A 144,179-nucleotide genomic window follows, 5' to 3' on the forward strand; every position below is an offset into this window, starting at 1 on the left:
TTGATAGGGGTCCTTTTCAATCATTTTTAAGATTTAAGTTAGAATTCTGGGTCTGCTGTGTATGTGCTGAAAAGTGTAATATCGAGTTTCTGCTTATCATTACAGTTATTATTTAAAAAACTGAAAACGTTTCATTCACTGCGTAATGAACTGATTTAATTCATTCCCAGCCGAGAAGACTGTATTTGTGTCTTTACTGTATGACTTGAACGGAAATCGACAAGCTGTTGCTGAAATAATGAGAAAGGCTGCCCCCAGTTGGGCACAATAGGAACTACTGCATTTTTGGAAACCTAGTCACTCTTTGGTAATTTCAGTATTTTTTGTTTTTACGCTTGTTTATATGTAACTAAGACAAACGGGAATATTTTGGGGTATGCACTCGTCACTATAGTATTTTATTTTATTCTGTACAGTTGTGTACTGTATTTATTCTTATTGTATTCTAATTTTTGCTACATAACTTTTGCACTGTCCACTTTCTGCTGTGACAAAACAAATTTCCCACGTGTGGGACTAATAAAGGTTATCTTATCGTATCTTAGAGAGCGAATAAAGATCTTACAAGTGTTAAGGACGACAGCCAAAGTGCTAGTTAAAGTTGCTTTCCAATTACAATTCAGTTATGTTTTTTGTTTTTTTACTTCCTAGTTCAGAAATAACTTAAAACATGCCTGATCCGACAGGATTTGTGTTACTTTTTATTTCAGTTAAATAATATATTTTGCAGGGAAAAATCTGCCGTGACCCGGATTCGAACCGGGGTTGCTGCGGCCACAACGCAGAGTACTAACCACTATACGATCACGGCGAGCTATCCGTGGGATAGGGAGTATGGGTCGTTGACAGAACCCCTATGCTCGCATGGTGGTGAAACACTAAAATCCTATTAATTATGGCCAATACGGGACCAACAGAAAAGTCATTTAGAAATTCGAATTACAGTTTTTATCAGACTTTGCTGAGCGAGCAGCAAGTTACTTCTAAAACGGTGAGAGACACGTTTGCGGTCTGTTTGCTTATGGCTCTACTTTCTTCACGCAGTAGAGTGGACATATTTTCTGTGCCTCGTGGTGTGGGCGTAGCCTACGGCGTTTTAAAAACGTATTCGCTTGCTGATTGGTCAACCGTCGTGTATTCATACGGATTCAATGCATTCTCTTTACCCATTGGTTACGGGGTCGTTATCTCTCGTTTATCATTGGTTCAATAAACAAGACGTCCGAATTTCAAACTAGATTGTCTGTCAGTGTGTTGTCGAAGGAAGCGAGAGTGAACGTTTGCTAGCTAACAAGTGTTGGGTCTAAACGGCCATTTGGAAACAGTTAACATGTAATTAATGTTAACTAAGCTGTTTTTTTCTAATTCATTTTATAAGCTACAAGATTGACTTTATTAATTACAAATGGCACAAGGCGTACATTCGGGACAGATAGGATTTTTGGACTTCAGTCCAACAAGGAGAGACTACACAGACAAAGAGAACGATGTTCCTGTCCTGAGTTTGATCCAGTTTTCAAAGGCTCCTTTCGTAACCTTTGGGTCGGTTAAGCTGGGCACCTCCAAGTCGGCTGTTCTGAGGATTGAGAACCCTACAGAGTATGCTGCAGCGGAGGTTTCTGTTGACAAGATCCCCTCAAGTAAAGGCTTTTCAGTGGACTGCAGCACGTTCAAAATCCAGGTATGTTTTAGCTTATACAGAAAATACACGAGTACCCATTCACACACCAGATTCCAAACTCCACTGGGATTTTCATATCATTAAATACATTCTTAAAGATTTCTGTTTATAAGAGTCGGTCCTTGTTTCCAGCCTGGGGGCTCGTTCACTCTGGTGGTGACCTGGACGCCAACCGAAGAAGGTGGGATCAGAGAGCTAATCGTCTTAAATGCCAGTGGTGTCCTCAAACACCAGGCTGTCCTGCTGGGGAGAGCAGAGGCACCAAAAAGGAAAAAGGTAAGCATCCACAGCTTTACACGGAGGCTCTTACAGCTAATGTTACTCTCAGATAGCTGAAGTTTTTTTTTTCCGCCTTCACTTTGCAGTATGTTTTGATGAGCAGCTGCCAAGTAAGAAAGCAGCAGTGAAGACATTATTTATTCCAAAATGCACTGTTAATCATCGGAGGTCATGTCAGTCACTAAACAGAAGTGAAACCATGTGAAAAGTAAAACAAAAGCATTTTTAGATCAAGACAAGTTGTTGGATATGAAATATGGTCATTGATCTGTAAATTGTAATGTGCACGTAATGACAGACTCAGTGAAAACTGAGATATATTTATATCAGGATGTTCATCATTGTGTTGTGTCTGGTTTCAGCTTTTTTTTATTTTTTATTTTAATGTTGCCTATTGTAACAGTGTTTTTAACATAGATTGCATCCACTGGCCTGTCTCACTTGAGGTTAAGTTAGGCTGTATGTGAATGAATGACTTTAAGCTATTTTAGGTAAAAAAATATCACATTTGACCTCATCAAATGAGAAAATGCCTTGCCTTTTTTGTACCAACAGTAAGATACAAAAGTAAGGCTTTTGGTGATATTTGGTGAGTTCAGTGCAGTTGTGATGTGTGCTTTCAGTAATAACTGGTATGACTCTTTAGTCTGATTATTATGAGGCAGTTATAGCCTTAACTGGAGGCCTAGCTTGTATGATTTGTTTTGTAGGCTGCAAGTTAAAAAAACATCATTGAAAATGTGTGTGTGTGTTTTCAGAAGACCTTATGGGACACAATCAAAAGCAAGAGAGAGGGTGAAAAAATGACAACACTCAGAAGGAAGGTCGAGCACCCCCCTCTCAAGATGGCTGCCAATAAAACCTTCCAAGTGTCTCGAAATCCACAGTACAAACGGGACAAGCCACGCAGCCCGCTCGCTTCACTTAACGAGGGCAAAGGTGCCATAGAGAGGTCCCTAACCAAGCACAGCCCCGCTGGGGATCGCTGCCTGAAATCAGACAAGCAGAAAGCCTTAAATCTGAGCCAGGAGCAACAGTCTCTGGTCTTGCCAGAAAAGGAGAACGTTCAACAACTTAATAGGAACTCTCCGCTGATTTTGCTTGTCCCGGCTGCACAGGTGGTAGACTCTGGTAGCATGTCCGCGAGCCCAGATGTCCTTGCAGGAAAACCTGAAAACAAAGATCTTACCAAAATCCTCAACAGGACGCTGTCGCCAATTGGGACGCCAGAGAGGTTTAAGAAGCTCATGCCTTGGATTGAGTCAGAAATCCCACTCCCTGCTACTGCAAAGTCTGCAGCTGCTGCTGCTGACAGTGAGTTACCTAGAAGCCCCCTCCCATCTTTGAAAGAGGCCCTGTTTCTCATCGACTCTGATCTGATCGATGTTAACACCAGCCCTCCAGATAATAATTCGAGCTGTAACTTTTCAGATTCGCTCGAATCTAACAGTGAAAAACACGGCTGTCGACCTGACACAGATGTCCTCAAAGCGTCATCTGGTAGCCCTGAGCTGTCAGAGTCCAGCGAGCCCAGACTTACTTTCTTTGTCAGCAAAAAGGCAGAGAAAGTGAGAGAGCTGGGTGTTCCGGAGGCTGATAAACTTCCTGGAGGGACAAAAAAAGGTTCTTTCACCTCTGCCACAGTGACAAAAGGTAAGGCACCGGTGGAGGCAAATGGTTCAAGTGGAAGGAAAATAAAGAAGTCACGACGAAGGCTCCTGCAGAAAACGCTGGAGCTGTCTGATGGCAGCTGTCCGTGTGAGTCGGGTCCAGAAAGTCCTAGCCTTCCTGTCATAGACTCGGACAAAGGAATCAGCCCGTGTGATGACAAACCTCAGGTCCCAGAGTTTATCTCCTCCAGCACCAGCCCGAGGCTCGCTGCCTCACCTGCACCCATCACCTTCCCTGTCTCCTCCCCTCCACCTGTGGCTCCTTCTCGCTTTTCTTTCTCAGTAACGTCCCCACCTCATTCAGTCCTTGTTCCTGTTGCTTTTACCATCGCCTCTCCAACACCTGTGAGCTCATCTTCTCCTCATCATCATGACCTTTTGTCAAAATCTAAAGTGTACGAGCAGCCCCTAGCAGTTTTTACACCTCCTCATGTTCAGGAAGACTTGTTTCCCGTTAACGTAGTAGCGAAGAGCAAGAAGAGGAAGAGTGAGGAATTTCTGAAAACTGATGGGAAGATTGAAGATGACAGGAAAACCAAGCAGGTAAAAAGGAGCAAGGTAGTTCCTGGGAAAACCGAGCCCTCCCGATCAGTCCAGGAGAGGAGAGGTGCATCACAAAGGCAGAGAACATCAGGTGAGCCTCCTTCAAGAAGGTTGTTCATGTCTTTGTTGAGCTGGAGGCTGTAGCTTGTGTGTCTGCTGTTTTAGATATGCTTTATACTAACAGCTCTATTATGTTCAGAGAGAGGAGGAATAAAAAAATCTAGACGATATCTCCACAAACTTTAAATCAGCACCTTTTGAATTGTTTAAGCTACTTATGCTCATAACACATTTGTTTTCTTTTTGTATCACATATTTATTTATTTATTTATTTATTTCACTTTCAATAAAAGGGTTGCTGGTGATAGTGATATATGGCTCATGCCAGTATCGGTTGATGTTGGTATCAGCCGATGTTGTCCTTGCTGACTGATTATTAGTGGATGTCACTGGCTGATATTTATCTGTCACATCAGTTTTGCAAACTGGCTACAAAACCAGTGACAGTTCAGTTGATTTTAAAAAGATTTCATTCCCTAAACAAAGGGCTAAATGACAGACAGAAAAAAATAAATTTAGCCATCCATCATGGGAAGCTGGAGTTTCTCTCAGTCTGTCACAGGGTTGTAAAATAAAATAAGAACTGAAAAGATATCGTTATTTTAAACTTTGGTGCTGGACTCGGAGCACGGGGTGTTATTTTCAGGCCGTGTTTGTAATATTGGCAGTTTGAAGGTGCATAACCTGCTGACGGTTAATGTCCTTATATTGTGGATTTATTGAAGTCTGATGCAATTTCTATCCCTCCCCGTAGGCTCAGTTCGCTCAGTGACCGCATCATCTCTAAGGACTATGAAGTCTGCAGTTCCCGCCCAGGCTAAGCTACCACACTCCAAAGCCGTCTCACAAGGTATACAGGAATATGTTGATAAATTGGGGTTAAATAATGCTTATAATCCTTTCTGCATTGTTACAAAAATGGATATTCGTACAACTCAGGGCCAAAGTTTTAAGTAATAAGTTAGCTTGTCATTCGTACGAGCTAAAAACTCTTTTCCTTGACTTTGATAGGAAATGTACCATTGGTGGGGAAAAAACAAAACAGCTTAATTAAAAAGATTGGAAAAGAGTGTGTTTAGCCTATAAAGTGACATGAAGTGCTATCATCCATCTGTTTGCTTAATCACTTATCCAGTTCAGGGTTGCAGGGGATGGACGTAGTCCTGCTGTCACAGGGTGAATGCCAGGCTACACCCTGACAGGTTGCCAGTCAATCATTTAGCTTTTTCTTATTATGGTTATCAGAGATGCTTTGAGTCACTTCATTCAATAAGCATCCTCCTTAAAGAAAATTGACTACTCCATCACAGCCATAAGACCAACACAGATTATTTTGATCTGTGTGAGTCCAAAGATAAAAGTATGGAGCTGGAAAAGGGCATAATATAACACATATAACATAATATATGTTTAACTGCAGCAAAGAACCAAATACTTCATGTGATTGTGTGCCAAGAGTGGAACTGTGGTCATTTATGTGGGAGTCAGGTGTCACAGTGAAGTATGTGAGGGTGGTGCAAGACATGTATGAAGACATGTAGGAATTTCAGGGTGGCTGAAAGGTATGGTCAGATAGGAGTCTCTTCAACTATCTTTACCCATCACACGACTCACTAGGATTTGGTGACAGTGGGAAGGAAAAACTTAACAGGAAGAAAGTTCTGACAGAACCAGGCTCGGCGATCTGCTGCGATTAGTTGAGGGAAGGAAGAAGAGTGAAAGTCAGTGTGATAGAACATACGTGTGTGAATGAAGGATGATACCCTGTTACGACTCATAAAGGGAGCAGCTGATGATGATGAGGATAATGGCGTCAATAACAGTTTCTTCTGTTGTTCACAGGTGCTCCATCTCGAAAGGCACCTGGTGCTCCCTCTATGAAGACAGCAAAAGTAATCGCTGTGGCACAGTCGAAGCTGAGCTTTATTAAGCCTGCACAAACAGGTTTGTGAACATTGGAAGAATGATAAACACTGTGAAATGAGCTTTGTGATTTGCTTTTATCTTTAATTTGTTTGTTTTTTTGTTTTTGTACTGTTTTCTTTCAGCTCTACCCAGACACCCGATGCCGTTTGCTGCCAAGAACATGTTTTACGACGAGAGGTGGATAGAGAAGCAGGAGAGGGGTTTCACATGGTGGATCAACTACGTCCTCACCCCAGATGACTTTAAGGTCAACACCGAAGTCGCCAAAGGTAACAGGCAGCAGGCTCAAACATGAGAAGATCATGGTAACACCTTAAATATCTCTAACCTCTTAAATCTGGACCCTCCTCTTGTGTGTCTCGTGTAGTAAATGCTGTGTCCCTTGCTATGGGCGGTGACGACAAGTATAGTGTGCCCAAAGCTCCCACCAAAGAGGAGATGTCCTTCAGCACTTACACAGCCAGACGCAAGCTAAATCGCCTCCGTCGCTCCGCCTGTCAGCTGTTCACATCTGACGCCATGGTCAAGGCCATTCAGAGGCTCGAACTGGAGGTGGAGGCCCGGCGGCTGCTTGTCAGGAAGGACCGCCACCTTTGGAAGGACATAGGTAAGAGTCCTGCTTAATGAAAGCTCAATGCTCTGAGATTCCCGTCACTAAGGCCTGTTCGTGTCATCTTTCAGGTGAACGTAAAAAAGTCCTCAACTGGCTCCTCTCGTACAACCCTCTGTGGTTACGGATCGGACTTGAGGTATTCTGACACATGTGTTTTCTTCTGATGTTCAGCGTTTGCCATTTCCAACAATGTTATTATTTATTTATTTTTTTACCCTGAATATTGCTCATCTTCAGACGATCTACGGAGAGCTGATCTCACTGGAAAGCAACAGCGACACCTTGGGCCTGGCTGTGTTCATCCTCCAGCGACTGCTGTGGAACCCGGACATTGCTGCAGAGTTCAGACACCCCCGAGTGCCCCACCTTTACAAAGATGGTAATTTGAGAGGATGTTGGGTCAGCGTCAGAGCTAATAGAAATACCAGGAGAGCCGAGACTTTTAGTTTAATTGAATTCAAAGTAATTAAAAATGGGGCATTGTTTGTGTGTTTATCAGCCCAGGTTTGCTTTTGAATTTCCCACTTGAGCTGTAGCACAAGTCTCGGTTTGCCTTTATCATCACCAGACAGAAACACTTTATTATAGAAAATTAACAACTTGGGCATGAGTGCAACCTTAATTAACCGACTTCTTGTTATTCCTTCGCTGACTCAAACTTTTAATTTCCTTCTAACAACACAACAACAATGACATTTTGCACTGGAATAGATGTGCTTTATATTATTAGACTGAGAGAAAAAAAAAAAGTAAAATAGATGAGGAAATGGGCAGCACAACCAAATAAATATAACTAATTAATAAATATAGATACAGTGTGCATGATGCTCAATGTTATGCTGCCAGATCTATAACTGTCTGAAATGTGCAGCTGCAGTTGCTTCAGTTGATGTGATGATTATTTGGATGATCATGATTATTCAAATGTTCCAAACGCAAACATAATTGATTAACACTCAGGTGAAAAACAGGATGTTTCACTTTTTCTTTTCCCCTCTTCACTTTGAGTAACCGATTACTTTTTGAATGTGATTAGTTCTCATGAGGCTTAAAGATCACTTTGGATTCATTGGATTAATGTCCCAAAACCTCTAATGTTGTTTTATTCCTAAAATTAATCTGGGAACATAATGCTGAAGAGCCCAAGACAGATGACAGAGCAAAGGATGAAGGAAATACTTTCCTGATTTTGTAGATGTTTGGAATTCCTTTTTAATCCCACTTGCAATTAAATAACTCAAACAACTTGGGAGTGTAAAGACTACTTTTTAAAACAAGGATATCTTGTGATCAAAATAAGATTTCCTTTGTAAACTGGAAATTGTCTTTATTGTCACTGTATGAATGCCTGTTTACCTTTTCTCGGTTAGGCCACGAGGAGGCGCTGTCCCGCTTCACTTTGAAGAAGCTGCTGCTGCTCGTGTGTTTCCTGGATAAAGCCAAAGAGTCCCGGCTCATTGAACACGACCCCTGTCTGTTCTGTGTTGATGCTGAGTTCAAGGTACGCCAGAGACACAATGTGTCACCAACAAACATTTGTGGAAAATTACAATTTTTGTACATTGAATAAAAGCTTAAGATAGTTAGACTCTTTTCTTGGTATTGAATGGGAGAGCATATGATGTCATTGTGCTTTTGGAATGATGATAAAGGAAAAAAAAGCTTAAATAGGTTAAAAAGATGAGTCTTGAACTGCTTTTTGAGTATACTGAGCTCATGGATCAAAGAATCGAGGAGAGAGATCTCAAGAGTAAGGGTCACGATTGCAAAGGCTCAGTTAGCTTTAGTTAGTTTTTCTTCTAGATTTAGGGATGGATAATAAGCTCTGATCAGGCGACCCAAGAGTCCTGGTGAAAAGTTAACCTCTGTACAGATATGCTTCACCATGAAGAGGCCTGAAGATAAAAACTAGAGGTTTGAATTGAATTCGAAATTTAATGGGGAGCCAGCACAGTGAGATCTGCAGAGGTGTGACGTTAGAGGCCTCGAAGGATGTGGTAACGAGCCTCGCAGCAGCGTTTTGCACAAGCTGGAGACGATCCAGGGAGGTTTTACTGAGGGAGGCAAAGAGTGACTGAAATAAAAGCATGAAAAACAGTTTCCCCTTTTCTGGTCTTTTTGGCTTGTGTTAACCTCTGTCGTGCTATGTACTGCTCAATTTTTTTACATTTTTATTTAACAGGCAAGTAAAGACCTGCTGCTGGCCTTCTCAAGGGACTTCCTGAGCGGAGAGGGGATCCTCCCGCGGCACCTCAGCTACCTCGGGTTACCCGTCTCCCACGTTCAGACGCCCCTGGACGAGTTCGACTTCGCTGTGAAGAATTTGGCAGTTGACTTAAAATGTGGCGTTCGTCTAGTGTGAGTGTGTCGGCATGAATTTTAATGCGATGCTTGGATCCCAGATGCGTGTGTGCTTCTCTCAGAGGTCAGGCTCAGATAGGCAAGGGAATTGGGAGCTAAGGACTCTCAGACAAGGCGGTTTCAGACAGGGGATTTCCTTCCTTGAGTTCTCACTGAAGGATTGGCTCTTTGACAGCCCTGACAGTGGTTCAGTTTCAAGTCTGTGAGTCTGTTAAATAATTTTTTTTTTTTTTTTTTTTTTTTGTATTTGCTCCTTAAATAGAAAAGAAAATTCAGAGCAAATCTTTGACTCCATTTTATTTGTCTCAGGTTCCCTACAGGATATGATGCAATTTAATGTTACATATTTTTCTGTTTTGTAATTACATGGGTATTTTTTAAAATATCCTGTATTTCAAGTGGGTATGTTGCCCCTAATGTTGTCCTGTACTCTGATTGGCCAACATGTAGTTAGGGTTATAACAGCATTTAATTAAATGTATTTAAAGAATTCAAATTGACATGAACCAGATTTAAATTGGCAAAAGCTGGATTTGACCTTGACTAGCCCTGTATGTGTGGATCAGGTTCTCATTAGATACTTGTTTATGTTCAGCTGCTGTGGGATTTTAAATGTGTGACATAAACATTTCATTGCATGACAAATCAGTTGAAGCGATGATGATGATGATGATGGAAGCTAAGGATCATCTTTTTGCTTTAGGCGAGTGATGGAGCTCCTTGTCCAGGACTGGAGTTTATCTGTGAAGCTCCGCCTCCCGGCCATCAGCCGCCTGCAGAAGGTCCACAACGTCGATGTCGCTCTACAAGTTCTCAAAAGCAAAGGGATCGACCTGAAGGACGAACGTGGTAATTAATCAATTTCTGAAAATCAAATTTGTATATACTGTTTAAGATATGAACATATTAGTTGTGTTTTATATTCAGACACTTTCTTTGGAAATCTCACTGCTATAGTTTTGCCTTGAGTGTAAACAAGTTCTATATCACCTTGTAGTCTGCTGACTTTTTTTTCTTACTAAACTTTATTGAGCTTACATGAAAAGAAAATTCAGAACTTTGCTTTGATGGTATTTAAATGTTTTGTTTTTATTTTCAGGCTCAACCATTGATTCAAGAGACATTGTGGATGGACACAGAGAAAAGACACTGAGCCTGCTGTGGAAAATCATCTTTGCATTTCATGTGTGTATGCCTTTGTTTCCCCCATTTGAGAACCCCCATCCCAATAAGTGAAGAGAGTTGATTGATATGGTGTTACTGCATCATATGTTCAGGTGGAGGTGATTCTGAATGAGGATCAGCTCAAGGAGGAGATTGGCTTTCTGAAGAAAACCCTGAGGACTAAACGGAGGCTAGCATCTCTGAAGGCCGATCGGGGTCTTCGGCAGACGCCTGCAAAAACCAGAGTCCCGTACGAACATGGCAGCACCAAAGTTACCCTGCTTATGGACTGGGTCCGTTCCGTTTGTGACTTTTACAACCTGCAGGTGAGACTAAATAGTTTAATTTTAGCTAAGAAACCAAAGAAAATAGTTTCACATTCAGAATTAAACTGATTTAATTGAGGCTTGTTTAAGTTTTATCTCTTTTACTGGTTGCTTTTACACTTTGCCCACTAACTACATTTTTTTTAACTTGAGGTTGATGCACACTAAATAAAACGTTACCTTGATCTTACAAAGCTGTAATACAGTAGATTTTGGTCATTGTTTTGTGTCGCTTTTAGATTATATCTACACACTTTTCCTCATTGCTTATCATCTTCATCTTTTTATAACCTTTGCAGCTTCTTGTTTGCATTTTTTTTTTATAAAGAAAATAAATAAATAAATAATCTAATTTAGGTTACTAAATCTCAGTTTATTTGCAATGCATGTATTCTAACTCCTTTGCAAAGACCGCATCATGATTTAGACACAGATTTTAAGAACATGGAAGATAACCTTGTGCATTCACGTGACTTACTTTATACAATGTTACAAAGATATATTTTCACCCAGGCAGTGTAGGCATTTACCCATTTCAATGTGCGTTGTAGGCAAGTTATCCAAACAAGGATACATTTAGCTGAACCATGGAATTCGTGGTGGGCTACATTGCTAGAGCACCCAAAACCCGCAAATTTTGGATGTGGTTGAAAAATGTCTTTCAATGTCTATTTTTTTTATAGCTTAAACCCTAAATATGCTTTTCGGTGGCATCTCAGGGCTTTCAGAAGAACAAAACGAAACAACACTGTAAATATAAATGATATTTGTGTGATACAAAATGACAGGTTTGTTGGTTTTTGCTGACCTTTGGAATTATCATATTTGCCACAAAACGCAACCTTGACATTGTGATAGATAGATAGATAGAGATAGATAGATAAATAGATATATAGAGAGAGAAATTTTCAGAAAACGATAGTTGGAAACGATAAATAAAGTCTCTCTCTGCCTGTGTGTGTGCAGGTGGAGAACTTCACCGTGACGTTCTCGGATGGCCGCGTCCTGTGCTACCTTATCCACCACTACCACCCGGGTCTCCTGCCAGAAGCGTCTGTCAGTCACCGCACCACTCAGACTGTCGAGTGCTCACCAAGAGGCCGACTGGAGCTCAGCTGCTCAGCCAGCGACTCCGACAGCTCCTTTGACTCCCTGCCCACAGGCCCAAACGGTATGTCAGCTGTGTGCTGCAACCTTAGTGCAACCATCTGTGCCGGGGGGGATTTAAAGAGGAAAAAAAAAAAAGTTCACTTGGATGTTTGTACCTCAAACAGACATTTGTAGTCTGTCAGAACATGAAAACAGTGAATATGAAAGGAACTCTGAATTATTTGAAAAAATAAAAAAGAAATGTAACAAATAAATAACACACAGTATGTTTATTACATTACATCTTAATTTTTAAATTTTTTTTAAGTCACGGTTACCTCAGCTTCGTGATGTCATAACATCAAAATACATACACAATACAAAAGAGAGTTGTTACTGACAGTATCTATTTATTCGCCAACAGGACCTGATTCTCCATCGCTGGAGTTTAAAGAGTTACTGAAGAACGAGAAAAGCAACTTCAAACTGGTCAACAGTGCGGTGTCTTTTCTGGGCGGTGTGCCCGCCATGATCAACCCGGCCGACATGTCCAACACTATCCCCAATGAGAAGGTGAGACCAGGTGGGAGGTGTGTCATAGCTTGCAGGAACACAGAACATTGTTTTTGGTGAATTTCATAACAACTGATTATTAATCCACATTCAGTGTGTTTTATATGTACTTAACAAAGAGAAACACATTCCCAGCACTGCACTAAGCTAATTCCCTGCCTGCAGTCTTGTGCTACAGATGTATAAATGATCATGTGTAAAAACAATAATACAAATGTAGCTTTCTGATTCAGTAGCTCTGTGACAGATGTTTGCTTTTAAATGAATTAAGCTCACTTTACAGGAATTTCCTCCCCCATGAGGACAAACTCTCTTGCAATCATTTGTCTTTAAAATCTCAGGATTTGGTAAAATAAGGCTTTTAACGCCTCAATTGTAAAGATATTTAATATACCAAAATGTGAGAGAGAATGCAGCACTGTCTTCATCCACGTAAACTGACTTGCAGGTGGTGATGTCGTACTTGTCCTTCCTGTGCGCTCGCCTGTTGGACCTACGGGACGAAACCAGAGCTGCGCGGGTCATACAGGGAGCCTGGAGGAAATACAAGCTCAAGAAAGATTTAGAACTCTACAAGGTTTGTGGTTTTTACTTATTTATCAGTTAAATTAAACTCACAGTTAAGTCAAGTGTTAATGAGACCCTTTAGCCCTTTATGTCTGATACTGGCCTAATATTGGTCATGGGTAACTATGGGTGTTTGAGGTGTACTTGTCAATAAATGAACCTCGAAGACGTTGGTGGATGTAAGTCACACGTTAAAGGATTGTTAACTCTACACCCATCATGTTTGCAGACTGATACGCTTACAAAATGCTACCAAAAAAGTAACCTCTGTAGAGAAGGTTATAATGTGTTTAATGTTGCTTCTTGTTTCCATGCAGGAAAGAAACATGGCTGCCATGAAAATCCAAGTATTTGTGAGGAATTTTCTTCAGAGGCGCAGAGCTAAGAGGCAGAACCAGGCTGCTGTCGTCATCCAGACCTCATGGAGAGGTTATGCAGCCCGCAAAAAGCTGCGACTTAGAAAACAGGCTCAACTTCGGGCTATGCAGCATGAAGCCGCAACCGTCATCCAGGTGTGTATGTGCGTTATATATCTGAGGGTTAGAAGTGGTGTTTGACAAAGTCACATATGGCTTTGGCTTTTTGAATCTAACTAGATTCAGCTTCTCAGGTGATGGTTAATCTGACTTTGTTTCTAGTTGTGAATGACTTTGTTCAAGGACATTTTGATGTTCATGATCATCTATTAATGTGCTGTCTAGTCAACACTGTGATTACACTTTTTTTTTTTTTTTTTTTTTTTTTGGATAATTTTACTGTTTTGTCATATCAAGGATAAATCCAGCATAATGAAGCTACCACATGTTTTTGTTCTTTGAATTAAATGGGTCTTATCTTGTCCTTGCAGGCTCAGTGGAGGATGTTTTCAACCATGAGGGCTTACCAGTGCCTCAGATATCATACCATTGTTGTCCAAGCACAATGGCGAATGAGGAGGGCGGCCTCCGCTTATGGGAAAATCTACTGGGCGACGACAGTCATTCAGAAGTACTCACGAGCATGGGCCATTTCAAAAAGAGACAGAGCACATTATCTCTTACTTAGGAGCGCTGTGGTAAAAATACAAAGAGGCTATAGAAGATGGAAAGCTCAGAAAATACAAAAGGAAAACTGTGCGGTCAGAGTGATACAAGCTGCTTTTAAGAAATGGTACGGAAGAAAAATGTCCCAAAGAACTGCCGCTGCTGTGAGAATCCAGTCCTGGTACAGGATGCAAAAGTGTCTCAATCAGTACAGAAAGATCAAGGGAAGTGCTTTCCTCATTCAGGCTCAGTACAGAGGCCTTGCACAGAGGCGCCGTTTTCTCACATTAAAACTGCAGCACCACTCAGCTGTTGTCATCCAGAGTGCCTTCAGAGGGCACGCTGTCAGAAAAGAAGTGTCGGAAATGAGGTGCGCTGCAGTCGTAATCCAGCGCTGGTGCAGAGCTTCCATGACAAGAGACGCGGAGAGGAAAAAGTTTGTCAGGATGAAATGCGCGGCTGTTACCATACAGGCAGCGTATCGTGGGAAAGTGGCTCGAGACTCTCTGAAAAAACAGGACAGGGCAGCAGCTGTGATCCAGGCAGCTTTTAGGAAGCACGCTGCCCGTAGGCGCTACCTGATCTTGAAAAGAGCTGCAGTTCTAATACAGCAAAAGTACAGAGCAACACTTTTGAGTCGCAAGACAAAGAATGAATATAACTCTCTAAGGGCCGCTGTGCTCACTGTGCAAGCTAACTGGAGAGGCAGAGTGGACAGGAAGAGGATAGAAAAGTGGCATCAGTGTGCATCTTTTATACAGGCTTGTTATCGTCGGCACAAAGTGCAAGCAGAGTATAGAGCCAAGAGGGCAGCAGCTGTGGTTCTACAGAGCCATTACAGAGCTTATTTGGCTGGAAGGAAGATGAGGAGAGGATACCTAGAAAAGAAAGCGGCATCCATTACTCTCCAAGCTGCATTCAGAGGGATGAGAGTTAGGGCAGAGTTGAAGAAAAAGCACCAGGCAGCGACTGTCATTCAGGCTTTAGCCAGGATGTTTTTATGTAGGAAACGTTATCTTCTGCTTCACAGTGCAGCGATTGTCATCCAGAGCCGATACAGAGCTCTTTTGCTGTGGAGGGTGGAGCTAAATGAATTCAGAAAACTTAAGCAGGCGACTGTTAAGATACAAGCTGTGTTTCGGGGATTTAGAGAAAGGCGGGACTTGAAGAGGCAACATAAAGCAGCCAGAGCAATCCAAGCTCACTTCAGGATGCACAGAATGCGTGTGGCTTACCTTGCCCTTAAGTGTGCCTCCATCATTATTCAGGAAAGGTACAGGGCCAAACGGCTCATGGATCAACAGATGCAGAGTTACAGAACAATGAAACATGCAGTCATAGTAATCCAAGCAGCATACCGTGGCCACAAGGCCAGGAGAAAGATTGCAAACATGCACCAAGCTGCTTCAGTCATTCAGAGAAAGTTTCTGGGCATCCGGGATAGAAAAAACTTCCTGGCTGTCAGAGTGGCAGTTTTGGCCTGTCAGCAGAGGTACAGAGCAGTAACCCTGGCAAGAAAAGCACGGCTGGACTATCTCTCAAAGAGAAGGGCAGTAGTTTGTCTACAAGCAGCTTACAGAGGATATGTAGTTCGAAAGCGGCTGTGTATTGAGCACATGGCAGCTGTAACAATTCAGTCTCAGTATAGAATGTACCAGCAGAAAAACAACTACAAGAGGCTCTGCTGGGCAGCCACTGTATTGCAAACACGTTACAGAGCTAACAAAAAGATGAGAGCAGAGGTGCATGCCCTGAGTGTTAAGAAAAATGCAACTGTTGTCTTACAAGCTGCCTTCCGTGGAATGAAATTAAGACAGATGATCAAACTGCAGCATCAAGCTGCCAGTGTTATCCAGAGAGCTTACAGAGCTCACTGCGAACACAGGGAGTATCTCACTCTGAAATCCTCTGTCCTGACTGTTCAGAGAAGATATCGAGCCTCTGTAGCAGCAAAGAAACAGTTGCAAACATATCAGAAACTGCGCAGAGCTGCTGTTGTTCTTCAGGCAGCGTACAGAGGGCAGCAGGTCAGACAGGAAGTTGCTCGTTGGCATCAAGCTGCTACTGTGATCCAGTCTGCCTTCAGAAAACACAGAGAAGTCGTCAAATTCCAGGCCATGCGTCTATCTGCCATCATCATCCAGAGACGTTATCGGGCTCGTGTTCTTCAGAGGCAAGAAAGGGAAAACTTCCTAAGAATGAGACATTCTGCTGTGGTCCTACAAGCAGCTTTCAGAGGTCATCGTGTCAGGTCTGACATTGCCAAGATGCACAAAGCAGCTACTGTCATTCAAGCAAACTTCAGGAGATATAAACTTCAATCAGAGTTCAGGAGACAATCCTGGGCAACCTGTGTCTTACAGCAGAGGTTCAGAGCTCAAAGAACCAGAAACCTTGTGGTGAAACATTATCAAGAGGTTAGAAAAGCTGCCATCATTCTACAGGCTGCATATCGTGGAATGAAATCCAGACAGATGATCAAACTACAGCATCAAGCTGCCAGTTTTATCCAGAGAGCTTACAGAGCTCACTGCGAACACAGGGAGTATCTCACTCTGAAATCCTCTGTCCTGACTCTTCAGAGAAGATATCGAGCCTCTGTAGCAGCAAAGAAACAGTTGCAAACATATCAGAAACTGCGCAAAGCTGCTGTTGTTCTTCAGGCAGCGTACAGAGGGCAGCAGGTCAGACAGGAAGTTGCTCGTTGGCATCAAGCTGCTACTGTGATCCAGTCTGCCTTCAGAAAACACAGAGAAGTCGTCAAATTCCAGGCCATGCGTCTATCTGCCATCATCATCCAGAGACGTTATCGGGCTCGTGTTCTTCAGAGGCAAGAAAGGGAAAACTTCCTAAGAATGAGACATTCTGCTGTGGTCCTACAAGCAGCTTTCAGAGGTCATCGTGTCAGGTCTGACATTGCCAAGATGCACAGAGCAGCTACTGTCATTCAAGCAAACTTCAGGAGATATAAACTTCAATCAGAGTTCAGGAGACAATGCTGGGCAACCTGTGTCTTACAGCAGAGGTTCAGAGCTCAAAGAACCAGAAACCTTGTGGTGAAACATTATCAAGAGGTTAGAAAAGCTGCCATCATTCTACAGGCTGCATATCGTGGAATGAAATCCAGACAGATGATCAAACAAAAGCATCAGGCTGCCAGTTTTATCCAGAGAGCTTACAGAGCTCACTGCGAACACAGGGAGTATCTCACTCTGAAATCCTCTGTCCTGACTGTTCAGAGAAGATATCGAGCCTCTGTAGCAGCAAAGAAACAGTTGCAAACATATCAGAAACTGCGCAGAGCTGCTGTTGTTCTTCAGGCAGTGTACAGAGGGCAGCAGGTCAGACAGGAAGTTGCTCGTTGGCATCAAGCTGCTACTGTGATCCAGTCTGCCTTCAGAAAACACAGAGAAGTCATCAAATTCCAGGCCATGCGTCTATCTGCCATCATCATCCAGAGACGTTATCGGGCTCGTGTTCTTCAGAGGCAAGAAAGGGAAAACTTCCTAAGAATGAGACATTCTGCTGTGGTCCTACAAGCAGCTTTCAGAGGTCATCGTGTCAGGTCTGACATTGCCAAGATGCACAGAGCAGCTACTGTCATTCAAGCAAACTTCAGGAGATATAAACTTCAATCAGAGTTCAGGAGACAATCCTGGGCAACCTGTGTCTTACAGCAGAGGTTCAGAGCTCAAAGAACCAGAAACCTTGTGGTGAAACATTATCAAGAGGTTAGAAAAGCTGCCATCATTCTACAGGCTGCATATCGTGGAATGAAATCCAGACAGATGATCAAACTACAGCATCAAGCTGCCAGTTTTATCCAGAGAGCTTACAGAGCTCACTGCGAACACAGGGAGTATCTCACTCTGAAATCCTCTGTCCTGACTCTTCAGAGAAGATATCGAGCCTCTGTAGCAGCAAAGAAACTGTTGCAAACATATCAGAAACTGCGCAGAGCTGCTGTTGTTCTTCAGGCAGCGTACAGAGGGCAGCAGGTCAGACAGGAAGTTGCTCGTTGGCATCAAGCTGCTACTGTGATCCAGTCTGCCTTCAGAAAACACAGAGAAGTCGTCAAATTCCAGGCCATGCGTCTATCTGCCATCATCATCCAGAGACGTTATCGGGCTCGTGTTCTTCAGAGGCAAGAAAGAGCAAAGTTTTTGAAGTTGAAACAATCCGCCATAGTTCTCCAGGCAGCATTGAGAGGCTGGCGCGTCAGGAGGGATGTTAGCCGACAAAATCATGCTGCTGTTGTAATCCAGTCATGCTGGAAATGTTTGGTGGAACGACGTATCTTCCAAAGAAAGAAAGATGCAGCTGTGAAACTTCAGCGGAGGATTCGAGCAGTGCAGCTCGGCAGGCAGGAGAGAAGCAAATACATCCAAGTGAGGCAAGCTGCCATCACACTTCAGAAACACTGGCAAGCCTGGATTGCAAGACAGCAGGTAAAGTTCATTTGCAGTACAAAAATAAACAGAGTACCGTAATTAAGAGGAACTGCAGCTTGTTTGGAGTCTCACAGTGTTGAAATGTGATTTGTAGTAAGCAGTCTCAATGTGTTATGTGGAGGGGAAAAAAAAAGTTGCTGGTTAAATGTAAGCCAATGTTTTTCAGGTACTAAAGGCTGCTCGTGCAGAGAGGCGGCTACGTTTTACGTCGGCCATATTTCACCATCTCAGTGCCATAAAGATCCAACGAGCACTCAGAGCTCACTGGGCTTTGGAGTCCGCTAAAAGACAGATCCATTCTGTTATCACCATACAGGTAGAGTCACAAAACATCCACAGTGCTACATCTATTGAAGAGTACAACAGTTTTTACAAATGGCATCTTGACTTTTTTTAAAGCGACTGGTGAGAGCGAGGCAACAGAGAAGACGCTATCTGGAATACAAGCTGAAGGTGGCTACAGCTCAGAGAGCAGTCAGGCACTGGCTAGCTCGTCGCCACAAGGCTGCGACTGTCATCCAGCAGGCTGTCTGGAAATTCCTCCTCCTCAGGCGGCAGAAGAGGGTTCAGCAGGGTATTCTCAAGGCCCAGGTACCGTAGCCAGTGCTGAGTGTGGTAAAGATGTTGCCTGTAATTTTAAAGGGGAGAGTCGCAGATTTCCAATTCAGTCTATATTTAGGTGTCCAAAGTTCATTCAACCTTCAGTCACTTCAGTTAGAACAGCCCATTAAAGATCTGCTAAATCTTTTCTTTCTACAATCATCAGTCCATGACATTATAACTGGGGAAACAATTTCAGGAGGAGGACTGTTTTTAACATCTGACTGTTGCGAACATGGCCTAATTTTACAAAGAAAATATAGGTAACACTTTATATGACAACCCATAGGTAAGCAAAGAAAGGGATGCACAGAACTCCCCTCTCCCCAGCCACCTCTTCCAGCTCATCTGAGAAACACAGAGATGTTCTCAGGCCAGGCAAGAGATATAAACTCTACAATATCTTCTGAGTCTGCCACGGGGCCTCGTCCTGGTGGGACAGACCTAGAACACCTTATCCAGGAGGCATTCATATCTGCCTCCTGGATAAGAATGCCTCCTGGATAAGAATGCCTCCTGGATAAGAATGCCTCCTGGATAAGGCACCTCAACTGGCTCCTTTTACTGTAGAGGGTATAGCGGCTCTACAGTAACATTATTTCTAAGTAAAAAGGCCACCCATCATTCCAAGAAAGCTCATTTCTGACACTTGTATTCCTGATCTCATTCTTTAGGCCATTACCCAGAGCTTGTGACTAGGGCTGGGCGATATGGCCTAAAATCCATATCGCGATATAATTTGAAGCACGTGCGGTAACGATATATATCGCAATATATTATTTTCTTCTCTATAACGTATTTTCCATACTATAAGGCACACATAAAATCCTTTCATTTTCTCCAAAATCGAGAGTGTGCCTTGTGTATGAATTCTGGTTGTGCTTACTGACCTCAAACCGATTTGGGCGTGCAGAAATCTGTTAAAAAATGTTTTAGTACAACTTTGGTAAGCCGCACTGCTTGATGGATTGTCAGAGCATTACGGTTGCCATAGTGAGGAGCTTCGCGGAGTAATCTGGGTCCAAAACTCCTTCCGCTTCAGGTCCCAAAGTCAAACGAACACTGAGCGTTAAAAACGGTCTAAATTCTTTCATCTTTAATAAAATCATCAGCGTTGCTGCTTTACCAGGTGTAACAATTAAGTTTAACATCCAGGCATCCATGAAAACAGAAGTTATTAAATTTAACGGAGTTAGAAGTTAACAGGAAGTTAGCTCGCTAGTTTCCACCTAAACATTTCATACCATGTTCTGACTGAGAGATTTTTGAAACTAATTAAAACGTACAGCTCTGGTACCACTTCCAACATAAATGAAGACAGAAAACTAAACAGCAGTGGCGTTTGCAGGGTTACTGAAGTTGGACTACCTGGTGTATAATGTTGTGCTACCTGATTGCTAGCGACACAGCTATGTTAGCATAACATTAGCACAGTGAAGCTGGAGGATGAACGCCAACTTTTTTTCCACTCGATAAAAGTTAACATGAGGGATTCTGGTGGTCAGGGACGAATGCAATCGCATAGCAGGATGCTATACACGGGCCAAACTTCAGTCAGGAGAACAACTGAGACTTTTCATCCACAATAGGTTAGTTATTAATATACTGCAACAACATGGGGATAGGAACAGCTGTGAGAGAATTCAACATAAATGAATCAAATTAACGGAAGTGGAGGACGCGCAGTTTTTGGCTTTCCTCATATTCTAAAAGTGCTTCGTCTCTTTGCTATGACTGTCGCCGGGCATAATTTGCAGATGATAATGGTTGTAGCCGCTGCGATGCTTTCAACCAAAACAGGCATCATAAACATGCGGTAGAGCGGTATAGTCAAAATCTCTATCGTTGGCCAAATTTATATCGTTTCTGTCGTATATCGTTTATATCGCCCACCCCTACTTGTGACCATAGATGAGAGTAGGGACGTAGATTGACTGGTAAATCGAGAGTTTCGCTTTTACTCTCAGCTCTCTGTTCAGCACAACGGATCGGTTCAGCATCACTGCAACCATAGACCCGTCTGTCTCCCGCTCCCCTCAGTCATGAACAAGAGCCCAAGATGCTTCGGCCATGGCCTCAGACTTGGAGGTGCTGATTCTCATTCCCACCACTTTATACTTGGCCAGTGTCAGCTGGAGGCGACAGACCTGATCAAGCCAAAAGAACAACATAATCAATGAAAAGCAGAGATTCTGGGACCACAAAAGTGAAAGCCTCCTGCCACTTTGCTATGCCTACAAATTCTGTCTATAAAAATTATAAACAGAATTGGTGACAAAGGGCACCCTTGGAAGAATCCAATACCCACTGGGAATGAATCTGACTTATTGCCAGTAATGTGGACCAAGCTCTTGCAACGGTTGTATAAGGGCCGAATGGCTCATATTAACAAGCAACACACCAAGGAATCAAACCCTCTCGTCTACCGGGAAAAAAACTCTAATATACAGGCAGCCAGCCAAGGACATGCCAAGATACCGCTTGTCACCAAAAGCAACTTCTAGCTGGGACAGAGTCCAGCCCCTGTCCAGGAGGCTGGTTCCAGAGCTCAAGCTGTGTATTGAGGTGAGCCCGGTTATATCTCTTTGGTACCTTTCAACCTCACACACCAGCTCATGCTCCTCCTCCACCTCCACCAGAAAGTTGACGTTTCACCAGCCTCAGTAGCTTGGGATCAGCCCACCAGGGTCCACCAGGGTCTCCCTTGACTGGCACCCGTCACACACTGCACCCAACCCCTATAGCACCCAACCCCCTCCTGTGGATGGTGGGCCTACAGGAGGAAATGCTCATTTGCCTTCTCCAGGTTGCGTCCGGTCAGGCCTCCAGGGGCTCTCCTTCAGGTACCCTCCCCAGGCCTGGCTCCAGGGCAGAGTTCCACTAACCCTATCCCAGGCAGGGTGAACTGTTCCCTTGATTGTGTACACATAACGGTCTTCTGAACAGCTCTTTGTGTGGTTCCTCACCCAGGACCAATTTACCATGGGAGATCCTACCAGGGGCAAAAGGCCTTTCGAGTGCATAGCCCCTGGAGTTCTTGGGACACACAAACCCCTTGACTACAATAATATAGCAAATTACAGAGGAGAATTTATGTAATGCATAAGTAACGTTAATAATTTTGTAACTTAAGGTATTTTATAGGAAAAAAGACACAATTTATACTTTTAAGTACTGCCCAATTTCACGGAAATTTTATGGACAAGCAATTTCCCAATTTTACATCATAAATAAACTGTACTGTTCTATGGACATGTCATAGTATGGAGTAGATTAATTGTGCCTTTGTATATCATCATCATCATTATCATCATTATTATTATTATTATTATTATTATTATTATTATTATTTTTTTTTTTAACATCTTTTCTTAATATTCATCATGTTTGTGAGTATGACAGATGTTTTAAAAACAAAATTGAGTTTCTCCCAACCCCCGAGTTTTTGTAGGTAACTATAATGACATTGTTATTAAAAGAAAAATAAATTTAAATTCAATTTAATGATGGAGGAATCACTCCCTTAGTTGCAGGCTGTGTTTTAAAGTGTTACCAAAATTAAAAGCAACAACTTGTTATCCAATCTTTACTTTATCCTCATCATTTTGATATTTGTGGACAATGTAGTCAGCAAAATGTTGTTACAACCTACAAAGTAAGGCAATAACAGCCTTGCTGGGATCATTTCTTTAATTTTGCTGTTAATATTTAATACTTCTAATAACAGTTTACACTAGCAAAATGTTTGCTATGAATTGATGGAAATCAAATAATTTTATACACATTTTGCCCTGAAAATTGTTAACTTATTTAGTTTTCCAACAGTTTGAAACTAATGTGAGTTTTTGTTTTGTTTGTTTGTTTTTAATTTAATTTAATTTTAACCACTTTCTCCTTCTAGGCTCTGTGGAGAGGACACTGCTCCCGCAGATTGAATGACAATCCCAAGATTGTAAAGCTGAGGCACCGCTTACGTGTGGTCACTGCCAGTGTCCGAGAGGAAGACAAACTGTGCAATAAAACTTCATCTGCACTGGACTACCTTCTTCGTTATAAACACTTCTCGTACATTCTGGAGGCCTTGAAAAATCTTGGTAAGGCTTTTTGTTGTCTACTCGTTTCCCCTCATGCTGAGTACAAAAATGGAAAAATTGTTTTAAACAGCATTTTCCCTGCAAGTCATCCCACAGCTTTAGATGTGGCAACTTATGTAACACTAAACAGCTTAATGACAATATCTTTGGCTCACCCCACCACAGCACTGAACAAACGCCATGCAAGTTATAGTTTACTCAGCTTACGATCAGACATTATTTTCAACTGAGTGAATGAGCACACGTGAGCCATGACGAATTAATGACGAATTATTTCACATATCATTATGAGAGGCAGAAGATGCATGTAGTTCCTACCAAACATTTAGATGGTCCCAGTAATATAGTTACTTTTCACTGTGAAGTAACAGTGATTTCTGGAAGTGTTCCTGGGCCCAGGCAATGATTTCATGACACAGCCATGCTTGGTTTTAAAGCAGTGTTGCCTGAGGGCCTAAAGATAGCAGATATTCAATACTGATTTGTACTTGTGCCTCTTGCATGCTGATATTTCTCCTCATTCTAATAATCTTTAGATGAGATATTCGATGCAATTTAACATTGAGGACCATTATAAATGAGTGAATGGACAACTCGAGAATGAGTATTTAAATTGATACCATAGACGTATCTACTAGAAATTCTTCTGAGAAACTGCCTCTTTAAAACGCTTCAGCATTTCTGGAGCATTTCTTTTTCTTTCTTGTCTTTCTAATGTGTGACGTGTAGAATCAAAACCCACTTCTGGTCTTTGAATTATGGTGGGTAATATTTTAGGGACTATTTCTGCAATCACTCCCAAATCTATTAAATATATTATAGTTTAAAATGTGTAAATATATATGTGCCTAATTGGCCAAAATGCATACTTCTTATTCATGTAAGAGTGCATCTTATGATTTGTCCTGACTGAAATCTCTTTGTGCGTGCCTTTGTGTTTGCATGTTGCATTCGTGTGCAGAAACCGCCACCAGGCTGTCCCCAGAGTGCTGCGAGCGGCTTGTGGAGAGCGGAGCCACTAACGTCATCTTCACACTAATCCGCTGCTGTAACAGGAGCGTCCCCTGCATGGACGTCATCACCTTCTCCATTCAGATACTTCTCAACCTTTCCAAGGTACTGCAGACACAGAAGAGCACTTTGTATTTAATGCTTCCTCATGAAGTAATCCGGTACTCTCAGGTTATAAACATAAAAGGTAAACCGGTTAATTTGTTTAGTGTGACATTAAAGCTGAAGGTAGACAGTTGTTTATTCTTTGTTTTTGTTTTTCTTTTCCTACAGGCCCAACATTAGATTAAGCTGTTTTAACTGTCTGAAGACACATGAAATGGAGGAGATATGTTTTAGCTTATATTTTGCTATCTCCACCTCCTCCACTCCTCAGTTCCAGCATATTTAACAATGTCAGTGTCAGATTTCACCTAAGACTAAGGGTAGGACAGCAACCTCCTTGTGACTAGAAAGAAATGATAGTTTCCCATTGGTTGCATTGAATTTCTTCACATTTGGCAAAAGTTAGCAAGTATTTCCACCTAGGTGTGTCACGATACTGGACATTAGTAGTCGGTACAAACAGCAGTAGAACTGAACAATTCTCACAGCCCAATTCGATACCAAAACAGAAATGATCTGAAGTGACATCTCGCATACTCGACCATAAACTGCCTCATTAAAGTCATTTTCAAAACACTGGCAGATCATTTATTTAAAATGTTAACATTATATAGCCTACTAATGTTATATTACACTAGCATAAGCATTTAATGTTAGCCATTGCAAACATTTTAGCCAGTGGAACAAAGCTGATTTCACAGCTTTGTTGGTAATTTACATTTTGGCATAATAAAAGCAGGATAATGGTTTGGATGTTTGTAATGTTAATTGAAAAGCATTCACGCTGATCTATTCAAACTGATCTGGGAGCTATTCTTTTAGTTCACTTAGGCCACACAATTTCAGTACAGTACAGTAACATGCTTGCATACGGCTTTTTGGGATATCAGTCCTTACTCACATTTTCAGAATTTTGGTAGGAAATGATACAACACATATTGGTTCTGGTGACATCCCTAGTTACAGCAACCAACCTATCACACACTTACACAATGGTTTTGGGCCAGCCATTGTTTTCCTTAGTGTGACTGTAATATAAGGTGGTAACAAATACTTATTTATGTACAGATATAGTAAATGCAGAGTACTTTTATACAGTATTCTCATGGCTAGACATTTTGTGTCATCATATAAAGGTACATAAAAGTATATAAAAGTTGGTGCTGCATCACTATCCAGTATTTCTTAAATTCAGCAGTATTTTTGGTTGCATTATTTTAAACAGTAACTTGCAAGAACACAGAGAAGATGCATTTAAAGAGCTCTATCACTTAACTCTGGTTGTCTGAAAATATCTGAACTAAAGTGTTATCAAGCTTTCCTGTTTTCTCTAAAAGCATTTCCCATTTCCTGTATATAGATCTGACCCTCTGTCAGACTGTTTGCTGTTGTCGATTTCTCTCTTCTCGCTGTGAACTTTGTTCTTCTTGCAACATAATCTGCCTGACTGTGACGGGAACATGTTGGCGTGGTAGACCCAGACATCTTACTTATTTGTTTTGAATCTTCTGGCTGGAAAGGGATTGTTTAGACAAGTGGGGGTTGAATAAACCTGTAATCTGTGTACTGTCGATGGTAAATGACCGTCAGCACACCCGTGCTTTTGAGAAGCTTACACTGCTGTGGATGAGGGCAGCAGCAAAACATTTGTATGGGAATGTAAAGCTTTTGGATCCAAATATGTTCCCTCACAAAAGCCACCAGACTCATTTGACAAAAACAGGTTAATTCGTACCGTTCTAAAACATCAAACAATAGGACAAACTAATCCCTGCTTAGTTTTGAGAAATTACACCTCCCATCATTCTGTGCAGTGTTTAATGAAATGAGATTACCAGCATGGAAGCTGTATCATGATTGTGGCTTTAACAGCTTTGCTTAAGGCCTTACATGTCATCTACAATCTATAAGAAACTGCTTTCTGTAAAGCTAATTTAACTGCAAAGTGACCATTTATGTGGATATGTAGCAGATAAAACATGTATTATGTTCACTTTTTTGTGTGTGCGTGAAGCATTAAATATGAAGAACAAAGTGGACGGGGGTGGTGTTCATTTTTGAGTGTTTCTGTCTTTTTCAGCCAAACTAGAACATGCAACAGTGGATGCGTTAGTGTTGTTTAAGTGTGCAGGACTAACATCGTCTCCCCTCCCTCCTCAGTACCACAAGACCATTGAGGCGGTGTATTCAGTGGAAAACTCTGTGGAGACGCTGCTGGACCTGCTGCAGAGATACCGGGAGAAGGCAGGGGATAAAGTGGCAGAAAAGGGTGGAAGCATCTTCACTAAGGCCTGTTTCCTTCTTGCGCTCCTGCTGCAGGACAAGCAACGCACTGAGGTCCGTAGACACTGTAACAAACAGATAACACGAGTGCATAAATACCAATATCAATGATATTTTTACACAAGAGAAAATGCTAACTATTTTGCTTACTGTATTTTCTTTAGGAGGTCAAAAAGCTACCCAAGGTCTTGGATAGGATCCACAGTATTTACCGCCTCACTGCTCGCAAACACAAGATGGACACAGAAAGAACAATCATCAAGCAGAAGATGAGCGCGTCGATCAACGGGAGCTTCTTCGTTCCAGTGGCGCCTCGAAAATCCCGCGCTGCACCAAAGTATGGATATTCCTGAGTTACATAATACGCTGTAAGAGTGCTTGTATGTTTCCAGAGATAACTAAAAGTTTTTTGTTTTCTTTCAGGTTTGCACCAGATTGGGTTCTCAGGCGAGATAAGCTGAAAGACATTGTAGACCCCCTCAGGGCCATTCAGATGGTGGCGAACACACTGTCCATTGTGCTGTAAATAAACATGCTCATATATATATATATATTTTTTTTTTAATCCATGATCTTCTTTTTAAAAACGTAAGAAAAGTTATTGCCGTCTTATTTTTATTTTTTGTAAACCAATTCATTTTTATGTATATAATAAAATGGATTTGTCTATTAAATTGTTTCTTCTGGATCTACTACAGTGGGGAGAGGCATGCAAGGTTAACCTGTAACAGCACATGTCAGGATCGCCATTACTCCCAAAACGGCAGTTTTTACTAAAATCCCTTTTGATGTAATACCGGCCTGTGCAAACAAGAAGACAGTATGAACAGATGGGTGCAGGAGTGTGTCATTGGCTGCTGACTTGTGATTAACAAGTCCTGTGATAATCCTCCACTCACACTTAGAATGACTGAAATTTACAAAATGGACTACAGTAGGGGTTAATGGTTAAGGTGTGACAGTGGGTAAAAATGAGCCACACCCTGTTAGATAATCATAAGCAACAGTCATTATGTGACAATAACCACTGAAGAGTTGAAAGAGCAGTAAGCAAACCAGACCAGTGAAAATTATTTTTGTCATGTTCATATAAGTTCATTTAAGGCAGCGGTCCCCAACCTTTTTTGCGCCACGGACCAAAATTTAACGGACCGGCCTTTAAGGTGTCGCGGATAAATACAACAACAACAAAAAAACTAGTATTGGTACCAAAAAAAAGATTTATTCATAACACGTGAAAAGACCCAGGATAACAGAGTTGGCGATTAAAAACGATAACAAATTAACGCTAAAAACCGATAAAAATCCTGAAAACCTGAATGCCATAAATGTCATCAATTAGGCTGGAATAATTTGTTTCTAGTGGCTTCTATTGTAAGTGCTTTACATTTCAGCATGACATCCTGTATGTGTCCTACAATGAGGACACTTGAAGCTGGTCATTTTCTTAGAATGGAGCTAAAGATAAAACCAAAACAAAACCAAACTTTCATAAGAAATCTTTATTCTGCAGTAAGGGACATTAAAAACCTAATAATGTTATCATTAAAAATATTAAAATGTGAAGTAAGAGCAAAATGTATGTTTGATACATTCAGTCATGAGTATTTTATACTGTTATTATTCCTGTTAAGAGTATCTGGAATATGCACTTCTTACAGTGGCCATGTTACACAGTACCCTGCTCAAATGTAGGTAATGGTTAGACATGAGTCTCCTGGAATTAGACCTCAGTACTGTTAAAGTTGAGTTACTGACCTGTTGCTGTGTCAATAAAAGTGCAAAAAATAAGAGTGCTTCTGGTGTCTTGCTTTAAGATAAAGTCCCATTTTTTTTTATTTTTTTATTTTTTTTTTTTGTTGTAGCTGCAAAAACTCAAAATCTTATCAAGTATATTTGTCTTGTTTCTAGTCAAAATTTCTAATCACACTTAAAATACGAGAAATCAGCTACAGAGCAACATTTCAGTGAGATATAGGAACTTGTGAAAAAGTCTTGAAAACATATTGTTTTATTTTATTGTTTTATTTTTTGTACCTTTTAACATTTCACAAAGTAAACTTGTTTTGTATTATGAACACATGTTTTTGTTGGCTGGTTAGAGTTACTTTAATAAATGCATGACATCTTGCATTACTTAAGAATGCTTGTGGATTAGATTTATACATTTTAATTTTGGTCAGTGTACTTTCAAAAAATGGGAAACATGTCTGTATGAACATATGAGTTTTACTTCTAGTGTGAAGTAGAAGAAAGCAGAAAACGGACCAAATCAGACAATCTGTGATTTATTATTCCACATCTGAAAACAGAAGATCAGAAATCATTTCAACTTTTCACTCTCGGCATGTGGGTAGGACTAACACACCACTATTACATCTCTGACGCATTGCCACAGTACCAGTAGATAATCCTCTGGTACACCTGAACTCTATTATTTCATCATGAACTAAATACTTAGTGCCACTTGATTTCAAGGTGATGTTATGCTGTCTCATTTCATCTTCATTCACAATGCAAGGCCCTGCAAGAGACAAAGATATAAGAATATTATGATAAAGATGTAAAAGAATATTATGATAAAATTATTCTTAAGATTGGGGAGAACTGTAACTTACTGAGGCATCTCATGTGTCCAGTCCATTCACCATAGAGGCAGGTTTTGTAAGGCTCTCCCTCCATAATGTAGTAACTCTGACACATGTATTCAATAGTTTCATTATGGCTGTAATGCTCTTTGATGGCAGTCTTGGTGTCTCCATCCTCAAGAGCTGGAGGTATCCCACAGGGTGGAATTTCTGAAAATAAATGAAGAGCCAAGATTGACAAAAAGATGATCATGCAACTGTGATACTACATTACCTTGGTATGCTGGTTATATTTTCTTAACCATTCATTAATTTACTTAAAAGACTGTTTCCTTATTCAAAATCTAGAAACTCACACTGTATTTCTGCACTTGCTGGGCAGTAAAGCATACTATCTGTTACTGTTCTGTCCTGCCACAAAACACTATGCGGGTAAGATAAGGTAAGTTTGCATGCAACAAGACGCAACTGAAAGATGTGGTAGTACATGTCACTTGCAAACTGTAATTGTAGTAAAATAATATCTAATGAGTATTTGTACACTACTTTGGTTAGTGCTTGGCTAGTACACAAATACACAAAAAATGCAAATGAATGTTATTGCTATTTTCTCTCACTACGAACTATCACACAGAGTCTCTAATTTTTATATAGCTGGCTCCCACTTTCTTACTGTATGAATGAAGGATTTTATTGGGAGGAGCCTTTGAAGCTTCTGTTTGACCAAAGTACCTTTCAATTCAAGAAAGATTATTTTCTGTCCAGTTTTCTGAAATATGGAAATTAAAGAGATCATATCTGAAGTAGAAGAAAAGTGAACTAAACTTCACCATACCTTGACAAAGTGGATTTGGTTCCCATCCATCTCTGGTGCATGTGGCCCGAGTGACGCCATCTTTCCTCTTGTATCCTGATCTACATGTGTACCTGACAGTATCACCCAATTTCTTTGTCTCACCACGCCAAGACGCCTCCCAGTAGGACAAAAGTCTATCTTGTGGACGGATACATGTAACCTCTGTAAAGAAAGAAAGACTGGATAATCTTCAAAAAATTGTTCATCATCCTCATGGCTGATTGAACTACGTGAAAGCAAAGAACAGTGAGCTTAGAATATGTGTCTAAAGCTTTTGTAGTTTTATACCTTGACATACTGGTCTGACAGACCACTGTCCATCCTCATTGCAAGTAGTCTCAACTGAGCGCGTGCGGGTTCTCCCAATCCAGTATCTCTCCTCACATGTAACTGTTACCGTTTCACCAGGTGAAAACCTACTTCTATGAGCAGGTTCATATGTGGTTCCTTGGAGTGGTGGCAGTGTCAGCTCACATTTTATTTCTGCATATGATGGGAAATGCAGCACATGAGTTAGTGTGTTGTACCAAGACAGAGCAATACCATAACATCCAGCTCCAGATCTCACTAGCCAGTGGCATTTAATGTATAAACTGTATGTAATTTATGTTTACCTTCACATTCAGGTGTGGGGATCCACTCTGCTCTGTCTCCTGTCTTTGTGCACCTTGAAGGTAATTCTTGAGCACGTTTATGTTGAGGATTGCATTCAAAGTTTAGGATTTCACGTTCATTGTACTCTTTGATATCTCCAGGTACAAAACCATTTTCAATCACCGGTGCTTCACATGTTGAAACTGCTGGAGAGGAAAGTCAAAGTAATGAATACAACTGCAACAATTGGTCATGAAAGTGTACATAAAGGTAATTGCTGATTAACCTGTTGTGAAAGGAAGATTTCTGATAAAGTGAAAGCGATCGTTTTACTGGCAAAATCAGCAAAGCAGCTGCAATGTTTTCTTATTAATTACAATTTTAAAAGTTCAATTTCAAAGTTGCTGCTCTATTCTCTTTCAGGTGGTTTGTGATTGTTGGTTGGTCCCGGATTCAAACAGATACTTTAAATAAACCAAACTTCAAAGTCCAATAATTCAATTCACTGGGTAGATTGATTTCTATCTAGATTGTGTTCCATTGTGACTAAAATATGAGCCTTGTAAATCATTGACTTGTCTTTGTATTGACATTTTATGCAGTGTTCCAACTTTCCATATTTAGGTTTGTAAATACATATGTGTGTGTTAAACCTAAGTTATACTCTGATGCAGACATGGACAACCGGAGACCCAAAGGCCTACTTGCTATTCCTGTTATACTTCTTTGATGTCTGCTTGACGTGTGCCACCTGGTGCAATACCATAGAAATTCTTTTTGGATAAGTTAGCGCTGTCAAAAAAAAAAAATCAGTACCTTCGCACGAAACCTTGCTCTAACCATCTGATGACAAAATGTATTGCACTGGGATCCGAGTGAACCCCAAGCAGATTTGTATGTGTGGAAAGTATAACCTTTACTTTATTTTCAGGACAAGAAATCCCCGAAGACGATGGACAAGGCGATGACATCATTGCCAAGGAAAATGCATGTTACTGTCAATAGGAAATTGTACTTAGAAGTCAGTATTATTTTTTAATTATATAAGTTTGTATATGGTAGAATACTGCATGTAATCATCAGTGTTTAGTTGGTGGCATAGTGAAAGAATGTCTCATCCTAGGGGGCCTGTAACACTTCAAGGTGTTTTAGCGTCCACCCCCACATTCTGGAAGCATGGGGAGAGGTCGTACCTTGTTTTATTGTTTTAACGTAGCTATGTCTGTTTTAGTCTAAGTGCCTTTTGTTTAGATGAACTGCTGGACTTCTTCACTGTGTTATCTAGGGTGAACCATTTAGGGTGAGGGGGAGACTACCCTCTTCCTGACCAAGGATGTTTCCTTTTGTGCTTTTATGTTATATGACCTTTTGATCAGCAGCACCACACACACACACACACACACACACACACACACACACACACACACACACACACACACACACACGTACACCTCCACATTCTAATGTAAAGAACAAACGCTCACTGAAGTATAAATAAAGACCGGGGCAGTTTCTCAGCGAGTCTCAGTTCTGGAGGCTGGCCTTGCTAGCAAGAAGTTCTGTGTGTTTAACTTCTGAGTCTTTACTGAAGAAGTGTTTTAGAATATATTTCTTAACAGTTACTCTTTGATATATATGAGCTTCACAAAAGAAAAATGTTTATGAGCTCATCAAGGGATCTAAAGATATTTTTCAATAGACTTCTGTAGAACCAGATGCTTTTCTGCAAGTTCCCCGATTTGAGAGAATTCATGTTGACTGAACTTTCATATTAGCTTCACTTTTCAGTCCTGAAAGCAATGCTCACCTTTTATACAGAGTTTATACATTTGTCTTTTGTCATCAGTTGTTTACAACATTTATATTTGTCATGAAAAACAGTAGTCCTTGAATAACTGAATAAATGTATCCTTTTAAGTTTATTGCATTTTCTTACCTGTACATTCATTAGACCCATGCCAGCCATCTTCTCTACAGGTCAGAGTGAACCTTCCTTCATAACCTCTCTTGCAGTTATACTGGACATGCTCGTTGTACCTGTATTCAGCCTGAATTTTTCCAGTAATATCTGCATTATTAAACTGTTTCCTCCTGCATTTTATCTCTGAAAGGAACAAAACCACATTTATTAAGCTTCTGCGTTTACTTTGATTCAGATAATTTTGTCATGTAAAACATTCAGATACTTTCATATAACATTCAAGTAAAAGCAGCAGCTCCCCAGTGTAAATGTGATTCCATTTAACAGTTCTGTATTTTATATTTGAATATGTTCAGTCAAAGGAAAAGAAAAATGTTCAGTTGTGGATTCAACATCCAGCTGAAAGTTGTTGTGGCAGTAGAAATGTTTCTTGCAGTTTGTACAGAAAATAGTATCCAGTGAGTATTTGTACACTCTTTCGGTTAGTGCTTGGTTAGTACACAAATAAACAAAAAAATGAATGTTATTACCATTTTCTCTCACTATGAACTATCACAGAGTCTCTAAAATTTATATTGCTGGTTCGCAAGATTTTACTCTATGACTGAATGATCCTTTGAGGCTTCTGTTTGACCAAAGACATTCTGCAGTTCTCTCCTGTTTTCTCAAATATGGACTAATATTAAAGAAATTAAAAACGATCCTGTCAGAATTAGAAGAAAAGTGAACTAAACTTCACCATACCTTCACAAAGTGGATTTGGTTCCCATCCATCTCTGGTGCATGTGGCCCGAGTGACGCCATCTTTCCTCTTGTATCCTGATCTACATGTGTACCTGACAGTATCACCCAATTTCTTTGTCTCATCACGCCAAGACGCCTCCCAGTAGTAAAAAAGTCTCTCTTGTGGACGGATACATGTAACCTCTGTAAAGAAAGAAAGACTGGATAATCTTCAAAAAAATTGTTCATCATCCTCATGGCTGATTGAACTACATGAAAGCAAAGAACAGTGAGCTTAGAATATGTGTCTAAAGCTTTTGTAGTTTTATACCTTGACATACTGGTCTGACAGACCACTGTTCATTCTCAATGCAAGTAGTCTCAACTGAGCGCGTGCGGGTTCTCCCAATCCAGTATCTCTCCTCACATGTAACTGTTACCGTTTCACCAGGTGAAAACCTACTTCTATGAGCAGGTTCATATGTGGTTCCTTGGAGTGGTGGCAGTGTCAGCTCACATTTTATTTCTGCATATGATGGGAAATGCAGCACATGAGTTAGTGTGTTGTACCAAGACAGAGCAATACCATAACATCCAGCTCCAGATCTCACTAGTCAGTGGCATTTAATGTATAAACTGTATGTAATTTATGTTTACCTTCACATTCAGGTGTGGGGATCCACTCTGCTCTGTCTCCTGTCTTTGTGCACCTTGAAGGTAATTCTTGAGCACGTTTATGTTGAGGATTGCATTCAAAGTTTAGGATTTCACGTTCATTGTACTCTTTGATATCTCCAGGTACAAAACCATTTTCAATCACCGGTACTTCACATGTTGAAACTGCTGAAGAGGAAAGTCAAAGTAATGAATACAACTGCAACAATTGGTCATGAAAGTGTACATAAAGGTAATTGCTGATTAACCTGTTGTGAAAGGAAGATTTCTGATAAAGTGAAAGCGATCGTTTTACTGGCAAAATCAGCAAAGCAGCTGCAATGTTTTCTTATTAATTACAATTTTAAAAGTTCAATTTCAAAGTTGCTGCTCTATTCTCTTTCAGGTGGTTGGTGATTGTTGGTTGGTTCCGGATTCAAACAGATACTTTAAATAAACCAAACTTCAAAGTCCAATAATTCAATTCACTGGGTAGATTGATTTCTATCTAGATTGTGTTCTATTGTGACTAAAATATGAGCCTTGTAAATCATTGACTTGTCTTTGTATTGACATTTTATGCAGTGTTCCAACTTTCCATATTTAGGTTTGTAAATACATATGTGTGTGTTAAACCTAAGTTATACTCTGATGCAGACATGGACAACCGGAGACCCAAAGGCCTACTTGCTATTCCTGTTATACTTCTTTGATGTCTGCTTGACGTGTGCCACCTGGTGCAATACCATAGAAATTCTTTTTGGATAAGTTAGCGCTGTCAAAAAAAAAAAAAAATCAGTACCTTCGCACGAAACCTTGCTCTAACCATCTGATGACAAAATGTATTGCACTGGGATCCGAGTGAACCCCAAGCAGATTTGTATGTGTGGAAAGTATAACCTTTACTTTATTTTCAGGACAAGAAATCCCCGAAGACGATGGACAAGGCGATGACATCATTGCCAAGGAAAATGCATGTTACTGTCAATAGGAAATTGTACTTAGAAGTCAGTATTATTTTTTAATTATATAAGTTTGTATATGGTAGAATACTGCATGTAATCATCAGTGTTTAGTTGGTGGCATAGTGAAAGAATGTCTCATCCTAGGGGGCCTGTAACACTTCAAGGTGTTTTAGCGTCCACCCCCACATTCTGGAAGCATGGGGAGAGGTCGTACCTTGTTTTATTGTTTTAACGTAGCTATGTCTGTTTTAGTCTAAGTGCCTTTTGTTTAGATGAACTGCTGGACTTCTTCACTGTGTTATCTAGGGTGAACCATTTAGGGTGAGGGGGAGACTACCCTCTTCCTGACCAAGGATGTTTCCTTTTGTGCTTTTATGTTATATGACCTTTTGATCAGCAGCACCACACACACACACACACACACACACACACACACACACACACACACACACACACACACACACACACACACACCTCCACATTCTAATGTAAAGAACAAACGCTCACTGAAGTATAAATAAAGACCGGGGCAGTTTCTCAGCGAGTCTCAGTTCTGGAGGCTGGCCTTGCTAGAAAGAAGTTCTGTGTGTTTAACTTCTGAGTCTTTACTGAAGAAGTGTTTTAGAATATATTTCTTAACAGTTACTCTTTGATATATATGAGCTTCACAAAAGAAAAATGTTTATGAGCTCATCAAGGGATCTAAAGATATTTTTCAATAGACTTCTGTAGAACCAGATGCTTTTCTGCAAGTTCCCCGATTTGAGAGAATTCATGTTGACTGAACTTTCATATTAGCTTCACTTTTCAGTCCTGAAAGCAATGCTCACCTTTTATACAGAGTTTATACATTTGTCTTTTGTCATCAGTTGTTTACAACATTTATATTTGTCATGAAAAACAGTAGTCCTTGAATAACTGAATAAATGTATCCTTTTAAGTTTATTGCATTTTCTTACCTGTACATTCATTAGACCCATGCCAGCCATCTTCTCTACAGGTCAGAGTGAACCTTCCTTCATAACCTCTCTTGCAGTTATACTGGACATGCTCGTTGTACCTGTATTCAGCCTGAATTTTTCCAGTAATATCTGCATTATTAAACTGTTTCCTCCTGCAGTTTATCTCTGAAAGGAACAAAACCACATTTATTAAGCTTCTGCGTTTACTTTGATTCAGATAATTTTGTCATGTAAAACATTCAGATACTTTCATATAACATTCAAGTAAAAGCAGCAGCTCCCCAGTGTAAATGTGATTCCATTTAACAGTTCTGTATTTTATATTTGAATATGTTCAGTCAAAGGAAAAGAAAAATGTTCAGTTGTGGATTCAACATCCAGCTGAAAGTTGTTGTGGCAGTAGAAATGTTTCTTGCAGTTTGTACAGAAAATAGTATCCAGTGAGTATTTGTACACTCTTTCGGTTAGTGCTTGGTTAGTACACAAATAAACAAAAAAATGAATGTTATTACCATTTTCTCTCACTATGAACTATCACACAGAGTCTCTAAAATTTATATTGCTGGTTCGCAAGATTTTACTCTATGACTGAATGATCCTTTGAGGCTTCTGTTTGACCAAAGACATTCTGCAGTTCTCTCCTGTTTTCTCAAATATGGACTAATATTAAAGAAATTAAAAACGATCCTGTCAGAATTAGAAGAAAAGTGAACTAAACTTCACCATACCTTCACAAAGTGGATTTGGTTCCCATCCATCTCTGGTGCATGTGGCCCGAGTGACGCCATCTTTCCTCTTGTATCCTGATCTACATGTGTACCTGACAGTATCACCCAATTTCTTTGTCTCATCACGCCAAGACGCCTCCCAGTAGGACAAAAGTCTATCTTGTGGACGGATACATGTAACCTCTGTAAAGAAAGAAAGACTGGATAATCTTCAAAAAAATTGTTCATCATCCTCATGGCTGATTGAACTACATGAAAGCAAAGAACAGTGAGCTTAGAATATGTGTCTGAAGCTTTTGTAGTTTTATACCTTGACATACTGGTCTGACAGACCACTGTTCATCCTCATTGCAAGTAGTCTCAACTGAGCGCGTGCGGGTTCTCCAAATCCAGTATCTCTCCTCACATGTAACTGTTACCGTTTCACCAGGTGAAAACCTACTTCTATGAGCAGGTTCATATGTGGTTCCTTGGAGTGGTGGCAGTGTCAGCTCACATTTTATTTCTGCATATGATGGGAAATGCAGCACATGAGTTAGTGTGTTGTACCAAGACAGAGCAATACCATAACATCCAGCTCCAGATCTCACTAGTCAGTGGCATTTAATGTATAAACTGTATGTAATTTATGTTTACCTTCACATTCAGGTGTGGGGATCCACTCTGCTCTGTCTCCTGTCTTTGTGCACCTTGAAGGTAATTCTTGAGCACGTTTATGTTGAGGATTGCATTCAAAGTTTAGGATTTCACGTTCATTGTACTCTTTGATATCTCCAGGTACAAAACCATTTTCAATCACCGGTGCTTCACATGTTGAAACTGCTGAAGAGGAAAGTCAAAGTAATGAATACAACTGCAACAATTGGTCATGAAAGTGTACATACTGGAGCACCGGTCCGCGGTCTTACGAGGACGCAGAGGACGCAGCGGAGGATCTGAGAACACGGGGCATAGAGGTGGTCCCCACACGCGCAAACTCGGGACCCAGCACCGAAGAGAAAGTATGTAACGCATTTTCATGGCAAGGAGTGGATATGGAGAGGGACAGAGGGCCACGAATGGAAACTCGAGTCCGACGCAAACTGCGGGAATATAGAAGAGACTACTAAATATGAATGACAAGGAGGATAGGAGCTACACTCACAGGCAAGCAGTCTAAATAAGAAGGTAATATGCTCTATTTGGTTTCATTGTGTCCAAGTCGGTATGTTGATAGTTCAGTTGATCAGATTTATAAGCTACCATATATGTTGGACTCATCTAGTGTAAGTGGGATGTACCAGTTGGACAGTCGCCACAACACTAGGGAGAGCCCCCTCCGTAAGGTGGGTCTTTTCTCTCCTCTCCCCAACAGGGACCTAAAGGGGTCGAATGATCCTGAGTATATGGACGACTCTAAATTCAAATTCAAATTCAAATTTTATTTGTCACGTACACAGTCATACACAGTATGATATGTAGTGAAATGCTTGGACAACTGCTCGTGACCTAAAGAAAACAAAAAAGGAAAAGGCTATGAATAAGATAGGAAATAAATAAATATTGGTTCTATTGTTTTTGTGTACTTATCTTAGTTTTGTGTTAACAGTGGGGGCACAATGTTTTATTTCAGTGACATTTGGAATGCACATTCATGGTTCTGTCTGGCGGTATAATAAAGCCAAATGTTAAAGGTACTCTCACTTAACGTAAATGGACTCCAAAGCCCGACAAAGCAGGGAAAAATTCTTAGTAAACCGAAAAGAGAGGATATTGATGTGGCATTTCTACAAGAGACACATTTGGTGGGCCTTGAGCACGAGACACTTAAGAGACAAGGTTTCAAGCACGCTTATTACTCTTCAAATGGTTTAAGACATACAAGAGGGGGGGTTATTTTAATATCAGGGATGGTCATTCTTGAACACTTTGCTACAATTAGGGATAGATAAGTCAGATTTATCCTGGTACAGGGCAAATTGGATGGGGAATTGATCACGTTCTATAATGTTTATATTCCTCCAGGTTCCACATTTGATTTCTATAGGCAAGTACTCGAGAAAGTAGTGACAGAGGCACAGGGATTACTTGTCTGCGGAGGAGACCTTAATATTACATTAAAACCACATCTGGACGCATCGGGGAAGAGAATATCTCAATCATAAAAACTAACTAGAAAACTGAACCTTCTGATAGAGGAGATGGGATTGGTGGATACTTGGAGGCATCTTAATCCAACGGCAAGGAACTATACTTACCATTCATCTCCACATGCAACTTATTTGAGAATAGACTACTTCCTCACTTTTGGTACTGATATGAACAAAATACACGAGTGCCATATTGGGCCAATGGACCTTTCAATCATTGCCCTCAATATTTATCTTTAAACTCTACTCAAAGGAGAAAAATAACCAACTGGAAATTAAATTCTAGTATACTGAATGAACGGACATGTGAACAGTTGACAAAAGACATTGCTGAATACCTGGAATTCAATGATAAAGATGAGTTACCCCCACCGATTTTGTGGGATGCGTGCAAAGCAGTGATGAGAGGAAAAGTTATTGCTATAACCTCCAATATTAAAAAATCCAAAGTTGCAAGATTCCAGAAGTTGCAGTTGGAACTATTGTAATTAGAGGCCACACATAAAAATACTAAGACAAAATTAGAAATGGCAAAGAAGAGAAATTTAATTAATGAGATATACACTCATGACATCCAAACGAAATTAATGTTGACCAAACAAAGATATTATGAGGGGGGAGCTAAATATATGAAACAATTGGCATATAGATTAAGGAAACAACAAGCAGAAAGAACAATGTACAGGATAAGGGACCCGGAAACCAAAATGGAAATGCAGGGTATAGAGGAAATTAAGGATTGCTTTAAGAGATACTATGAAAAATTATATTCACAACCACCCACAAACAACGATGATCAAATGGAGAGTTTGCTTGACATGTTACACCTCCCTAAACTTACAGTAGAAGAAAACAAATCATTAGTGAAGCAAATTACAAGGGAAGAACTTCACATGGCGATTGGAAAACTTAAGGCAAACAAATCTCCAGGTACAGATGGTTTTACTGCGGAGTGGTATAAGAAATTAGGGGAACCTTTGACACCGGTCTTACTTAAAACATTTAATTGGCTACTTACGAAACTAGAATGTTCCAACTACAGGCCAATAAGTGTATTAAATGTAGATTACAAATTGTTTACGTCAATCATAGCACGGAGACTTGAAGGGTCTAGACCAAACTGGATTTGTTAGGTCGCACCAAACCCACGATAGTGTTAAGAGAACTCTGCAAATTATTAGACATATTAATCTAAATAAAATACCAGCTATATTATTGAGTCTAGATGCTGAAAAAGCTTTCGAGTCTGTGAGATGGGAATTTTTATTCCAAGCAATGCTTAGATTTGGGTTTAATGGGTCCATCATTACAATATTGAGGGCTTTGTATAATAGCCCAACTGTAAAAATAAAGATTAACGGTGAACTTTCAGATGCTTTTAAGCTTGAAAGGTCCACAAGACAAGGATGCCCACTGAGTCCACTCTTATTTGCTATTTTTATAGAGCCATTGGCTCAAAGGATCAGGCAGAATGGTAAAATAAAAGGGATTAATATTGCTGGAAGTGAGCAGAAATTGGCCTTGTTCGCAGATGATGTTTTGGTTTACTTATCAAAACCTACTGAATCACTTATGGAGCTCATGTCAGTGTTAAAGGAGTATGGGCTATACTCGAGTCGGGATATAAATTGAATATACAAAAAACCCAAGTTCTTAGTAGCTTTTATAGCCCCCCCCCCCAAAAAAATCTGCTCAGCAAATGCAAACTAAGCTGGGACAAAAGAACTATCAAATATCTGGGCATAAACTTATCAATGGATACAGGGATATAGGGCAAGGGCAACCCTTATAGTAAGTTCATTAAAGATATGGGAAAGAGTACTTAAAAAGTATCAATTAAACCAGAGGGCCGGATTCCTTAAGTGGTTTGCATATGACCCAGAATTTTTGCCTAGTAAGATCGACTCGACATTCAAAACATGGGCAAATAAAGGTTTCACCACATACAGTAGCTTGTTGAAAAATGGAAAAGTGATGAGTTTCCAGGACCTTAAGAAAAAGTTTGGGTTGCAAAATCAAGATTTTTTTAGATACTTGCAACCAGTGTTGGGGAGTAACGGAATACATGTACTGCCGTTACATATTTAAAATACAAAATATGAGTAACTGTATTCCGTTACAGTTACCGTTTAAAAGGGTGGTATTCAGAATACAGTTACTTTGTTGAAATAAATGGATTACACTGCGGTACTTCCCTGTTTCATTTTGTCGCAGGTCAGGACTGTTGGGTTTTGTTTGACAGCTACGTTCTGTTGTTCCAGGCGCAGCGTTACGGTTGCCATGGTTACAGGGCAACGCTCTCTCTCTCTCTCTGCGACTGTGTGTTTCCTGGGAGAGAGAGTGCCTTTTCGTTGTTGTTGTGCTAAGCTAACAGGCAGAATGCTACAAGCATAGCTCTAAAGAATGTAGCATCATGGGCAGTGTAGTCCGTGTTGCAGGGAGAATGGACTGCCATACACGTTATGGGTCTGTGAGCGAGGAGGGAGAAAAAGGGGAGTGGAAAGGTATGAGTTGTCATCGAGCAAAAACGGGAGCTGGAAGCATGTAAATATAATAATAACCACTTCAGCCAAGAAGAGTGCCTGACGAGCCCAGTTGTAAGTACGCTATTAAGACTCGACTGTACACCGTGTTCGTGTTTTCCTCCGAAACAATAAGTTCCGTTGGAGCAGCCTTTCAACGCCTCTCTCTGTCTCTGGCAAGAAAAGTTGACCCACACAACAAAGTAAAGCTATTTTTCGGCTACGAGCCGACAGGGACCCCGCCGTATTAGTCAGAGGTCCCTTTACTACAGTTCGGAGTCGCGGACCTTCAGTAATAGTAATAAATCACACAGCAATAGTACATTCACGTTGTTGTAAAAAGCATGATAATATATTAAGTAATCAAAAGTATTCAGAATACGTTACTGTCATTGAGTAACGTAACGGAATACGTTACAGAATACATTTTAGGGCATGTATTCTGTATTCTGTAATGGAATACATTTTAAAAGTAACCTTCCCAACACTGCTTGCAACTGAGGGACTTCCTGAATAAAAAGTTAAAAAATCCTCAGTTATCGACTGGGAAGGAAGAGATTATATATATATTCGAGAATGCATATAGAGATGCACCCTATCAAAAAATTATTTCCAAATTATATTGTTCACTGATCAATCTACGGGGTGACGATACAAGATATGTTAAAGCAAGATGGGAAACAGAGAGCAACCTATCCCTAACAGGAGAGGAATGGGATGGGATCTGTAGGCAGCAGTGGTCAGTAACAAGCTCCCCCTCATGGAGGGAATTCAGTTGGAAGAATGTAATTCGTTATTTTATTACCCCAGCTCGAAAATCCAATTATTCTCAGAATACAACATGCTGAAGGCATTGTGGACATGCAACAGCAAATCATTTCCACATTTTTTGGGAATGTCCCCGTGTGGTTCCATTTTGGAAAGAAAAACATAAGGTCATGGAAACAATCTTCCAAAAGAAAATACAATTTCATTTTGCATTATTGTACCTAGGCAACTTAGAGAGTCTTAATCTATGCAAACCGGATAAATATTTGTTCAGTGTGCTGTCGGTAGCTTCCAAAAAGGCCATAACTCGCCTTTGGCTTAAAGAGGATACTCCTACTATAGATGAATGGATTGATGTGATATAGAATAACTTTTAGGCTAAAGTGCCAGGCGGATATTGAAGAATATTGGTTGAAATGGTTGAAATAAGTACAAAATGGGAGGCCCGATTTTGTATAATGTCATTTTATTTCTTGGTTTGTTTCGTTTGTTTTTGTGTTTGTTTTTGTTTTGGTCCGTTTGTCTCTTTTGTTGTTGTTTTGTTTTGCCTTGCTTTTCCCCCCACGGTGATTAAGTTGAATTTGTTGTACATGTTGTATAAATAAGAAAACTAATAAAACATAAATTAAAAAAAAAAAAAGAAAGTGTACATAAAAGGTAATTGCTGATTAACCTGTTGTAAAAGGAAGATTTCTGATAAAGTGAAAGCGATCGCTTTACTGGCAAAACCAGCAAAGTAGCTGCAATGTTTTCTTATTAATTACAATTTTAGAAGTTCAATTTCAGAGTTGCTGCTCTATTCTCTATCAGGTGGTTGGTGATTGTTTGGCTGTTACTATTTAACTGCTGAAAGAAGGCGCTTCTAAAAGCAATCTTTGCTTTACTGTCACATTTTGGATTGCCGTACTCCAAAGCAGTGGCGGTCCTAGCCTGTCTGGTGCCCTTGGCAAACACTCACCACCCCCCTCCACACACACACACACACACACACACACACACACACACACACACACACACACACACACACACACACACACACCATATTAAAGATTGTACATCAACATAAAACTGTTGTCGGAACCATACTGAATTTCACCAGAGAAACACACACACACATATGAAGAGAGAGAGAGTATGCATAGTATGCAAATGGCTACCAAACAGCCATCATAATTCGTCATACAATGAGAACAGGACAAATCAGCAATTGACAATGACTAATTAATATTAAAATCTGCAACATAATGTATTGTTTGGAGTTTAGTCTGTTACTGTTATCATGGTCCGGGTGTGTGCCAGTGTGTCTCCCTCCGAGCCGGCATCTCCACCCCTGGGAGGGGCCTCAGTGTTCTGCTGATTGCTCACACCTGTGGGTAATTTAGCCGGGGTCTCATAAGACCAGCGCACTCAACCTCTCTTCGCCAGATTCTCAGCTAACCCTAGTTAGGGCAGGCCACCACCGTGATTTCGCACTCGCTTTGTGAATTACCTTGTCTCATCATGTGTTTCTCTCATAGCCACACCAAGCTGCCAAACACTAATCTCTGCCGAAGAGCTCCAACCCGGACGCTGGACCACCTGACAGTCCCACAGGCTGTTCACCCGAACCACCTGCCTGCCTCCCTGCCTCCACGCCAGGAATTTCGGACCACACACCCGGACCACTCACCCCTCCACGTCACCACCGACCGACTCTGACCCTTTCCCTGGACCCAGTGTGACTCTCCCTCCAGCCCAGTCCCCGGAACTGCTGTTTCCACTGACCAAGACCAGATTGCTTACTTAGCCCAGGCTGCTTAAGACCCCTTTGATTCAGTTGTGGCACTTCGCACTTGTTAACCTCACTTTCCAGTTTATGAACACTTACTGAGTAAATAAACATCGTCTCTAAAACTACTTACGTGCTGTTCGGCGTCCTGCATTTGAGTCCTTTCCCCTTTGAGGCGGCCTCGGCCGTGACAACTGTTACTATTTTTACCATTTCTTCTCAGAGCAACTGTAACCCACATAATTTCCTTAGGGATTAATAAAGTATTCTGATTCTGATTGTGGAGGTCTAAGTGCTGTCTCCGTAAGTCTGCATTTAAGTCCTACCCTGCCTGCATTACACAGCCAGTTCATGACACCAACTCCTGGATAAACTCCCATTATTCACATTAACATGAAAACCATCAAAACATCATGTAATAATTGAAATCACTTGAAGTACTTACCTTGGCTCTTCACTGACGTCAGTGAACATATGCACAAAAACAGGATCCTGCTTTTGGTTATTGCATGCATGTTGTCTTTGTGCGTCTGATCCCTCAAAGAAAACTAAACACTGCAGACAGAGAAAAAAAAGGTTGTTCAGTGATTTACACAAGTCTGTTCCTGCCTCCAAAAACAATCTCAGGCTCACTGGAAACAGATATAAATACTGTGATCACATGCTGCCACTTTAAAGACACAGTGGGACCCTAACAAACTGTTATAAACACCATAATGCTTCCCTAATGTTATTACACATAACAAAGTCACAAACTGCAAAAACTAGATAATTAGATAACTCAGTAGACAAATAGTAGATTTTTCAGGCTGTTATATAAATTATTATTATGAGGTCATGTCATGCCATTAAAAATACAATTCACCAGTTGGTGAAAACACAAATATTTATAAATGGCTAAATGTTGATTTGATTTTTTGTTCCTGTTAATCATCTGCAGGAATCAATAGAGCAAAGAACATTTTTAACCTTACCAAGGTTTGAGTTGGAATCTTTTTTTTTTAAAGTACAGCAGTCTGAATATAAACGAACAGTCTGAACTACACTTAGGTACAAACTGGGAAAAACTTGGATAATCTTGTAAGAAAGGAGAGAACTGCATTCGAAATCAACAGTGATGAACTCTGACCTCTTGCAAACTACTAAAACAAAATGTAGCTGTTGAACAATGTAGGATTTGCCTTTGTTTCTTAATATGGCCTCACGCTATTTATTCTACTTCTTGTCAGCATACTTTACAGAAAAAGTAAACAGAAAGTTCAAAAACATGTCCCTGCCAGCACCACTTTTTTCCAAGAAATGTAAGACAGAAAGTAGGCCAGTGCTCAATGTTTTCACTCTTTAACACGTGTTTTCCTGTGTTTTGTGTTTGCTCCAGAAAACATTGGTTTGATTTTATGCATATGTAGGAAAGTATAAAAAAGTTGTTTGTCTATTAATTAATATATTAATTTATAGCATTCAAAGCAGGAAGAGACATAGAGGACAAAGTAATGTTGAAATGATGTAGGCTTTTGAAAAATTAAAGAAAACTCAAGTAACTCTCGTGAATGAAATGTCCATACAGTTTTGTCCTTTCCTTCATCTTCAGTCATTTTGATTTGAATTGTAATGTAAATCTAACCTTTTCCAGCTTTTGTACTTAACAAGTTCCTTCTAAAGAAGAGATTAATGTCACATTTGGTTGGTCTAAAACATTTGTGATGGTAAATTGTGAATCATTTTCTAATTTTGATGTTTTGCCATTGGACACGACTTGGTTATAATTCAAATATACATGTTCAGTTCAACCTAAACTCATACAAGATAAGAGGCCAGACTTGGAAACAACTGCACGTCACTAATGTTGTGTTGTGTCCCGAGGCAGTCAGTATACATGAGATTTGTTTTGTGTGTGTAGTGACAGGAACAACTACAAACTCAATAAAGAGACAAATGTTTTCTGTCTTTTACTGGAAATGAAATCAGAAGTAAAGAAGGAGTGAATACAGATTGTCAGCAAACATTTGTCTCTAGTGATCCACTCCATATTTGCAATTATGTTCAACCTAAAAACAGCAAAAATGGTCAAACTCACATCTCTTTCCATAACCATTTCCATTTACCCTTCAATTCATCTGATGTAAGAATTGTTGTATAGATTTGGTGATATCATGTCCCAGATTAGGAGTGCTTATTATGACTTCAGCATTATACTGCAATAAATTTTGCCAAAAATAGTTGTGAGATCAGAAATCATAATTAGAATTTGTAGTTTGTCTCATTTATTTTTCTAATGAATTTGAATGCAATGAATTTTTCACACAGGGCCGGATAGGTTTGGATGGATTTTCCCTTAATAAAAAAAATGATAATTTAACAACTGTGTTTTGCATTTACTCCTGTTATATTTGTCTAATATTAAAATTTGTTTGATTGTCTGAAACATGTAAGTGTGACAAATATGCAAAAAATCAGGAAGGGACAAAAACTTTTTCACAGCACTATATAGTTGAGAAAGAAAGAAGGGGGGTCCAAATTCAGGGGCTGCATCTTCCTGCTGACCTGGCCTTCGCGGTCTACATGGGCTGGATCCTCTGAAGGCCGGGTAGACCGGAAGTGAGCGGCTGTGAAATTGGATGGTCTAGCCTTAAGATTTGCGTCACCACCTGTCTCGGTGGAGTTCAGCTGTCTGCTCCTTACTTTTTAAAACATAACAGGACACTGGCGCAAATTCTCGATCATGTCACACTTCTGTTTAATCAGTTTTCCGTATGTCGTTTATTCAGCTGTAATCTCAGTCAAACCGATTTACTCACTAGCAAATAAAACATTGAAAAAAGCCAAACAATAACATTTTTAAGTTATCTAAGTGACCTATATATCATGTTTAACCTGAGTAGCGACAACCTGTTCTCACGTACTCTAGTGAACCGCCTAGCTATCGAGCTGGTGGGTAACAGACTTCTCCGAAAACGTCAGAGCTCTTTGCAAATATGTGATGTCTTAAAAAACCGAGCAAATATTTGAAGTTTACACAGCTACATTCTTGCCTGAAAATATCTTAAAAGTTTATTTTGTGACCCAGAAAGAGTAATAAGAGTAATATTAAAACTAAGTAGCAGCCGCCTATGGGCAGAAATCTGTGCCATCAGAAACTGAATTTGAATAAGTTAAATTTGAATTGCTCGGATTGAATCTGAATTGTAACTTGAATAAAAGCTTTTAAAAACTGAATATGAATTAGTCTAATTTGAAATTCAATTTATTGGTTTGAAAATGATCATCACTAAATTGAAATTGAATTTTATATTTGAAAATGAATTTATTTGCTTTGTAACCGTATTTTATCCTTTAAAAGTTTAGCTCTCGAATAAGTTCAGATTCACTTCTCACCATTCAGTTTCAGTTCTACAATTCAATTTCAGTTCCAAAATTCAGTTTTTTGGGACTTACATCCGGTTCCGGTTCAAGAGTAATCGAGCGCAGATTAATAGAACTATGTTTTACTAGCGGACCGAAAGTGTTACTGACGGGAATCTACAGCGTCTTTAGCTGAATTAACACTTCAGAAGTGTTAATTCACCTCAAATACTTGGTTCTAATTGAACAGAAATTTCTATGAACTTGTCAGAACTGTGTAGAACATGAATCAGTCTGTGTCAGATCCTCAGGTAAACAATATCTAATATTTTATCTAAATGACTGCTTTGTCTTTGAAAAGGTGAAGAGCCTGAGGCCGGTGACAGTCCAGTTCTACTCCAAGTACATCCTTACAGTGGCTCACAGGACAAGGCTACATTCCTGTCCTGCCAGAAGAGAAACTTAGAAGTCTTTATGCAGTTCAACCACACCTGTCATATTCCGTATGACAGGGGTCTCAAACTTCAGTCCTTGAGAGCCGGTGTCATGCAACTTTTCCATGTGTCCCTGGTGCAACACACCTGAATACAATTAGTAGGTCATTAGCAAGAGTATAGAACTTGACTGCATGCTGAGGTGGCAACCCCTAACTCAAGGAAATTTAAGTAAATGTATGTATTTGGAAACATATACTTCTAAAAAAAAATACTTTTATTGCACCATGTTCATTCACTCATGAGCTGCTGTAACATGAATCAAATGGCTGAATTGCCAACTCAGCATGCAGTCAAGTTCTATAGTCTTGCTAATGACCTACTAGGTGTGTTGCAACAGGGACACATGGAAAAGTTGCAGGACAGTGGCCCTCAAGGACTGGAGTTTGAGACCCCTGCCGTATGGTGTTCTGCAGTTTTCTACCCCACCGTTACAGCATGTCTGACTGCCTGTTCAACATATGCAAAAATATATGATGAGTTTAAGCATGTGATGACAAAGGCCTTCCATTATGGTGTTTGTCATCACATGTCACAGACATCTGGATGATCATTTGGAATAAACAAGAAACTAAAAACTTGTTACTTCATCTTTTATCTTTATTATTATTATTGTTCTTATTTTACATTGTTAGGCATTAGGTTTATTTGTAGTAGTCCTTTCCAACGTCTTTCCCTCTTCCATGTTACTGTGTCAGCTTGTCAGCATCTATTTGGGGTTGGGAGTGGAACAGAAAGTAAGGAAATCCAAAGTGCCATTAAAACCAGGAGAGGTTCTTATATTTCAGAAGAAGGGATTAATTCAAAAGAAATGACCTCAATGTCATATTTTATTTAGGAACCCTAGAGAGCACTTTGCAAAATAACACATTCTTATAATTTCACCCTCAGATGAGCCAAGCTATGACTGTCAGGGAAGGTGATGTAGGTACAGAGCATATGAGAGTGGTTAAGTTAATGTCTCTTGTCTAGATGAAGGCACAAGAGGGATCAATGGCAAGGCGTAGAGATTCAGTATCTTCAGTCTTCAGTGGACACTCCATTTCTGGCACAAAACACCTGTAAAAGATGATCGATTTAGGAGGTAACCCGACAACTTCAGCCTGTCAAACATAGCAATGGAGCAGTATGTTTAAAAAAAAACCCAACTAATTAAGCATGCACTCGGTACCCTAAGAATTATTATGATAGTTAAACACAGTGATAGTCACATATCATATCACTTCAAACAGAGGTGATCCAGTAATGCTGCACTAATGAATTAGACTAACTATTCACTTTAGCTAAAGTTATTAAGTTAGCTAAAGAGTTGGGATGCTGTGTAAGACATAAATAAAGCTAAAATACAAAGGTTTGGACACCGTTTTGCATGTTTCCCTACTATAGGGGTCTCTACAGCATACAGGGCTCTGACAGTGTACAAGATGACAACTTTGGAATTCTACTAGAAACAGCCCAGATAGCAAGGAGACATTGAACAGATGTTGATTTTCCATCTGAACCATCAGAATCGTCAGGATTGAAATGTCAACACAAAACCAATGTTGAAACAACATTGAAATACTGATGAAACCTTACACTGACATTGAAATAACATTGATTCACTGTTGTTCTGTCATCGTTGATTGTTGATCTATTTATAGTTGACAAGGTGACAACAATCACGTTGAAAAACCATCGATTTATGGTTGAGCGGGAAATTAAAGCTGCTACCACTTGGACTATTCCGCAGCACCCCTATCACATTGGTACATCCCTCCAGGTAACCATTGTCTTGTACAGTAGAGCGGGACATTAGATTTACTCTCAGCGGAATTGACCGGAGAAGGCATCAGTTCATGCACTGCACTGGCCTGCACCACGATTAGTATAAGGTAAGAATGAATGACTTTTGTTCTATTCGTTATTTCCACGGTTGCATTTGAATAACAGTGAAAAAAACAAAACAAACTTGTTAATGTAAAGTTTCGGATAAAATGTGGGAGCCCGAAATTGTGTCTACTTTCTTCTTACAATCCGGCAACAAATAAATTGCACTGCGAACAAAGTCTATCAACAAAGAAAACATTTTCGTTTCATACTTTTCTGTTATATTCCCTTACAAAGCTAGCTTTAACGCTTCGAGGGTTCCTTTGTTCTTGCCGTCGCCTCGGCGCTTGACCCAGACTTTCACTCTGTAGTTGCTTTTTAGCATAGTACTACAAAAAATTGTAAATCTGTGATGATTGATAAACGTAAAGGTAACTGTATAAATGTGTTCAATGACTTTGTTACTTTTAATGATTGGAGAGCACCCGCTTCGATTCGCACTCAATTCAAACTTTACGCTGCACGCTCACCTAACTTGCGTTTGCACCTTTTGTCCACACGTAAACTGCGTTTAGCATTTACGTGTGGACAAGGAAGACGGAGAAAACGCAGCGTCAAAGGTGTGCGCCTATTTTGACGCCACACTGTGCGCCAAACTACGCTAAATTGGCGTCTTTAGCTAACAGCTACAATAAGCATAAAAGTTACCGTACGGCTATCATTTGTTAACATGACGCTTGTTCTTATACATGTAATACATTTATTACCAACCTGAGAGTTTATCCGCTGGTCATTCGACATGACGAATGACTTCTGAAGTCTTAATTCAGCTAAAGACGCTGTAGATTCCCGTCAGTAACACTTTCGGTCCGCTAGTAAAATGTAGTTCTATTAATCTGCGCTCGATTACTCTTGAACCGGAACTAAGTCCCAAAAAACTGAATTTTGGAACTGAAATTGAATGGTGAGAAGTGAATCTGAAATTATTCGAGAGCTAAACTTTTAAAGGATAAAATACGGTTTCAAAGCAAATAAATTCATTTTCAAAATATAAAATTCAATTTCAATTTAGTGTTGATCATTTTCAAACCAATAAATTGAATTTCAAATTAGGCTAATTCATATTCAGTTTTTAAAAGCTTTTATTCAAGTTACAATTCAGATTCAATCTGAGCAATTCAAATTCAAATTTAACTTATTCAAATTCAGTTTCTGATGGCACAGATTTCTGCCCATAGCCGCCATTGTTGGAAACTGGAGTAGGCTGGGCTGCACAATGAATTCTCGGATATGGTGTAGTGATGTGTCGCTGGCGAACAAAACGGATAGACGCGATCAGAGCGTCAGGTTTACATGTAAAGTCAATGTAGAAGCGCGATTGTGGGTCCCGCGAAAATTCAGAAGCAGATTTGCGTCGCAAAAACGCGTGAAAGCAGCGCGTCTGGCGCGTTTGACTCGTGAATAAAACCACGTGCGTCAGTTATTGTGTTGCATTTTGTGCATACGTGCGTTTCGCGTCTACCGCTGGGAAAATATGAACTCCAGCGTCAATTCGTGCTGCGACAACCAATCAGGAGCCTGGTGACGTGGCTCTGACCTAAGTCAAAGGGGCAGATCCAGCCAAAGCCCTTCATACTTCATTCAATATGGAGGAAAGGCTAATCAGCGCCCTAGCTAACCACCCAGAGCTGTACGACACCAGCTGCTTTGTGTACCGAGACAGGAATATAAAGGACCGAGCTTGGAGGAAGATATGTGAAGAGATCGGGCAACCTGGCAAGTTCATTCATTTCTCTTTTGAAATTTTTGACTGACCCGGGGAAGCTGCCCAAAAGCTAGCAAGCCACCGCTATTTTCCCACTGATGTACAAATACCGTTCTGCTTTTATGCATGTTGTCATTTAGGAATATATTTTATTGTTTATTAATAAACAGCACACAGTGGTCCCGCTGTTCATCTGTCACTGCTTTGCTTTTTCGCTGATTTTTTTTTTGCACCGTACAGCATTGCATTCTGCAGCCTGATTGACAAATCTCCTCCGTGTCGTGTCTCCTGCGCTTACCAAATTTATCACGTTTGGCTTTGATAACCATCACGTTCAATAGAAAAAAACAGCACAAAAACACCCATAACTATGACCTTCATTCGGAAATAGACACCTGCATCGGGAGGGAAAAAGGCGCACGAAAGTGGCAGGCAGATGAAGACAAAACGCGGCATAATAATACTTTTACGTTTTGTAATCTACAAAGGTTTGCACTTTGAGAATCAACTTGTGAGAACTGGGACTAATGTTCATGTGAGTGGGGACAAAGTGAATAAAGTGCGTGGCGAGGGGCTAGTTATTCTGAGAACCCCTGCTGCAATAAAGGAGGGACCCCTGTATATACTTTCTCTGATTATTGTTTAAAACCTGTTAACATTTATTATTGTCTTGACAGAACCAACTGAATCTGCAGCAGAGCATCCCCTGTTGCTTCTCCTGGCTCCCCGGTCCCTCCGCTCCTGCTGCTGCACCCACAGGTATGCAATTGTAGCATCAGATGTACAGCAAGCACTGATAGCTTTTTACTCGCTTGGATTCCCTTATGATCACCTTTACTAAATATCTACAACCAATCTGATTATATCCTGTTTTGTTGGGTTTTTTTCCCAATGTTAAAAATGAAAATCTAGTAGCAGCCTTCTCATTTCTTTTTGTTTTACAGGCCCACAGAGGAGGACAGCTCCGAGGCAGATGAGGGACAGGTCCCAGGACGGTCCATCGGCGGTGGAGCTGGCCATCCTGGAGTCCCTGAAGAGGCCACACCAGTCTCCAACGGAACATTTCCTCCTCAGCCTTGTTCCTGCTCTGGAGACCAGCTGGTCCTTTTTATTCCTGTCTCTCTGTAAATACTTATATTTTATATATTTATGTTTAATGTTTTTCTGTTTGTAAATTTTAATAATTATTTTAAATAAATTTTTATAATGACTAATGTCTCAGTTCTACTACACAGCAAACGTTGGCACACGACTTGACACATGTAGAATTTATTTCATATTATACTAATGACAAAATATACTAATACAGTGGGATGCAAAAGTTTGGGCAACATTGTTAATAGACATTATTTTCCTGTATAAATCGTTGGTTGTTACAATTAAAAATGTCAGTTAAATATATCATACAGGAGACACACACAGTGATACTTGAGAAGTGAAAAGAGGTTTACTGGATTTACAGAAAGTGTGCAATAATTGTTTAAACAAAATCAAGCAGGTGCATAAATTTGGGCATCACAAAAAAAGAAATAAATATTTAATGTATAAATATTTAGTGTATATCAATGTGTTTCTCCTATATGATATATGGGGTGCCTTTGTCTGGACGTGCTTCCCATCCAGAGCTCCACAGCAGAGAGGGAAGTTCCAGCGCTCCTGGAATCCCTCTGTGATGGACCGCCAGTCTGCAGTTGAAGGCAAAGCCATGAAATCATCCACTAGACAGTCCCAGATGGCCGTCGCTACCTGGGGGGTGATCTGACACACCGTGGACACACCAACTCTAAAACTAAACGCGATGGCCCTGAAGGAGTCCCCGGTGGCAAGGAACCTGGACAAAATTGCTCAAAATTAGTATTATGTGTACTGCAGTTACAAAATACATTATTCAAATTACAAAACACTTTTGTGATGTCAGATTTAAATTACAAAACATAAATCTTACATAAAACATTTTGTAATTATAAGGATAATTACATGATATATATTAGATATAATATAAAACAGTCAGTTGTGTGTTGTTTTAACTTTACTATATCATAATTTGATTGGCAGCAACTTTTACCACTACAGTGTGCCAATCACTCATAATTCCTAGACATGTCAATCAGGTAGGAATGAAGTAAGACATTAATAGAAATAAAGAGTTGTATGTTGACATGTAGCCCTTTCCTTCCTTAAATCATTGTATATATTTTTGAAAAATTAAACTGTGATAAGACATAGCATATCAAGATAGAATATGCTAGATAGAACCATATAAATAAAGGTGAACCAAACTGTTCACAATTTTATCTAGCTCTCAGTTTTAAAAAGGCTGGTGACCCCTGTTATAGAGTCTGACAGCTTCGAGGATTATATACAAATATTCAACTATACCAGAATTAAACCAGGTCTAAATAAAAAAAGGAGTGAGTATCACAACAAAGATTAACCCACAGTGGTCCTCATACCACATAAGACACCACAGCCATGCCATGATTGCAAACACTGATAACAAAGCATAAATCGAATTAAATCGAGACTTGATGAGACCTTTCGAGTATCACACCACAGTTTGCTATCAGTAAACAACAATGGCATTCACTGATAGCGTAGCACATCCATGTTAGCAGTGTATGAACAGATAGCTTAGCATATATTAGCACAGGAATCAATAAACGACTACAGTATTAAACACTTTTACTAACATGAGCCTTGCGCTTGCTCTGAGCAGGGGGGTAGTTACACTGGCAGTAGCACAGGAACAGAGTGGGAGGGAATAATAATAATGGATTGGATTTATATAGCGCTTTTCTAGGCACCCAAAGCGCTTTACAATACCACTATTCATTCACTCTCACATTCATACACTGGTGGAGGCAAGCTACAGTTGTAGCCACAGCTGCCCTGGGGCAGACTGACAGAAGCGAGGCTGCCATATCGCGCCATCGGCCCCTCTGGCCAACACCAGTAGGCAAGTAGGGTAAAGTGTCTTGCCCAAGGACACAACGACCAGGACAGAGAGCCCAGGGATCGAACCGGCAACCTTCCGGTTACAGATGCGATTCCCAACCCCCTGAGCCACAGTCGAAAGAGAGAGAAAGAGAGCCAGGGACAGCAACAAGAGACAACATCATCACATTAGAAAGTTATAGTAATCATCATGTGACACCTGATTGTTAAAATGGAAATAATCAGTTCACTCCTTTGAATCTCTATGTTAATAGTTTGGCTCTGTGACCTCAACTTACCTGTTTGTTCTTCTCTGCTCATAAAATCTGGACCCACTGACAGAAAGAGAATTCCAGTCCAGTCCACATAAGCGGCACCTCACTCACACCTCGCGGGATTAAAGTCTGTACTGGGTCCTGCTGTAGCTGTTGTGAATGTGTCTGGCTGGCAGCTATTGTAAGAACAGTAACCAAGAAATAAAGTGTGTTTGGGTGTGACAATGTGGTTAGGTCTGCCATGCTTCTGTGACACTGACATGTTTAACAACACCTCTCTATAAATTATAAAATATTTAAGTAAGTTTGAACTAGAAAATAATTTGCAGACTTTAGATTCTGTTTGGCGTTTATTGGTAAGTTTTTGATGTGGAGTTAGTGGTATTCCAGTACTTACGGCCAGATTTTTTTTGGAACTGAATATGATAACTGTTTATTCTTAATTTAATTTAATACAAATATTATGTTTAATCAAACATAAATTAACCCCATAAATAAATGCAAGCTGGAGGCTAAAAACAAAAATTGAGGCCCATCTTTAAAAGTTTATTTTTTCTGTTTCTGCTCAGGGCTTTTAGTTATGTGCTGTTAATAAAAAGTTGGTCATAAAATGACACACTATCTCATCTCAGTGTAGTCTTTAGGGACTATTGACATGAAATACAAATGCTCTTAAAGTGAAGTACTATTTATCGGTCATCGCATGATATCTTGTTGTGTTGGGTCTGCCACCTGTACAACAAGAACAACAACAACAAACTGTATTTAAATAGCACATTTAAAACCAGTGGTGTACCAAAGTGCTTAACATACAAGAGGGTAAGATGAAGTAACAGGGAGGATAAAGGCTATGGCAAAGTACCACCATGCTAGCATGTTAAATGACATTAAAAACACAGAAGCAAAAGAAATGCATATAAAAGCACAAGAGAACAATATGTGTAAAGGATAAAACAATCAAAAATTTTACAAGTGATTATATTATTATGTCATTAAGAATAGACTGAAGATAGAAATAAGCATTAAACTAACTAACAAACATTCATTAACTGGTAGAAAAGGCGAGGCTAAATAAGTGGGTTTTTAACCGTGATTTGAAGGATTGAATGGAATCAGACTCGCGGATAGCGATGGGGAGGTTATTCCATAGATCGGGTGCAGCCAAGGAAAATGCTCGGTCACCTCTAGTCTTCAGCTGGGATCTCGGCTATACCAAAAGTGACTGGGAAGATGATCTTAGTGCTCTAGTAGGGGTGTGTAATCTAAGGAGCTCAATGAGGTAGCTTGGAGCTATATTGTTAATAATTCGGAAGGTGAGCGGCAGGATTTTGAATTCAATGCAATACTTAACGGGAAGCCAATGCAGGTCGGCGAGGACAGGGGTGATAGAGACACGCCGCCCACTACCAGTAAGGAGACGAGCAGTGGCATTCTGAACAAGTTGCAGTCTATGGAGGAGAGTAGAGTTAAGACCAAATTAAAGGGAGTTGCAATAATCCAACTTAGATGTCACGAAGGGGTGGATAAGCTTTCCAGGTCTCTATGCGGGATATAATGTCTGGCTTCGCTAATAAGATGCAATTGATAGAAGCAAGATTTGACAACAACAGACACTTGTTTGTCGAATTTAAAAGAGCTATCCAAAAACACACCCAGGTCACTAACAGTGTCGGTGAGGAAACTATCAAAGGAACCGAAGGCATCACGGAGTGATACTACTGTCAAACACAATGATTTCAGTTTTCCTGTCGTTTAGGATAAGAATTACCTGCAAGCCAATTTTTAACCTCTCGCATTCACTCACGAAAACTGTGCAAAGACATAGCAGAATCATCAGTTAATTCAAAGTAGATCTGTATGTCGTCAGCATAACAATGATGTGCAGTGATGTACTTCTCAAAGATTGCGCCTAAGGGGAGCATATACAGTGAGAAGAGCAGGGGGCCAAGGACAGATCCTTGAGGCACGCCGCAGGAGACAGGTGCAGCAGAGGAGAAATAAGGGCCGAAATTGATCGAGAAAGACCTATTAGAAAGATATGACTTAAACCAATCTGTAGGTGTGCTGTTTTTGCAAATGCTCGTATGGGTTGTATTTGAGTGTAAGAACAAATCCTCAGTTGGACTGGACGAATTGTTAAATTCAAAATTCCTGAAATGAGTTTTTCTTCTACAGCACCAAAGAATAACAGACAACAGATTGCATTATTGAGGGAAGTACATGTCAGGTTTTATTGTCTCAATGATTATACATGCAATGAAAGAGAAAAGTCTTAGCAACTACAGAAAGAACAACAGGTTTTATGATTAAACAAACATCAGTCAAGTACAACTTTTATGCAGAGCATTTGATAACTTTTTCAGCCAGAAGAGGCTGCAGAAATATTTCTCAGTGTTATTGCAACTTCATCCACAGAGGAAAGATTTTCTTCGCTGAAATATGTGTGGGAAGCAGATTTGTTATCAAACACCATCACAATGTAGGAAACCTTTGGAAATGTATTCAAAATTGTCAACTGCTCCCAGAAACTGTCTTACGCTTCTAGTGTCCTTGCTTAACTAGAAAAAAACAACAAATGTGAAGCTAACAAGATCCTACCTGTCTTGGTCTCGTCAGTATTCAACATTCAGTTGCTTGGGAACCTTTATTAAATAATAAAGCCAAATTCTGTATATTTGTTCTGTATTTGTGGTAGAAGATTTATGCGAGATTGATTTCCCTGAGAAAACACATAGAAGCAGAAAACAGACTCAGCAGCATTTATTACGTTTTATTGAAATGACCACATACAGCACTGGTACTTCACTGGTCTAATTCTTTATTCTGCTCTTCAATTATTGTCACATTAGTGCCCTCGTGTTTATCTAGTCTTGTACAAAAAAGCATTATAGGCAAGTTGGCAAATGTATCACACCATGTTCACACTTCTGACGCAATCCCAGTGTCCCAACTTGTCTTCCTCTGGTACACATAAACTCGATTTCATCATCATGTGCTGTATACAGTTTATCATCTCTTGAATATCTGAACTGAATATTATGTCTGCTCATGTCGTCTCTATTCACAGTGCAGGGTTCTGTAAGACATAAAAGATAAACAGTCTTTTAATGTTAGTAAAATACATGAATGTACAGAATATTGTGTTCTGTAAAGGACTCTGTGGCTACAAATAAAATTTATTTTCTCCTGCCTAATTCTAAATTGTGGTCAAACGCTGGAATGGTACACAGATGATCTACTGTTGCTGTTGCTCTTGTGGGGTGATTACATTCACTGTTAATTTTATGTAATATTTCTGTGACTATTTTACATGCTGAAGTCCTGTCCATCCCAGCCTGACTCCTCTCAGCCTCACTACAGTACTAGACACTTTAATACCCACCTGCACAATGTACATTTTTCAGATGTTTCAATTTGAAATTTCCAGATTGTCTTATTTTATTTAATTCACTTTTATGGTTATATGTACATTTGTTCTCTCTGTTTGCATGTACATAATCTTCTCTCTCTCTTTTTACACAGTCGAGAAGTGCGTCAGGATACATTTCACTGCGTGTTGTACTCGTATAACTATGCATGCGACAAATAAGGAATCTTGAATCTTGGAAGTCACATTTCAATGTAAACCTACTCATTTATTTTACTCATTCTCCAAATAAGTAAATTAGTTTCTGTTATTTCTTTTAGATAAACATACAGAATTTCAGGAATCTGGATCACTTGTTGATTTTAAATTGTGATTTGATTTCATATCTTGCTGCTAGAATTAACTTTATTATTATTTGTTTATTGTTATTTATTGCTGTCAGTTTGAAGTGAGCTTTGTCCCAAAGGTTTTGAATTGCAGTTCATCGGTCAAATGTGATATAATAACCTTCAACAGAAATGATCATTTGTTTTTCAGACCAAATATTCATTTAAATCAATATGCTGTTATTATATCTCTAGACTGCACACTTTGTTAAATGAAGAATTAATAATTAATCAGAATTCCTGCTTGCACCTTTCACTCCAATACTTAACACAGTTCTGAGGTTTGAACCACACACAGTATCATAAATACTTCAGTCATGCTCTTTGAACTTTGAAAAACTACCTAAAAAATCTCCATATATACAGCTTCACCAAATGCAACAACTACATGTTTTTTACTAGATTATTACTAGAATCAGCAGCTGGGATGTTAACAGGTTTTTGAGGGAGACAGCTCATTCACTGGTTCCAGCGTCCATTCACCAGCTGCTTTTTATATTAGAACTGATTTGAAAACTTTATTATTTACTAAATATATCCATAATTTGAGTCTTAGAAACATTTCAGACCCACTGACCTTACTGGCCTAAAAACCCAGATAAAAAAATTACAGCAGGGCCCTATAGCACAATTCAACGTCATCATGACTATTGTTTAGAATTACCTGAAGTCAACAGAAAAAACAATTAAAGAATTTCTTACTTGATGCTCATCTCATCAAACATAAAATATTTTTTTCAGTAAACCTCAGACCCTACTATCCACACAGTGAGAAATGATTTTGTACCTGGTGATTTCTTATGTCAAACACAACATGCCTCAAAGCGTTTTATCCCCCCAATACCTAGTGTATCATATTTGATAGATACAGCCTTTGGGAGTTTTTGATCTATGACATTAAGTTCTCAAAAATCCAGTCTTGCTTTTTTTTGACAAATTTCCAAAATTCAGCTTAACAGTAAAGGGTTCTGGACTTTCTGTCACAAATGAATGTTTTTGTCTGTATTTTAAATGTTTTCAGTGTACACCACCACAGTGGATTTTAAACTGAACAGTCAAGATGTGTCATGTCTGTGTGTAGGCAGGCAGGAAGAGAGAACCCAAAATGCAGGACTCACTGAGGCGGAAGTAACTCAAAACACACAGCTTTATTGCTGGTAAGAAGCAGAACAGAAAAACACTAAGTAAACTGGAAGAACAGAATAACTAGGCAGGAAGGCTGGCTGGCAAACGGAACACACAGAGGAAGCGAGGGTGAACAGACGTTAACGACGCGACACCGAGTAGGGGAAGACACAGACACTAAATACAAGAGGTGAACGGAGCGAAGAGGAAACAGCTGGGAGACACGGCTGACGCTGATTACACTGACGAGACAGGGAGAGCACAAAGCTGAACGCACTGACATAGGACACAGACCTACAAAATAAAACAGGAAGCACACCACAGACAGAGACACAGACTCGTAAACAGGCATAATGACGTCATGGGCAAACAGCGGGACATACGGGCAGAGAAGACTAAGCACAGGCAACCTAAACCAAACATGAGGGCAAGATAACAAAACCTAAACCAGAAATAATCATCATCGTCATCATCATCATCGGATAACTAAAGAATCAGAATATAATTATAATCAAAACGGTATCACCAGAGAATAAGAACTAATCCATAATGCAAAAATAAACCAAAACATAAGAAACTCAAAATACTGGGTCGAACCGACCCAGGACCGTGACAAGATGTTTATTGAAGGGCTTCAACAAAGTAATGCATTCGCTGTTTGTGAAGAACATATTTAATTTCATATTTTATACATAGTTTCTCATCTTGAGAGGCTCACAAGCAGTCGTGTATATTTTTGTAAATATCGATCACACCTCTGGAATTAAACAAAATTAAAAAACAGAAACCAAGATGACTTTTTACTTGTATCTTCACAGAATGAAATATAAAGAAAACTTTTACTTACGGAGGCATCTAATCTCTCCAGTCCATTCACCATCATTACATGTTTTGAACGGTCCACCCTCCATGACGTAATAATGCTGACAGATATATTCAACCTTTTCATTATGTTGGTACAGCCGTTTAGTACTTGTTTTGGTGTCTCCATCTGAAAGAGGTGGTGGCCTCCCACAACCCTGGGCAGCTGCAAAAGTGTGAGCAATAGAGAAAAAAAAAGTTTAGACATTTAGTCACAATAATTTTTTAGTCACGTTTTTATGTTCATATACCGTCACATATTATTTTACATTTCAGGTGAAGTTTTCATCATGCAATCCGAGTGCAGATCACAGCCTTTAAGACTGCTTTGTCATCCGATATATGTAGTTCTGTTATGCTTAGAAAGTGGTCAGCACTCTTTGTAACTAATGATAAACTGTGTTGTACTGGTATCAAACTCATGTTGCTGTTGAAATGATCTGCTTCTTTGATATATTCATCTACTGCCCTCTCCCACATCTTACAGATCCTATCCTTTTAATTGTTTTAATCATTTTATTGTGGAAAAACAATTTATTTTTTTTTAAAGTTCAAACTCTTTCTGTGGTTCGTGTGTGCTCATCAGGTTCTCACATTTCCTCTGACATGTCCATAGCATGTTGTATTTCCTTGTTCCTCCATGTAACCCATGTTAACTGGTGATGAAATGTGTGATGTCTGTGGCAATGATAGAGGGCCACTTAAAAACACTGAAATCGTGAAAAGGCAAACCTGACATTAAATCTCTCAAAGTGTGACTTTGGGCAGACTGCAATAGTGTATCTAGGAGAAGTAGTGGGTGGTGAACAAGTGAAACCCATCCACTTAAGAACTGAAGCCATTGTGATGTTCTCAGAGCTGCAGTACAGTTTGGGGATGGTGGGTTATTACAGAGGTTTCTATAAAAACTAATTCTTCTTGTTCGTATTAATATTATTATTTAATGATATAACTGCAACTAACCCTGAAGTCTACATTGTGGTGTGTTCAGGTATAATCTTAAATGCACCACATTTCAAACAGTTTTGAGCTACTGTCTGTGTTAGTGAAAACAACTTTTCAGCGTCACACTTAACCAACTTCTCAGATTTAATAAACTTCTCAAACTGGTTCCAGCGTCCCTCCACTGGCTGTTTGTTTACTTAGAACATATTTAAAAACTTTGTGTGCAACAAAAGGGAAATGTAACTCACGGTGGCATCTCATCTCTCCAACCCAATCACCATCGACACAGGTTTTGAACGGCCCACCCTCCATGCCGTAGTTTCTGTCACACACATATTCGACCTTTTCATTGTGTCTGTACATGTTTCTAGTCCATGTTTTGGTCTGTCCATCTGAAAGACGTGGTGGCGTCCTACAATTCTTGGCAGCTAAAAATTGTGGGCAATAACAGAGGAAAAACCAACATTAGATACTATTTTGTCACAATAATCACATTTTCACTCTGACCTGCTGTCATGCATCATTTTTCATTTGAAGAGAAATATTTGTCATACACCCTGTGCATCACTCTCCTTTACCTTAACACTGTGTGGCCATCTGTGACAAAGAATTAACCAGAAACAATGTTCACACAAACTAATTAGCACAAGAGCAGATCAGGCAGAGGACATTTTACTGATAACCTGAAATGTGTTTTTGCCTCAAAACAAACGATTAATTTCTGGTCTAAAGTGTGTGTAACTTACACTCATTCACACGACACCCCAAGAAATACCAAAAACAGCAATAGCAATCTTTTTCCATCCTTTGTACTGATAAACAGTAAGATCACAAGAGGACAAGTGTTGTACCTTCACATGTGGGAAAAGGATTGCTCCACTGTCCATTTTCCAAACATTCAAGCGTTGCATTCCCTTTGATGATGTGATTACTGTTTTCACAAGCAAATGTTAGATGTTGTCCTTTTTTCATTTGATCGTCTGTTACATCTGTGGTGATTGTTAGACCTGCTGGTGTTTCAGGGACTCTACATTTCTCTGTTTTGAAAAAGAGAATCTGTTTTATTGTGAGGTTTACATTATAAACATGAAACCAAATCAGATTCAAAGTAATAAGACACTTTCTCACTACATTTTCAAACTAAGCAAGTTTTTCTTTAAATATTTATTATTAATAGGCATTCAGTTTCTCATTGCTGTAATGGCTAACTTGACTCCAGTTTTAAATCTTATTCACAGCAATAGTTTATTTTGATGTACTATAGTGAGCTCTTTTTTTTCATAGGTATTGTTTAGCTGAGTTGACGAATAACTGTTCAATTGCTGGGAAGTATATGTTAACACACACTGAATGATCCAGATGAACAAACTACCAAAACATCTGTGTTTATAGCAGTGCTAACGTTTGCTGACGATCTGTTTAATGTAGTGAATTTAATTAGCAGCACCTGGCAGAAAAATACAACCTTAATTCCTATAAAAGTTCTTCACACTTGAGTCTTCTAATGTGGACAATAGTTGCCCATTATTTCCTTTAAGCAGGGCAGACTGATCAACAGTGAATGAAATGATATCTCGGCAGAGAAAATTCCCTATTGTTGACAGATATTGATAACCACAGCTATCAGTCATTGGATATCATTCGAAACTGATAGTTTTGAACAAAAACCTGATATTCTAATTTCATTCTAGTTTCGGGGTGGCTGTAGCTCAGATGGCAGAGCAGGTCAGCCACTAATCAGAAGGTCGGTGGTTCGATCCCAGGCTGCCATCAAATATCCTTGGGCAAGATACTAACCCCATGTTTGCCTACTGGTGGTGGTCAGAGGGCCCGGTGGCGCCAGTGTCCGGCAGCCTCGCCTCTGTCAGTGCGCCCCAGGGCAGCTGTGGCTACAATGTAGCTTGCTATCGCGAATGGGTGAATGACTGAATGTAGTGTAAAGTGCTTTGGGGTCCTATGGACTAGAAAAGCGCTATACAAATGCAGGCCATTTACCAGTGTGCTGAAATGCATTTTTGCCTTAGACAACTACGCTTTCAAATCCCCTTGTTAATTTTAGATTAAAATGGTATCAAGCTTCAATCATTTACATTAAACCTCAACAAATCTCCTGTAGCTACAGCATAACAGGGAGAACAAAACTAGCAAATATATATTTTAAACTGGCACCTTAAACTGGTGGGTACTTAAGCGACTGAACATTTCTGTGTTTTGAAGAAGAGAATCTGTTTTACTATGAGATTTACAGTATGAACAAGAAACCAAATGTGATGCAAATGTCTGCATAAATCAGCATTACATTTTCAATATATAAAAAAAACTTGAAAGTAAAAGATTTCAGTATAAAAAAATACGTTCATGAAGAGATGTATCCAGTTCAGTAATATTTATGTGATGCTAGTTCACAACAGCCGTTATCTCAAGAACCTACAATATTAGACATAAACAGCAGATCAAAAATATAGGATTAGGATTAGAATACTTCCTATGATGACTTTGACCTTACAGGGTTCATCAGGATCATTAGATTAATGATTTATGTGATACAAGGGCAACAACACAACTGCTACAGAATGCTGATGTTTTCCTGCAATACAAAATTGCTCCTAACAGCAACTTAAAACAGAAACCCTTATCATAGTCACAGCTCATTTCTGTTACCTCACGTTATTGTGGTAATAAAAGTACACATACCAGAGCAAGTAGGAAAGGGGGAATTCCATTGTCCATTTTCTAAACACTCAATTTCTGTAGACCCAATTACACGTGTATTGCTGCAAAGAAAACGCAATTTATGTCCAGTCGCCATTATTTCATTTGATGGTGGTAATCCAGCTATGTAGAGATGAGGATCCATAACACCGATTTTACAAGATCGATCTGAAAAAAGCAAAATATGTAGAATATATGTGAGTTTATGTAACAAAGCTGCAAAGAGCAAGCAAGAGAGTAGTTGGTTTTAGTGAACACCAGAAGAGCGGAAAAAAATCATGAAATCTTATTGGATATTTAAATTATGCTTCAAAATACACAAAGATCAAACCTGAACTATTGCCATATTGTTTAAACAGGCATTTCATTTTGTCAGTAAAGGGATTTAAACATGTTCTTACCTATGCAAGTCGGGAATGGATTATTCCATTGTCCGTCTTGTCCACATATCAGCACAGAAATGCCATTCAGATACTTCCCAGGACCATCACAGCTGAATGTGAGGATGTGATTGGGACGTATGGGAATACAATTTTCTGGTAAACCTTTCACTGTTAACCCTTGAACTGTAGGAGGAGGGTCACATCTGGAAGATGAAACTAAAGAAGAAGAAAAAGAAAAAAAAAAACAGTTCAAAAGGCAAGATTCAGATGTAGAAATCACTGGCCAGAATCTTTATATTTGCTGCAGTTTTTATATTTGCCAGATCATGTCAGAATCCATTTTGCCAGGTTTCAACCTGTGTGTCTGTATTTGTGCTGGAGACACGAAGGTTCAGACCAGTGGAGATAAACCACTGTCAAAACTACAGCTGTGGTCAAAAGTTTTACAATCATCACGGATCAACATGGATATCATTGTAATTTTGGGCTTTGAATGATTGTTGAAATCCTGTTTTTAAGTGTGGAATGACTGATTTAACATTGAGCACTCAATTATTATTTTTTTAAATATGTATGACATACAATCATTCCACCCTGGAATGGAAAACGTTTATCTAATTTCCAGGCAAATAGTTTCAAAATAGCTGCCCTTTGCCAACTGTTTACAAGGACAACCTGTGTAAGCAAACCATCTGCTGTGTCAGTTTAACACGCTAAGATTTAATTCATTAACCCTATAAGTTCCCTTATGTAGGGTGGCTAACTTTAACTCTAGCCCTATATTTTGGTGAAAGAAAGAATACAATGCTTCTGGAAAAAATGTGAATAGTTTTTGACCTGTCAGTAAGTCTGATTTTTCTGTCACAGTCTGGCTGAGGCAGACTGTATGTGTTGTGAAAAAGGACTCAAGTGCAAACCAAAAACTATGAAACGTGATGTGGATTAACAAAAAACAAGCAGTTTATTAAGGCTGGCAAAATAAATACAAACAAAGGGCATGGGTGAAACTAAACAATAACCTAAACTGGGTGAACTAAAAATTAAACATGAAAAAACCTTAAACATGGAGAACTGACATGATACCTAAAGACATGGTGTGGACGAGCAGACGACCTGAAGGAATGACTGAAAACACATGGCACAAATAATTTGTGTGCTTTCTTATTTGTTGCAGATCACCTGATTGTTCTGTAAATAGATTTAAACGGTTATATGCCTGAGGCATTGGCTGCATTTTTAGGTAAATAGTACCATATAACTTTGTTTGCAAAACTTGTGCATAATATTTAGAAATGTACAATTTCTATTTGCATTTCAAGTTACGAAAATGATTCGTTAAACATGTTTGTGGGTTTTACAGTAAAAAAAATATAACTTTTTTCTACTCGGATTTTGAATTTTTTGTCTGAATTTAGATCAACTATGGTAATATAGTATACCAAAATGAAAAAATAACTCAAATTTCAGATATTTCAGGTTGTGCTGAAAATAATGATACCAAACAAGTAGTCAAAAATGGCCAATTATACCCTGGACCCCAGAGGGTTAAACTGATCTTTCTGACATTGAGATGCTGGGTCATATTTCATAATGACTTGACAGAAACATTGTTGAATAAAATGATGACTGATGTGAATTCAAATATATTTGGAGTCTGATCTGACATGACAAAGTCTCTACATATTAAAAATCATTTAGAATTAAATTCTGATTTTGACTGTGTGCAGGAAAAATATATATAGAAATAAAGACCGTCATAGCAGTCTTAATGAAGGCAGGACACATCTGAGTAAATGAGATTATATGTCCAAGGAGATAATACCAAATGAAGTTCATGCCTAAGTTCAATAAGAACAATCTGTAGTCACACATTTCTGCTTCCCTGGTGTTTGTTGGCTAATCTAAGCTTTACATCATTTCCACTTTCCCATGCTGTGAAGCTAATTGTGCAATCACTGGTCTAGCCCAATCAGATTTCTGCTGGCTGTCTTCCGGCCAATCAGTCTCCACTCCATGTACTTTAAATCTCACTGCTCATCGGTCATTCTCACAGGCTTCCATTCAAGCCTCAATCTTCATTTCCAGAGTGTAATCACCAACAATCTAAATTGAATTCTATAGATCAATAAATTATGTTAAATTCATTTTAATGATCTCTGCTTATTGAACTGTAGTCATTCACATGAGAGTGAGAGAAGAAAGGAAAGCTTTTGAACTCACGGTAGCACGACCCCCTTTGGAGTGGCTGCCAGCCCTCAGTTGTACATACGTATTTGATGGTGAGAGCTGATGTATAGCCAGGTTCGCAAGCAAAATGTATCATGTGTCCTGCTTGATACTGAGATGTTCTTGTCTCTTGTGTTACTTGGGCATGGGGAACATCTGGAAGCGTTGAACATGCTAATACACAAAACAATATAAAATGGGAAAAGAAGAGAAAAATACACAAAGATTGAAAACATACTGAGTGACTAAGCCAAGATATATATGTATGTATAAGGAAATGACGACCCATCATTGCTACGAACGATAGTAATGCCAGTAATGTGCAGTTGTTTTAGGACGGCAACCTGCGGCTCTGGATCTGCATGCGGCTCTTTTGTCTTTATACTGCGGCTCCAGGTGGTTTGGGAAAATAAATTAGAAGTATTTAGCTGAAGTGTATTTTTTGTATTAGTTCTTTTTAAACTTGTAGTTCTAAATTGGAAGATTATTGTGACATTGAAATATAAAAATAAAATTATATTTTATTTTTCATCGCTCAAAATAAGCGTCACACTTGCGGAAGCCGGTATACCAGCCAAAACGCCGTGCATTTAACGAGACTTTCAACCCCAGGTAGGCCAATTATGGATCTTCGGATCCACATTATGTCAGCAGCTGTTCTCCTCCGTGAACTATGTTAAAACAAACACTGCTCACGCCTCACAGATGACAGCTTACAGCCCTGCGTAAAGATGAAAGTGACTTCGTACAGCCCCAATTTGCAGACGCTGTGCGCAGAGGTTCAGGACCAGAAGTCTCATTGTAAACATACCACAGAAGACCCGACGATGTTTGCATGAACACGCTTTTCAGCATCTCTTTATTGACCACTCTTCACACACGGTTGCTGTACGCATACAGCCGGCTGTAGCTTTTCAGCTCACAGTCCGACAACACAACAGCAGAGAGAGCACAGACTTTAAGTAGACGAGGCGTGATTGCGGGTGCCACTCAGGTGCGTCCGACCACGCCCCGCCACACACATTAACCAGGTAAAATACATATTTAGGCAGAATTTTGCAAATATCTATTTTTCATTTTTTAGCAGCATAGTGCTGTATATATTGTAAAAAAACAATATATACAGTGTTATTTTCATTTTTGATGTCAACAAGTATTTGCGGCTCCCAGTGTTTTCTTTTGCGTGGAAACCGGGTCCAAGTGTCTCTTTGGGTGTTAAAGGTTGCTGACCCCTGTTTTAGGACAAGGGTTGTTGATGCTGGCTGAGCTCTGCTGGCCATCACCAAATTTGAGCAGAGGAACATGGGTAATCATGCTTTGGAACAATCTTTCTGATGTGATACTTTTTTACTTTTATAACCAGGCCTATTGTGTGCCTCCAGAAAATGTACCTATTTAGTAGGGGTGCAACGATATTCGTATCGATATTGAACCGTTCGATACAGTGCTTTCGGTTCGGTACGCATATGTATCGAACAATACAACATTTGTAATTTATTTTATCAACTTCTGACGATGCTGTCTGTGTTGAGCGCTCAGTGAATCTGCGTTCGACTACTCCGCCTAGGCTGCACTGTCGAGCGCAGATCCACTGAGCGCTCAACACAGACAGCATCGTCAGAAGGAAGAGCGCAGGGCAAGCTAGCAAGACATAAGTTAAGCTCTCCTTGCAACATGGACCTCCCCCACCCTCATTCAGATCTGGCGTTTGGAATTATTTTGGTTTTCATGTGACGTATGACCCTGAAGGTAAGCGAGTCATGGACTAAAGTAAAACAGTATGTTGGATGTGCCACGCAATGCTCAATTACATGGGTGGGAACTAGTGTGTTAGCGCAGTTAGCTCGTTAACGTGTTGGCCATCTAGCCCCATGCACGGGGCGATCGGCGGTAGCTCGTTAACGAAGATTTGCCGTGTTGTGGCGTTAAGGTCATTTCAACGAGATTAACCTGAAAGCACTAGTGGGAACACAACGAATATGACTGCACATTTATGCCGACATCATCCTAGTGCAAAGACAAAAACAACAAGCATGCTACTAACTTTAGCCGAGTCATTTAGACAGCTGTTAGCACATGATTCTCCTTATGCTGCTGAGAATATAGCCCAGAAGAAGCGGATAGTATAGCTTTTATTTTGGAAAGAGACATTTCTCTGTAATAAACTCTCTTTTCCAAAGATGAGTGATTCCTCAATCAGATACAGGGCTTGCAATATCGCTAGCCCGACGTCCCGGGGCTAGCGATTTTTTCAGTCGGGCTACCAAAATCTATCTCTGCCCTGCCCGTCCGGCTATTGTAGGAAGGAAAAATATATGTCAATGCTTTTGCATTCTTTCGGAAATGTAGCTGGGTAATTATGTCATTGGCATCGGTGAGCCACTGTCAATATGTGACATATTGAAATCGCGTTTGAATTTGCGCTTGTTTTTTTGCTTTCACTTTGCAATCGTGCGAACTGTGTATAGAGAGCGACAGCACTGATCTGTGAGTGATGATAATTTGCGCACCAATTCCTCTGACATCGTCTTATTAATCGTTAGCTTACTATGCAAACATGACAAGTGAAATCTCCCGCAGCTTAAACATGTGAGAGGTTGATCGCGCAGAGAATCGCTGAGCTTATGTGAGTGCGTGTGTAAAAGCAGCAGGATATATATTTTAGTTCTGTTGAGCCAAATAAGACAGGTCAGGGTGAAGAAGTGACAGCCAAAGAAAAGCTTACCACAAAACGGAGAAGTTATGACAAATCAGACTATAAGGCAAAAAGAAAGTGCAGCTTTATGGTTTCATGGACAAAAGAATTTCTGTGGCTGCAATATGACAAGCTAAATAACCAGGGCTGCACATAAGTGGTCCACAGGTGCGCATTCGCTGTCAAAATAAAAAACACGCACAAGGGTTAGGGTTAAATTTAAAAACTGTACTTTTGAGTTAAAATATATATTTATAATTTTGATAAATGACAAATTAAAAAGGCATGAACATTTTATTTTGTATCGAAAAAATATCGAACCGTGACACCAAAGTATCGAACTGAACCGAACCGTGAATTTTGTGTATCGTTGCATCCCTACTATTTAGCTCTAAACCCAACGCCTTACCTGACCTGTAATGGGTCGATCCAATGAAAATCCATATAATGCTGCTCTTGGTATGCTTTACAACTTTTTGTGTTCCATTTTTTCAGCTTTTCACGTGACATTTTTTGGGGGTACATAGCATGTAGTATGGTTGGGTTAGAGTAAGAGTCAGGGTAATGCTGTCATTAATGAACCCTAACAAAAACAAAATATGCACTCTGTAATATAAATAATTGAGGTATTCATACACTTTTCATGACTGTAGAGTTTTTGACGATTTAGTAATATAAGAAAAAAAAAACACATTTACATGAGTTATTACATCCACAGTGCAGCAATAGCACAAGTTTAGTTAGTGATGATAAAAACATGAAGCCATGCAACTTACAGTAGCACTTTCCCTGATGGACAACCAGCCAACCATCAGCTGTGCATATAAATTTCGAGATCTGATCTGATATGTAACCAGATTCACAAGAAAAATGTATCACATCTCCTTCCTGGTACACAGCTTTGCTGGTTCCTTCTGACACATGAGCGTGAGGAACATTTGGGAGCTCTGAACACACTAAAAGAGAAAAAGTTACAATTCGTCACATATAAAGTTGTTAAAAAACAATGACTGAAGCTCTACAAGGAAAACAGTTACAAAATCAAAGTATGTCTACAACCATTCTCCTAAATGGTTAAGACCACAAAACAGTTGCATCTACATAATTTGTGGATATACTTCACCTAATAACACAGATAGCAGGATTTATGTTTGACATACATAATTAAAGAATAATATAAGAAATGTACCATTAATTACCATTAATGGTAAAGGGAAAAAATAAGTATAAGTATAAAATTACTAGAGCCCCCCCCCTTCAAAGAAAACCCCCAAAATAAAACAAAAACAAGCAAAAACCCATAGCAAGTAGTAAAATCAACTATAATTACTATTTTGTCCTACATTATATTACTACCATATGTATGTATGTTAACACAAAAATATACATATTTTAGGGTTGTGTGAATGCATGTAAATTCAAATAGTTGTAATAGTGTAAAAATAAGACAATTACATTCATACTGTGCTTTTCCCCCTGCTGTAAGTAAACACCTGTGATGACCACATGCAGTGTATATGTCACTCTTCTTAAAGTCTAACTGCCTTTCCACAAAGGTAAAACATGTGATTTTAGGTACACTGAAAAACGATAATAGATCACTTTACCGTTTTGTGACAAAGAAACTTCCACACACCCCCACAGCTGGAGAAACAGAAGGATTAAAGACAGCTTCATGTTCTTTTGACGAATGTTTTCTGAGGAGAATTTCAGTAGCTTCATTGTTCAGTGACCTCCCCCAGCTCGAACTCCACCCAGAGAGATCAGGTCACAGCACAGACTGTCCAGTGGCTCTGTCCAAATGTCTCTATTTAAATACAACCTTGGACTCCTGTTGTACAAGTGCTATGGAGAAGGACTGGATAGGTGGTTAGGTGTACAAAGCACAGGACTTTCAAATGTACTTTGCTAGCGTTTACAAAGAATTTTCAGAAAAAGAGAAGATATCCAGTGATGCGCAGTTTTCTTGCTGAAAGAGCCTCGCTGATGCCAGGGGTTAAGGGAGAATGGCCAGAATGCATCGAGCTGGTGGGAAGGCAAAAGTAACTCAACTTAAATGATAAGTGGATGCTGGACTCCAGGCCTAAAAAGACTGTGGAAAAGGGGTTGTTTCATTGTTAGGCCATGAAACCCAAAGCCCCAAGACTTTCAGCAGAGTTAAACTTATGTAAGAATTAAAACAGACCCCGTGATGCTTTTATTAAAATAACATTACATGCAATTACTGTTACATGTGTGTACATGTGTGTGCTCATCTAGGTTACAAAAACACTTTAATAGCAGGTATGATCTCCTGCCAAAGGGAGGGAGTTTGTTATTTTATTTATTTTTTACTTCTTTTTGTTATCTTTATTTAATCAGAATATGTTCAGACTGGAAAGATAGGGCCACCATTTTGTGTATTTGTCCACAAAGGATTTATGAATGACTTTGATTTTACACACAAAAAAAGATGTACTGGAAGAACACAGACTGAGTACATAGGCTTTTATTAAAATGACCACACACATCAGTGCACTAATCATTTATAGATTTGCGTGCTCATGCTCATCGTATCCAATAGACAGAAATGTTACTGGCATGTGGGCAGATGCATTACGCCTTCAATGCACTTCTGACGCATTCCCAAACTGCCAACAAGTCTTCCCCTGGTACATATGAACTCAATTACATCATTATGTTCTGAATACAGCTTATCATCCCTGACATATCTGAATTGAATATTGTGTTTGCTCATGTCTTCTCTATTTACAGTGCAGGGTTCTGTAAGAGTTAAGAGAAAAGATTTTGTTAATGTCAGTACAGTACACCAATGCAGGAATGCACAACATATATCATATATAACTATTCAAGTCTTGATTACAAAGGCACAGTGCTTAAAACCAAGCAAGTCTGATAAAATGCAATCTGTATCTGTATCAAAACTCCAGATATAGTACAGACCTCACACAATATCAAATTATGAAAGTCTAATGTTAAATTGTCTTAATTTTCCCATTTTTTTAAATAACATAAAACAGAGCGCATCTAAGAACATGAAGCCCCCAAATTCTGCATCCTTTCTCAAATAAATTATGTCAACAGCTTGAAAGGCTGATTCCTGTGTAAACTCAATTTTCTCTAAATTTAAGAGTAAAAAAAACTTGGGACCCCTAAAATACTTTTACATATGCAGAATCTTAGAAAATACAACATAATATAGCTATAACTTACTGAGGCATCTCATCTGTCCAGTCCATTTACCATTTTCACAGGTTTTATATGGTGAACCTTCCATTTTGTAGTAATTTTGACAGATATACTCAACCCTTTCTCCATGGCTGTATTGCCTTTTAGTACTGATTTTGGTGTCTCCATCTGAGAGTGGTTGTGGTTTCCCACAACCCACAGGATCTTAAATGAATATAGACAAAAAACAAACAAAAAACTATTATCTATTCACAATACTATTAGTACCATTATGCAACATCTTACAGTAAATTTCTGTGTAAATCTTTTAGAGATTCAACTCTCCAAATTACTGGGGGTTTATTCTGACTTCTCTTTTTTATATTTACAGCTGTTATTAACATGAGCAGCTTATCTGGGTGCTTATTACTGACTGGGCTTCGCATATGTACATGACATTTCCTACACAGTGATTGTAATTAGGATCAACCGCAAGACTTGTCCAAAAACATTTCCCGTGTAATTTTTGCCTGAGTAAAAGTAACCGTAACTGTTTTGGGGATTAAAAAATGTGATTAAAGCCTCCTGACATTGCAGTGCACTGTGACTGGATGATCTTTTCTTGTCACATATAACGGGTGAGTTGACATAGAAAAAAACTGGCTTACCTCCGCATGTTGGAAACAGATCGCTCCACTGTCCATTTGCCAAACATTCAACTGTTTTATTGCCTTGCATAAAGTGGTTACGTCTAAGGCAAGTAAAGGTTAGCTTTTGTCCTTTCTTTAGCCGATTGCCTTGTATGTGTGATGTGATTCTTACACTGTCTGATATTCTTGTGACTTTGCATTCATCTGTTTTAAAGAAGACAGTCTTTTAATCTTTCAGTTTAAAGTGTAATGCAGCAATAGTCTAGACCCAAAGGAACCAAATAAAATGTAAATCTTAATCGTTATATAAGTTTAACAAATGAAATATAATGATTACATAATTGTTACACAAATATATGGACATTTAAAAAACATGTCAAATCACTTTAATCACTTCAGCTTTTCTCAGTTAAAGTAAACCTACCAGAGCAGGATGGAAAGGAAGCATTCCAGTACCCAGTTTCTAAACACTCGATTACTTCAGAACCTTCCAGTTTATACTGATCAGCACAACGAAAATGTAATGTGTCCCCAGTCCTTATCGCTTCATTCCCTTGTGGTAATCCAGTTACCTGCAGATTAGGGTCCATTACTCCAACTGCACAAGGGATTCCTGAAAACAATAAGTAAAAGTCATTATTGCGATTGTAGACATAATAAAGTTTTTTTTATTATGCCCTGTGAATGCTACTATTAAACATGGAGAAGCTTATTTAAAGATAACCAAACATGCATTTTGAGAGTTAAACACGAGCAAGAATACTTCCTTTATACTATTTTTATAGTTTTGCACATAGCAGCTGCAAAATGGCTCCATAGTGCTCCCCTCTGAATTGCAAGAAAGCAGAATGCAAAGAATGGACTATGCAGAAATATAAAGAGATCTACATCTTACTGAGGCATCTCATCTCTCCAGTCCATTGACCATTTACACAGGTTTTGTACGGCCCACCCTCCATTCTGTAGTAATCCTGGCAGATGTACTCAACCCTTTCACTATGGCTGTACTGCAGTCTGGAACTTTCCTTCGGGTCTCCATTTGAAAGATGTGGTGGTTTCTCACAACCCTCGGCAGCTACAAATATGGGCAACAAAAATACAAGTTTAAAAATGTTTTCATCACAATAATCACATTTCACCATGAGTGACACATCACTGACCTTGATCAATTAAATTGAATTAAATTACGTTTTATTCATATACCAAGAATTCATAAAAAATGTTTTCTCAAGATGCTTCATAATGTAAGGTGAAGACGCAAGAGCACAAAAAGATAAGGAAAGATAAATAAACTATATGAGAAAGAAGCAAGTCACAAATAAATAGAGGGGAGTGAAGAAGAAGTGCTAAAAGTATGAACCTCTAGTAGCATAACCTGAATGCCTGATAACAGCAAAAAGATGTACTGAGGTACTGGACTGTAAGTATATGTTCATGAGTTCAAGGTTCATGTAAGAAAAAAGCCGAAAGGTGTATTAGGTGTCCTAAGTCAGTGTTTCCCAACCTTTGGGAGCCACGGAACATATTTCACATTCGAAAAAACACCACCAAACAAAAATGCCACAAAAGTATATTGATAATTTTTACCTGCGCACCAAGCATAGCAGAATTGGTTTGATCTGCTCCCAGTATACCCTTTTTGCTTTCTTCTGACCACTACTCATGCTAGGGCCTCCATCTGGGTCAGAATTTTCCCCAGGACCAGGTCAGACTGATTACTTTTTCTTTTCAAATATTTATCTGTTGCTATTACGTGCTCCATTGTTTTACAGCATGAGTATTATGTAATTTCTTCTTTGTCTTCTTCTGTTTTAATGGCAGTTGGCAACCCATTTAATTAGAGCAGGTAGTTGTACTACCCTCTATTGGAAGAGAATGAAATTGTTCTGCCCATTACACCGATCGCTTAGAGTACTAATCAGGTGGAATCAGATAATCTTCCATGGCACACTTGATCATTGCTCACAGCACACCTATGTGCTGCGACACAGTGGTTGGTAAACACTGCCCTAAGTGACTGGTTGGGTTATATACAAGCACCAGTTCTTGCTTTATATGTCATGTGATACCATCGCAGGTGCAATATGGATCCACAGGAATTGGTACAAATCTTGAGCAATATATATTTAAAATGTAGTACACAGGGTATATACAGCAAGCTCATTTCTCATACCTAACAGGATGACTGAAATTTTCACATTTTTCGAGTGTAAGCAGAGGACCTTATAAATATACACTGTTAAGCTAGTTCAAACTACAAATGTCGATAAAAGTAACATTGCTGGTGTGTTGACTGAAAGACTTACTTTCACATACTGGCACAGTACTACTCCATCCGTCCAAATGACAAGTTCGGGTGCCATCGCTATCTCCCATTGTATACCTGCAATTACAACTCATATCTCATTTTGTATTTTCACCCACACACTAAAATTTATAGAGTACTTGAGCAATCATTTTGCTTCCAAGTAACCATTTTAAGTGGTCTTGAGATCGGACATCAGTGATTGGACACTGAATTATTTTTAGGTTTTCCCTTGTACCTAAACCACTTAACACTGTTGATCATCTGCTGTTCACTTAAGCCTCATCGGAAAAGACCTGAGTGGAAGTGTGGCCATTCTTCAGGAAGGGAAACTGGGAGAAAAGACTGAGGTATGTCAACCTAACACAAGAAGTACAGCAAAAATCAGCAGAAACAGGTCTTGGAACTCACTTTCACAGTGAGTTCTAAATTTATGTTTAAACATTTTTAAAAATAAGCCTGAACTCTCTTATGCAAGCTTTCTTGTAATTTCTTTAATGCAGTTTTAGGAATAATGTAGTTAATGTAGTCTGCCAGGCTTCTTCAAAGCTCCTTTGAATAACGGCTTCCTTTTATCCCATTCTTGTTGACATTTTCCAAACAGCATTGTTGTACGGGACTTTTGTCTTAAAACAACTTGAAGAGTTTCTGTTTTAACACACAAATATAAGCAATCCTCATGGGACTTTCAGAGCGCGTACATTATGTCACTGAATTATTATAGATCCACATACCCTAGATTGCAAAAGTATTTGATAGCTGTTCCAAAAACGAGCTCTTCTCCGCGGATAATTTCATAATAGCCATTGGGAACGTCCTCAGGGAGTTCACATGGCTTTACTGAAAAAAAAGAAAAGAGAATATTTTTCATGAGTAAGTATGAATTAGACCTTATTCTTCTCTTATTATTGCTTATTTTTAATTGAAATCAGGTGCTTGCCGACAGTGACATAAATTTTTTACAAAACTCTTTGTTAATAACAGTGTTGAAGTGTGGGTACAATGTTATTGATGCAGGGATTTGAGGAAGCGATTTGCTATTTTCATACAATAGATTACTGTTAGCAGCATACTGCAGCAGTTTTACAACTGTCTCAGTACAACTCTTTCTAATTCCAAAAAACTAAAGTTTTGGGATAAAACTTTGGTAATTGATATTTTGTGAAATGTTATGAATTACATCTTAGAAGGGATTAAGGATTATTTGTAACCCTATAAATACAGTCATAAGAGTAACAGCAAAATAGCAGGCAAACCATTTAACTTACAGTTGCATTTTCCCTGACGCAAACTCTCCCAGCCAGTATTTGTGCATATATATCTGAGGGTTGGACCAGATATATAACCAGTCTCGCATGTGAAATGTATCACATCTCCTTCGCGGTACTCAACTTTTTTAGTATTTTCTGACACATAGGAGTGAGGAACATTTGGAAGCCTTGAACATACTGAAAAAAACAACATGGAAAGAGACGTATACATAGATTGACCAAGGATTCCAAAATTACATCTTCAGTTATATGTAAAGAGATAGTAGAACAAATAAAAAAGAGGGTAAGTAGAAGTAGAAGAAATGTCTTCTCTTTTAAACTAAACAAAGAACACAGCATTTAAAAAAGTCTGACTTACCGTTTTCTGAGAAAGAAACTTCCACGTGTCCCCATAGATGGAGAAACAGAAGGATTAATGACAGTCGCATTCTGTCAAGTGGACTGCAAACCAAATTTTCACTGTGCACAAATCCTTTGACAAACTGTGCGTTTTCTGTGCAGAACTGCTGTGTGTTTATCACAGTATTTGAGGCCAATGGTTAAAATATGGACTTCCCTACTGGAATTGCACAAGCCTCAAAATGACATATCGCAAACAACAAGTTTCACTGAACACACCAGAGGAGTTCACACACAACACTTCACAAAACTCACCCTATAATAATTCATAGACTTTATAGAGTTGATTTCTTTCATTGCCTATAAAATAATTTACAACATTTTACAAAAGAAGGTTTGTGTCCTCTTTTAAACATCATATAAATTAATCCGTCTATTCTTATAATTAAATTAAAATATGAGATTAATTAGTCCTGAAAATATAGACTGGTGTATGATGCTCAAAACAAGTTTGCAAAATATAACAGATGTTATATCTTATTTTGTGATAGAATGATTAGTGTTCGCTGAAAAGGTTACTGTGCAGTTTGATCACCACGACTAGTAAGTCATAAATGGAGATGGTACTGAGGTACAAAGTCCATTGTAAAAGTCAGCCAGAGATTCAGGTCGGTAAATAGTTTTAAAGAAGTTGTTGTTTAAGAGAACATCTTTAAATTCAAACATAACCAATATCTATGCCCAGGGGTCGGCAACCTGCGGCTCTTTAGTCCTTATAGTGCGGCTCCGCGTGGTTTGGGAAAATAAATTAGAAGTATTTAGCTGAAGTGTAATTTATTTATGTTAGTTCTTTTTTAACTTGTAGTTCTAAATTGGAAGATTATTGTGATATTGAAATATACAAATAAAATTATATTTTATTATTTTTTCATGCTCAAAAATAAGCGTCACACTCCAGGAGACCGGTATACCTGCCAAAACGCCGTGCATTTATCGAGACTTTCAACCCCAGGTAGGCCAATTATGGATCTTCGGATCCACATTATGTCAGCAGCTGTTCTCCTCCGTGAACGATGTTAAAAACAAACACCGCTCACGCCTCACAGATGACAGCTTACAGTCCTGCGTAAAGATGAAAGTGACTTCGTACAGCATTTGCAGACGCTGTGTGCAGAGGTTCAGGAGCAGAAGTTCCACTGTAAACATACCACAGCAGACCCGACGATGTTTCCGTGAACATGCTTTTCAGCATCTCTTTATTGACCACTTTTCACACACGGTTGCTGTACGCATACAGCCGGCTGCAGCTTTTCAGCTCACAGCCCAACACATACCAACACAACAGCATAGATAGCACAGACGTTAAGGCGGCGTGGTGTGATTGCTGGTGCCTCTCAGGTGCGTCCGCCTCCCCTGCAGCGGCGCTGCAGACCACGCCTCGCCACACACATTAACCAGGTATCATACATAATTAGGCAGAATTTTGCAAATATCTAGTTTTCATCTTTTAGCAGCATAGTGCTTTTTGTCCAATTATTTTTTAAAAGCCAGGTCAAGGCTCCAAAAGCTCAAAGGCGACATAAGGGTGGTGACTCACAACAGTTTTTGTTTGCTACATGGATCATCTTAGTTCAGCTGGGTGTCTTTCCTTTTGTAATATTTCTTTAAGAGTTCAAAATGTGTTAATTACATAAATGTAATTTTCTCTGTAGCAGCTTAGTTGTTCACACAAAGCATAAAAGTAAAAAACAATATATACAGTGTTATCTTAATTTTAGATGTCAAAAAGTATTTGCGGCTCCCAGTGTTTTCTTTTGCATGGAAACCGGGTCAAAATGGCTCTTTGGGTGTTAAAGGTTGCTGACTCCTGTCTCTTTTAGAGAAATTTTCAACCAAGATGAAACTTAGTTTTGAAAATTTGAAAGAACTTTTGTCATATTTGAATTTTTAGGAACATAACACAGGACATTATATATCTTCAGCCTCTGCTTGTTGTTCACCTTTACCATATGATTTTCAATGACTCCGTGTAATGAATACATGGTTTTTCATTAAACTCCTTCATGTAAAGTCTTACACATCATATACTGAGTCATTACATGATGAAATACAAAAATATAAACATATTTTAGTGTTGTATCATACTGAGGCATTTCATTGATTTGGTCTATTCACCATTATTGCAGGTTTTGAATGGCTCACCTTCCATAGTATAGCAGTAGTTTTGACAGACGTACTCAGCCTTTTCATTATTTCATTGTTCATGATTTTCATTATTATGCATGGACCTTATGCAGTGCATGGGCACTGCTTTTTCTCCTATGAGGCCACATAGTCAGTGTGTCATGTTTAGACTCTGGGCTTGTGTCTGAATGTCAAAAAGTGCAAGCTAGAGCCTTCCCAGCTCAAAGCCTTTCTGGGTTATCCACTCGTCCCACCACCTGGTTCCACTCGCTCAGAGCCGTTCATGTAACAGGGCCACTGAATATGGCAGCAGACATCATCTCGAAGGGGGATCCAAGGCAAGCGGCAAACTGCAGGTGGTACCACTTCGGGAGGGTGGAAGTTGACCTTGTTGTCTCCAGGGAGACAACACATCGCCACCTGTTCTTCTTCCTGGAAAACGGCAACTCTCCACTGGTGTTGGTCCACAGGGATTGGTGCAGGTTGCTGCTGTACGGGAATTGGTCTTCCTTTGATCCAACCCTGCTTTTCTTCCAGAGGCTCTGTCAAATGCCACCTATCCCAGTCAGCTGACCTATGGACAGCTCCCACTCAGGGCTGGGACTGGGTGGCAGCTCAGTGCCAGGTGGCCCTGTGCCCTGTTTGTGCCATGTTGGTGTACGTCAGCATAGTTGGGAAGGTTACTTTTTTTTTTTTTTTAATGTATTCATTTATGCAAGTTTCAAAATTTTTACACATTCACAAACAGGGGGACAGAGGAACACAGACAATAAAGACAATAACAACAAAAAAAATCAAAAACAAAACACAGGAACAAACAAACAAAAAAAAAACAAAACAAAAAAAAAACAGAGCAACAAACCCCACAACAGGGTACACGGCCAGCACTTATTAAAAACAGCAGAGAAGAAAAAAAAGCAACTGGTATACATGTCAAACAACTCACAATCTAGTGAGTCCAATCCACAAGATCAAATCCAAAGATCGCTAGGAGGAGCTGATAACAATTATGCAATAACAGTTATGGGCAACAGCTCAGAATGAAAGCAGTTAAAACAACGTGGTCAGGACCCAGGGCGTGGACTGTCCTTCTTAATGTGGTCTATAAAGGGCCCCCATATCTTCCTGAACTTCTCCATGGAATCAGACGTAGAGAACCGAATTTCTTCCAGGCATAAACAGGAGACCATCTCCTCGAGCCACCTCTTGAAGCAGGGAGGGGAGGCAGATTTCCACTCCCCCAGAATCAGACGTTTGGCAATCACCATACCAAACATGAGGGCCTGTTGAACAGCAAAGGGAAGTGCCAAGGAGTCGCCGGAGCAGCCCAGGATCACCATAAGACAGTCAGGATACAGTTGCCTATCATAAACAATGCTATAGAAACTAAAAATACTAGTCCAAAAGGCTGTAAGCGTAGAACAGGACCAAAAAAGATGGCCAAGAGTACCGTCCACAAGTTTACATTTATCACATTTGGGGGAAACGTTAGGAAAAATCTTGTTCAATTTGGTTTTGGAATAGTGCAGTCTATGGACAACCTTAAATTGAATTAACTGAAGACGGGCATTAACAGAACATAGTTTTATCCGGCTTAACACTTCAGCCCATAAATCGTCAGTGATAACCAAACCAGTGTCCCTTGTCCAAGCCTCTTTAATATGGCAAGAGGGGGCTGCCGAAGAAAAAAGGTTAACAAGCCGAGAAATTAAGTGTTTTGAGGTGGGAGGTTCGTTCATTATATTGTAAAAGACATGCTGTATGGGGATGGTATCTAAATTTGAGAATGCTTGCTTGACATAATTCCTAATTTGTAAGTACCGAAAAAAATGACTTGTAGGGAGATTGTACTTTGTCTGAAGCTGAGCAAAAGAGGCAAAATGATTGTCAATATAAAGATCCTTTATAGCAATTAACCCTTTGACAGGCCATTGTTTGAAAGCAGCATCCATTGTACTAGGCGTAAAGCTAGGATTGTGGCAGATCGGGGCAAAAGTTGACACTACCGGGAGGTTCAAGATTCTCTTAATTTGATTCAATATTTTTATGGAGTTGCAGGGAAGGTTACTTTTAAAATAAATTCCACTACTGGTTACAGAATACATGCCTTAAAATGTAGTCTGTAATGTATTCCTTTAAGTTCCTAAATGGAAGTAAGGTATTCTGAATATTTTGGATTACTTATTATATTGTAATGCTTTTAAAAACTACATGAATGTACTATTGCTGTGTGATTTATTACTGTTACTGAAGGCTACTGCTTTTCAGAACTGCACATGATTAATGCTACCCATCAAATCTAACAGCCTGCAGTCTATGAACTAACCTCAGCTAACGCCAGCTAACAATGTTAGCTTGGTGGCAAGTAGTTTTCAGTAATAGCAATAAATCACACAGCAATAGTACATCAAAGATGCTGAAGTGGCACATAACCCAGGTAGCTACCACAACTAAAACAAGGTAGTTGCAGTAGGCTAATGTTAGCTTTTAAGAAAGAACTTACTTCCAGATGTTTCTTTAGCTTGGAGGTGGAGTCTTTTGATGCTGAGAGCAGCTTGGTTGCTGGCAAACAGACTTTGCATTGCACTGGTCAGATTTCGCCCATCCCTTTCTTCTCTAAATGTGAAGTGGTGTTGGAATTTCCAAGTAAGAAACGCTTTCGTGCCTGTGCACTGTTGACTCTGTTGTGCTGGCTCCGGGTCAATTGTGTAACTGACACCACCAGCATTATTAAGACGCTTACATTAGAGCCTCTTATTGCGTGTTTTGGTTTGGTTTCTGGCAATGCATGGAATTACCAGAATTAGAGAGGGGATAGCCTAACATACGAAACAGGAAAAGACTGTCGTGCAATCCATTCATTTCAACAAAGTAACTGTATTCTAATTATCACCTTTTTAAATGGTAACTCTAACGGAATTGACACTATAATCAAACGATGTGTCCAAACAACAGTCGGAGGTTCTGAAACGGGACTTTACTGGATTATTAAATACTGTAAACTCTCTGAATGCAGCTGTATTCATCAGTGGACCTGTACTGCCCGTCAGAAGAGGAAGCGAGAGATTCAGCAGGTTGTTTGCACTAAATAAATGGCTTATATCAGCATGTACTGACCACTCAGTGCATTTTATCAACAATTTTAATAATTTTTGGGTATGCAGGCATCTGTTTAAAGCAAATGGATTTAATTTTAACAAGTCAGGGATGAAACTGTTCACCTCCAACTTGTTTTATTCCATACGTCATCCATCTGTGCTTGGTGCCAAGGCTGAGATAAACGAGGAGTTATCTCATAAAGAGGAACAAACAGTACTCCAAAAACAGACAAAGCCCAGCAGAAACCTTGAGGAGGAGCCTCATCTGCCCCCACCCCGGAAGAGCTTCAGAAAGGAGAGACATCAGAGGCAAGAAGAGGGGTCCCTTTTTGCCTCCAACTCTCTCAACAACACCAATGACCAGGACCAGGGATCACAACCTCCTCCAGTCCCCCAAACCCCTGACAGGCCATCACCCTCCTCACCCTCCCTTTCTCCCTCCTCCCCACACCTGAAATTCACTGAGGAGATGATGGAGCGGGTCAATGCTGGGCTCAGATCTACCCCCCTGGCCCAATCCCTTTTTGTCCCCCATAAACCCCCCACCAGAGCAGCCAAAGGTTTGCCATCGAGCCCCGCCCTCAACAGAGCAATCGAAGTTACATTGCCCAGCCTCGCCCCCCTTAGTTCCTCCTTACCACCTTCATGCTCTGTCTCCGCAGTCTGATGTGTAGAGGGTCCGAGCTGCGAGGATTATGGCAGTGGTGACTTTTCCCAGGATAAGCTGGGACCCTGTTTACTAGAAGGTTTTAAAATTTCTGTACTTTTAGGTGACAGAAGGAGACATGTGGCCTGGTCAAAACACAGAGAGCTGCACCCTAAAAGATCTTTAAATATAGTAAACATACCTTGTGTGCCACAGACTGCTCCCAAACACGAGGGGACAAGTAATGCCTCTAAAACACTTAAGTTGGCTTTATTAAACGTTAGATCTTTAGCTGGGAAAACATTTTTAATTAATGATTTAATCACTGAGCACAGCCTTGATTTTATGTTTTTAACTGAAACTTGGTTGGACCAAAGTAACAGTGGAGCTGTTCTCATCGAGACGACCCCTCCTAACTACAGTTTTATCTGTGAGGCCAGGGTGAGCAGGAGAGGAGGGGGGGTTGCTGTCTTATTTAATGAATCATTTCAATGTAAGCAGCTATCTCCTGGAAGTTTTCAGTCTTTTGAATATGTGGCTTCACAGCTGAAAGCCCCATCCAAAGTTGTGTTTCTTAATGTTTACAGGCCTCCCAAATACTGCACAGACTTTTTTAATGACCTCAGTGAACTGCTGTCTGTGATCTGTGTTGATTTCGACTCTGTAATTATTGTTGGGGATTTTAACATCCATGTGGACAACCCTCAGGACAAAGGGACTAAAGACCTGAGTAACACTCTGGGCAACTTTGGGCTGACTCAGCATGTAACAGAGGCCACACATAATAGAGGACACACTCTTGACCTACTGATCTCCAAGGGCCTGAGCATTTCAAACGTTACTGTGTCTGATGTGGGCCTGTCTGATCATTACTGTGTTTTCTTTGAAAGTAAAATTTCAGCCCAGAGTGATCACAAAACGGTGTATAACTGAAAACAGTAGTGAGATCTTTAACCAGGTCTTCCCATTAACACCTGACCTGTCCAGAGGGTCAGTCAATGAGCTCGTCAATAGCTTCAATGCTAAAATGTTAAATGTAATGGACACTATTGCTCCCATTAAGGTGAAGGTTATCTCTGGAAGGAAAAAGTCTCCATGGAGAAACTCCACACTAGTGAAAAATGAAAAAAGAGAGCGTAGGAAAGCTGAGTGCAGATGGAGAAAAACAAACCTCCAGGTTCATTATGACATCTATAAAGAGAAACTTCACAATTATAATTTACAACTGAGGAGTGCAAGAAGGTCCTACTTCTCTGATATCATCATCAAAAACAGTCATAATGCTCGTGTCTTATTTTCTACAGTTGACAGGCTAACAAACCCTCCTGTGTCAGTGGCAGCTGAACTTCATTCGACCATGGCCTGCAATGACTTTGCCAAATTCTTCACAGACAAAATCCAAAAGATTAGACAAGCAATTGGTACATCAACAGCAGATTCAGGATATGTACTGTGTCCACCGAAAAACTGTTTAAACACCATCAAACAGTTTCACCTTATTAACAGCAAAGACCTGGAGGACATCTTAGGTCAACTGAACTCCTCCTCCTGCTGTTTAGATGTCCTGCCAACATTTTTTTTCAAAAAGGTCTCAAAGACTTTAGAGTCAGACCTGTTACAGATCGTCAACTTTTCTTTAATGTCAGGTGTGTTTCCAGAACCACTAAAAGCTGCTTTAATTAAACCTATACTGATAAAGGACAATCTTGACAAGACACAAATGAACAACTACAGGCCGATCTCAAATCTACCATTTTTAAGTAAGATCATTGAAAAGCAGTTTCTCAACAGCTCAGTTACTTCTTAAAACAGAATAACTGCTATGATGCCTTCCAGTCAGGTTTTAGACAGAACCACAGCACTGAAACCGCTCTGACCAAAGTGATTAATGACATATGTCTGAATACAGACAGTGGAAAAATGTCAGTCTTAGTTTTGCTGGATCTCAGTGCAGCATTTGATACAGTTGACCACAACATATTACTCAAACGACTGGAGAACTGGGCAGATATTTCAGGAACTGTACTAAACTGGTTCAAAACATACTTAGAAAACAGGAAATACTTTGTATCAATAGGTTACTTCACATCTGAGCAGACTAGTATCACATGTGGAGTTCCCCAAGGTTCCATCTTGGGACCCCTTCTGTTTAACATTTACATGTTCCCACTGGCACAGATTATAAAGAACAACAAAATAAACTATCACAGCTATGCAGATGACACACAAATATGTATCACAATGTCACCAGGAGACCGAGGCCCTGTACAGGCTCTTGGTAAATGCATTGAGGAAATTAATGACTGGTTGTGCCACAATTTTCTCCAGCTAAACAAAAACAAAACTGAAGTAATAGTCTTTGGTGCCAAAGAAAAACGATTACAGGTCACTAGAGAACTTCAATCTATACACCTAAACACCAAAAACAGGTGAGAAATTTGGGTGTAGTGATGGATGCAGACCTAAACTTAGAAAAACACATTAAGACAATAACAAAATCAGCTTACTATCACCTCAAGAACATTTCAAGGATAAAAGATCTGATGTCTCAACAGGACCTGGAAAAACTAGTCCATGCATTCATCTTTAGTAGGCTTGATTACTGTAACAGCATCTTTACAGGTCTACCTAAAAAATCAGTCAGACAACTACAGCTCATTCAGAACTCTGCTGCTCGAGTCCTCACTAAGACCAAAAAAGTGGACAACATCAGTCCAGCTCTGAGGTCTTTACACTGGCTGCCTGTCCATCAGAGGATAGACTTTAAAGTCCTGATGCTGGCCTATAAAGCTCTGAATGGTTTAGGACCAAAATACATCAGTGACCCCCTGACCCAGTATGATACTTCCAGATCCCTCAGGTCATCTGGATCTGGTCTTTTATCAGTTCCCAGAGTCAGAACCAGACACGGAGAAGCTGCATTCAGCTTTTATGCTCCTTATATCTGGAACAAACTCCCAGAAAGCCTCAGATCAGCTGAAACACTCAGTTTATTTAAATCCAGTTGAAGACTCACCTATTCTCAGCTGCATTTGAGTAAAACACCAAATCCACACTTTTAAGCTTAAATTTCAAAACTTACATTTTAACTACTGATTTTATCTACTGTTCTGATTTTATCTACTGTTTTTTAAATCAATTTTAAATCATGCTTTTTATTTGTTTTTGTTTTTTAATGTCTCTGTAAAGCACTTTGAATAACCTTGTTGTTAAATTTTGCTATATAAATAAACTTGCCTTGCCTTACATACTGTCCTCTCGCACCTGGAGAAAAGAGACACGTATGTGAGAATGCTGTTTGTAGATTACAGCTCAGCATTCAATACCATCGTTCCCTCAAAGCTGGAAGGAAACTGCAGGAAACTGAGACACTGGTGCCAAGACAACTAGCTCACCCTCAATGTCACGAAGACAAAGGAGTTGATAATGGACTTCCGGAGGTGTAGGGAAGCACACACCCCCATCACCATCAACAATGCTGCTGTGGGGAGAGTGAGTATCTTTCGTTTCCTAGGTGTACATGTGGCGGAGGATCTCACATGGTCATTACAAACAAACAAAACAGTGAAGAAGGCGCAGCAACACGTCTTCTTTCTCAGGAGACTGAGAGACTCAGCATGAGCCCCCGCATCCTCAGGACCTTCTACCGCTGTGACACTGAGAGCATATCTCACCACGTGGTATGGCAACAGCACCGCCTACAACTGCAAAGCTCTCCAGAGAGCGGTGTGGTGTTCCAAAAGGATAATTGGAGGTGAGCTTCCCTCCCTCCAGGACATCTACAAGAAGCGGTGCCTGAGGAAAGTGGGGAGGATCATCAAAGATTCTAGTCACCCCGGCCATAAACTGTTCAAACTACTTCCGTCAGGCAGAAAGTACTGCAGTATCCGGTCCCAAACCAGCAGACTGGCCACCATCAGGCCACCAGACTGCTGAACACTGACCACTAACACTTCATAGACACCTCACTCTCATCTGCCGGAACCTGAACACTATGCACTTCATATTCTACATATATGCTATTTCTTTTGCACAGTATTTAAACTGCTGACCTCTGTATATTTTACACACACACACACACACACACACACACACACACACACACACACACACACACACACACACACATATGTATGTATATATATATATATATATATATATATATATATATAGACGCACACATATATAGATGCATACATATACAAGAATCACACTCACATCTGCTGTACCAGTGTAACAGTAATGTGACGTGACAATAAAAGTGATATGATTTGGAATACAGTTACTCATATTTTGTATTTTAAATACATCACAGTGGTAAATGAATCCCATTACGCCCCAACACTGTACATCAGCCTTCCATACATATTGAAAATGTAAGGGAGTGCAGAGATCTTGAGTATCTCAGAGTATCTTGGCACAGCATGCATGCAAGATAGAGTTCACTTAGTAAACATGTAAAGGTAGAAAACAGACTCAGTCAGCTTATATGCTTTTATTAAAATGACTTCAGTGATCTAATTATTCACTCAGAATAATTACTGATAAGTTCGTAGACCCATTTCTATCTAATTTAGTACAAAAACACCATTACTGGCAAGTTGGCAACTGTATCACACCCTCGACCACCTCTGACGCATTCCCACTGCCCCAACATGTCTTCCTTTGGTACACACAAACTCAGTTTTATTATTTTCTCAATACAGTTTATCAACACTAAAATATCGAAACTGAATATTATGTCTGTTCACGTCTTCTCTGTTCACAGTGCAGGTTTCTGTAAGACAAAAAAAGAAAGGCCTTTTAATGTTAATAAAATACAGGAATGCACAGAATATTGTGTTCTTTAAAGGACATTATGGGTATGATTTATTTTTTAGTTTATTTTTTCCTGCCTAACTATAAATGTCATTATCTTGTTTTTCTATGGCTATTTTACATGCCATCTCTAACATAGATTTCTGTACTGAAATTTTGAAGAATAAGAAATGTTTAAAAGTCACATTTGGATTTAAACTGAGCTTTCTCTAAATAAGTGGGCCAGTTATTTAATTTATGTACTTATTTATTTTTGGATTTTAGAGAGGGGGTTATTTGTTAGACAAATATTCAGAATTTTAAGTCAGAAATTTGCACACCTGTATGGCTGCGGTGCTGTAATTTCAGCCCTTCTTAAACTCTCTGTGAATTGTACTCATGACCATTGATCAATGACCATTTGTATATTAGTGATCATGAAATTGACCTAACAGGCCGCTGTTAGTCAGTGGTGCTAGTTTCAGGTTGAAAAAACCTGCGTTTAGTTGAGACTGAAGAAGTCACTTGGATGAGTGATTAATTATCGACCACTGAAAACACTACATCCACATGAATTGAATCAATCTTTTGGGACATCCTGCTACTTCTATCAGCAGTCACATCGTCAGTAAACACTGGTGACCCAGTTCATCTGACAGCCATACATGTTCATGCCATAATATTACCTCCACCACATTTCAAGTGTCAAGTGGCTTTTTTTGTTATTTCAACCATGTACAGTGGTACAGTACAGAGTGAAACAAGACAACGTTCCTCCGAGACCACGGTGCTACATATGACATGTAACAGACAATCAACACAGGACTACGTAAAGTGCAATCTGCAAAGACTGCAAAAAACCGGGTGGACACAAAGGAATTTGCTGCTCTTGACAACCTCCACAGAGGATCCATCAGTGTTAAGTTTTACAGTGATCTCTGCTCTCCTGAAGTCAACAATCATTTCTTTTGTCTTGTCCACATTCAGAAACAGGTTGTTGGTTATACACCAGTCCGTTAGCTATGCTGGCTCGTCGTTCTTGCTGATGAAATCCACTACAGTCATGTCATTGGCAAACTTGATGATGCATTGCTGCACAGTTGTGAGTCAGCAGAGTGAACAGCAGTGGGCTGAGCACACTGCCCTGAGGGGCTCCAGTGCTCAGTGTGGTGGTGCTGGAGATGCTGTCGCCGATCCGAACTGTCTTTCTGTCAGAAAGTCCAGGATCCAGTTGCAGAGGAAGGTGTTCAGATCCAGTAGGCTCACTTTTCCGATCAGGTGCTGAGAAATGATTGTGTCTATGAACAGCATTCGTACACTACTTCCTTATTATCCAGGTGGGAGAGGGCGAGATGTAGAGTGGTGGCGATGGCAGCATGATGGTGACAGGCGAACTGCAGTGGGTCCAGTGGGTAGCAGCAGGGTCTTGATGCGCCTCATGATGAGGTTCTCAAAGCACTTCATCATGATGGGTGTGACTGCAATAGGATGGTAGCCGTTGAGGCAGGACACTGGGGACTTCTTTGGCACAGGAACCATGGTGGTGGCCTTGAGGCACCTCAGGGAAAGGTTGACGATGTCAGTGAGGACATCTGTCAGCTGGTCTGCATATTCTCTGAGTAGTCTTCCAGGAATGTTATCTGGACCAGCAGCTTTCTTTGGGTTAACTCTGCGAAGAGTCTTCCCCACATGAGCAGAGGTCAGACACAGAACCTGGTTGTTGTGAGGATCGGAGGACTTCCTCACCAACACATCATTCTGTGCGTCAAACTGTGCATAGAAGTTGTTTAGTGTGTCTGGTAAGGAGGAGTCACAATCGCAGGCAGGTGTTGTCTTCCTGTAGTTTGTGATGGCCTGGGTGCCCTGCCACATGCGTGGCGTGTCACTGCTGTCTTGGAAGTGGCTGTGGGTTCTTCTGCCATGCGTGTGCTTCGCTGCTCTGATGGCTCAAGACATGGAAATATTTGTGTAAACAAGATCCAGCGCGTTTTCCCCCCTTCTCGCAAAGTCCATGTGTTGATGAAATTTCAGAAGCACTGACTTGAGATTTGTGTGGTTGAAATCTCTGGCGATAATAAACAATCCATTGGGGTGTGCATTCTGGAGCTCGCTGATCGCTGATATTTGATAGCTCATATATTATCAAATGTAATATGCTTCAGATAATGCTTTTTCTCTCCTTCTACATACTCTTCTTCATCATTCTATTACACATTAATCTTTGTTTCATCTCTACAAAGGAAAAAATATCTGAACTGTGCTGGCTCTTTTAGAGGTTTTGTGACAAAGTCTAGTCTGGCCTTCTTGTTGTTGGTATTTTTGTACTTGAGTGGACCAGCTGTAAACTATCAGTTTTTAAATTTATGAAGCATCTCCTGATTTTGACAGTGATATTCCTATCTCCTCAAGATTCTCGGGTAGATGTTGTGAAGTTTAAAGCATTCTGTGATTATCCACCCTATTTCTGACTTGGTTTTGTTTATCAAAATAAAACAATTTCTCAGATTATTGATTTGGTCTCTCCCAAGGTTTTCTGTGTTTCTTTCAAGTCTAATGATGACCTTCACTTGCATCAACATCTCTTTGGTCCTCATATTAAGAATGAAAAGACAACAAATGCAAACTCAAGATTCAGAATAAACTTCAAATCTTTTCTTCTTTTTCTGTATTTAATAAAATAAAAAGGGAACATATAAAAGGAACTGTAATTTACTGAGGCATCTAATCTCTCCAGTCCATTCACCATCGATACAGGTTTTGAATGGTCCACCATCCATGAGCAAGAATTGCTGACAGACATATTCAACTCCTTCATTATGTTGGTACTCTTGTTTAGTAGTTATTTTGGTGTCTCCATCTGACAAGTACACATTCTGCAAGTTTTATGTGATTTGTTTACCGTTTTCTTCTTGTCATTCATTTACATGTTTGTTCAGGCAGCTTGTGTCACTTCCAGTTAAGGAAAAAAGCTTTATTGGCAAGAGGACAAGGTCATTACATCAATAAATAACCAAAAGGAAACAAAAAGACTCATACTAGCACAACCATTATGAAATGTTCAGTGGTCTAGGCCAGCGGTCCCCAACCTTTTTTGCGCCACGGACCGGTTTATGCCCGACAATATTTTTATGGACCGGCCTTTAAGGTGTCGCGGATAAATACAACAAAATAAAACTAGTACCGGTACCGAAAAAAGAAGATTTATTCATAACACACGTGAAAAGACCCAGGAAAACTGAGTAAATGATAAAAACGATAACAAAATAACGCTGAAAACCGATAAAAACCCTGAAAACTATACATTTCACACCTGAGCCTCAACTCTTGCGGCCCGGTACCAAACGACTCACGGACCGGTACTGGTCCAAGGCCCGGGGGTTGGGGACCGTTGGTGACATCATTATGATTTTTATATTTTATGATATATAATATAAAATATATAATATCGTAATTATCTCATAAGAGAAGCAGCAATTAGGAGAGCAGCAGTAAGAGAAAATAGCTTGATGTATTAATATAGTTTTTTAGGAAAGGCAACTGTGGCCAATTGCTACTGTTTTCTTGGATTTTGTGAAGCACTTTGGTGTACCTCTGGTTTTAAATGTGCAATACAAATAAAGTTGTATTGTATTGTATTGTATTGTACAGTGTCCAGACTTAAACCCCGTAGAGTTTGGGATGGACTGGACAGAGTGAAAGCAAAGTAATCTGCAAGTGCTACACATTTATGGGAACATCTGTAACAGATGTGGGAAGAACTCTCTGAAGAATATTTGATTTCTATTGTAGAAAGAATGCCACAGGTTTGTTCAGCTGTTATATCTGCTGAAGGTGCTACTTTGATAAGTCAAAAGTTTAAAATACATTTCGGTCTTTAAATTAATTCCATGATTTCTCTTTCAACTCCAATTGCTTTTTTTGTACTATACTTTCATTTTAGAGTGCAATGAGACAATAAACAACATAATTTTCAATAATAAACTAGAAAATTGGGGTGTTCTAAACCTTTAGACCTGCTGTGTACATAAGGTATATATAAAGGGGCCATGAAAAGGGAATATGCTGTGTAAAAAGAAGATTATGCAATTCTTGTACACGGTTTTCATGCTTCATATAATAGCTTCCTCCGTGAATGGAAATCTTAAATATTACTGGCATAAAGTATATAATTTTTTTACTTACCTTAAATGAAAGGTTAATTTACTTTTGTTTGTCTGTGACCATTATCAGATTCATCTTAATCCAGTCACGTCAGCTTAGGATTCATGTGCTGATTTAGCTGCATTACATTCAGTCTGTATTTAGATCAAATGGGGAAGTGACAACCAGATTGAATCAGCTTCCATATGAGTGAGGAGGTGGAATAAATGACTAACTTTTTGTCTCTGCTTCCCATTGCAATCAAATTCATTTCCAAATGAGGTTTGTGGTCTGTTTATTGTGCCACTTACGTAAATGTGTAACGTTCACATGTTCAGGACTGTGAAAATCTGGAAAAGGTGAGGAAGAGTCTAAGGTAGAGATTTATAAAAAAGGACCAAAAAATATTGATGTATGAGGATTTTAAGGAAGAGTTTGTGCATGTACAATTTTACTACAAAGGTTTCAAAAGGATGCAAAGTGCATTAATAAAGTATGGATGACATATAAGAGTACAATACACTAGATTTAAAAAAACATACTCAAAAGAAAAAATCTGATTGCCTAAAGGAAAACAAAGTACAAAAATGCCTGATATGGTTTCTTTAATTGCTATTCCTAAAAGCACACAACTCTCCAAAATCACCAGACCCCTTACATGAAAGTTAAGTTGCTCTACAGTTTATTCCAGATTCAAATGTTTATACTCCATGCATATAGTGTGTTGGCAATCGATCATTCCAGGTGTATGAAGACAGTCTGTTGCAGGTCGGGTCAATAAAGCCCAATAAATAAATAAATATTGTTTTATTCTCCCTTTCTCTTTCTACCGTATTCACCCAGTGGAGTGAATCTTATATCAATATGAATATTATGTCACAGTCCTCCATTCCTCTCTGTGTTGTCTAGGTTTGTGTTTTTCTATCTCTCTTTTACACACTCCTCTCCTCCTGGGTGTTACTCATTTACAGGGCCCTTGACCAACACACTTGAAGGCAGCTGGCTTACCTGTAATTCATTGTCCTGGATTACCCTGCCTACTACTTAAGGTGATGGCAGACTGATATTCTCTGCTGGATTGTTGTACTTACCTCTGTTAGTGTCAGCTGGCCTTGTGATTCCTGTTTTCTCTCTACGTGTTTCCTTTCCATGTACAGAACTTCCTGGACCCTTCCCTGTTTCCCTCCGAACCCCCATCGAGTGAGTGTGAGTGGACCTCTGTGGATTGTGAAGTGCTAGTGTGAAGAGGAGTTTAATTGTGTTTGCCTTTTTCCCCTTGTACCTCCTTGGATTCCCTGGAGCCCCTCTCACCCCCAACACTGTATATATTTATATATCTCACCTGGTGGCATTGTGTAAATAAACCTCTTTTGATTGCACTATTTAGAGTCCTGTGTTTGATTCCTGCCTTTGTGATTGTGACACATTAAAAGTTATACAAGAGGAGAGTCGGATTAGCCAGGATTAACAAATGTTCACAATCAGTCTTCTTTATGTAAAGTAATGACATGCCTTCCAACAATGCCCATATTGAGGCCATTTTCTCCATTCCTGTCTTGGCCTGGTCAGAGAGCTCATAGAGGCAGGGCCACTTTCTTTTCTCCTGGCTAAGCAGAAGAACAGATCACAGACTGAACATTTTTTCAGCTCTTTCAGGTAGAAAAATGTTAAAAGTATCAATTAATTATTATATAAAATCAAAAGATGTATATATGACTTTTATGTCAGAAGAGAATGCAGTTGCTGTCCACCTAACAGCGTACTTGGATAAACATAACATCTATGACCGTTTCTGTTTCAAATGCTGCACTAATGAATTAGACCAACTATTCACTTTAGCTAAAGTTATTAAGTTAGCTAAAGAGTTGGGATGCTGTTTAAGACATAAATAAAGCTAAAATACAAAGGTTTGGACACTGTTTTGCATGTTTCCCTACTGTAGGGGTCTCTACAAGCATACAGGGCTCTGAGAGGGTATAATATGACAACTCTGGAATTCTACTAGAAACAGTCGATCATATTTGTTTGTCGAAGCTGAATTCAGTGCAAACTACGCTAAATTAGCATTTTTAGCTAACAGCTACAATAAGCATAAAAGTTACTGTATGGCTATCATTTGTTAACATGACGCTTGTTCTTATACATGTAATACATTTATTACCAACCTGAGAGTTTATCCGCTGGTCATTCGACATGACCAATGACTTCTGAAGTCCGTGCCCCCTAGCTTTGTAGAGTCTTTCATAAACTTTTCATGATGCCAACAGACTCAATAAATATAAATAATAAATATCTCATAATTAGCTTCACATATTTGTGTTTTATACTTTATTGCACATAGTTAATCATTGTAGAGTAGTATTAGAAGTAGATTGCTACACTCAGATACTAACAGACACAAATAGAGAGGAGCTCCCTTCTCTAATGAATCTGCGGGTTAGGGTCTGTCTCACTAGTGAAGGCACCAGAAGGTAAACATGGTCATAAATTTGGGGATTGGAGAAGCTCTTTCTCTCTTTCTGCAAGTCTGACCGAAAGCCACTTGAAGTGGCATCTCCAAATAAGGAGATGCTCAGAAAATTGCAGAAGAAGAAATGTGAGCCGACATCAGACCTAAGGCCACCCTAAACTGTTTCGACCAATCATGTTAACATTATCCTTATCAAACATAATAAAAAAATGTTTACTGCCTGGGTGCAGCAGCCTTTTGTCTCTGAACCGGAGAGAGGAGGTCTATAGCGCCATGTAAAACCAGTTTTTGATAATAAATTGCGAAAACTTATAATTGGAGCATATTTGTCTTCTCTCTCACAAAAACCTCTACACATAGTAACCTATACTCGATGGTCACGATAAAGCCATTTTAACCACTGTACGTGGAAAAACTCACAATACATTGGACTAGTCATTAAATTTTCCTAGAAAAACAGTGAGCGGCTGCCTAACTAATCAATTGTTGTTAGCTGCAACGGCGGCCTCTGGAAATTACAGCAAGGACTACACTGGATTCAAGGTTGGAGACTTCGTTCTACAGTTTGCAGCTGCCTGGGAGGAGGCTTGCTGCTTTTCTTCCTGTGTGACAGACAGTGCGGCAGGGAAGAGGACTCCTCTTGGATTTGACCAGATTCCTCCTCAGAAGAGAGGCGCCAGTTTATAATTTTTTTTCAGGGCCACTGGCTCCCCCGACCACAGCGATCCAGGCCTGCAACCATATCGGACGTGGCGATTCTGGGTTGGTTTGTGTGTGTCTGTGTGTGTGGTGGTGGCCCATTAAACTGAAGTAGTGAATTAAATCACAAGTTACTTTGGGACTTTATTCTACTTATTCTATTTTCGAAACTGAAGGTGACTAATTGATTTAATTATTGTTTTTGCTTGTTACTCAGTTAACAAATTTAATTCAACTTGAAGATCTTGTTGCAATTGAATGTTTCCTATTCCCAGATAAGTTTTTAGTAAGTAGTTAGTAAGTGTGATTAGAGTGGGAAAAGGGAAACACTGAACTTCCAAGCAAAGGGAACGAAAAGAAATGAAAAGAAAGGGAACGCCTAAAAAAATTATATGTATATAGAAACAGGAACCGATAACAAAATTAGCAGGTAAGATATAGCGATGGGAATTCCGGCTCGTTTTAGAGAACCGGCTCACTAAAAAGAGCCGGTTCTCTAAAACGAGCCAGATATAACAGTGTTGGCTTCTTAGGGCTCCCAAGCGGCTCTTCAGGTTGTTTTGTTGTTTTAATTAATTTATTATCAACAACAATAGAATATTATGCACAAAATGAATTACTAATGTAAAAATTTTATTTATTTATTTATATATGTTTATTATATAAATATGCTTTTATTTATTTACTCCACATAACATAATGAAATACAAAAAACAACTATTTACAGTTAAACTCTGAACCATTTAAATTTTCAGCTTTTTCTTTTAAACAAATTTAAAGTGAAACAACATAAAACACTGGAAACCACAACACAATAAAATATAGATTAAATTATGCAAAGCAAAAAGAAAAAACTGAAGACCCAGATCTTTAATTTAGGTAAAGGTTTGCATTCAGATGCATGATGCTGTACATACTGCAACAGAAGCAGCAGCAGCAGCAGTTGCAGTAGACACACTGGCACCTTCATTAATATCACACTCAACTGACTGTGTTTTATCTTCCCATTGCACTGATGGGTGGACAGTTCTCAGGTACCTGTGCAGTTTGTTTGTGAAGCCTATATGATATTCTTTTCTTGTAGACTCTACACTCTGCCTTTGTAATGTCAGTAGAATTGAAATGGTTCCAGATTTTGCATCACTCATTTTCTTTACTATACCTTTCTAATATTGTTTCTTGTTGTTGCCTCTGGCTCTCTCTCTCCCTCTGTTCATGTGCTAATGCTGCTGTTAGTGTAACTATCGCCCCTCCCCCCTCTGCTCAGCACAAACAAAAAAACAAACACATATTGATCAGTGTGGCATGAAGCGAAAAAAAGTGTGAAAGAAAGAAAAAATAAAGCAGTTCCAAAAGCCGTTTTGTTCGCGACCGACCCATCACTAGTAAGATAAAGTAAAACGAACTCTAGGCGGGCCTAGCTACTTCAGGGTCGCTACATTAGGATGATTGGTTTTTGCTCTAGATTAAAGAATGGCAGTTGCTCAAATTAATTTTCATCAATAATGCTTTTACCTCATAATTTGCATCACATATTTGTTTTATCATTTACTGCACATAGTTATGTTTAGACTGCTACCCTCACCCACTAACAGTCATAAACAGAGAGAAGCCTTCTTTTCTGTGGAATGTGTGACGAGCAAGGTCTGCCTGAACTGGTGATGGCACCAGAAAGTACAAAACCTTGAGGCCCACTCTGCTAGAGGAAACACGGCTGTTAATTTCTGGGGTTAGAGAAGCTCTTTCTCTCCCTTTTCTTTTCCTCGCTCCCTTCGCTATCTCTTTATGCAGATCTGAGCAGAGGGTAAGAGGTGGTTGCCATGGTAAAGGGAGCGTTGCCTGCAAGAGGGTCATCTCTAAATAAGGAGATCCAGAGAGGTGCAAAAGAAGAAACACAAGCTCATATCAGACCACCCTCAACTGTTCAGACCGGTCACATGATGTTAACATGATGTTTCTGTGACATGCAATAAAAGTCTTTACATCCTGGGTGCTTTGTCTCTAAACCTCTTTGTCTCTAATAAAAAGTGAAATCTAATTATTTTGAGCATATTTGTCCTCACTCATGGAAAAAACCCAACACAACTGGAATAAGTGATCCTTTCTTATATTTATTTTTTTTAAAGAATTAATGAGGATTTTTGACATGTTTTAAAAAGCCTCTGTATAAATTGTATAATATTTAAGTAAGACTTTGAATTGGAAAATGATTTGCACTGTTTAGATTCTATTTGGTGTTATTTGGCAAGGTTTTGATGTGGGTCTAGTGGTATTTCCGTAGTTAAGGACAGATTTTATGTAACTGAATATGTTAATTGTTTAATAATTTATTATTGTTTAATAAAACATACATTAAACCCACAAATAAATGCAAAGTTGAAGCTAAAAATAACGAGAACGTCTGTCTCTAACAGTTTCTTTTCTCGGCTCTTGTAGTTATTATCGGTGTCATGATTTTCATTTCAAGCAGACTGTGCTGTTACTAATATGCTGATCATAAAATGACACACTGTCTCATCTCAGTGGAGTAGTGGAGTATGTGAGGAATAAAGAGCATGCGATACTACACAAACAGCTTGTATTGACATGTGTTATAACCTCAGGATAAAAATGCTCGGAAACTCAAGTGCCAGTTTTAGGACGTTTACTGACCACTTTTAGAAACAACCACAGCTAGTCGCACACATACAGGAAAACTGTCCCCACCCTGAAAAACCTCTGAAGGTTCCAGGGTGCAACGCCCCCAAACATACATTAACAGCAACACTGTCTATAACAACATGAATGCTCTTAAAGTGAAGTAATTTATTAGCCATCTCATGATAACTGGTTTTGTTGGGTCTGCCTATTTTGCAAACGCTCATATGGGTTGTATTTGACTGTAGGAAAAAAATCTTTGTTTGGACCAGAAAACCTGTTAATTTAAAATTCCTGAAATAAATATAACTGAATTTTATTTTACAGCTCCAAACAATAACAGATAACACCTTATATTATAGAGGAAAGTACACGTCAGGTGGATTTTTTTCCTTGTCTGAATGATTCTACATACAGTGACCCAGAGAGAAGTTATCGAAACTCCAGAACGATCAAAAGGTTTTTATGACTGAACAAACATCAGCCAAGTCATGTTTTTGTACAGATCATTTAATAACTCTTTAAATCAGATAGTTAGTATTCAAAATTCAGTTGCTGGGCAACCTTTATTAAATCATAAAATTCTCAGGCTAAGCCAAGTGAGGCATATACGTTCTGAATTTGTGTTAGAAGATTTATGCAAGATAGATTTCACTCAGAAAACACGTAGTCGCTGAAAACAGACTCAGTCAGCATTTATTAGCTTTTATTGAAATGACCACATACAGCACTGGTACTTCACTGGTCTAAGTCTTTATTCTGCTCTTCAATTATTGACACATTAGTGCCCTCGTGTTTATCTAGTCTTGTACAAAAAAGCATTATAGGCAAGTCGGCAAATGTATCACACCATGTTCACACTTCTGACGCATTTTCAGTGTCCCAACGTGTCTTCCTCTGGTACACCTAAACTCGATTTCATCATCATGTGCTGAATACAGTTTATCATCTCTTGAATATCTGAACTGAATATTATGTCTGCTCATGTCGTCTCTATTCACAGTGCAGGGTTCTGTAAGGCATAAAAGATAAACAGTCTTTTAATGTTAGTAAAATACATGAATGTACAGAATATTGTGTTCTGTAAAGGACTCTGTGGCTACAAATAAAATTTATTTTCTCCTGCCTAATTCTAAATTGTGGTCAAACACTGGAATGGTACACAGATGATCTACTGTTGCTGTTGCTCTTGTGGGGTGATTACATTCACTGTTAATTTTATGTAATATTTCTGTGACTATTTTACATGCTGAAGTCCTGTCCATCCCAGCCTGACTCCTCTCAGCCTCACTACAGTACTAGACACTTTAATACCCACCTGCACAATGTACATTTTTCAGATGTTTAAATTTGAAATTTCCAGATTGTCTTATTTTATTTAATTCACTTTTATGGTTATATGTATATTTGTTCTCTCTTTTTGCATGTACATAATGTTCTCTCTCTCTTTTTGCACAGTCGAGGAGCGTGTCAGGATACATTTCACTGCGTGTTGTACTCGTATAACTATGCGTGTGACAAGGGCTCTGTATTATAATTCAACTTCATCATGTCTATTTTATAATATCACCTGAAGTCAACAGGAAAAAAATTAAAGAAGGTCTTACTGGAGCTCATCATGGAAAAACATAAAAAATGTTTGTCAGTAAACTTCAGGCCCTACTATCCACACACTGAGAAATGATTTTATACCTGTTGATTTCTTATGTCAAACACAACATGCTCCAAAAAATCTATCACAGTGTTTTAAATGCTTGCGGTGTACACCACCACAGTGGATTTTAAACTGAACATTTAAGATGTTTATTGAAGGGCTTCAACAAAGTAATGCATTCACTGTTTGTGATAACGTATTTAATTTGATATTTTATACATAGTTTCTCATCTTGAGAGGCTCACAAGCAGTCGTGTATATTTGTGTATATATGGGTCGCACCTCTGGAATTAAACAAAATTAAAAACCAAAAACCAAAATGACTTTTTACGTTTCTCTTCACAGAATGTAACATGAAAAATATAAAGAAAACTTTTACTTACGGAGGCATCTAATCTCTCCAGTCCATTCACCATCATTACATGTTTTGAACGGTCCACCCTCCATGACGTAATAATGCTGACAGATATATTCAACCTTTTCATTATGTTGGTACAGCCGTTTAGTACTTGTTTTGGTGTCTCCATCTGAAAGAGGTGGTGGCCTCCCACAACCCTGGGCAGCTGCAAAAGTGTGAGCAATAGAGAAAAAAAAAGTTTAGACAACATTTAATTTTTTAGTCACGTTTTTATGTTCATATACCGTCACATATTATTTTACATTTCAGGTGAAGTTTTCATCATGCAATCCGAGTGCAGATCACAGCCTTTAAGACTGCTTTGTCATCCGATATATGTAGTTCTGTTATGCTTAGAAAGTGGTCAGCACTCTTTGTAACTAATGATAAACTGTGTTGTACTGGTATCAAACTCATGTTGCTGTTGAAATGATCTGCTTCTTTGATATATTCATCTACTGCCCTCTCCCACATCTTACAGATCCTATCCTTTTAATTGTTTTAATCATTTTATTGTGGAAAAACAATTTATTTTTTTTTTTAAAGTTCAAACTCTTCTGTGGTTCGTGTGTGCTCATCAGGTTCTCACATTTCCTCTGACATGTCCATAGCATGTTGTATTTCCCTGTTCCTCCATGTAACCCATGTTAACTGGTGATGAAATGTGTGATGTCTGTGGCAATGATAGAGGGCCACTTAAAAACACTGAAATCGTGAAAAGGCAAACCTGACATTAAATCTCTCAAAGTGTGACTTTGGGCAGACTGCAATAGTGTATCTAGGAGAAGTAGTGGGTGGTGAACAAGTGAAACCCATCCACTTAAGAACTGAAGCCATTGTGATGTTCTCAGAGCTGCAGTACAGTTTGGGGATGGTGGGTTATTACAGAGGTTTCTATAAAAACGAATTCTTCTTGTTCGTATTAATATTATTATTATTTAATGATACACTCAAAAAAGTGAAATTTGGTGGTTATTGCATTTACAAGACTCTAACATGTAATTTGAACACAATGAATTTATGTTTCTAAGGTGAACGTAATAAAATCATATAAGATCTACATGAAATTTACCAACTTAGCGCCTCTTAAATTTATTCTTGTTGATATGACATGATAAAATCTAACAAGAGTGGTTAGCTGCCTTAAAGACTCGCGATATCACAAGATCACGTGAAATTCTAAACAACAAGAGGCAGGAAAGCACATGGTTTGCTTCGCGGTCATCTTGGAAAGGTAAGAGTGAATCTATCTTCATCCATCTTGATGAAAATACTTTTTGCACAAAGGTATCATTAGTTTGTCGATTCTTTTCAGTTCTATTTATTCACATTTGTTTTTTTGCTTTTTTTAAAAAAAAATATCTGTTTGTTTATGCCATTCTAGCTAGCTAACACGTTAGTGCAAGAATATAGCACCACGTCATGCTAGCATGATAGCCTAATATGAAAGACTTAGCTACTCCAAATATAGATATTGTTTATAACTTAACCTCTGCACATAAGCTAGTTTGGCTCTACCACAGAGACTGTTGTGATAAATTTACATTTTACGTGTGGGTTGTTGAAATTTGTAAGTTTGTAAGTTGCAACTGATGGACAGTGGTTTATTTAACAATTTATGTGTTTTTAGTACACTGAGGAGGAAAGACAAAACAAGAACAGATATGTTTTCCTGTTTTTTAATTTTTTTGAAATTAAATATTTTTCTACTTAATAAACTTGGAGACTTGCAGTTCCCTCCTGTAAAGATAATAAATGTTTAATCTTATCAGGTGGTGAAAGGTCTGTAGAGCTGGCAGGCCAGTTCATCAAATTCATGGTGAGCTAATATTTTTCTTAAAAATTATCACATTCCCATGTTAAAAATGTAATATATTCATTTGTAAGTGACATATAGTTTTGAGACCAAGAAAACATTGCATTCTGATTTTATGTACATATCATCTAAACTTTCTTGAATTGGGGGTTTGGCATGATTAAATTAATACACAAATTACAAAACAATATTAAAATGACAGACTTGTCTAAAATGCATAAATACTATTTGAAAAGATTAAGACTGTAAAACAATAGCCTCTGTATTTCTCACAAATTCCTGGTAATTCAACTAAAAGTTCTTTAATCCCACTGCTAGGTCGTTTAGATGGATTTCCGTATATATTTGTTTTTTTCCCCCTCTGTGTATAAAGACTGATGCTGTTGAAATCAGAAGAGAATACATCGCCAAAGGTCTTTGCGTGTACCTGAATGAAGATCCTGAGAAGCTGGTGAAGAATTACCTGGTATGTTAACTTGCCTGTATCCTTAACTAAGGAGATGATCAAAGATAAGCTTGAACTACATACAAAAAGTTTCAGGGGATGGGGTTTTCCTATAAATTACCGGTGGCTGTAAAAAATACCTTTTAAAATAGGAAAAGTAAGAGCTTTAAGTTTCTCACTGGATACTACACACACCATTCTTGAGTGTTTTATACTATCATTATTATAATATCATTATAATAACCTCATTCATACACACATTCATACAAGATTTTTATGTAACATTTACACTTCAATGGATGTATCAGGAGCAACTTGGGGTTCAGTATGTTACCCATTGATAGTTTTAGTATCAGATTAGAGAAGCCAGGGATTAAACCAGTAGACAACTTGCTCTACCTCCTGTGCCACAGTCACCCCTATCACAACTCAAGATTTTGAAAGACAGGACATTGTTGAGGTATTGAATGAACTTCTCTTGAGTCAGGAAAAATATCGGGCAGTCATTTTTGATTACATTTACATTATTATAAGGCTTGAATGAATAAAGCTTTTAGGTATTTTACATTAATGTAAAACAGATATTTACTTTTAAAACTGTTTGCAATGGACATTAGTGAGAAATCATTATCTTTTTTTGGTTTGTTTTATTGTCACAGGAAGTTGATAAAAAGCATCGCCACTGCCATAGCAGAGACAGTCTTTGGAATCTGTGTCATTCGGTCAGAGGGTGCGGAGCCTGGCGATGACCCTCAGGATGTTGTGATTGTTCTAGAGGGGGTGGAAGTGATGGGTGAGTTGGGCAATGTAGTTTTTGCAGTGACAATGTTGCTTGGTCTGGTCTATTCACTGAACCTGAGCTACCCTCTGGAACTCAGGTACACCTTTGAGGTCCTGCAGAAGATTCTTATGGAATTAGAATTGGAATTGGATGACTGAGAACCTTCACAGACATATGGAATTAGATGCACACGAACTATCCAACAGCACACAAAGTACAGGTTCTCAAAACACAATTTTCTCGTTGAGAAATGTTTCCATTACAACAGCTACACCATGTATCTGGACCATGAACCTAAAATAATTGCAGATATTTTCTTTTTTGAAAGTGCATCTGTTGACCTTCAAAGTAGTTGTATTGGTCATCGGAAAATCACCTGATTCAGCCATTCATTTTTGTTAAAAAATTGTTTTAACAGGTTAACTTTCCACTTTGTCCACTACTTTTTTTCTGTTATGTAACTTGTACTTGCATTTCATGTATTCTTTATACATTATGTGAAATTTGCTATAAATTCAATAAATTGGAGAAAACAAAAAGATGTGTATGACAAATTTTTATTTACCTTTTAGATGTAATAGTGAAATGTATGTTAACCAGACTCTAGACTTTGTTAAATGCTCCAAAAAATTACTCTTTAAATTAACTTAAAATAATCATGGAAAGAATTTCCACGTGATTAAATTGCTTTCTATTAGCATTAAAGACTTGTGTTGGAATAACTTAATTTGTATGAGTTGGTTCAACTCAATTAACTTAAGCTGGGACCAAATTTAGTAAATTAGTTGGAGAAAACCTACTGAATTGAGTTGGAACAAAACTCTTTAAGTTGGATCAACACTATTAAAATATATTGGATCAAAATGCAGTAAATACGTTGATTCATCAATCTTTAATTAAGTTGGTCCAACTTGAGTGCATTAAGTTGGAGTAACAGAATTGCATAATGCTAAAATAAAGCAATTTAATCACGTGGAAATTCTTTCCATGATTTTTTTATGTTCATTTAAAGAGTTATTTTCTTGAGTGTATAACTGCAACTAACCCTGAAGTCTACATTGTGGTGTGTTCAGGTATAATCTTAAATGCACCACATTTCAAACAGTTTTGAGCTACTGTCTGTGTTAGTGAAAACAACTTTTCAGCGTCACACTTAACCAACTTCTCAGATTTAATAAACTTCTCAAACTGGTTCCAGCGTCCCTCCACTGGCTGTTTGTTTACTTAGAACATATTTAAAAACTTTGTGTGCAACAAAAGGGAAATGTAACTCACGGTGGCATCTCATCTCTCCAACCCAATCACCATCGACACAGGTTTTGAACGGCCCACCCTCCATACCGTAGTTTCTGTCACACACATATTCGACCTTTTCATTGTGTCTGTACATGTTTCTAGTCGCTGTTTCGATCCGTCCATCTGAAAGACGTGGTGGCGTCCTACAATTCTTGGCAGCTAAAAATTGTGGGCAATAACAGAGGAAAAACCAACATTAGATACTATTTTGTCACAATAATCACATTTTCACTCTGACCTGCTGTCATGCATCATTTTTCATTTGAAGTGAAATATTTGTCATACACCCTGTGCATCACTCTCCTTTACCTTAACACTGTGTGGCCATCTGTGACAAAGAATTAACCAGAAACAATGTTCACACAAACTAATTAGCACAAGAGCAGATCAGGCAGAGGACATTTTACTGATAACCTGAAATGTGTTTTTGCCTCAAAACAAACGATTAATTTCTGGTTTAAAGTGTGTGTAACTTACACTCATTCACACGACACCCCAAGAAATACCAAAAACAGCAATAGCAATCTTTTTCCATCCTTTGTACTGATAAACAGTAAGATCACAAGAGGACAAGTGTTGTACCTTCACATGTGGGAAAAGGATTGCTCCACTGTCCATTTTCCAAACATTCAAGCGTTGCATTCCCTTTGATGATGTGATTACTGTTTTCACAAGCAAATGTTAGATGTTGTCCTTTTTTCATTTGATCGTCTGTTACATCTGCGGTGATTGTTAGACCTGCTGGTGTTTCATGGACTCTACATTTCTCTGTTTTGAAAAAGAGAATCTGTTTTATTGTGAGGTTTACATTATAAACATGAAACCAAATCAGATTCAAAGTAATAAGACACTTTCTCACTACATTTTCAAACTAAGCAAGTTTTTCTTTAAATATTTATTATTAATAGGCATTTAGTTTCTCATTGCTGTAATGGAGATGTAATCAATGTCCAGTCTTTTAAGAAGTCAGAAAAGAATGGCAATTTTTTTAAAAGTGATTAAAGGGAAGAATAATTGTCTAAGCCTACAAACTGCACCACATGGGGGTGTTTGTATGAAAACTGCATTTTTTTTTATGTGTCCTTACCTTCACATTCTATTGCTTTAGCCCACTTGCCATGTTGGCACGTTGCAGTGCCAATAATTCCTGCTCTATTCTTACACCGATATTCAATGATCTCACCAGTCATGTATTTCGTTTTCTCTGCTGTGAAGTCCAGAGACTCATCCATAAGCTGGTCACAGTACACTGAAAATACATAATAGTATTGTCAATATTATATACATTGTTACATACATTATTGATTTGACCAATAGTGCTGAAAATGTAGATAACGGCAGGTGTGTAAACCGAGGTACACATGCAGACTGTTCTAAGGCAAAAACACAAAAAACAAACCAAAACAGTATATTTAAGGTTAGTTAAAGATTGTGCCTTTGGTACAATGTTGCATTATATTATTTCCATTGTTTTGTTCCTCAAAGGACTACAGTCTTTCTCTACCCTTAATGAAGGGTAGGGAAAAAAGATGAATAAAGATGAAATATGTCAGCAGGCAGAATGACAGACAGCAGTGTTTTTAACAGTTTTAAAGCTTATTCACAGCAATATTTTATTTTTATGTACGTACGTATACACTGAATATTGAGCTCCTTCCATTCCCCAGCTGTGCATTTAAGTGTGGCGTCCTCCTCTATTGTGTACTTATCACGACACTGATAAGTTACTTCAGAGCCAGATGGGTATTGCTTCCGATAACGAGTTGTAATAACAGCATTTTCAACTTTGGGTGGAGGGCTGCAGGTCTGATTAGCTGCAAGACATGAACATGTCAAACATGTAAACTATTAATTTACACACTGTAATCTCTTTATCAATATGTGTGAAAATAATGCTTGAGGTGACTCACATTTACAGATATCATCAAGTGATCCATTTAAATCCCATCGTCCGTCACGACAGGTTAATCCCTCAATCTTAGCAGAGTATCCTTCATTGCAATTAATGAATATCATTTCGTGGGTCTGTCCGTGTTGTTCAGTACTTCCTAGTATTCCTTCCCCATTAGGAATCTCAGGAGCTTCTCGACACTTTTGTTCCTCTAAGGTGGATATGAAAACAAACAATCAGGCAAAATATTACAGATGGATGAAATCCATTTCCATATTTAAAAATGTGATCAGAATAAGCAGTGGAAGAAACTCTGTATGAATGCACTTATTGTAAGATATTACAGAAAATATTTTCACACCTGTTTTCTTAAACATAACTGCAGATAAAACTCAAATGTTAAAAAGATGTTTAAAACAGATTTCAAAACTTATATTTTTCTACCTAAACATCTTATACTCCCCATCTTGACATTGGTATTGAACAAGTCACTGTGTTTGCTTCAAGCTAATAACAGAAGATACTTTAATTAGAAACTTTAATTACCAATACAGCTTTCAACTCCAGACCAAACACCGTCCACACATGTGGCTTCACCCCACCAGCCTTTGCTGAGAGGTTTGTAACCATCCTCACACCTGAAGTAAAGTTTGTCACCATGTTGCCAAACTTTAAGTCTGGGGTCAAAACTCGTTGTTGGACATCCTGTTATAGCTATCAGAAAGACAGATATTACATTTAGATATTATCAAAGAGCAGTCAGAATACATTCTTGTGTTATTAGTAGTGATTCATAGATAACATTATTCAACTATCTTTGGACTAGGCTTAAATATCCTTAATACTACTGAATAGACTGTGTAATGTCTGTTATTAAGTGACTAGCATTGAATCCTGCTGACTTTGACAAACCTCCATTTCGTGTGGTTTTTGATTGTCTTTACGTGAGATGTTTGGATGAAATTTGGTTCATGACTGTCACTACTATTAGACTTTCAGACTGTAGCTTTAGATTCTTACCAAAACAGCAAAAACCTCAGCCACAAGTGAGACTGAGCTTTCAACTTGCATTTGACTTTCACCACTGCCATCTTAATGGATGGGTTCACCCGGGTCTACGCCTTTAACAAACTAGTGAACTCAGTGGGCATTAACAAACATACTTCTCTTTTGTATTTACCACCCCAATATCAAATTTTGTGAGATGCAGTACAAAAGGTAAATGAAAAGATACAGAAATGATTTGCAAATGTCATAAACTGAAAAATATACAATTTTAGGATTTTTTTTTTTTTAATTTGATGCTAGCGACACATCTGAAAGAAGTTGACAAGGAAAGAGTCATCCTTTCTACTAGCATCCCTTCTTATATATTAGAATTGAAGAAATCAGGTGCTGGACCTTTGGGACAGCCACCCTGTGGAATAGGCTTTTAGTTGTGCAAAGCCTTCCCATGATGTGTCAGATGTTAGTGAGCGAGGACCCAAAATGCAGACTCAGGGAAGCAGAGGGAGCTAAACAAAACAAGAGCTGGTGATTTCAACTGATAGACAGACACAAATCAAATAATAAATTTTTTTATATTTGCGGTTCTATTTCTTACAGGAGCATGTGTAACAGAAAACAATACCTCATCTCATTATTATTATTTTTGTTGTGTATGGTAAAGATCAATATAGACTATCCAGTCACTTATACACTGCAATCCAAAGTGTAATTAAAGAAATATTATATAAATAATACATAAATATCTTATTTGAATGGTTACTGTCATGAGTGAAAGTTAGAAAGTCAGCCACATATCAGCAAGGAGAGAATGGCACAATGTACTGTAAATTCATTAAGATCAAACAGCCTCTGTTTTAATAAAACAGACTTTTTCAGCTATGACTCCATCTGTTCTCTGTAAAATGTTATTTACTGCATTAACTGACTTCATGGTCAGTATATAACGTTACTCATATACTGCACTGACATAAGGAATATATTTATACCTGAAAATTAAATGTTAGAAAAACAAATTCATTAATTAGAGGCGACCTAATTCTTAACAGTTTTTTTTTTAAATTCTCACTGATGCTTCTGGTGTGAATCTCTCATAAAGAACAGCAGGAGGTTCGCTATGACAAAAACTCCAGACCCTGAGTAAAACATCATGCCCATTATCATGATATGGCAATAGCCAAACTGGCCACCAGGTGTCACTTTGGAGATTTCAGATTGAGGAAAAAAGATGAATGAAGCAAAACCAGAAGCAAAACATAAGGAACACAAACTCTCAAAATAAAACAGGAAGTGAGATATCACATAAGACACATAAATGAACTAAATAAAAGGAAGACGACACAAGCATGGAAGACTAAAGGAGGAATCAAACTAATAGAAGTGGGAATTAGGAATAGAAGTAAATGTGAACGTTAACCAAAAATAGGATTCAAACAGATACTTAATCCAAGGTTAAAGTTGGATGCAGACATGGACAACCGGAGACCCAAAGGCCCAGTTATTATTCTGTGTTAAACTTCTTTGATGTCTGCTCGACGTCTACCACCAGGTGCAATACCATACAAATTCTTTTTGGATAAGTTAGCTCCGTCAAAAAAAAATCAGTACCTTGGCACGAAACCTCGCTCTAACCATCTGATGACAAACTTTACGGCACTGGGATCCGAATGAGCCTCAAGCAGATTTGTATGTGTGGAAAGTATAACCTTTTCTTTATTTTCAGGGCAAGAAATCCCAGAAAAAGATGGACAAGGCGATGACATCATTGTCAAGGAAAATGCATGTTACTCTTTGATAAGAGTAACATGCATTGCTTCACAAAAGCAAAATGTTTGCGGAGCTCATCAAGGAATCTAAAGATAAAGATAGACTAAAGATAGACTTCTGTCAGAGGGCCCGGTGGCGCCAGTGTCCAGCAGCCTCGCCTCTGTCAGTGCGCCCCAGGGCGGCTGTGGCTACAATGTAGCTTGCCATCACCAGTGTGTGAATGTGTGTGTGAATGGGTGGATGACTGAATGTGTAAAGCGCTTTGGGGTCCTTACGGACTAGTAAAGCGCTATACAAATACAGATCATTTACCATTCTGTAGAACCAGATGCTTTTCTGCAAGTTCCCTGATTTGAGAGAATTCATGTTGACTGAACTTTCATATTAGCTTCACTTTTCAGTCCTGAAAGCAATGCTCACCTTTTATACAGAGTTTATACATTTGTCTTTTGTCATCAGTTGTTTACAACATTTATATTTGTCATGAAAAATAGTAGTCCTTGAATAACTGAATAAATGTATCCTTTTAAGTTTATTGCATTTTCTTACCTGTACATTCATTAGACCCACGCCAGCCATCTTCTCTACAGGTCAGAGTGAACCTTCCTTCATAACCTCTCTTGCAGTTATACTGGACATGCTCGTTGTACCTGTATTCAGCCTGAATTTTTCCAGTAATATCTGCATTATTAAACTGTTTCCTCCTGCAGTTTATCTCTGAAAGGAACAAAACCACATTTATTAAGCTTCTGCGTTTACTTTGATTCAGATAATTTTGTCATGTAAAACATTCAGATACTTTCATATAACATTCAAGTAAAAGCAGCAGCTCCCCAGTGTAAATGTGATTCCATTTAACAGTTCTGTATTTTATATTTGAATAAGTTCAGTCAAAGGAAAAGAAAAATGTTCAGTTGTGGATTCAACATCCAGCTGAAAGTTGTTGTGGCAGTAGAAATGTTTCTTGCAGTTTGTACAGAAAATAGTATCCAGTGAGTATTTGTACACTCTTTCGGTTAGTGCTTGGTTAGTACACAAATAAACAAAAAAATGAATGTTATTACCATTTTCTCTCACTATGAACTATCACACAGAGTCTCTAAAATTTATATTGCTGGTTCGCAAGATTTTACTCTATGACTGAATGATCCTTTGAGGCTTCTGTTTGACCAAAGACATTCTGCAGTTCTCTCCTGTTTTCTCAAATATGGACTAATATTAAAGAAATTAAAAACGATCCTGTCAGAATTAGAAGAAAAGTGAACTAAACTTCACCATACCTTCACAAAGTGGATTTGGTTCCCATCCATCTCTGGTGCATGTGGCCCTAGTGACGCCATCTTTCCTCTTGTATCCTGATCTACATGTGTACCTGACAGTATCACCCAATTTCTTTGTCTCATCACGCCGAGACGCCTCCCAGTAGTAAAAAAGTCTCTCTTGTGGACGGATACATGTAACCTCTGTAAAGAAAGAAAGACTGGATAATCTTCAAAAAAATTGTTCATCATCCTCATGGCTGATTGAACTACATGAAAGCAAAGAACAGTGAGCTTAGAATATGTGTCTAAAGCTTTTGTAGTTTTATACCTTGACATACTGGTCTGACAGACCACTGTCCATCCTCATTGCAAGTAGTCTCAACTGAGCGCGTGCGGGTTCTCCAAATCCAGTATCTCTCCTCACATGTAACTGTTACCGTTTCACCAGGTGAAAACCTACTTCTATGAGCAGGTTCATATGTGGTTCCTTGGAGTGGTGGCAGTGTCAGCTCACATTTTATTACTGCATATGATGGGAAATGCAGCACATGAGTTAGTGTGTTGTACCAAGACAGAGCAATATGATGACATCCAGCTCCAGATCTCACTAGCCAGTGGCATTTAATGTATAAACTGTATGTAATTTATGTTTACCTTCACATTCAGGTGTGGGGATCCACTCTGCTCTGTCTCCTGTCTTTGTGCACCTTGAAGGTAATTCTTGAACACGTTTATGTTGAGGATTGCATTCAAAGTTTAGGATTTCACGTTCATTGTACTCTTTGATATCTCCAAGTACAAAACCATTTTCAATCCTCGGTGGTTCACATTTTACAACTGTTGAAGGATAAAGTCAGAGTCAGGAATAAAACTACAGCAACTGCTCATAGAAAGGTACATAAAAGGTAACTGCTGATTAACCTGTTGTGAAAGGAAGCTTTTTTGATGAAGTAGAAAAGTGAAAGTGATCAAACAAGCAAAGCAGCTGCAATGTTTTTCTCATTAATTACAATTGTAGGCCAATTTTATGATGTTGTTCGTGTTTTTTTGTTTTAGTTTGAAGCTGATATTTTTGGACTTCCTATGTCCATAGCAGTGGTGCCTTTATTTTAACCAAATAGGCAAATATTCCCCCAAACTATCTAAACTTAAGTACAAAAATTGTTTGGTTTTTTTTGCCCTAAATGTATTCTGTTTTCATTTTCTATTCCTGTACCTTTAGTACAAATAAACTAATTTTGTATGCAAGTGATAATTATTTAATTCTAAATTTTGACCTAAATAAAATACAGCATTACACATGGCACAGATACATTTGTGTGACACATTTAACACCATTTTAGTTATAAAATAGTGTTAAATGTGTCACAACTATTACGAAACTAATTGTTTCATAATAGCTCAAAATTGAATATACAATATAGAGTTGCTCCTCTATTCTCTTTCAGGGGGTTGGTGATTGTTTGGGTGTTACTACCTAATTACTCGAGAACAAAGTAATAGTAACAATAGTAAGCCAGCTTCACTTTACCTTCACATGTTGGATTGCCGTCCTCCAAACCTTTCCAGTCTCCATTTTCATCACAATAAATTTCTCTTGCCCCTTTCATAATGTAATTGCTGGACTTGCAGCTAAATCGAACTACATTGCCGTAGGTAGCTTCTTCTGCATCTCCTATCACGTTCACATTGTTGGGAACATTAATTGATGGACACTGCTGAGCTGGAGTGAAAAACATTAGGAAAAAACCCCTCAAAGTCAGACAAAAACATAAACACAGGTTGCTATTTCTTTCTACGTGTATATTACTGATTGCATAATTTCATTTATATCAGCTCCTACCTTCACAGACGGGGATAACACCATCCCAGCCTTCTGCCATACAACGTCGGAAGTTTGTCCGACTGACCATTTGAAATCTGAATCAGGTTTATAATAGAGAATTCATGGAGATGACTAAAAGAAAAGCCAAATGTACAGATAATATGCACAGAGCATGCATAATTATGCAGATTAAGAAACACAAAACAAATAAAATCACAAGGAAAATGTGATTAAAATTATTATGATACCCTTTGTGGCAGGTGTATACAACTTCTGAGCCAAAGACAAAATCGTCCCCCTTTCTAAGTTGAAAATCGGCAAACTGGGCATCGCCAGGATGACCACATGATCTCGCTTAAAGCAAATAAGACAAAATGTGGGTAAAAGTACGACAGAGAAAAGTGGAATTTGCTGTACATTTCATAAAAGTACACTACATATTGTTCAGCATTGCAGTCTGTGATATGAATTTTCGAGCAATAACTCAAACAAGCTAATGATGTTTATGCTGCTTTGGTAAGGCAAGCTCGAGTAAGCAAAACATATGCAAATACAGCAAGACATATATGCAAGTGTTAACTGGTTATACTGGAAAAAGATGATATTCATAAGTGAATGTTAACTTACGTTGACAATTAGTGCCTCTGTGTTGCCATTTTCCCTCTACACAGAGCAGCTTGAAAAAGCCACTGTAGCCCACATTGCAGCCCACTTTCACTTGTCTCCCACCTGGGTAACTGGCCTGCATACCACTTATGTCAAAATTGCCATCGTAGAGATGATACTTTTTAAAATCTTCAAGGGTACATGCTCCTGGATTATCTGGATAGCGGTAAATAAAAATCAGCATACATGATTTTTGTGTTTATTTCAACATCAAAATATTGTGTAATTAAAATGAGAAGTCACCCGAAGTACTGGGTCTTACCTTGGCTTTTCACAAAGGTCAGTGTATGCATCCACAAAAGTAGGATACAGCTTGTGGTTGTTACATGCATTTTTATCTTCGCTAGCCTCATTCACCAAACAGAACTAAAGACTGGAGACTCAAAGACCGTTGTACACTAGAGGAGCTTGGATTTCACAGGGAAAGAAGAGATTGCTCAATGATTTACAAAGGGCTGTCCTTGCCTCCAAATATGACCATACCCATACGGAAAAGAAATAGTAAAAACTTATATGTGATTACTCATGAAAGTGGCCACTTTCATGAGTAAATCATATAAGGCTTACATGATTTACTCATGAAAGTGGCCACTTTCGCATTACTTTCATACATTGTTTTAGTAAGTATCCAAAACATACAAGTTTCATTATATAATTTTTCAAGGGATCTTATATCTGTTCTCACACTTATATGCTTTTCATACAAGTTTCACACAAGACAGATACAAACTTTATAAGATTTATATATATCTATTCCATATGGGTAGGCTCACTGGGAAAACCCCCCCAAAAACAAACAAACACTTAAAACACACCCGCACCCCCCCCCCCACACACACACAGGAAGTGATTACATATAACTACTTTCATGACACAATTGATGTTTAACATCTTCATCACCAACTTTAAGGGCATTTATTTGCAGCAAAATAATTTCATGGCCTTGTGTGGTTACCATGTTTACCGTACAGTGACAAACCAAAGAACAAACAAACTTTTACGGGAATATTCACTTTCTTTTGCTTTCCTGTTAATCATTTGCGTGAATCAATAAGGCAAACAAAGTATGTTGCATCTTGGCAAGACAAATACAAAGTGAACTGTATTTTTCATTTCAAAAGCAGATCAATACATCATTTTTTACTCACCAAACTGTGAACTGAACCTAATTTTTGTGTGCACATGAATACAATTGTTGTAACCATGAAAAAAAAAAATACACGCACACAAAAACTAGTTTTGTATGGGAGGAGAGAACTGCCAAAAAACCTGGCAAAAGAAAAAAAGAAAGGCAGCCTGACTTTGTTTTGCAAACTACTGAAACAAAATGTAGCTGTTGAGCAATATTGGATTTGCCCTCATTTCTCTCCATAGCTTCATGTTACTCACTTCTGAACGTACATTACATGTGCCACTCTACAAATGCATTTCTTGGACCATACAGTATGGCTTTGTTATGATTTTCAATGAGCAAGTGGCATCTGTGAGTCAGAAAGTAAACAAACACTTTATACAATATGTATTTTTCCATTTTTCACCAGCAGACCAACTATTATACCCTAACATGGGAATTTTAACATTTCTGTCTGACGTTTTGCATAAAGCTGAATTTCCTCCAACACTGTGAAACTATTTCTACTGACTGAGAATCACGGGTACTGTTTGCTATGCAAACTACCTCCCTGCCCCACTGCTGACGAAGCAGAAAGAGCAAGAGCAATGTGGATTGATGGTCAAATGATTAAACCTTTTAAATAATCTAGCTGTAAGAAGCAGATATTTTGTGTGCTCACATCAACTATTATTATCTTCAAATGTGAATAGTATGATGATGAAATGTTAACTTGTTCATTCTCCAGGTTTCTATCAGATTGAAAAAGACTGTGTTGTGGAATATACACAGCTGGAGGTCATAAAGAAAACATTCTTGTGTTTAAAATGTAATATGGAATAACATTTACAAGAAAGTTTTACAACTAACTTTTATTGAAAAACATTCCTGATAAATCAATTGACGTAGGTGTGCAAAGGGTACCTTCAGCAACCATTACCCCATATCGCAATAGCACATTGTGCAAGTTTAGCATGTTAAAAGACTGACTGATCTTTAGATAAACAGTTGCTTTCATCCAGCTGCAAACTGGCTGATTTGGCTAGATGAACTTCTGGATCATTAAATGGAGCAAGAAATGACCAAATACCTAGATTTCACACCTGCAGTTTTCACTTAATAAACATTTATGCTAGGACTTTGGTCAGATTTGCATTCTTTTGGCATTAAAATGTGTTTTTGGGATTCATTAAAAAGGCACAAAAAAAAGTGACTACCCACATAGCAATCTGGTCTGGCCCAGATCTGGTATCAAGCCGGGACTGCTGGCTGACTTCTGGCATGGTAAGTGGTATGTCATCCAGATATGGGCCAGGCCTGGCATAGATGGCACTGTCTATGTAATGGCATGCCATATCAGTTTTGTTGCAGTTTGGTGTATGTGGCCCAGGCCCATAGAAAACAGGTCTAGCCCTGATCTGGAATCAAGCTGGCACTTCTGACTAGGTTTGACAGGTTTGTGAGTGTACACTCTATCCAATACCTAGTGACGGTTTACACATCTTTGCCTGTAGGTGCTGTAGCTCAGCAGGTAGCGCAAGTCAGCTACTGATCAGAAGATTAGTGGTTCAATCCCTAGTTCATCCAGTCTGCATGTCAAGAGTGAGAATGTGTATGAATGTAGCTAGAAAGCACTCAGTTTAGAGAAACTGTGTGAATGTGGCATGTTGTACAGAGCACTTTGAGTAACCTGGAAGAGTAGAAAAGCACTATATAAGAATCAGTGTCTGAACAGTTCGTTCATGTTACTTTTGCACTATTATGTCCTGGTGCATGTTGTTATTACATGACTTGATTAACCCTTTAAGACCTACCATAGAACCAAGTCCGCCAGAGCTTATATTATATTTTTACATGTTGTAGTGCCATTTTTGGGAGCATTTCAAGTTGATATACATCAATACATCCATTATATCCCAAATTTTAATAATATATATGCATTAAGTGCATAGTAATTACATAAATTGCAAAAAAGTGCAATAAACTACAAAAAAATTTAAAATCGTTTTTGTTTTTTTAACATATATTTGTAGTTAGAGAAATTTAAGAGGCTTATCCCTCAAAACTGTAAATACAAAAAAGTTGCACAAAATAGTTTCCCCACCAAAGGAAATTTATTTTAAGTGTCTTCATAGTTTTATTTTTGAGATACACCAATTTTCATATACTGCAGGAAAAACGAAAAAAGATATTATAGTGCAAATTTGCAAAATAACAGCATATGCATCAAAATAAACTATTTCCAGCAGTGCAATATGAGTCCTAAGCATTCTATGGTAGGTCTTAAAGGGTTAAACAGCTCATACTGAGACATAAATACCCATTCATACATAATGAACTTGTTTTCAATAAGTATCACTGAATACACATTCTCTTGTCACTAAAGCTCAGTTCCAGGCATTTGGTGTATGTGAAATTAATGACAGAGATAACTCAGCAAAGTACATGAAGGGCTGGGGTACCTGGCAGTGTCATTCCTTCTTATTTATGTGTACACTTGGGGTTATCTCTACAAATGAATGCCTAACAGTTCTGTCGCCTAACCAGAACCCTGCCTGTCAATATTCAAGTCATCACCCTCCTCTCATACACGGGCTCAAATAAAGCTAGTGCAAGTTAAGCTATTATAACTGCAATAGAAACTTAGAATGTTCTGAATGAGTAGTAATGAGGGGACCGACTCATGGCGGGGGTTAACTACCAAAAGGAAGTTACCTCCCACCCAAAAACAAACAAAAAACTGACCACTGTCCACAGAGAGCCTGGGTCACCTATAGCTCTCAGCCTTGCATGATGGACAGCCAGCAGGCCCTGATCACATAACCCTTATGGGGTTTATAGTTTATAGTTTTATATTATTTATTTAGTATTTATAGTTCTTGGTTTCTTTATAGTCCTTGTGTGTTACCCAGTAGCTCGATAGCTAGCCAGCTCACTAGAGCCAGAGAGAACAGTGAACTCCTGGCACATCGTTTTCAAACCCCCAGCAGTCTTTTACTACTCAGGTAAACATGAAATATTAGTCACTTAGATAGGTTAAAAATGTTATTGTTTGGGTTTTTTCAGTGTTTTATTTGTTTGGGACTAAATCGGTTTGGCTGAGACTACCTCTGAATAGATGTCAAACAGAAAAATGATTAAACAGAAGTGTGAGATGGTCAGTCTGAAGACTAGACTGTCCAATTTCACAGCCGCTCACTTCCGGCCTACCCAGCCTTCAAAAGACCTTTGCCCACGTAGACTGCGAAGGCCGGGTCCTCAGGAGGATCCAGCCTCTGAATTTGGACACAGCTATAGTGTTTGTTTCCTTCTGTCCTTTTCTATATTCCTCATGTTCTTTAGTTTAGCCTTACCCAGTCTACGTTTTATTAGTGTTTTAAATTCTCCCCTTCGTTGTTGACTTGTAGTGTTTTTGTTCAGCCAATAATAAAGGCTTGTCTTTTGTTAATGTCCACCTCATTCCCGTGTGTCTGCATTCGGGCCCTCTTCCTCTCATCTCGACACGGTTTGCCTAGCTAACAATGACCGTTTTAAACTTACATGCTAGTGTATCTTAAATTGTTTACAAGATTGCAGTCTTACACTTTCAAAACCATGCAGTCCTGATGTGATGTAGGCGATTCTGAATAACTTTTTTTTTTAATTTGTTGACCTTGTGACGCAATTTGACTCTTGTATGAATTTCAGCTAGACTTAACCAAAGACTTTACAGTAACTATTGTATCTTGACACATTCCCCCCCCCTATTTTTAAAACCATTTAAAATAACTTTCATGAATAGCAGACATTAAAGCACTACCCACATTTTTTATCCATTTAATGTTTAATTAAATGGATAAAATGAATGAATGTTATTAATTTCTTTAAAAGTCACGTTTCCTAAAGTGACTGGTTTACAGTGTTTGTGTTGGGAAGATGCCGGATAACCGAGGGGAGACTTGGTGTCTAATCTCATAATTTTATTGTTTGTAACTGTTCACAGTATTTTTGATGTATAAACATATATGTATATTAACACATTTGTGTCCTGTTCAGATTTGTGCAGAGTGGTTTACGAAGCTTCCCACTCGTGGGACTAATAAAGGTATCTTATCTTATCTTATCTTATCTTATCTTAACAAAAGAGAACAACAACACTAGTAAATAAGGAATATTGGATCTATTCTTACTACATACATGCCTGTACACTCATAAACAGCTGATTCAGAAGTTGCTCAGCAGTGCCCTCTTGAGGTACTGCATAGGTGTTGCTAAATGAGAGGACATTAAAAATGGGCAACTGTTTCATGTGTAACAAAAAGCATTCTGAGAGCTCCACCAATAGTAAGCATTTTGTATATATTCATTTTGTTTCTTGTGCTCTTTTTAAACTTCAAGAAGTTTGCAGTGCAGTAGAAACAAGTGAAAAGTGCAGGTTTTTGTTATTTGCCCCATTGAAACCCATTTTAATATACTAGATATAATTTTCAGTGCAATTATTACTTGTTTTTATTGTGGCTATAGTAGATGTGTAGCATTAATTTTGTTGTTTAGTAACATTTTTTAAAATGTTCAGTAATAAATATGAAGTGAAAAAAGTTTTTTATCTGAAGTTTATTTTATTTCAAATTGTTTTATATTGAAACAGTCATGACCTGTTAATTTATTAATCGCATAATAAAATAGTTAAATAGATATTTGGAATAACACTCTCTATACGGCTATCTGTTGTCAGCACAAAGTATTGCAGCATGAAACATAGTTCTAATAAATCGCTCTATATAGCATTATTATCACTTTGACCTTCATATCAATCTGCTGATGAGTCTGTTTCTAAGTTATAATGTTTGCTCTTAATTGTTGACAAATAAATCATTATGCTGACCTTGACAAATTTAGTCTATGTAACACAAATTTTAATGGACCGATAACCTGACCCCACTCTACACCTAGTTTTATAAGAAATTATTTTATTGACACACATGCAAATGCTTCCAAAAACATGTCTTCCCTTTGCCAGAGGAAATGAAATAATAACACGAACACATTATAAAAAAAGACTCACCTTACAGTATTTAGACCTAATTATACATCAGTCACCCACAAAGCCTCAAATTGTTGCAAATTAATTCATACCTTTTAATAATAATAATGGATTGGATTTATATAGCGCTTTTCAAGGCACCCAAAGCGCTTTACAATACCACTATTCATTCACTCTCACATTCACACACTGGTGGAGGCAAGCTACAGTTGTAGCCACAGCTGCCCTGGGGCAGACTGACAGAAGCGAGGCTGCCATATCGCGCCATCGGCCCCTCTGGCCAACACCAGTAGGCGGTAGGGTAAAGTGTCTTGCCCAAGGACACAACGACCAGGACAGAGAGCCCGGGATCGAACCAGCGACCTTCCGGTTACAGATACGTTTCCCAACCCCCTGAGCCATGGTCTGTGCAGTTGTTGAATGACAAAACCAACACTTCACAATTTTTATCTAGTTATATGAAGCCATTTTAGTCACTTTGTGGATTACAAGGAAAAATAGATCCATCGACCCACGTTATTTTATGAGACACCCACAGTCCTTTCTTTACCTCTGCTCAGGAATGTCTTTAGAAAAATCTGCCCGTTATCCATCTGCTTACTTGCCTTGCCCACTTTTGCTTGCCTGCTGGGAAATAATCTGCTTCACAGAAGTGAATCACTGTCACAGGCAAGGACAAAAGCAGGGTTATAAGAACTTTGTTGCCTGCCTTCTCAGGAAACAGAGCTCAAGCCACAGAGTGCCCAGATCAAAGACTGTGAACCTTTCTGTATCCTTTGTGTCTCACTAACAATTTTAAATCTAGGTGGCATTTCTGTTTGTTCATGAACCTGCAAACACTTATCTTCTAAGAATTTCGGTTATTTCTTTTTCTGCTTGCATACCTTGCAAATCCACCTCTACCCTGCTAAATAAACAATTTCTTTACTGATATTGAAGTTCAGTAAACTTTCTGTCATGTCCTGTGCCAAAATCATTTACATAACCTTGGCAGTTTCTCTCTTATTCACACGTCCTTCTCATAACATAAAAGGCATAGCCTTCAACGTTTAGGCCCCTCTTCTGTGAACCAGCTTCCACTTCAGGTTCAGGACACAGATACCCTCTCTACTTTTAAGATTAGGGTTAAATCTGTCCCTTTTGATAAAGTCTACAGTTAAGGCTGGATATGGTGACCCTAAATCCACCCTTATTTTTGCTGCATTAGACCTGGGCTGCTGGAGGCTTCTCATGATGTGCTGAGCATTTCTCCTTCTCTTACCTCTTTTTACTCACCATGTGTTTATACACCACTCTGCATTTAAATATCAGTTGTTATTAATTTCTTGCTCTCTTCCACAGCAATTCTTTTGTCCTCTCCCCCACTCTCACCTCTAACTAGTAGCAGCACATGGCTGCACCTCCCTGAACCTGGTTCTGCTGAAGGTTTCTTCCTGTTAAAAAGGCATTTTTCCACGGCTGCCAAAGTGCTTGCTCATAGGTCATCGTCTGACTCTTTCTTGAGGTGACTGTTGTTGTGATTGGTGCTATCTGAATAAAATTTATTTGTTATCTCTCTTGCTGCTACTAGTTTTCATTCTCCTTCTTTCCAGAGCATACCTCCACCTCATTGGGCTCCCTTCATGTGCTCCCTGCTCTTGCTCACAATGTCACCTGCAAATATCAAAGTCTATGGAGATGATGAGCTCATGTCGTAACCAATGTTCCCTCTAATTTTTCATGTGTCTGAGCGAACACACAAACTCCCTGAGCGGTCCCTTGGACCACTGTAAGCAACAGCAGACGTGCGCACTGTGGTCACTGTGGTTGTTCATGACCTGTGCAGTATGTTAACACTATTGGAAGTAAAAATAACTTGAACTCCAATTTTGAAAACACAACTTTCTTTCTTTCTTTTTTTATAAAGCTCTGACTTGTATTATGAGTATGAGTCTGTGGTCTGGGAGAGAGTCCTGTAACTCTCTGTCTGCAAAATACAGTATATAATGACGATTGTTGGGCAATTAATTATATAGTTACTTCTTCAAAAAAGTAACTGAGTTATGCAAACAACAAAGTTTTTTGCAGCTGTTTACCTAAAAATGCAACCAAGGCGTTTTTTAAATAAATATTTCAAACTATTTACAGAACAATCAGGTGTTCTGCATCAAATCTGATGCCACACAAATTATTTTTGCCACTCCAAAAAATCATTTCTGTCCAATATGAGATAAAGGAGAACAACAGCCTGATACCTGCAGGCCTGACAACAGGAGATGTATCGCTCCTGTAACCAGTGGCGGTCCTAGCCTGTTTAGCGCCCTGGGCGAACACTCCCTGTGCTCCCCCCCCCACACACACAAAACATATTAAGGATTGTACATTAACATAAAACTGTTGTACACACACACACACACACACATATGAAGAGAGAGAGAGTATGCATAGTATGCAAACGGCTACCAAACAGCCATCATAATTCGTCATACAATGAGAACAATGAGGACAAATCAACAATTGACAATGACTAATTAATATTAAAATCTGTAACATAATGTATTGTTTGGAGTTTAGTCTGTTACTGTTGCTATTTTTACCATTTCTTCTTGGAGCAACTGTAACGCACATTATTTCCTTAGGGATTAATAAAGTATTCTGATTCTGACTCAGATTGTTTCAGGATGACCTGCCATTATCCAATGACACATCTGCTTACCTGTATCTTTTGCTCGTTTCTTCTCCTCTTCTTTTCTCTTTTGTCTAAACTGAGCACCTGATGCCTTTGAACTTTTCTTGTCCATCTTCCATTGGTTTTAATTTTGCACTCCAGTATGAACACCCATTCCTCAACCCGAGTATCACCACAACATAATCTAACAGACCTACACCTTAGTTCACAGATTCACTTTGTCTAAGGTGTATTTCTGAGATTTCACACAACCCAGGATTCAAATCATGAATACATGATGGGCTTGGATTTACATCATTAGAATGAAATGTGCTCTATTTGGAAGTAGCCGCCCCCTCCCCTGTGTGTGAGACTTTAAATCATCAAACTGTAAATTATAAATTTTAAATTGTTATTGATCCCTTTACCCCTGGTCCTAAAGTGTACAGTAGGGCAAAAAAGTATTTAGTCAGCCACCGATTGTGCAAGTTCCCCCACCTAAAATAACGACAGAGGTCAGTAATTTGCACCAGAGGTACACTTCAACTGTGAGAGACAGAATGTGAAAAAAAAAAAAATCCATGAATCCACATGGTAGGATTTGTAAAGAATTTATTCGTAAATCAGGGTGGAAAATAAGTATTTGGTCAATAACAAAAATACAACTCAATACTTTGTAACATAACCTTTGTTGGCAATAACAGAGGTCAAACGTTTACTATAGGTCTTTACCAGGTTTGCACACACAGTAGCTGGTATTTTGGGCCATTCCTCCATGCAGATCTTCTCGAGAGCAGTGATGTTTTGGGGCTGTCGCCGAGCAACACGGACTTTCAACTCCCGCCACAGATTTTCTACGGGGTTGAGGTCTGGAGACTGGCTAGGCCACTCCAGGACTTTCAAATGCTTCTTACGGAGCCACTCCTTTGTTGCCCGGGCGGTGTGTTTTGGATCATTGTCATGTTGGAAGACCCAGCCTCGTTTCATCTTCAAAGTTCTCACTGATGGAAGGAGGTTTTGGCTCAAAATCTCACGATACATGGCCCCATTCATTCTGTCCTTAACACGGATCAGTCGCCCTGTCCTCTTGGCAGAAAAACAGCCCCATAGCATGATGTTTCCACCCCCATGCTTCACAGTAGGTATGGTGTTCTTGGGATGCAACTCAGTATTCGTCTTCCTCCAAACACGACGAGTTGAGTTTATACCAGAAAGTTCTACTTTGGTTTCATCTGACCACATGACAGTCTCCCAATCCTCTGCTGTATCATCCATGTGCTCTCTGGCAAACTTCAGACGGGCCTGGACATGCACTGGCTTCAGCAGCGGAACACGTCTGGCACTGCGGGATTTGATTCCCTGCCGTTGTAGTGTGTTACTGATGGTGACCTTTGTTACTTTGGTCCCAGCTCTCTGCAGGTCATTCACCAGGTCCCCCCGTGTGGTTCTGGGATCTTTGCTCACCGTTCTCATGATCATTTTGACCCCACGGGATGAGATCTTGCGTGGAGCCCCAGATCGAGGGAGATTATCAGTGGTCTTGTATGTCTTCCATTTTCTGATGATTGCTCCCACAGTTGATTTTTTCACACCAAGCTGCTTGCCTATTGTAGATTCACTCTTCCCAGTCTGGTGCAGGTCTACAATACTTTTCCTGGTGTCCTTCGAAAGCTCTTTGGTCTTGGCCATGGTGGAGTTTGGAGTCTGACTGTTTGAGGCTGTGGACAGGTGTCTTTTATACAGATGATGAGTTCAAACAGGTGCCATTCATACAGGTAATGAGTGGGGGACAGAAAAGCTTCTTACAGAAGACGTTACAGGTCTGTGAGAGCCAGAGATTTTCCTTGTTTGAGGTGACCAAATACTTATTTTCCACCCTAATTTACGAATAAATTCTTTACAAATCCTACCATGTGAATTCATGGATTTTTCTTTCACATTCTGTCTCTCACAGTTGAAGTGTACCTCTGGTGCAAATTACTGACCTCTGTCATCATTTTAAGTGGGGGAACTTGCACAATCGGTGGCTGACTAAATACTTTTTTGCCCCACTGTATATTTATTTTCTTACTCTTCTTATATATATTGTTTGTTTACTTGCACTGCTGTAACTGGAGCCTCGTCGTCTCATCTCTCTATATACTGGACTGTATATAGCGGAGATAAAGTTTACTTTGACTTCAGCAGCAAGCAGGCGCACCGAGGGCTCTCGCGCTCACTTTTCGTGTATAGAATTTCGAAAAAACATCAGTGCAAATTATAAGTCTGGTGTTTTCGTGTTTGTTGGTTTGTTTTTATTTTGTTTTATTTTGCGAGTTGGTTATTAGATGCTGCTCCAGCCGTTCAGAGAATCCCCAGCCGCCCCGCCCTCTCCTCTCTGCGCTGCAAGCAGCAGGCGCACCTCACAAACGAAGGGCTCCCTTACTCCCAGCAAATGGGCGATAGAAAACCAATCAGTGCCTATGCCATTCCCAATATGCGCTGGCTGACGTCGGGGCAGCATGAGTACGAGCATTTTTTCCCCCCCAATGCCCATGATGCCGCCCCCCACCACGATGCCATGTCGCCAGTATCTAAAACCACTACTGCCTGTAACACCTGTAACATTCAGCAGTCGCCTCATTGTTCTGACACACACAACAACACTATTGACTACACTACACACTAACTACACAAGATTTACGCTAAACGTCGCAAATCCCTCACATCTCAAAACACTGCCGTCACTCCTAAAACTTCCCCCTTCCCAAACAACTAAATGCCATGTTGCCATATCATTTTTGATTGGTCGACATGATACATTTTTCCACCAATAGGAAAGGGTGGGGTTGTTTTGGTTTTGTTTTTGCTCACAGGTGGAGAGTGCTTTCGCGTGTTTTCCTTATAAAACACAGTTTCTTCCCGCAGTAAATATAAACAACGATAGTATTCAGGAAGTAAACCAAACATTGAATATATTTTTATCATAACTCTGGTTTTACGTGGCCTATCAACACAATTTAAAAACTGGTATAAAGTCCACACTTTTTCCGTCAATTGTTCCGTCTGTCCTGCTCACATCTCCAATGGTTGTACACGTTGTCATTAATGTGGCTTCACTCCACATCAGCCACGCCGCTTTGCTAGCTGCTGTCATAGCCTGTCAACGACATTGATTAGCTGTGTATATACGGATGTCAATCGCATTATTGGCTGGACTATGGGATAAGGTGGCATCATTCTAATCCCATATGGGAGCAGCCAGTCACTTACCGACTAACACTGCAAAACAGTATTGTTAAAGTATTAATTTTAATTTCAATTCAGGTTAGATTTTTTTTTGTGCACAACACAGATTTTCTGTGTGCAGAGGCCGTGCCAGCAGTGCGCAATTGCGCATGTGCGCAGCTTAGTAGTGATGTGTCGGTTGCGAACAAAACGGATCTTAGAGCCGGATCTTTGACGTGAACGACGCGAGCCGGCTCTTTATCACGAGCCGTGGGTTTTCTTTTTTCTTTCTCTCACCCTCTCTCTCTCTCGCACTTTTTTCCGCTTCACTCTGCATGCAAGCCTTGTGCTTTGCGTTGGGAAGAGGGGGGAGGTTACACTGGCAGTAGCACAGGAACAGAGCGGGAGGGAAAGAGAGCCAGGGACAACAACATCACATTAGAAAGGTATAGTAATCATCCACAACTATTTTCAGTTGCAGATGATAAAAGATTCAGAAAGTTTATTCATGCAGGCCCATATGACAGAGAATGTGCATCTTCTTTTTGTTTTCATATTTTAATTTATATTTAATTGTGTTGTGGTTTGCAGTGTTTTTTTTTTCACTTTTAAATTTATTTAAAAGGAAAAAGCTGAAAATTTAAATAGTTAAAAGTCGAAATGTGAATAGTTGGCTTTTGTATTATATTATTTATTTATTACATTTTATGTGGAGTGAATAAATAAAAGTATACTTACGGTGGCACGTATGAACTCCAAAACACATAAAAACTCCAAAACACATAAAAACTCCAAAGGACGTACAAATCCCGAAGCACGTACAAACTCTGAAGCATGTACAAAACCCCAGAAGTGCTCCAGGATGCTAGGCGCAGTGTTGAGGTTTTGTTACCTAGTGGCTACACAAGCCAGGAAGTACCAAGGACTGGATTTGGTGTGTGGTAGTAACAGGTAAATGAACATTTTTTTTAATTATTTGAAACTATGTGAGTGCTTGTGTATAAATACACAAACAATACACATATGCTTTCAATTGTGTAATTTAAGTGATCTAGGTAGCTCTGTTTTGGAAGTTCAGTTAACGCTAGAAATGTGCTTTGGAGTTTGTACGTGTTTTGTCTCTAGGAGCCAGCGCATATAAACATATATAAATAAAACCACCTTTTCTTTACATTAGTAATTCTTTTTGTGCATAATTTTATATTATTGTTAATAATAAATTAATTAAAGCAACAAAACAACCTGAAAAGCCGGCTCTTTCGGTTCAGAGCCGAAAGAGCCGGCTCTTTTTAGTGAGCCGAGCCGAAAGAGCTCTAAAAAGAGCCGGAAATCCCATCACTACAGCTTAGAGGGAACATTGGCATAACCTGTCCATCATTTCCGACAAGAAGGGACTCGGAACAGAGTCTCTCACACAGGCGTCTCCATACCTTCACATATATATTATGTAGACCATCTGCCTTCTTGGTTTACATCCTGTTCATAGCTACCCTCACTTCCCACTAACTTTCTGGTTTACTAACTGTCACTAACCAGTCCTCCTCAAGATCTCTCTCTAAATAAATAAATAAATAAATCTGGGTAAATTCCCAGATGATTAAACATGCAACTACTTTATTGAATAACTGACATTTCAGCTGCTTTTTGAAAGGGAGAAGGGCTGTTGTGGATGTCAGAGGGGAGCATATTTCAGATATAAATGAAGGCTGATCTGACTGAGGGATGGGATGCACTGTACAACCCACAGAACCCAAAACTGCCACTGCAGAAGGATAACAGCAAACGTCTATGGAGTCTAAATTACCCTGCCTGTAGTCTAACCTTGTCACTCATTGAAAAAAATATGTTGCATTATTAATCATCATTGTCAAAATTGGCCAAAGTCTTATATCAGGTTGGAGCTCAGTCTGGGGGGAGTTATTTTTTATTTTTTTCTCCTTATCTTTCCTCATGTGGTGCATTTTCCATTGTTATACCTCTCTGACCTGTCTTCCCCATGTGATGTTTTGTGTAATGTATGTATGGTCGGAGGGTAAGATGGCGCCGCCATTGCGTGCAATAGGTCGGCAGCCTTATGAAATTTCCCCTTGTGGGACTAATAAAGGTATATCAATATCAATATCAATATCAAAACCTAATTTGATTTCAAACTACAGCAAAACAGTGACTCAGTTTCCCAAAACGTATAGTGTTACTGAATAAAAGTGATTTAACAGAGCAGTAAACATGCTGCTGTAATTATACGTAGCTGCATTTGAGCTTATGTGTTTTTACTCAGTTAAATGCAAATGACTGCATTGTATTTATTAGTATTTATTGTATGTCTACCATCTAAATTCACACAGCATCTTAACTGTTTTGTGAAATAGGGTTATAGAAGGGAATGAGGAGGAAGAAACAAGCACATTAAACTAATGGAAAACATGGTTTAAGTCTCATGATAAGCTTGGAGAAAGTAGTCTGCTGTTAATTACTATGTTTTGTGGGTCAGTCTTATTCAGAGCACAGCTGAGCGGAAACTGTGAAAACAGAGGCTTTAACTCCCAAAGGCTCTCCCACACTCTGTCCCAGTCCCAAAGGGACTTCCTGTTCTAGATGTATGGAGGCACTTACTGTAGGCCTTCTGCGATTGCACACTGGCTAAAAATATCCACCTACAGTATACAGGGATTACTGAAGGGTCACATAACCATGCATCACACGACACAGTCCACAAGATGTGCAAATGTATTCCACACATTTTGAAAAAATACCCCCAATTAAATTACAGAGACTGACTCCTAATAAACAATACTTACCAACAGTCAACAGTGGCTTTGGTTGCACCCTACCTTATTTCTCCACTAGAGGACAGAAGCGATCCATTCTGCTGCCAGAGCTACAAACTGAAATGCAGGAAAAGAAATCAGCTAAATAAATAAAATACAATAAAATAAAATCGGTTGGAATATTATCAGAAACACACTTTGTATTATCAAAAACACAAAAACAAAACAAAACAGGAATAAAATGGACACCAGTTGGTTTTAACACTTCTAGTTTTATGGTCAGCTTTTTGCCCACAGAGGAAATTTACAAATGACACAAAGTGTAAACACTGACCTTTACGCAGAGTCTGTAATATATAAAGCACATTTTCTATTTTCATTTCAACAGTGCTGTGCTTCATTTGGTTGTCATTTACTTCCATACAGTGAAGGATAAATGGCAAACTAAAGTTCAGTGTATTTAGGTCCTATCTATCTGTCTGTCTGTCTGTCTGTCTGTCTGTCTGTCTGTCTATCTATCTGCTGCTGAGTTTTTCTTTTCAGACTTAAAAGCTGCTAGAAAAAAATTCTACATATTTCCTTATTTGGCTTTTCCCTATTTTTTAAATGACTGTTAGTCATGTGACTATGATGCACTGTGACACTCTCTTCAGTAAAAAGGAAAGTGTTTTTATTCACACTTTTTCAGCCTTCCACCAAACTCATGCTTTGAATTAGGAATAATAATGTAGCTTACCTAAAAATTGTCACATGAAATATTTTGGAACTTTTTGACCTTTTACAGAATAAATTTCAGTGCTAGTCATATTTCTTTATGTATGTGTGAATGACTAAACATTGTAATGCTCATGATGAGCAGGGGTTCTTAGTGGCTCTATTTGAGGTTGTTGCTGGAGAAGTTTGCATATTAGGATGGGATAATCCCCGCCTGTTTATTCAACAGGATGAGCATGAATGTTTGAGCCCATAGCAAACAAACAGCCAAGCCCTCCCCAAAGATTTCAGCTTAATGCTAATGATATACAGTAAGCAGTTACAATGATTTTGCAGGTTAATGAACTGGCTGTTTCTCAGATAACTGAGACTTTTGCTTTTCCACAATGGAGAGGCTGATGTGTAAGAATGACAGATTGTCACGATACGCTTAGCCTTAGCTGTCGTTGCCTTTCTGCAGAGTCGATACTCATTTATGTTCCAGTGCTTCTCCTACTTTGATCCTTATGCTTCTTACAGCAGACCGTCACGAAAATAGGCCCTAAAACACATGGCTGACCGACTCAAATTCTAAATATCTTTTTATAAAACAGCTGAGCCTCCTGCAGGTCTTTGCTCACAAAGGAATAATGAATGATTTAGAGTGATGAAACAGAAGGTTGCTGCAGAGTTCAGACTCTTGTTTGAAAAAGCCCAAGTGTGCGCTGACAACATTACACATGGAAAACCTGTGGACAGACAAAGCAGGCTAGCAAGAACTTATTTCAGGAAGGGTGAGGAGACGGAAGATGGCTGCGATCACTTTGAATTCTGTCAAGTATTGAACTAAATTGCTCGAAACACATTTGTAAACATTAGGGGTGCAACGATATTCGTATCGATATTGAACCGTTCGATACAGTGCTTTCGGTTCGGTACGCATATGTATCGAACAATACAACATTTGTAATTTATTTTATCAACTTTCCTTCTGGCGATGCTGTCTGTGTTGAGCGCTCAGTGAATCTGCGTTCGACTACTCCGCCTAGGCTGCACTGTCGAGCCTAGGCGGAGTAGTCGAACGCAGATTCACTGAGCGCTCAACACAGACAGCATCGTCAGAAGGAAGAGCGCAGGGCAAGCTAGCGAGACAGAAGTTAAGCTCTCCTTGTAACATGGACCTCCCCCACCCTCATTCAGATCTGGCGTTTGGAATTATTTTGGTTTTCATGTGACGTATGACCCTGAAGGTAAGCGAGTCATGGACTAAAGTAAAACAGTATGTTGGATGTGCCACGCAATGCTCAATTACATGGGTGGGAACTAGTGTGTTAGTGCAGTTAGCTCGTTAACGTGTTGGCCGTCTAGCCCCATGCACGGGGCGATCGGCGGTAGCTCGTTAACGGAGATTTGCCGTGTTGTGGCGTTAAGGTCATTTCAACGAGATTAACCTGAAAGCACTAGTGGGAACACAACGAATATGACTGCACATTTACACCGACATCATCCTAGTGCAAAGACAAGTGGAAGCAGAAAAAAAACAAGCAAGCATGCTACTAACTTTAGCCGAGTCATTTAGACAGCTGTTAGCAGATGATTCTCCTTATATGTTTAATATGCTGCTGAGAATATAGCCCAGAAGAAGCGGATAGTATAGCTTTTATTTTGGAAAGAGACATTATTCTGTAATAAACTCTCTTTTACAAAGATGAGTGATTCCTCAATCAGATACAGGGCTCGCAATATCGCTAACCCGACATCCTGGGGCTAGCGATTTTTTCCAGTCGGGCTACCAAAATCTATCTCTTCCCTGCCCGTCGGGCTATTGTAGGAAGGAAAAATATATGTCAATGCTTTTGCATTCTTTCAGAAATGTAGCTGGGTAATTATGTCATTGGCATCGGTGAGCCACTGTCAATATGTGACATATTGAAGTCGCGTTTGAATTTGCGCTTGTTTTTTTGCTTTCACTTTGCAATCGCGCGAACTGTGTATAGAGAGCGACAGCACTGATCTGTGAGTGATGATAATTTGCGCACCAATTCCTCTGACATCGTCTTATTAATTGTTAGCTTACTATGCAAACATGACAAGTGAAATCTCACGCAGCAAGCTTAAACATGTGAGAGGTTGATCGCGCAGAGAATCGCTGAGCTTATGTGAGTGCGTGTGTAAAAGCAGCAGGATATATATTTTAGTTCTGCTGAGCCAAATAAGACAGGTCAGGGTGAAGAAGTGACAGCCAAAGAAAAGCTTACCACAAAACGGAGAAGTTATGACAAATCAGACTATAAGGCAAAAAGAAAGTGCAGCTTTATGGTTTCATGGACAAAAGAATTTCTGTGGCTGCAATATGATGAGCTAAATAACCAGGGCTGCACATAAGTGGTCCGCAGGTGCGCATTCGCTGTCAAAATAAAAAACACGCACAAGGGTTAGGGTTAAATTTAAAAACTGTACTTTTGAGTTAAAATATATATTTATAATTTTAATAAATGACAAATTAAAAAGGCATGAACATTTTTTTGTATCGAAAAAATATCGAACCGTGACACCAAAGTATCGAACCGAACCGAACCATGAATTTTGTGTATCGTTGCACCCCTAGTAAACATGTGTGATGAATTCTGAAAGGTAAAAATGATAAATTACAAATAAGAGAAGACCATTTGAAAAGCTTATTTATACATTTGTCCTAATGTGTCAGAGAGATGCCCTTCTTCAAAACGGACATTTACCCAGCTTGTAGGTTTGAGTCCATCTCATTATATTTGCATGTGAGTTACACTTGCATAGCTAGTGAACAGGAAATGACTTTAATTGCTCATTTGTTAGCCAGTGCTCTCAATTTTTAATCTTATTGACCACCTTGAACAGCCACTCTAACCTGCAGTGGAGTAAATTAAACTTTTATCTACTTGATTATCGTAAATATACCTTAGTGACTAAATATCTTTGAGGCTTTGTGGTGGAGTAAAAATGGTAGAACATTTGCTTTCGATTAAAAAGAGCTTAAAAGCTTTGTAACAAGTAAAAGTACTTGAACCAGCATATTTTCTTTTCAAATCAAAATGTATTTCTATAGCACATAATAATACAACAAAGTTGACCAAAGTGCTTCACAGTCGGTCAGAGCAATAGCATAAGACAGAATAAAAAGAAACAGTTAAAAGGAGGGCAGGAAACAATATGAACAATATGGGTAAAAAAAAAACATAACTTGCCACAAAAAAACATACTAGTTTGAATTAAAAGCCAGACTAAAATAATAAGTTTTAAGATGCAATTTAAAAGACTGGATGGACTCGGAGGAACGAATATAAGGAGTCTGGGAACTGCGACAACAAAGGCCCAATCACCTCCGGACTTCAGACGAGACCTCGGTTTTGTCAGGAGCATTTGATTGGAAGATCTAAGTGCCTTATTATGGATATACTAATGGAGGAGTTTGCATAGATAGCTGGGAGCCAAATTGTTTAAAATTTTAAAGGTAAGCAAGAGAATTTTGAAATTGATATGATATTCAACAGGGAGCCAATGTAGGTTGGCTAAAACTGGTGTGATGTGGGCATAATTTCTAGTACCAGTTAAGGGATGTGCAGCTGCGTTTTGAACTAACTGGAGCCGGTGAATAGAGGAAGATGGGAGGACCAAGGAGAGGGAATTAAAGTAGTCTAAAGTGATAAGAGCATGAATAAGCTTTTCAAAGGTCCTTCAAAGGGAGGTATGGCTTTGGTTTAGATATCTGACGTAGCTGGTAGAAATTGTTTTTTACCACAGAGGAGATCTGTTTCTCGAGTTTGAAAGAGCTGTCCAGGAAAACACCAAGGTTTCTAACAGCGAATGAGAGATGGCTAGCAAGGGGCCCTCTTTTATACCAATAGGCAGTATAACAGTTAGGTTTATAGTAAACTGGGTAAACTGGGTTTTCTAAATCTCCAAAAGTCTTGTTGAGGAAAACTTATATCCTTCCCTCCTTTGTGTTACTGCTGACTTGATTTCTGCTTGTACAGTTCATTTTAACTAATAACTTGCCAATGTCAAATTTAAAATATCTATCCATCCATTTAGATGATCAGTACAAGTAACGTTTTGGTAGAACTCGCAGTTTACGGTACTCCATCCATTTTTGGACCAATATTTTTTTCCATCACATAAAACAATAATAATTTTGTCTCTACAAATGATTTTGTATTTTCTATATTTTAGATGAACTCAAGGCAAAAATTGGATTTTTATAGAAAAACAATTCATGTTTGACCTCTGCTAGTCTTAATGTCACTGTACAACCAACAATTTTGTCTGCACTCAATTGTAGTGATATGCATGGTAATATGAAGCTGGTGACTCATAGAGGATCATTTCCCAATTCAACACTGTGTCTCATATGACAAAGTGGGATGGTCCTCTTTGGCAATTAGAAGAGAGCAGTGCTGCATTATATTTATTTTTGAGCCTCTACTTGGAAAATTGCCCAGTTCCCTTGTCACAGTAAATACTCATAATGTCATGCTTAAATGTTAACATTGGCTGTAACTGTTATTAATCATGAAAGAGGAAAATACTGGTTACAAATGGAACAAGATACAACAGATATGAAACTACATTCTCTTATTTCTCTGCAACACTTCAACAGCTTATATTTACCTGTCAGTTTTCATTCTTGAATTTTCTTTTCTTAATTTATTAATATGTATAATGTGCCTCTGCATTATGTGTCTGGATATACTGTTATATATGTTTCCTAAAGCCTCTCTTGATTTCCTCAAATCAGGTGTGATGGTGTAAGGATCCTTTACTGGTGACATTGTTGGGGATTCATTCAAAGTTGAATGCACACTGAACCAGTATGGCTACCACAGCATCCTGCAGCAACACGCAATCCCATCCAGTTTGCATTCAGTTGGACCATCATTTATTTTTCAACAGGACAATGACCCCAAACACACCTCCAAGCTGTGTAGGGGCTATTTGACCAATAAGGAGAGTAATGGGGCATTGTGCTAGATGACCTGGCCTCCACAGTCACCTGACCTAAACCCAGTTGAAATGGTTTGGGAGGATCTGGACCGCAGAGTGAAGATGCTCACTCTGGGGTCAAGTGCTTAGCATCTCTGGGAACTCCTTCAAGGCTGTTTGAAAACCTTTTCAGGTGACGACCTCATGAAGCTTATCGAGAGAACGCCAAGAGTGTGCAAAGCAGCAATTAAAGCAAACAGTGGCTATTTTGAAGAATCTAAAATATAAAACATGTTTTGAATTATTTCACATTTTTTGTTTACTACATAATTCCATAATTCCAGAAACTACAATGTCAGTACTCATGAAAATAAAGAAAAAAACATTAAATGAGAACATGTGCCAAACCTTTGACTGGTAGTGTATGTCTATATTTCTCTGCCTTTTTGCTGTTCCAGCAGTGGTAGGACCTAGAAGTTTGCAAAGCTCTGAGGTCTCAGTTTGTAGAAATTATTCAACTATGCAGCAAAGCAAGCTGATATAACTAAATGAATTTTACTTCCCAAAGGCATATGCTTTGACAGATTAAAAAAATGAATTTTAGGGGGACATATTGATTAAAATATTATTTACATCAACCTTCAAAAAGCACAAATTGGCTGGCCTAATGTAATATATTATTCTGCAAGGCCTGAGAATAATATAATGGACAGCTTGCGGTAGTTGGAAAAGATGAATCGAAAGCTGAAAGATATTTGACTTGCTAATGTAAGTGTTTATGTAATGGGATGGCAGAACAATTGGAAACCTTCTTAATGTCTATGACCTGAAGGATTAAATGGACTCTGTCTAAATCCAGGTGAGAACAGCTAGTTCAGACTCCCCATTGATGGCTACCGCATGTAACATATTTGTGACCTTCAGCAAGACACTTTGAAGAAATGAATGGAAGAGATTAGGTTGTTAATTCAACATAAACAATTCTTGAAGGCTAGTTAACATACATGGCTCACCATGCATTTGGTACTCCCAGCCTGCAGGGTTCACGGTAGCTCTGTGGGACCTACATAAGGGGAATCAAGGAATTGATTCAAGGAATTCTACCTTCACACCCCTGCTGCGTTAGCTTTACATTGTCCAGTAAGAGAACCTGGCAGCTTCCAGTGTGTTTCTACTCAGACAGATGCCTGAGGGGCTAACTGTTTGATCCTGCTAGTAGAATATACTTGGCATATGTAGTGTAAGTACTCTACAGTGAAACCAAGACCAGTTTAACAGGTCAGTTACCTTTCCTTTGATTGCTCATCTGTTACTTGGATAACAGATGAGTGATGAGGATTTCTAGAGCTAATACTTGCAAATGAGTACTTATCTTTGAGAAATGTGTCTGTTACCTCCCCACCCCACCCTCTTTTTTTAAATTATATGGGGTACTGGCTTGCATGTCTGCCTGTGCCCCTAAAGATTCTACCACAGTCCAAAGATATGAATGTTAGACCTAAATCAGTCGTGACTGGGGATGCAAGTATATATATCCTCGAAGACGTAAATTTGGTTGTAAAGTAGAGCACTTTGCAAAGCCAAGAAGACTAGAAAAGCACTTTAGAAGTGTCCTTTTTTACACATGGAACACAGACATTGGACTGTTAGGTGTTCAGTCTGTACCATGCCTCTTACCTAATGTCAGCTAGGATAGTTTCTTGTAATATCATGTTGGATATGTACTTGAGAAAATGGATGGATCCTTCGCCAAGTCTGAACATTTAAAGTTAAACTGTTTTCCAAATACTTTCTCAAATCACACATATTGTTCTGTTGTCTTTCAGCAGATTGTAAGTATGTTTTAATTTAGCAGTCTTATCAGTAGCAGTTGGCAACTTGGCACTGGAGCATAAAGCACCACACTGGAATGAGTTATTGATTACTGCATCTGTGTAACTCCAGAATTATCATCCACTGGGTATGGAGTTTAAAAACTGTGATTTTGTGCTTTAAACTCATTTGAAATATTGCTACTAGAGGAAAAACATACAGCTGCAACATTGCCACCAGGTGTTCAAAGTTGCAAAGATATAGAGGACAGTGATGTTACATGGGCTGAAAGTAATACTTCAATTTGAGGATGTGCGATGACTTTGCACCTCAAACAGCAGACTGATTTGGTTGTGGCCTACACCTAATCCCCGGTACAGTCAATTAACTTTAATTCCTCACTCAGAGAGACAGCGACAGGGTTTTCTTGTGGTCGACTAACCTCAGTAATAACTCTTCATTAGTTCAGAGAGGGCTGAAAGGAAATGAAAGGATTGCTGTGTGTGAGATTCTACCCCCGAGCTTAATAATGCTGTTCCTGATTCGTGTGATGAATGCCTCATGCATGTCTGTAAGAAACACTTGTCACTTACTTTAGGATTGCAGCTTTGTCACTGAGTTAGGAAATTGCACTCAGTGGATTTACTGTGCACTCTGTTTAAATGACTGCGGGGTGACGAGTAGGCAATATGCAAAATTGTAAATTCATTTTTCCAACAGTTGTTTTGTAATCACGTAAAGAAAAAAAGCACTGGGGAAAATAAATAAATAAATAATGCGCCCACTATATTTCCATTTTGATTAACCATATGGACCATTCAGAGTAGCAACATGTTGATGTTCATGGATTTCTTTGTTTGGAAAAAAAAAACAAACAACTCAATTTGGCTTTGTTTTGCTGTCTATGACTTTTTTGAATCATATACAAAGAAAGGGGCTTATTTGACAGTTGTCAAATCAACCTGCAATGTTGCAGTCAATCTCATTCACCATTTTGCTTTTTGTTGTTTGCATTATAGTTACTAATATACAAGAATCAGGTTTAAATTAACACAATAAATGGTGTTTCAGCTAGTATTTAAATTTCTTTGATAATCTGCAACATTTATGACATAAAATGAAGAAATTAGGAAGAGGGCAAATTTTTTCACAGCACTGTAGGTATACAACACAAGCATGTCCGAGGTCACACCCACACATACCAAAGGTAAGAATGCACACAGATACAAAAGTGTGGCATACTTGGATACATTAATTGGCAACATAACCATCAGATTTAAATATTGTATAAAGTATTTTATTTTTCTAAAGCAGCACAGGAGTTTAACATTATAACAGTGTCAGCCTGGGATTCCTGTTACTGTTGCTGATCCCATACACTGTTTCTGAAATCCCTACTCTGGTCATGAATGTGTGCATGCCGACTTCTGCCTTTGCATGAGAGCAAAGTATTGCTCTCACTTCCGTCAGCAGCCATGTAATTTCTTAATACCCTTAAGCAAGGCACTGAACCTGCCAGCTGCTTTTAAAGCAGGAGGATTCATTTGGACTTTGTATGTACGGTATCAAGTGAAACAGTGAGGATCTTAGTGAATGTGAGCTTATGTATTTGCGTTCATCTTTTTTTTGTGTGTATAAAAGGTTCAGGCATGCTTTCAAGTAGAGCCAGGTCAATGCGAGCAACAGTGCAGCTGTATTTGTCTTTTCTTTGCCTCACAAACCTGATTATGTCCTGTAGCCTTTACACTTTTGGCTGCTCATGTGGAGAACTATAGAAGCAGGTATTACATAGCAATGCGTTTAGTGCTGCAAATCACACTTAGCCTCTGAGGCAACTGGGAACCTACTCTTACCTGAAACCTTTCACACAGCAGAGTCTCCCTGATGTCCGTTTCAGTGCCTCCCCTGGAGTCTGGGTCTAAAAATCAGTCACTCTGCAGGTTCAGAACAAAATGGAGCCAACTCACTGCTACATAATTATTTATAGATGGCCCTGCGATTCAGCTGCAGCAACAGCAGCAAAACCAGGTCAGTGCATTTGTATATATTCATGCATGCTTAGTGATGTTGTTGTTAATGAAGTCAGACAGGAGACATGCTCTCAAGTCATCATCAGTGCTGCTGTGTGATGCTCTGAGATAGAGCAGTGGCAAGTAAACACAGTTGAGGGGGCTTTAAAAAATCCTCTCAACTTCCTGTTTGTTGATCAACTACTAGCTAACACATGTGGCTAGCACCTACTAACAATGCTTTCACTGTAAATTCTGACGTCATTAGCAATTTCCATGTCCAAATGCTCCTGCAGTTCCTAAACGCAAACAAAGAGAGAGACATCATTGACTTAAAACCCCACAAAACATTTAGTCTTTTAACTCCACTAAAATGATCAATGTGGCAATTTATCCAAGTGTTAAACAGCTCAATCTCTTACATTGTCTTTCTCATGGACGTGAGTCCATAGGCAATAAAAACATTTATAGAATTCCAGATCGGAAAAATCAAGCAAACGCTTTAGTCCCCTCAACTTGCATATTTTGTTTATTTGAGGGCCACTAGATGGCAATACCTGTAATTGCAAAAAGATTAAAAGGTTAAGTCCTATAGGAAAACGGTTTTCTGTCTTGACCTCTGTAAATACTTGTGTGCTGGGTTTTTGGGCACAAATTTTGGGTCATATCAAAAATGAAATTAAGTAAAATGTGTAAATCTCGGTTATACTATATTTCATAATGGATTATCTGGGGTAAGACATCACATGCTTACTGGCTAAGATTGCGACGGGGGAAATGTTCATCTTGAGACTTGTCACGGTAGCTACGTCCACCTTTTAAACTGTCCACAGCTGAGTTAGAGGTTAGCAATAAATTAGCAAGCTGATTGACGTATAAACAAGATAACCCATGCTCTAAATGAATATTTTGAAAAAGAAGAAAAAAAAGAGATAATAGATTCATTTGGAGCGTTAATATGTCACTTGGGTTATATTTACTTCTTACCTCTTAGCTAGCTAGAGACTCGTGTTAGGTTAATATAACACATTTGCAGTGTTGGGGAGTAACGGAATACATGTACCGCCGTTACGTATTTAAAATACAAAATATGAGTAACTGTACTCCATTACAGTTACCGTTTAAAAAGGTGGTATTCAGAATACAGTTACTTTGCTGAAATAAAGGGATTACACGGCAGTATTTTCATATGTTTGGCTATGCCCTCTCTATTTTTGGTTTCCACGCCCCAAACAAAACACGCATTAAGAGGCTCTAATGCCTGTGTCTCAATCTGTCCATGTCACCCCTACTTGTGGCCCACATAATGACGTGAAGAAATATTTAAAAAAATTATTCAAAAAAATGATTTAATATGAAGGCAATAGGCAGAGTGTTACAGGCATTGCCCTAAAGAATGTAGCCTCATGGGCAGTGTAGTCCGTGCTGCAGGGAGAATGGACTGCTATACCCGTTATGTGTCTGTGAGCGAGGGAGGGAGAAAAAGGACGAGTTGTCACCGAGCAGAAACGGTGTTAACGGTATTAACTGTTTAAGGATTTTGGTAGTTTGTATACATAGTAAGTCGACAAACTAACCAAATTTAAATATATTTCATATTTCAATGATAGTGCTTTGTAGTCAGTCACTCCCTGAAGACTAGAATGCTTGAACATCATGATCCATCAAATGCTGTTTCCTTCTTCTAGATACTCTACCAGGCTTTTACTGCAGCCTCCTTCTTAAGTTATTTCTTGTTTGTTCAGTCTTCAGTTTAATCTTTAGAGCCTGAATTCCTGATCCCATGGCTTCTGTAGGTCTTGTAAGACAGTGGTCCCCAACCCCCGGGCCTCGGACCGGTACCGGTCCGTGAGTCGTTTGGTACCGGGCCGCGAGAGTTGAGGCTCAGGTGTGAAATGTATAGTTTTCAGGGTTTTTATCGGTTTTCAGCGTTATTTTGTTATCGTTTTTATCGTTTACTCGGTTTTCCTTGGTCTTTTCACGTGTGTTATGAATAAATTTCTTTTTTTCGGTACCGGTACTAGTTTTATTTTGTTGTATTTATCCGCGACACCTTAAGGGCTGGTCCATGAAAATATTGTCGGGCATAAACCGGTCGGTGGCGCAAAAAAGGTTGGGGACCGCTGTTGTAAGACATTCCATGAGAAACTATATTGACATGATTTCATCTCGCCTATTTGCAACAAATTTCTTGAACTACATCCCCAAGGTGCTCTTCAGGATACAGAATGGTTTAAACTACTGAAGTCACCCCAATTCATTGGCATGCTGATGAATCCAGTTTAAGATACAGGGTGGGCCATTTATATGGATACACCGTAATAAAATGGGAATGGTTGGTGATATTAAAGTCCTGTTTGTGGCACATTAGTATTTGTGAGGGGGCAAACACCTCAAGATGGGTGGTGACCAAAGTGGCCATTTAGAAGTCGGCCATCTTGGATACAAATTTTGTTTGTTCAATAGGAAGAGGGCCATGTGACACATCAAACTTATTGGTAATGTCACAAGAAAAACAATGGTGTGCTTGGTTTCAACGTAGCTTTATTCTGTCGTGAGTTATTTACAAGTTTCTGACCACTTATAAAATGTGTTCAATGTGCTGCCCATTGTGTTGGATTGTCAATGCAACCCTCTTCTCCCACTCTTCACACACTGATAGCAACACCGCAGGAGAAATGCCAGCACAGGCATCCAGTATCCATAGTTTCAGGTGCTGCACATCTCGTATCTTCACACCATAGACAATTGCCTTCAGATGACCCCAAAGATAAAAGTCTAAGGGGGTCAGATCGGGAGACCTTGGGGGCCATTCAACTGGCCCACGACGACCAATCCACTTTCCATGAAACTGTTCATCTAGGAATGCTCGGACCTGGCACCCATAATGTGGTGGTGCACCATCTTGCTGAAAAACTCAGGGAACGTGCCAGCTTCAGTGCATAAAGAGGGGAACACATCATCATGTAGCAATTTCAAATATCCAGTGGCCTTGAGGTTTCCACTGATGAAGAATGGACCCACTATCGCTGTACCCCATATACCACACCAAACCATCACTTTTGTTGTTCCAACAGTCTTGGAGGGATCCATCCAATGTGGGTTAGTGTCAGACCAATAGCGGTGGTTTTGTTTGTTAACTTCACCATTCACATAAAAGTTTGCCTCATCACTGAACACAATCTTCTGCGTGAACTGAGGGTTCTGTTTCAATTTTTGTTTTGCCCATTCTGCAAATTCTGTGCACCGATCTGGGTCATCCTTGTTGAGATGCTGCAGTAGCTGGAGTTTGTAAGGGTGCCATTTGTGAGTAGCTAATATCCGCCGAAGGGATGTTCGACTAATGCCACTCTCCAGTGACATGCGGCGAGTGCTACGTTGTGAGCTCTTGCTGAATGACGCTAGGACAGCCACTGATGTTTCTTTGTTAGTGACAGTTTTCTTGCGTCCACACTTTGGCAAATCCAACACTAAACCAGTTTCACAAAACTTAGCAAGCAGTTTGCTAACTGTAGCATGGGAGATGGGTGGTCTCGTAGGGTGTCTTCCATTGAAATCTGCTGCAATGGCCCGGTTACTGCGTTCACCAGATATCAACACAATTTCGATCCACTCCTCACGTGTTAACCTCTTTGACATGTCAAAGGCTGTGAACAAAGAGAAACTTGTAAATAACTCACGAAAGAATAAAGCTACGTTGAAACCAAGCACACCATTGTTTTTCTTGTGACATTACCAATAAGTTTGATGTGTCACATGGCCCTCTTCCTATTGAACAAACAAAATTTGTATCCAAGATGGCCGACTTCTAAATGGCCACCATGGTCACCACCCATCTTGGGGAGTTTGCCCCCTCACATATACTAATGTGCCACAAACAGGACTTTAATATCACCAACCATTCCCATTTTATTACGGTGTATCCATATAAATGGCCCACCCTGTACATTGGGACACTGTGCATTATCTTGCTTGAAGTAACCACTGTAAGATGGCAAACAGTGTGCACAAAAGGTATGCACATGATCAACAACTGTAAGTCAGACATGCTGTGGATTTCAAACTATGATTGATTTGCATTAATGAGCCGATTTGTGCCACCACCAACAGCTGAGATTGTTGACACAAGAGTCCATGGATTTGTGGACATGATGCCAGATTCTGAGAGTACCATTTGGAACCTCAACACAGAGATGTTTTTCCCAGTCTTCTACTCTCCACTTTTGGTGATTCTCTGCCCACTGCCACTTCAGATTTATGTTATTGGATAACAAGAATGGAACTTCAAGTAGTACAAGTGTGTAGTTTTTTATAAAAGTGGTTCATGAATGTAAAGTGACTGAAACCTCAATACATGGAGGCTGCAACTTAGTCTTGGTATTCCTGAAATGCAAACCGTATTAAGGTAATGTTTTTGTATAAAAGAATTAATAACTCAAAACTGTTCTGATTTTTTAAAACTTCATTAATGTATGGTTGTTCTACGGGTTTTATAATTATCTGAATAATTTAATTCTGGGCCTGATTAGCAGGGCATTCTAGACATGTGCCCAGGTCATCCAAGAGGTAAATAAAAAATACCACAATTAAAAATGTACACTATCAAATTTGTTTTTAATCATAACAAAATTATATAACTGGTAGAATACAGTATTCTATATTTTATCTGCCCCTTTCTCCCCTGCAGCACTGAGGCTACTGGTCTCTCCCAAAGTTAACTGCAGTAGTATGGTACTTCCAAAATAAATGAATGGGAATGTTAAAAGTGAATGGAGTAGTGATGATTAACTTTTATTAAAATACCTACTTTTTATTAAACCAATTTAGGTTGAAAACATTGCTATTGACTTAAAAATTGTTGAGTCATTCAGTAAAAATTGCTGTGATTGTGTTTTATGACTTGAAATTTGGTGGGATCCACGCTGTGCTTAGTACCTGCAGAGTAGAAGCAAGTATCCAGTTCTACCCGTGTTATTATTATAATTTCTATTATATGTTTATTATAGTTATTATTTTTTTTCAAAGAAAAAAAATCCATCCCAAATTGCTTTTCTCACAAAAAGTCTTCTGAGGTCTACTTCATTGTTGTTTCGACACTCATCTGGGAGTGGGACTATGATAGTGCAAGGGTCACAGGGAAAACAAAGAGAGAGTGAAAAAATGAGAGATGTGATGCTTAAGGCACACAAAATGTCTTTAACAATGAGTTAATTACTCTCTCACTGGACTACATGCCGTCACAGCTGAGGTTGAGTCTAAGCTGGAAGGATCAGCAGCGCCTGAACATGCCTCCAGCCAAGATTCCTGAGGGTCTCTGTCAGCCTCCTGCCAAGCCACAGGGGGTGTACTGTTGACAGTCCCCAGTGAGTTGCTGCTGGATTCTTCTTTGGCCACCTGACAAACTCCATCCTAGCCTTAGCCTATCAACCATGTCACCTAAGGGTCTCCATGGCCAACGTGGACCTCCGTCCGAACCACCTGAGGGCCTTCATCATCGAGCTGGCCTACAGAGCTCCCTGTTTCCCTGAATCTACAGAGATTCCTTTGCTCCCTGTTTCTTGGTCTGGAATTGGCCTGGACTTTCTGTTTTTCAATAAAGGTCAGTTTTTCTTTATTCAACGTCACCTTCAAATTTGCATTTGGGTCCGTGCGCTTCATTCTTTACACATTGTGACAAAAAAAATTATAGCAACAAACAAGGAACAACACAAGACCAACACTGTAGCTGTAGCTTTTTTCTTATATTACTGGAAATAATATTCATGCTATGGTATGACATACACAAAATAATTTATCAGCACTGAGCATGTAATCAGCAGACAAAGTCAAAGGCCCTGATCTCAAAAGTCATATTTGAAAATTCACTTTTTGTTAAGACTGAGATGAGCAAACTCTGGGTTTTCCACTGGAGAGAGCGCTAACTGAAGACTTGAGTATCGTACAGAAGTAACTGACTCTGGGTTCAGCATACCCAGGATATTTCTCGTTGCCCTCTTACTTTGACAATTGACAATCATGTTAAGAGTCTCACATGAAGCGAGTTCTGAACTCAATCAGTCAATCTAGGGTTGTTTAATCACCTTATGAGCATTTTTGAATAAAATAAGCATTGCTGGCAGTACATGACTATCAAGAAACATGGACAGATCTACTGGAAGCAGAGTGGCATGTTTTATAAATGCAAGAAAATATAAATATTGGTAAAATACAGTTCATCAAGTTGTAATTATCAAATGCAAATACAGCACTGTGTATGATGTGAAATGTGCTTTATATGTAGGAAAACTGTAGGCTAGATAATTGAGTCACAGAAAAATCTAACTATAATTAAAATTGTGCATTCCATTTAATTAATATTTTGCATAAATGAATGCAGTATAGTTTTAGCTAGCTGTAGCCACAGGCGAAACACTATAAGCACAGGAAAGACAGACAGCACAAAAACTTAGGGATATTATTTTTATATCCCTAAGTTTTTCTCAGGTGATTATTTAAAAGCCTAGCTAACTTGTGTTTACAAAGCAAAAACATTACTTGTTACAATGAAAAATTTGTTTAATCATTTTAAATTTCAAAGTTTCAAAAAGCTATATACAATGTCAGTCCTACAAGCTACTTTAAGGTGATGTTGAAGCTTGTACTGTAGGATGATGCTGCTCTGGGAGTTACTGTAAGTGTCCAAAATATGCTCACCAGCATCAGTGATGATCCATGCAGTACTAACAACATGGTGATTCAAAGCTGGAATATGGTACTCTATCACTCATGTTGAAAACTACACATAACATCACTGTTTCTATAAGTATAATAATCTTTTTTTCTATTTTGTTAAAATGGCTTCAAACTAAAAATGTGACATACTATAGCCGCTATAGCCCAATTTTGCATATTGTAATTTGAGTCTGCTTGTCTTTATCTATATTTAGTATGACTCATCTGTATGAATTTAGCTCATACGATTGTAAAGCAATGATGCATGCATTCCCTTATATTTTCTTCTGTGTATGAATAATTGATCTAATGTTTTTTAGAGACACTATCTGTTACATCTGCCCTGGTTTGCTGAAGTCTCCCCACAGCTAACACTGGCATTTTATCTTCTGACCTTTGATGGTGTTTTTTTTATGTTCATTCTCTTCAAACTTAAAAAGAAAACTGCCCCAAGACTCTGTTACTGTCACCTAAATGCAAACTGTGTTATCGTGTTGGCTGTGTTGTCACTCCTTATCTGCTTTTTCACTGCTGGTGATCAACAGAGTTGGGTTGAGCAAGTCTCTGCCAGGTCATATTGCCTGTATAGCTCAAATGGAGTATTTGCAGAGGCACGAAAGACCTTGTCATGAGAGCGTGCATCAATAGCTGCTTTAACTAGATCAAGTAATTTAAAAAGCAAATTCATATGTGAAGGTGATTAACCAGTTTTTTATTTTAACAGTTTAAAAAATCTAATTTAAATATCATATAAAATGTCAGACATTTGAGTTCATACAGTACTGATTATTATAATACAGAAAGCTTTACTGGATACTAATATTGGGCATACCAGAGCAATACATTGGGGCTTCAGCAATAAAGCTGGCTTTAAAAATCTATATTTGTGTGTGTTAAAAATGACAACTGCACAGAGATTTGGCTGCATTTAAAAGTAAAATGATCAGTGAAATATTTAGTTGTCTGTAAACACAGTGAAGGCAGCATTTAGCACAAAACACAACTGTACTTAATGCACTTTCAGAACACCGGTGTCATGTTTGATGACTCTGAGACTCTGTTAACAACATTTAGTATTCAGAGTATTCACAGTTTTGCAAGACTTTAGTTTGTGT

General features: G+C 39.0%; 2 protein-coding genes, 1 long non-coding RNA gene and 1 other non-coding gene across 16 annotated transcripts; 1 reads left to right on the forward strand and 3 right to left on the reverse strand.

Moving 5' to 3' along the window:
* Positions 1 to 739: 739 nt before the first annotated feature.
* Positions 740 to 811, reverse strand: trnah-gug. The gene has a single exon. It is a non-coding gene; the product is annotated as a tRNA-His (tRNA).
* Positions 812 to 843: 32 nt separating this feature from the next.
* aspm (assembly factor for spindle microtubules) lies at positions 844 to 27,379 on the forward strand. 3 transcript variants are annotated; one of them, XM_040046293.1, is made up of 27 exons: positions 844 to 1,681; positions 1,814 to 1,957; positions 2,719 to 4,264; positions 4,988 to 5,083; positions 6,076 to 6,177; positions 6,282 to 6,428; positions 6,527 to 6,766; positions 6,841 to 6,908; positions 7,010 to 7,151; positions 8,143 to 8,273; positions 8,955 to 9,130; positions 9,837 to 9,982; positions 10,233 to 10,318; positions 10,411 to 10,623; positions 11,590 to 11,794; positions 12,137 to 12,285; positions 12,734 to 12,862; positions 13,170 to 13,364; positions 13,700 to 16,704; positions 18,019 to 18,322; positions 18,492 to 18,641; positions 18,725 to 18,916; positions 22,827 to 23,019; positions 23,981 to 24,135; positions 26,296 to 26,472; positions 26,583 to 26,755; positions 26,842 to 27,379. In XM_040046293.1, exons 1-27 carry the CDS (start codon positions 1,406 to 1,408, stop codon positions 26,942 to 26,944), a joined length of 8,643 nt encoding a protein of 2,880 aa, XP_039902227.1. In that variant the 5' UTR covers positions 844 to 1,405; the 3' UTR covers positions 26,945 to 27,379. The 3 variants fall into 3 exon arrangements, with proteins under 3 accessions (XP_039902227.1, XP_039902226.1, XP_039902224.1); XM_040046292.1 differs by having other exon boundaries at positions 982 to 1,681; positions 2,722 to 4,264; positions 13,700 to 18,322; XM_040046290.1 differs by having other exon boundaries at positions 984 to 1,681; positions 13,700 to 18,322.
* Positions 27,380 to 28,422: 1,043 nt separating this feature from the next.
* On the reverse strand, positions 28,423 to 112,538 carry LOC120742847 (complement factor H-like). 11 transcript variants are annotated; one of them, XM_040046298.1, is made up of 18 exons: positions 112,387 to 112,538; positions 112,086 to 112,280; positions 111,707 to 111,812; positions 111,477 to 111,553; positions 111,165 to 111,356; positions 110,288 to 110,470; positions 109,962 to 110,156; positions 36,410 to 36,592; positions 35,679 to 35,846; positions 33,758 to 33,943; positions 33,432 to 33,626; positions 33,122 to 33,304; positions 32,393 to 32,560; positions 30,477 to 30,662; positions 30,151 to 30,345; positions 29,842 to 30,024; positions 29,037 to 29,216; positions 28,691 to 28,942 (listed from the first exon to the last, which is right to left on the reverse strand). In XM_040046298.1, exons 1-18 carry the CDS (start codon positions 112,475 to 112,477, stop codon positions 28,755 to 28,757), a joined length of 3,054 nt encoding a protein of 1,017 aa, XP_039902232.1. In that variant the 5' UTR covers positions 112,478 to 112,538; the 3' UTR covers positions 28,691 to 28,754. The 11 variants fall into 11 exon arrangements, with proteins under 11 accessions (XP_039902236.1, XP_039902237.1, XP_039902242.1 ...); XM_040046299.1 differs by having other exon boundaries at positions 33,758 to 33,940; positions 112,387 to 112,536; XM_040046300.1 differs by having other exon boundaries at positions 30,477 to 30,659; positions 112,387 to 112,536.
* On the reverse strand, positions 48,059 to 50,246 carry LOC120742853. The gene is made up of 2 exons (XR_005697974.1): positions 50,013 to 50,246; positions 48,059 to 48,491 (listed from the first exon to the last, which is right to left on the reverse strand). It is a non-coding gene; the product is annotated as an uncharacterized LOC120742853 (long non-coding RNA).
* Positions 112,539 to 144,179: the final 31,641 nt, after the last annotated feature.

The sequence above is a fragment of the Simochromis diagramma genome, unplaced genomic scaffold, assembly GCF_900408965.1.
Source record: "Simochromis diagramma unplaced genomic scaffold, fSimDia1.1 OVJJ01000553.1, whole genome shotgun sequence".
Lineage (NCBI taxonomy): Eukaryota > Metazoa > Chordata > Actinopteri > Cichliformes > Cichlidae > Simochromis > Simochromis diagramma.

What these genes read in the sequence shown, in the direction of transcription:
- aspm (XM_040046290.1), top strand. Translation starts at nt 1,406, where the DNA reads ATGGCACAAGGCGTACATTCGGGACAGATAGGATTTTTGGACTTCAGT. An exon ending in CGACCTGAAGGACGAACGTG is followed by an intron (nt 9,983 to 10,232) that starts GTAATTAATCAA and finishes TTTTATTTTCAG; the next exon opens with GCTCAACCATTGATTCAAGA. An exon ending in ACACTATCCCCAATGAGAAG is followed by an intron (nt 12,286 to 12,733) that starts GTGAGACCAGGT and finishes ACTGACTTGCAG; the next exon opens with GTGGTGATGTCGTACTTGTC.
- LOC120742847 (XM_040046298.1), bottom strand. Translation starts at nt 112,477, where the DNA reads ATGAGGCTAGCGAAGATAAAAATGCATGTAACAACCACAAGCTGTATC. An exon ending in CAGAGGCACTAATTGTCAAC is followed by an intron (nt 111,813 to 112,085) that starts GTAAGTTAACAT and finishes ATTTGCTTTAAG; the next exon opens with CGAGATCATGTGGTCATCCT. An exon ending in ACCAAATCCACTTTGTGAAG is followed by an intron (nt 35,847 to 36,409) that starts GTATGGTGAAGT and finishes TGTTCCTTTCAG; the next exon opens with AGATAAACTGCAGGAGGAAA.